Source organism: Daphnia pulicaria, chromosome 6 (assembly GCF_021234035.1).
Source record: "Daphnia pulicaria isolate SC F1-1A chromosome 6, SC_F0-13Bv2, whole genome shotgun sequence".
Lineage (NCBI taxonomy): Eukaryota > Metazoa > Arthropoda > Branchiopoda > Diplostraca > Daphniidae > Daphnia > Daphnia pulicaria.
The window spans coordinates 8,616,984-8,725,753 of NC_060918.1; the positions used below are offsets into that span (position 1 = coordinate 8,616,984).

The 108,770-nt window shown below is 42.7% G+C and overlaps 8 protein-coding genes and 6 long non-coding RNA genes across 15 annotated transcripts; 4 read left to right on the forward strand and 10 right to left on the reverse strand.

The window, feature by feature from the left end:
- Positions 1 to 10,890: 10,890 nt before the first annotated feature.
- Positions 10,891 to 11,212, reverse strand: LOC124343105. The gene is made up of 3 exons (XR_006919162.1): positions 11,174 to 11,212; positions 11,044 to 11,113; positions 10,891 to 10,979 (listed from the first exon to the last, which is right to left on the reverse strand). It is a non-coding gene; the product is annotated as an uncharacterized LOC124343105 (long non-coding RNA).
- A 177-nt stretch (positions 11,213 to 11,389) lies between these two features.
- LOC124342067 lies at positions 11,390 to 14,131 on the reverse strand. Its single transcript, XM_046795037.1, has one exon. It carries the CDS (start codon positions 14,129 to 14,131, stop codon positions 11,390 to 11,392), a length of 2,742 nt encoding a protein of 913 aa, XP_046650993.1.
- A 548-nt stretch (positions 14,132 to 14,679) lies between these two features.
- On the reverse strand, positions 14,680 to 15,233 carry LOC124343098. Its single transcript, XR_006919156.1, has 4 exons — positions 15,095 to 15,233; positions 14,963 to 15,032; positions 14,833 to 14,902; positions 14,680 to 14,768 (listed from the first exon to the last, which is right to left on the reverse strand). It is a non-coding gene; the product is annotated as an uncharacterized LOC124343098 (long non-coding RNA).
- Positions 15,234 to 27,104: 11,871 nt separating this feature from the next.
- Positions 27,105 to 27,888, reverse strand: LOC124343099. The gene is made up of 3 exons (XR_006919157.1): positions 27,520 to 27,888; positions 27,258 to 27,457; positions 27,105 to 27,193 (listed from the first exon to the last, which is right to left on the reverse strand). It is a non-coding gene; the product is annotated as an uncharacterized LOC124343099 (long non-coding RNA).
- Positions 27,889 to 31,392: 3,504 nt separating this feature from the next.
- On the reverse strand, positions 31,393 to 32,541 carry LOC124342068. Its single transcript, XM_046795039.1, has one exon. It carries the CDS (start codon positions 32,539 to 32,541, stop codon positions 31,393 to 31,395), a length of 1,149 nt encoding a protein of 382 aa, XP_046650995.1.
- Positions 32,542 to 34,682: 2,141 nt separating this feature from the next.
- LOC124343097 lies at positions 34,683 to 35,236 on the reverse strand. The gene is made up of 4 exons (XR_006919155.1): positions 35,098 to 35,236; positions 34,966 to 35,035; positions 34,836 to 34,905; positions 34,683 to 34,771 (listed from the first exon to the last, which is right to left on the reverse strand). It is a non-coding gene; the product is annotated as an uncharacterized LOC124343097 (long non-coding RNA).
- A 2,889-nt stretch (positions 35,237 to 38,125) lies between these two features.
- LOC124342069 lies at positions 38,126 to 39,034 on the forward strand. The gene has a single exon (XM_046795040.1). The coding sequence runs from the start codon at positions 38,126 to 38,128 to the stop codon at positions 39,032 to 39,034; it is 909 nt and encodes a 302-aa protein (XP_046650996.1).
- A 7,487-nt stretch (positions 39,035 to 46,521) lies between these two features.
- Positions 46,522 to 47,397, forward strand: LOC124343103. Its single transcript, XR_006919160.1, has 3 exons — positions 46,522 to 46,639; positions 46,767 to 46,950; positions 47,306 to 47,397. It is a non-coding gene; the product is annotated as an uncharacterized LOC124343103 (long non-coding RNA).
- A 12,673-nt stretch (positions 47,398 to 60,070) lies between these two features.
- LOC124342070 lies at positions 60,071 to 62,607 on the forward strand. Its single transcript, XM_046795041.1, has 5 exons — positions 60,071 to 60,419; positions 60,497 to 60,568; positions 60,623 to 60,818; positions 60,876 to 61,554; positions 62,143 to 62,607. Exons 1-5 carry the CDS (start codon positions 60,071 to 60,073, stop codon positions 62,605 to 62,607), a joined length of 1,761 nt encoding a protein of 586 aa, XP_046650997.1.
- A 2,758-nt stretch (positions 62,608 to 65,365) lies between these two features.
- LOC124342071 (piggyBac transposable element-derived protein 3-like) lies at positions 65,366 to 66,043 on the reverse strand. The gene has a single exon (XM_046795043.1). It carries the CDS (start codon positions 66,041 to 66,043, stop codon positions 65,366 to 65,368), a length of 678 nt encoding a protein of 225 aa, XP_046650999.1.
- A 9,136-nt stretch (positions 66,044 to 75,179) lies between these two features.
- On the reverse strand, positions 75,180 to 75,879 carry LOC124344426. The gene is made up of 3 exons (XR_006919741.1): positions 75,655 to 75,879; positions 75,382 to 75,574; positions 75,180 to 75,209 (listed from the first exon to the last, which is right to left on the reverse strand). It is a non-coding gene; the product is annotated as an uncharacterized LOC124344426 (long non-coding RNA).
- A 2,831-nt stretch (positions 75,880 to 78,710) lies between these two features.
- On the reverse strand, positions 78,711 to 79,607 carry LOC124342072. Its single transcript, XM_046795044.1, has one exon. The coding sequence runs from the start codon at positions 79,605 to 79,607 to the stop codon at positions 78,711 to 78,713; it is 897 nt and encodes a 298-aa protein (XP_046651000.1).
- Positions 79,608 to 95,778: 16,171 nt separating this feature from the next.
- LOC124342073 (piggyBac transposable element-derived protein 4-like) lies at positions 95,779 to 97,440 on the forward strand. The gene is made up of 2 exons (XM_046795046.1): positions 95,779 to 96,753; positions 96,835 to 97,440. The coding sequence occupies exons 1-2, from the start codon at positions 95,779 to 95,781 to the stop codon at positions 97,438 to 97,440; spliced, it is 1,581 nt and encodes a 526-aa protein (XP_046651002.1).
- A 3,341-nt stretch (positions 97,441 to 100,781) lies between these two features.
- Positions 100,782 to 108,723, reverse strand: LOC124344525 (beta-arrestin-2-like). 2 transcript variants are annotated; one of them, XM_046798090.1, is made up of 11 exons: positions 106,199 to 108,723; positions 105,480 to 105,510; positions 105,162 to 105,222; positions 104,690 to 104,880; positions 103,787 to 103,965; positions 103,463 to 103,683; positions 103,056 to 103,128; positions 102,707 to 102,853; positions 102,551 to 102,637; positions 102,331 to 102,483; positions 100,782 to 102,136 (listed from the first exon to the last, which is right to left on the reverse strand). In XM_046798090.1, the coding sequence occupies exons 1-11, from the start codon at positions 106,228 to 106,230 to the stop codon at positions 102,049 to 102,051; spliced, it is 1,263 nt and encodes a 420-aa protein (XP_046654046.1). In that variant the 5' UTR covers positions 106,231 to 108,723; the 3' UTR covers positions 100,782 to 102,048. The 2 variants fall into 2 exon arrangements, with proteins under 2 accessions (XP_046654046.1, XP_046654047.1); XM_046798091.1 differs by having other exon boundaries at positions 102,707 to 102,850; positions 106,199 to 108,716.
- Between the last annotated feature and the right edge of the window lie 47 nt (positions 108,724 to 108,770).

Consider the following 108,770-nt stretch of genomic DNA (forward strand, 5'->3'; position numbering starts at 1 on the left):
CAGTGGCAACGAATCAAGAGCAATCGCTGCATTCATACGATTTATTCAGTGAAGTTCAACCCGTTAAACCGAAAACGAGCGAAAGCGAAGCAGGGCTACAACGGCTACAATATATTGCGTGTATAGCAGCATCGCCAATCGGCGGCATCGCATTTGTAGCCTACACCACATTTATTAGAAGATGCATAACTGTGTATTAAAATTTCTCAATATATAGTCTGATATTGCTGGTGGCATGTTTACATTTTTAAAATAAATTTATTGAAATACTATTAACACAAGTTTACAACAAGCCGCTGTCTTTGTTTGTACAAAGATTATGTAGGTCTAATAATCAGGTTATTTCATGTGTCTTTTTTGTCACACGTCAATTCAATTAATATGAGACTGTTTCTATATTATATTACCTATATAGGCTAATTTATGCTCTGATTTGAATAGTGATGAAATTCATGGAATTTTCATCGGGAGACGCGAGATGGAAATAACGAGAAAATGCAGAACTATAATCCTATATAATCACTTAATCAGATAAATGTGGTAAAATCATTAGTTAAACAATCTGTACAACTACGGCGAATTATATACAGAAGTAGGCCTATAGTCCCATATACAAGTTTTTTAAAATGAACAATGTTTGATGCATTATTAGCATAAACGTCTACATAGACAAGAAAGTTGCACATCTCACATCACAACTTATCAACAGGTGGGTCCTGATAGCGACTATGTTATATAATTTTTATATGCTTATCCTATGTAAAAAATTATGATATCGTATTAGGCAATCTGCCTATTATATAATGGACTACTCAAAAAAGATAGTAATTAATAATAAATATATTAGGCCTACGCTATAGCTAACTATATATATCGTATACTGTTTCGAAAATGTAAATTTGCTTTGATGGCGTATAACATTAATAATCTTTTCCTATTTGCGTTCAGTACATGATTAATATACTTTCAATTCAATTGCATCCATTAATAGGATCATGAATGTATAGGATCATGTGCTGAACAATGTTCGAATTAGCCTATACACACGATATATCTATACAGTAGGCCTATACTATACGAGTAGCCTACCATATCGTTTGGGCACATTCAATGTCACAATTTATGTTTACAGGTTTGCTTATAAATTGCACATTATAGTCAAGGATAGTAACCACATATTAAATCAGTTCTATCTTGTTTAATAAATAGAAAGAAGAAGCAGCGTATGCATTTGAGAGAAATAATGACCGTGGTATAGATATTAGCCTTCATAAAACCTAATATTGTTCTACAGATAAAGGCCTGTATTTTTTTAATGATTGGCTTTATCATTATAGTAGCCTACTTCAAATCATAAGATTATCGATATAGTAGCCTACTGTACTGGTGGAATTGGAAATAGCACATGCAATTTGCAAATGAATTATTATGATGGGGACGTTAATTCGTATCGCAAAGAAGATTAATTGCGCTGTTTAAAGCAAAGAATAAAGGGGACAAAGGGCGACGAAATAAAGGATGCATCATTGTCTTTATAAGAACACGGTGGATTCCTATATGACATTGTTATCATCTGTTTTTACACTGCTGCAGGTTGGGGAAGTCAGTACACATTTCTGTCACGTTCCAAGCCACGGGAGCAACGGATTACCTCTTATTACACGATTGGAACTATATATACTCCCGACTATACCCTTTATTCAATATAGGCAGATATATAGGCACTGCACACTATATTAGGTAATTTTGCCACTATCGGTGCTGGACTGCTGTCACTGCACAGAAACACGTGAACGCCTGCATGAGTCGTTCGAAAATAGCTAATATTTAATAGGCTTCGCCCCATTCTTATTAGTATAGCATATATACCCATTGCCGTTTCTTTTCAAGAGAGGAAGAATATGACGAGAGTGTAAAACACAGGTAAACAAGGAAGAAGCCGTATTAACGCTATTAGCCTATAACGTATAGAAGTCGAAATTTTGAGTCTATCGTTGAATATGCTGGGAATTGAGAAACGGATGACTTGAAAATAATTTCAGATCAGTAACTTTGATATGGGTAACTCATACTTTCATTCTACTCATTAGGCACTTGTACTTTTCGTATTTGTATAATGAATGAAAAAATAACGCTGTGTACAATTTCGATATCATGCAGGTTTACGCGACCTCTGCCGTTTATGCTATTTGTTATTTATTTATATATAATTGTGTTGTGTTTAGATGAAACGTTGATAAATTTTTTTAAGCCAATATTCTCATCTAAATGCGTCTAAATGCTAATGATTTCTAGCACAATTTTCATTTTTTAAACGCATTCCTGATCCTGACCACAAGATGGCGCATCCCATATTTTCCGGAAGTATACTGTTATAAAACGTGGTTATATAACTTGTAGCTATTTTTTTGTTAGGTATATATTATTGATTATCAATGCATATAAAGTGATGTTTAAATTTATAATTACCACGAACACAATTGTTGAAGTGCACCATAAGCTTGGGAAAAATCTTGCTGGAAAAAGAACCAAAGAAAGCAGTGATGGTTGATGAACTCGGGACTCGGGACTTGGCTCCGCCCAATTTCATGAAGGTAACACGTGCGGCACGCGCGTGTCAACTAGAAAGCTTGCGACTGACTCAAATTCCAGCAAAATATTGTAAGGAAAAGTCGAAATGAACGAAGATCTATGAAAAACGGAGGGAGACAAAAGGAGATATAGGCCTATACTGGGTTGCGTTCTGTACATCAACAAGTGCTCGTCGTGCTTATTATGACGAATAATATAGCCTAGCCCTATTTTTTTCGGTTGGCAGCTGTATCCCACATTTCACAATCATAACAGTTGGCAGTTGCTGATCCCAGCTGATCCCAGCTGATCCATATAGTTAATGGACGATATAAACTGAAATCCAAGAAAAAAAAACAAAAAAAAAAAAAAGAAAGACAGTACACCGTCCAAATAAGAACTCACACTGCAATCGTAAAGCGTAATAGCCTACACTATTATTATTGGCTACTGAACTGATTTTTTGTTAGATATTTTACTGTTATTAATTTGTTAGAGTTGTGTTTTATATCCATATATAGCCTAACATATATAGCCTATACTCTGATGAGACAGGCCGCGTAAGCTGAATTAAAACGATCCACAATTGCCATCCATTTTGTGCGATTTTGTGTTCACACTCGACCAGTCTTAAACTCGTGAACCAGCAGTTAACATATTGTCACGAGCACGGGTTCGACGGGTTCGACGGGTTTAACGGGCAGTATGCATACGTATATCGTATATGTATATGTATATGGCTGATCGCAGGCAAAGAGTTGGCACACTCGAAACAGTCACGAGCTCAGAGCCTCAGACTCACCCTTGACTTTCACTACCGACCACACCCTAACTTGGTCGCCAGCACTCGAGTCAGCACTGCCATGCACAACAGACAACCGCGTTGGTTTATTTAGAATTTTTCAAGTAACATACACTTTATCTTGGAAACATATGGCGAATGCGCCGATTTTTCCAAACTTTATATCTAGGACTTTGGGGCTAAACTAATATTCACAAAAATTTCAAAAAAATCATAGTAAAAGATAATTCTTTCCTCAACAAGAGGATTTTTTTAGATTTGCTTTGCGATAACTCAAACGTGAGTAATCGCGTAAAAAAGGGAGACACTTCGGCCAGTAAGCCGCCGTGTTAGAAGCGCGGAAATACTTGCCGTGTTTCCAAACTTCATGAGGGTACTGTATACATAACCTTGTATCTTGTATACTTGTACGTAATCTGATCTATCAGCCACTATGGCACTATATAGCCTAGTTTTCGCATTCTTATTATGCTCTTGATGCACGTATGACAACTGACAATATGCACGTGTCAACTACAACAGCACATTTTAACATTTAACGTTTAACTATTGTTTCTAAATCTTTTTGACTGTAGTAAAAAGTCTAATATAGAAATCATGAAATATTTAGTTATTTACTGCAGCTTTCGATGTAAAAAAAAACTATGTTGTAGCTAGGATTTCGTCTACTCTTATGAGAACTTAAAAACGAGATTTTGTCAATCCCAAAAGAAAGCGCCTGTATGTTGTAACACGACGAGGAAAGAGCTTGTGATTCGTCACTGCCCTTTTATACGGCTTCTATAACCTCGCAGCACATTATATCGCCCGTGCTGTAGGTTGCCATTACAGCAGTATTAGACTAATTTGGTATTTCATGATGCAAGATACACTTTACTTCCAGGTGACTTATGGATCGCTCGCATATGACAACCAAACATGATCTGCACGTGCTTGACCGCGCGTCATCGTCAGTATGTCACGTTGTTGATGGAAAGAATACGTACAACTGTTTCTAAAACCTATATGATAAACCGTTGAGGTCCGACGACACCAAATATACACTACAAGTATACCAAACAATTTACAGTAAATTTGAAAATATTGACTCTCGTGTATTTGATATTTTTCTCTTTTGATTCTTCTCGTTTCCTGTTAAATTTGATTCACGCAATCTTTTTCTTTTAAAAATTCCAGCAGCGGTCCTCCCCCTAAACTTGCCTTTTACCCCTTCCCCAACTGTAAAAAGAGCTATAAAGCCCCATTAGCGTCTCATCCGAGTTTATTAAGTGGCACCAGTACCCAAGGATGTAATACTGCGGTACATCAGACTTCTTCCATACCAAACTGATGGAAATAAGATTTATCCATAGAATTTAAATATTTTATCAAAATGCGAGCTCTGGGAATCCTTATACACCTTGGCTAGAATCCCCCCAGAATCTCATAGAATCTTCAGAATCTCGTAGAATCTTCAGAATCTCACTAAATCCCGTATGAAATCGTAGAATCTTGTAGCATCTCATAGAATCTCTCTTGATTTACCTTTTTTAAAACTTAAAATAACCCCAAAACCGTAAACAATTCCAGGTATTTATCGAATTTGATCTTATAAACTGAAATTGTTTAAAAAAATGCACTAGAAACTACTGGAAAATGCCGAAGTGTGGGATGCACTAAACATTAATTTAATTTTCCCCTCCTTTTTAGCCGATGGTAATTAAATTTTAACCTCGGACAAAATGTAATATGAAATTGTTTAAATGAACTTTTTTATTTTAGTGTTCAAGATGTTACATAAAAAACCCTCTTTGAAAATCTGAAATATTTCTGGAAAAAATTCAAAGTTTAAATTCAAATTCTTTTACTTCCGTATAAATATGGTACTTCTAATTAGAAATATTCCCACGTGTTCTACGTCTTTTACTTTAGAACTTATCCAATTTTCACAAATCAGGTGTAAAATTATAAATATTTATGAAAGAAATAGTGACAGACGGTCAAATCTGGTCAAATCATTTTCAGCCGCGCGGCTGCCGTGGTTTACATGGTGCCTTATGGCAAAGCGGCCTTTACAAAAGAAAATTTTTCTAATAAACTACAAAACTTAAAAATTAGAAGCTTTCGCCATAAAATAAACAATATTATGCCCGATTGATGGTAAGAAGGATTATTAAAAGCAATGTATAGCTTTCTAATTATTTAGTGGCAAAAAAAGTCCATTTATTGGACTATTAGAAAAACTTAATTTTGTCTAGGCCGCTTTGCCATAAGGCACCATGCATTTACATTTTGTCCGAGGTTTTGGTTTTTTTTTTCGTAACTACCCTCGACTATTTTCCACCACTGGGTGGCGCAAATATTTTGTCGTCTGCTCATGAATGGAGGATATTATTTATTCAATTTCTATAGCGCACTTTACAACTACATGATCAAATAACGCTTTAGGTAGAGTCACTCAAGAAAAAATGTACAATTTGGGTCATTTATAACATTTACTGAACAAATAGGATTTCAACAGAGTTTTAAAATTCTTCAGCTCCGTCATTTTCTTGATGTTATCCGGCAGTTCCTTCCACAGCCTCGGACCCATTCTTGAGAATGTGCGCGAGCCATAGAGCCCAGGTTTTCTTGGTGGGACAGCTAGATCACTAGAAAACGACGATCTGAGGGTTCTTGGTGGGTTGTAACGCTTAATCACGGATGACAAATATGGAGGGGCATATCCATGCAGACACTTAAAGGCCAATACCAGACACTTAAAGCTGATGCGCTCTTTGACTGGCAGCCAACGCAGGGTTTTGAGATGGTTGGAAACAGGATCAAACCTCCTCGCTCCGACAATCAATCTGGCAGCAGCGTTTTGGACTCTCTGGAGTCTCAGGATCTGTTCCTTCGGAAGACCAGCGAACAGCGAGTTGGCGTAGTCCAGTCGGGATAGAACCATGGCTTGAACCAAGGTTTTCGCCGCATGTGGTGATAGGTATTTCCTGATTTTTCTCAGTGTGCGAATGTAAAAAAAAAGCTGACTTGCACACGCTGTTAATATGCGGGATCATGGTCAAATTGCTGTCGAAGATCACTCCAAGATTTTTCACCACTAGAGAAGGTTGAACCAAGTCATCTCCAACCTAAAGAGGTAGTTTTTCAATCAGCTTAGATCGGTTCGGAGTCGATGTGTAGAGAAGTTCGCTCTTACACACGTTAAGCTTCACCCGATTTGCAGTAAACCAAGTTTCCGAGCGCGCTGCACAACTTGCCATCATGCTTAGGGCCGATAGCTGTTGAGATGGAGCGGGACGGAGTAGAAAGCCAATCCGGAGCTGAGTGTCATCAGAGAACTGACCCATCTTCAGAACATCTAGGCCACCGTTGTTAAGATTGGTACCTTCTAGCACCGACGAAAGAGGAATCGCGTAAGCGAGGTAAAGAAGCGGGCCAAGTACAGAGCCCTGTGGGACCCCCGAAGATAGAGTGACGCTATCAGATGGCAGAGCATTCACAACAACAGACTGAGAACGGCTGTCAAGATAGGAGGAAAACCAATCCAGGGCAACTCCCGATACGCCACAGTGAGATGAAAGTCTCTGCATCAAGATCGTATGATCGATGGTATCGAACGCAGCGCTTAGATCCAAAAGAAGAAGTGCAGCACCATCCCCACGATCCGCCGCAGCCAGTAGATCCTCACAAATACATAAAAGTGCTGTTTCGGTTGAATGATTCAAACGGTATGCCGACTGATGAACGGACAGTATAGAATTGGCCGAAAAATGTTCATGAATCTGAGCAGCGTACGGCAGGTACGACAAATTAGAAACGGGTCTGTAATTTGAGAGCTCTTCAGGATCAAGGGAAGGTTTCTTCAACAAGGGAGTGACCAGTGCATGTTTCATCTTTGGAGAGAAGGCGCCGGACGACAGTAAGAGATTGATAATCTTAGTGATTGAATCCACCAACACGTGTAATACCTTCTTCAGGAGCCAAGTTGGTAGTGGGTCCAGACTGCAGGATTTTGTTGGTGAAGACACGATTATAGCTTTGACACTATCTGGGCTGACCGGTTTAAACACGTGAAGGCGGTCGGACTCTCGTCTGGATGAAAGGAACTGAGCATCTTTGAGTAAATGGATGGTCTAGATGGTCCACTAACGCGGCGGCCGCATCGATTCCAAGTCTGATCTTCATGATTTTTTGGCAAAAATAATCGCTAAACTTCATGGCAAGGTCAAGGCCAGACGAGTGGGATGGAAGCGGAGACATTGTTGGCTTGCCAGTTAGAGTACTGACAAGACGAAAGAGAGATCTCTGATCACCCGAGCACTCCATCATCTTTGCGTTCAGATAGCCAGTCTTCTCACGCGTCAAAAGAAAAGCATCAATGGAGGATGGTGGATTGGACAAATTCATTCCATCATGGCTTCCAAGAGGGTCCTGGGCGGGGGTGTAATTACTTATTAGGACCAGTTTTTCGGAAAATTTGCGGGTTTCGTGCAAATTGTCTTTTTGATCCTGTCTGTGGTGGGTAGGTGAAGTAACACTTGATGAGACGAATAAGTTGACAAAAAAAAATCACGATCCGTTCAGCGGATCGTGATATGAGCGCTGTCGATTAAACCGCTTTTTTCGTTTTTGCAGTTCGGATTGAGGGAAGGGGGCGAATTTTGGGCGGGGGTGGTTGGTAAAGGCTTATTTTTTGTGTGTGTTAAGGGGTCAGTTTTTGGAGGGGGAGGAGTGGGTGGGGAGAAGTTTATTTTTCTGGGCTTCTAAAATTAAAGTGTCGTCTGATTTCTTTGTGTTTTGTTCTCATCGTTAAGCAGACGATACGACAGTCACAACCGGTCACAACACACACACACGAAAAAAGACAAACACCAAGAGGGACCTGCCGCTACACTTGCAACTCCTGGTTGTTAAAAAAATTATTCATAATGCAATTAACAAGATTGAATTGGGTCTCGAAATAAAAATAAGGTAATAGAGAAATGAATAAAGTATTCACTGTGCAGAAGAAAAGGGGGTAAAATCAAAGATATAGATAAGAAAACAACTTTTTTAACGAAAAGAAGTTGGTTTCTCCATAAAACGCTGTAGGCGACACAGACCAACTTGGACACCCTGGTAGCACGCCTCTATCTATAGGATGTACGTCGCCCATCTTTTCAGCCGAGTGAGATATCTTAACCCGACGTCCATAGGATTGCCTATGTCTATACTAATGTCGCGCTGTAAGACATCCAAACGGGTACGGCTTACAGCCGTCTTTAAAATACTTAAATTAAAAGAAAAAAAGAAATGTTCCTTGATGGGCGCGAAACATCGTTCTTTGGGGTGGTACTACAGTGCTCTACCTACAACACCACTCTCTAATACTTTTGCACTGTATTTGGTTCGACGGCTATTAATTAATATTAGCAGTTAAAATTATGAAAATTTAAAGTCCTTGTCTTCCTTATCTATCCTGTGGACAGATAATTTGGACATCTCACAGACGTCATGTTACGTCTGTCTGTTAAACGTCTAATTTCTAGACACAAATGGATGTCCGTGATTGTAAGAGAAACGTAGATCTCATACGAAGATAGGACATCTATACGAAGATAGCATAAGGCCGTAGAAAATTGAGTATCCATGTGATATCTAATTTAGGTTGTAGCTAGATCAGATTTGATTTAGACATTAAGACATCTATATGATAGACGATGGATGTCAGTGTGCTACCAGGGCACACATTTGATTTTCGCATTTGCGAAGAATGCGTAACGCAGGATGTTCAACTGCTCCATTGAATTCCCTTTTTTCTATAAGGTGCCGGTGTGGCGACAGGTCCCTCTTGGTGATTTTTTTTTAAATAAATCTTTTTCCTGGGAAGAGTACAAGGGTTGTTGCAATTCGGACATTAAAACATATTCATTAGTCATTAAAGTTAAGATAATGCTAATTTGCTATTAAGATTAACTCATTGTATCTGAGTAGTTTTTACCCTGTTTTGTCGTCTGCTAACTTTTGATTTAAATCAAGGCTTGAACTTAAATCAAATCGGAAGCAGACGAAGCTTAAACTACGCGTATAAAGGGGAGACCGGGGCTATGTGGGACACTTTTTTTTCTTTACGCAATCAATTTTTTAAATAGAAGAATTAAGTTAAAATAAAAGTATAGTAGTGATTCCCATGTATTTCTCTACATTAGGTTATTTTTCCATATAATTTCGTCAAACTATCTAATAGTTATTTAATTAAATGTAAAAAGGAAAAAATGAAGGAACAAAATTTTAGGGTTAAACGGAACAGAGCCAGGGGCAAAACGGAACACCATTTTTCTCTGCAACGGATGAATTAAATTTATTGAAAAACGCACTAGTGAAAAGGAAATTAATTTCTCTTTCAGAATTACTTTAATTTTATTCATTCTATTGAGTATAAATGGAGATACAATAAAAAAAGTAAAGATGTATTTTTTTCGATCTTTTTTGGTCATTTACCTGGCAACAGATGGCTGTACCATTTAACCCGGACCCCAACAATAACATAAAAAAAAACTAAATTATCAAATACTTAGAAACACATTTTTTATAAAATAAAAATACTATCTTAAACTAGAAAGAAAACCCTATCAAATAGCTATCTGGGTTTTTAAAAAATATTTATAGAAGTATAAAAAATTGAAAACTAAACGTCAAAATTTTTTTTCCGATTTCAATTTTTTTGTTTTCCAAAAAAACTAAAAAAAAACAAAATTGATCAGAAATCCAGGAAAAAAAGTTTAGAAGATAAAAAAACATCATTTACAATACGCTGTATTTATTTCAGAATTTTAAAACAAATCCTACATATAAAAAAACTTCCCTGTACATTTTAGCCCCGTGTCCCAAATAGTCCCGGTCTCCCCTACTGTATAGAGCGTGCCGCACTGGAGCCACGCCCACCACGTCAAACAGTACATAGTGCTGTATAGAAACAGGACTAAGTACTAGTAGCGCCCCTAGCGGATTATTTTTTTTTTGGGGGGGGGGACTTGATTCAGAATCTCGTAGAAGCCTGGTAGAATCTCGCAGAATCTCTAGAATCTTTGAGATTCTGAGTCCTCATACACCCAAATTTTGAGTTGCTAACCTCCCGGTACTATTACGTTTTGTTGGTACTTTCATAACAAATATCAGAGGAAATATCAATAAATCAATATAGCCTAGCTCAACTGGGGTCTTTGTTTCATTAAGACTCTAACGATACACTAAGACCAATGTTCACTTTTACATTTCTATTTGGCTAGTTCCTTTAGTGTCATACATGGTCGATTGGTCATTGGTTGCAAATATTTAAACATTGGCCTTTTATTCATTTTAGTTGAGAAACTAGAATTAATTTTGCGATGAAATTGTGTTATAAAATGTGTAAGCTATTAGGAGTTTAGTACTACGTGAAACATTTACCACACGCCGAGTTGTCGCCCCCTCATGAGCGCGCGTTTTCTCTATTTAACAGAGAAAAAGGCGCGAGGGGTGGTGTTTCCACTTAATGAAAACCTGAAGCTGGCTCGTAAGAGCAAAATCTCTTGTATTGTGTTCGACTTGACTTGTGCTCATATAAATGAACACGGTGTACTTATGATAATGGAAGTGGTGGTTCCTGAGAAGGAATAAAATAAGGTTAGGGACATAATCAGAGAGAGAGCGAGTAAAGATTTAGCTACCTGTGAAGACAGGCTACACACAAGGTGAGAATCACTCGTACACAGGGTCAACACCCAGAGGTGAATAGGCCTGGGAGGGAACATACATTATAATTAAGGTGATTGACATGAATTCATTATTAACACATACCAATTAGTGTCCTATGACACACAAATGCCGGATATATCGTCACACACTTGATACAACTCGAGTGACGTCTCTGAAGAAACATACGACACAGAATTAGTAGGGAAATACAACATAAATTCATGATCGAAATACCTTAGAATAAAAAGAGTGACACACACACACACGCGGGTCCTTAAACCCAGTAAATGGACTTTGGGCAATCACGAACAAATCAGTTTAACACGAGAGAGAAAGAGTGAAAGCCCAGAATTCAACGTGCTTTACAGACGACATTAACTGACATTTAAGAGGGGGAAAAGGAGGGAGGGAAAACGTTGCCAAGTTTATGACGGGATGCGCTTTCGCCGATCCATCCTCCCCCGAGGCCGGCTCGCCGGCCGAGCTGGATTCCAATAGACGTAGTTCCGTCTTCGCCGGAAGACTCCAGTTGTTCCGGAATAAGTTGAGCACAAACACCAAATGGGAGCAGCTGGCACCAAAAGACAATCGCTCCATCGTCACTTCATAATCTCTTTCTAAATTCGGCTTGCGCTGGATCCTCCTGAGAAGGCTCTGGAAGCGATTGGCGGTCATGAGTCGATTATTCACGAGGTCCGGATCCCCTTCTTTCCAGATGATTGGCACCTCGTATCCGACGAACAACCTCCAGGTCTTCTCCTTTGCCATCACTAGAGCTCGGCGGTCGTTGGCTGATACACATCCGGCGGTGAATTCGGTCCCAAACATCTCGGTGTCGCAGAAACGACGAACTTCCGCTGTCAAATTATCCAGGAGGGTCTGGCCAGTGATCGTGCAGCTACGAATGGATGTGACCTGATGGCTTCGGCTGGTAACTCCTCTCACGATCCAACCAAGTCTTGTTTTGCAGGCGATTGGCTCATAATCGCGTCCTTCTCTGGTCTCGCGCGGCAACAAAAGATGCAGATAGTCTATACCTACGAGAAGATCCACCTTTCCTCCCACTACTCCGACCGGAAGGTCGCGGAGATGCGGCCAATTCTGTTTGTCCTTACTCCAGTCTGTGATCGGAGTGGGGCTGGCGACCATCTTCATTGTTGAACCTTCCATCTTAAAGATTTCGCCAGATTCGGCACGTAACTGGAACTGGACTCGTTCGGACTGGTATCGGTCGATGACTCCGCCGACACCATCCACCTTCAACACCTGCGGCAGTCCTTGCAGCTTTAAACGGGTCGCGAAGGTCATCCTAATCAAGGTGGTGTCACTGCCTTCATCGGCGATAATATTGGCGAGCAACCAGTTACCATCCGAAGATTGCACGCTGAGTTTCAGCATCCCCAATGTCACTCTCTGATGGCCAATAATCCGAGCGATTGAAGGACGGGCTTCTTTCTCTGCCGGCATCGCGCCTTCATGCAGCAGAATATGATGAAAATATCTGCATTCGGGTTGTCTGCATCGCCGCTTTGTTCGAAAATCTTGCACTGGGTGTCGGCAGCTAAAACAGCTAAAACACAGCCGATGCAAAATACAGAAATTGATCCGCTCCTCCACTGAGAGAGCCTTGAAACTTTCACATTCTTGAAGCCAATGCTCCTTCTCGCACTTATAACAGAACGGCTTCTTAGTTGAAACAGCTCCTGCTCCTTCGGACGTATCCACGGATGAATAATGCGTATTGGCTCGACGTGGGAAGTTTCCTCTTGATGTTGCTGGACTGTCTGCATCAACTTGATCCGCTGCTATGCTGTAGGCGTTTAGATAATCCGATGCTCGCTCACAAATCCAAGTACCGAAATCGTTGAGGCTACGAAATTCCAAACGGCCACGTCGTCCTGCATTCCAATCGAGTCGATCTTGCTGATTGAGCCTGAAGCATACTTTCTCGATGATATCTGCTGATGACGCTTCTCCAATCCTGCTGAGGTCGAAGAGATGAGTCCGTACTCTTTCGGCAAAACGTTTGAACACTCTCGGTTCATTCTTGAATTCTAGGCGCTCAATGGCCTGGATGTGGGCGGCCCGCATAACGTCTCGTCTTCCAAATGTCTCCTTCAGCCGTACCAGCGCCTGCTTGTAGGCCGATTCGCCGCCACCTAGGCCGTAGACAACATCCAAACATTCACCCTTGAGGTAATGTTTCAGCAGCGCCAATTTTTCTCCAGGGGTTTTCGGCGTGTCATGTACTAACGCACGAAAAAGGTCAATCCAGCCAAACCACTCGATGGCCTTTCCAGTATAAACGTCCAATTCTGCAGAGACGGCGGAACGGGAAGAGAACTTGCTATGGACCGGAAGTAAACGTCCATTGTTGTAGAGATCGATCCAGTCGTCCGGGGCGTCTTGATTGTCGTTCAGGTTTCGCTGCTTGTTCAGCCATTCTTCTGCTGCTGGAGACCGTTTCTCTAGCTGTTGACTAACGGACGAGTAGTGATCTTGATCTGGTTGACGGATATTCAACTGATTGAGAGCCGCTTGAGCAGCTTCGGCTTCTTCCCAAAGGGCTTGGGCTCGCATTCTAATTTCTTCACATTTCCTTTCGGCTGCAGCGACCTCTTCCTTGTGAGCTTGCTCACGCTGGGTGGCTTCTTGTTGCGCTTGGTTGCGCCGGCCGGCTTCCGACGGTGTTATGGGAATAAGGGGCGGATTTGGGACGGGTAGACCGTCGTGCAGGTTTACTACCGATGCCTCTTCTCCTTCACGGCTGGTCAGATAAGCCCGGGCTGCCGCAATGGCCTCGTCGCATTTGTCCACGTAGGTGAGATGTGTGCCATCTTGACGCTCAGCTTCGTCTTCATCTTCTTCAATTGCTGTAATTTCGGTCTGTAGGACTGAAGTTCGGAGAATTAGATCATTGAGATGCACTATCAGTGCTTTCGCGTTTCTCCGTGAACCTGATGAGTTGACTATTGCTGTTAAGCTGGTGGTGGCCCTCGTGACTTGCTGCCGTAGTACTGTCCTCTTCTTCTTCAACGCGATGAAAGCTGCATCGTCCATAGTGGGTGACGTCGATGGACGAGTTTTGGTGGAAGAAGAATCTCAACCTTGACATGGCTGGCGGCTGGCCAATGGACTCCCCAACGGAAGATGAGTAGCTCGGAAGGCCGTGATCAATTCGAAGGAAGATGACAATAAACCGGATTCAGGCTCGATAACGAGTGATGAAGTGTGGTACAGCACGAGATCGAAGAATAGGCTTGCCTAAAGCGAAGCTGAAGAAGAGAAGAGTCTCGATGTCTAGACGGCTGGTTTAGGGTGTGTAGAGTGAGAAGAATCTCGACGGCTAAACCACCTCGGTGAGGAGAAGAATCTTGAATCAGCTGTGACCGACCAGAAATTCGGAATGAAGCTGAAGATGAGAAGAGTCTCGATGAATTGAAGGCAGGTTTAGGGCTCGGAAAGAGCAACCAACGTTAAACCGCCTGGATAGTGAGAAGGATCTCGATGAAACAAGTAGGATGCAAGAAAAATCTTGCTTGACGTGGAGAGTTCTCCGGTTCGAAGGACCAAATGTTTCCACTTAATGAAAACCTGAAGCTGGATCGTAAGAGCAAAATCTCTTGTATTGTGTTCGACTTGACTTGTGCTCATATAAATGAACACGGTGTACTTATGATAATGGAAGTGGTGGTTCCTGAGAAGGAATAAAATAAGGTTAGGGACATAATCAGAGAGAGAGCGAGTAAAGATTTAGCTACCTGTGAAGACAGGCTACACACAAGGTGAGAATCACTCGTACACAGGGTCAACACCCAGAGGTGAATAGGCCTGGGAGGGAACATACATTATAATTAAGGTGATTGACATGAATTCATTATTAACACATACCAATTAGTGTCCTATGACACACAAATGCCGGATATATCGTCACACACTTGATACAACTCGAGTGACGTCTCTGAAGAAACATACGACACAGAATTAGTAGGGAAATACAACATAAATTCATGATCGAAATACCTTAGAATAAGAAGAGTGACACACACACACACGCGGGTCCTTAAACCAAGTAAATGGACTTTGGGCAATCACGAACAAATCAGTTTAACACGAGAGAGAAAGAGTGAAAGCCCAGAATTCAACGTGCTTTACAGACGACATTAACTGACATTTAAGAGGGGGAAAAGGAGGGAGGGAAAACGTTGCCAAGTTTATGACGGGATGCGCTTTCGCCGATCCAGGTGGAAAAAGGGGGGGGGGAGAAAGGGACTAGAACAAGCAAAAAAATAGAATCTGTTTTCAATTTACAATTGACTTCAATTAATATGTTGCTAAAAATTTGAAAATAAAGACTTTTGTAGACCTTATGAAGCTCCCCATTTCAGACTTTTCCGCTTCTTCCTAGCTTAACCCGTTCTATAGTTATCCTCCTTTAAAGTACTCTATTTGCATATAGCTCTACGGAGCTTCCCCAAACTTAGGGCTCGTCAAAAAACCTATCCTTCCCTTGATCGGAAATATCTTTAAAACACAGTTAGCTTAATCCCACCCATAATAGCAACGGCAAAAAAAAAATCGTCGCGTCCGACTAAAATTGGATTTTCGGGAGTGCCGAGGAAAACGCCTTTTTCCATAAGGTTCTCTTGCGCATTCCCAAACTTTAGGTAGGTACTGTATATTTAAATTTGCACATAAATTTAGATTAGAATATAATTTCTGAAAATTTTTTGAAGTGCTAAATAAATAAACTGTCATCCTGATCATCATGAAGGTTTAATGTTTCCGATTCGATTACTATTTGATCCGGAGCATTCTCCGTAAAAATTTACGAGCCCTCAACAAAATATGACCGCAGTTAAAACAAAAAATACACAGGGCTGATGGTCAAACTTACCGTGGAAATAATAATATAATTATCTGCTCTGAGTCGGGTTAGGCCAGTTATACGTTAGGATATTAACGGTGATGCAACAAATATTTCTTTTCTATTTTAAAAGTAACAGTAGTATTTATTTTTTATAATTAAAAGGGGGAAAACTCAAATACCGAGTATGCCTCACACATTGAGGCTAGCAGAAATGCGGTTAGTGCATTCGCTCATCTGATGATGTGGCCCAAGCCTTGGTCAATTGAAAAAAAGGCTAGAAAGAGTCGGCGGAGAGGACGGGATGGCAAGAATTTCCGAGATTCAAGATTTCAGAGAAACAGAGATGATTCAGCTGAGGAAATAGCGGCAATTGGGCTGAGAAAGACAGGGGAAAACAGACTGGGAAGGAAAATCTGGAAATAATTGAAACAGCGGCGTTGGCTGTGGATAAAATCCAAAGCCTTGGCAAGTGCTCAGAAAGTGACGATAGGAGGTTGAAAGTAGGTGAGATGAGCTCTAGATAAAAAGGACATGTACCGAGTCTGAAACAACCACACAGAATTTTGGAACTTCATTCTTCACCTTGCTAACCACTTCACCACTTTACCTAAAGTTTTTAACATGGGAGCGAAGCACAATTTTCTTAAATTTTTCTTCAAAATAAAACACAGCCTAATATTGTTCTTATATATGCATTAAAATAAATTGAACACTGCATGAATGGGAATAATTTAAAAAATAATATTAGGGCCTGCATGACATCCAAATCCAACTAGTAGGTTTAGTTTTTGCGACGTTCAGACCCAATAAACATGGGCCTGAAATACGCGAGCCTGAATGAAGGCCTGATGAACGTCGTACAGCTAAGCTTTTAGACAGAAGTCTAGTAGCTGTAAATAATTAAATAGTCGTTCACTACTCATAATGACCTTATTCTCACTAAAATTAGGCGACAAGCATAGCAGTTTTGCTAAAGCTTTTCCATTAAGCCAAAGCATCTACATCTATACTGTTGTATACATAGAGTCAAGACCAGAGATAAAGAGATATTTCACTCTGTGTGAAGTATAGCAGACTACGTTTTCCCCTCTACCTCCCAACAGACGAAATTGACTGCACTGCTCCTTTCGGTGAGCTCCGGAAACTTCGCTTTACATGGCTAGTGGTGGGCTAGTGTGTCTTCCGGAGTAGCTCCGTCCCTTAATTCAAAACCAAACCGCCACGTAAAGCGAAGTGTTAAGTGCCAAAACCAAAAGTGGACATAAAACAGGATCCGAATTGCTATCTCCGGCACTCGCATTAATAAGGTATAGCCAACGCTATCATGGTGACCATTTGTGCGACAGCACTAATTTCGCGACGCTAGGGTTTTAGATTTAATTGAAACAAAAATTTACTAAATAGATTCAAAAATTTTTATTGTCGACAAGACAGAAATACGAATTTGGCCAAGTTGCCAGCAAGGCGAGATGTGTCGCGAGAGAAAATACGGGAAAACAAGAAAATTATGGGGAATACGGGCCAGAGGTATAAGGGAGGTATTAGAGGAGCAAGATAAGGGTGGATGACGGGGATCATTAGGACGAAGCCCCAGCTGACCCGGCGGGGAGAATAGGGCTGTCCGTCACACCGTTTTACTTGCTAAAACGCCCAAGGTGCATGAGGTGTTGGTTCTTGCCCAGCGACACGATAAATTATACTACCTGACGTTATATTTTGTGTCCCACTATACGTTATATTTTGGACGGGGGGATTTTTTTATAACAACCTTTCATTAACCGAACGACTAGCAGATGTGCACCTATCTGAACGCCTTCAATAGACCCTAGGGTCCTGGACAACAAAGAACGGTGAATGTTGATTGATCTATACGATTTTTCCTGACGCTACTAAGACGGCGTGAAACTGCAAAAGTTTGGTAAAATCTACCGAAAAGGGATCTGTATCCCTCCTCACACACCAATGTGTCCAATTCCGTCATGCGAAATCGTAATTCGCGAGGGTCCATGGTCGGTTTCCACGAGAAGATCGACCACCTTTGACGAAAAGCCCCTGGCACCAAACTGTCGCCGGACAGTCTCCATATGACTAGGTGAAGCGCGTCGGATATCAACAACGGGTGTGGCTCGTTCAGTGTCGATGTCACTATAGATCCGGTTTCTTCTGCTGGAGTGGAATCACTATGTCGCATGCTCAAGTAGCACAGGGAACCATGACACAAGCACAAGGCTTCGTCAATGGTGCAATCCTTTTTATTCTTCTGGTTTCTGCCTTTCCCGACCAAACCGCAGCCGATGGTGTCATTATTGACCAGTATTCTGATGACACAAACGGCCGAATCACCTTCCAACTAAACTCTAAGGACAACCACTCTGACCAACGAGCTGCCATTGCAAACCTTGGTCACTGGACTCGTCGCACTGATCGATGGCTTTTTGATCAACACGTCATCCTCAACCTTTCCAAGTGTCTCGTCTTCTATGCCATCTCACCTAATCGAGACCACAAACTTGCCCCTCTACCGTTGGACATGGGCTCCGGCATTCTTCACCCGGCTGCTGAAATCAAACACCTTGGCGTCACATTTGATTCTCATCTTTCGATGTCCTTCCACATTCGCAATATTTGTTGGTCCTCTTTCTTTCACTTGTGGCGTATTAGCAAAGTTCGGCGCTTTCTCGATCCTCTTACTACTAAGTGCCTGGTTCAGTCTCTTGTCCTCTCTCGCGTTGACTATGCCTGTTCTCTTTTCGTTGGTCTTCCTAGCACTTTGCTCTCTAAGCTGCAGTGCGTGATAAACGCTTCCGCTCGTCTCATTCTTCGTGTGAGGAAGAGAGACAGCATTCGTTCCCATCTGCGCTCCCTTAATTGGCTATGTGTAAACGACAGAATCACTTTTCGTATTGCCACCCTGACTTATCGCTGTTTAAATGGCTCTGCACTTTCTTACCTGGCTCGTCTAATCATTCCTCTAGAAAACTCACGCAGCCTACGCTCATCTTCATCTGCTCTACTTCGCGTTCCTCGTGCTCGCCATGTTAATCTTGGTGATCAATCTTTTGCAAAGATCGCTCCTTCCATCTGTAACCGACTCCCTTTTGCTGTTCGTAATGCCCCCACACTCCCCAAGTTTCGTTCTCTTTTATTCAAGCATCCTTTCGACTGATGTGTGTTATGCTTTTTCTGTGACTCTTACCATGACTTTTCCGCGTCATTAGAACTTTATTTGGATAATGGGCGTTATAAATTATTTAAAAAAAATAAATCAAATCAAATCAAAACCAGGCCTGACTTTCCCATACGGCAAAAATTAAAACTACGTCAGCTCTCTCCAATCTAGCGATTTCCAAACATTGGAAAATTAGCGTGAATTGGGGGGGGGGAGATACCCCGAAAGACCATTCCAGTTGACTGAAAAGGCATTGGTATTCGACGCTTGCGGTTGCGGCCACCACGAAAAGAAGGAGGGAAGCAGTGCGTTCCAGAAGGACGAAAACATGTCAACTTTGAATGGCCAAATTTTTTTAACGAGACCAAAATATGGCTGGATTTAATTTTCAATCGCTTACATCCGGTCCAGCAAGAGATTCCTCGTCAGCAATACATTCAGCTTTCCGCTAAAATGAACCACTTCGATTGCAATATTCCGGCTTTAACACCAATCTGTCAGAGTGGTTGATAATTGCGTCAACGCTTTGTACCTGAGACCGCCGCCGTGATTAATACAAGCCACAACCATGCCATTGTCCAAATAAATTATTTCCCCCAAACTTTCCGATACCTTCGCGAATGACTGTAGGGTAGAGCGGGGTCACAAAGGACACGTAGCAGTTACGGGTCTTGGTGATGATGAACTGGGGGGGGATACTGGGATGTTGGAAATGTCAATTTCAATACGTGACAAAAAATCATTGTGAAATTCTTATAAATACACAAGTTATAGAGGAAAAAATTGGACTGTCTTTTCATTTCATTTACTTAAAATTTTTTGGAATTGCCCACGCAACGACTCGTCCAAATTTAAATAATAGTTAAAGTAGCTAGTTTATTCATTTACTTACACAGATCCGGTATACATTTTTTTTACGGATTATGGTTTAAGAGTTGTGAATCATCTAAAAATGAACCCTCATTGATGGGGATAATACTGGGTTCGGTTTTGGTGGTAAAATGGGACGAAATAGATTGTTTATGGGCGGAGCCTAAGTTGAGTGGAGGAGTTGTTTTTCGCCAAGAAACTTTGCTTATCAGGCGCAGAATATTCGAAATGGATTGATAAACATATTTCAAGTTAATTGAGTTTATTATAATGAGTTTCAAAAGTGTTTTTGGCTTTGAAAATGTTTTTTTTACTAACAGTTGATAAAGAATCGATCACGCAACATCTAATATCCCCCTCCCACATCTCCATCTGGTATCGAAATTGTCCAGTCCCCCCTTCCAATTTCATTCGTTAATTTTCTCCATGTTAAGTTATTTTTTTGAAATTTAATCTACGCTACAATAGAAGTTCTATTGAGTAGTATTTAGTTAAAATTTTTGGAACCATAGATAACTAGAAACTTTTAGTGGAATTAACCGTGGCCATTATGGGACACCCTCTTTCCTGTTTTACCCCCACATTTTCCCTCAACAACAATTTTTTCTCCTATTTTTTGAAATTCATTAACTCGTAAACCATGGATGGCGATTTTTCCATGTTTGGTGCAGCCAAAACCCCAAACATTGGCAATTTAGAGGTTATTTTTGTTAAGGAGCCAAGGAAGGAAGAATACAGTGGGGGGGAGGAAAGGGTTTGTCCCCCTTTTTTTCACTCTCCTTTGTCTTTCCATTCGTACCCCTTTCTTCCCCTTGCTTAAAGGAAAAAACCAAAACAAGCCAGGCCTTTGGGGTTGTGGCTGAAAAACACAAGATAGCAACCTCGAACCACTCTATAGAATGCCTGCATCCTGCTAAAATGAGACTGCGGAAAAGTTATCGTAGGTATGCACACGTAAAGTTGCCCATGATCGACGCATCCTCCCGTAATCAAATTTTCCTCGTCCTTTCCAGGACATCATCGCATTTGGTCTTAACTGTGTTGCCTTGTCCGACGGCAATGAAAAGGAAAGCCTGACCGAATTAATACTCAGACCCAGATGTTATATTACTTGCGATGGTTCTACAATTGATATCTCCCAACTGATGAAGAAACCAAGATTTTGCAATAACGGAACTACCCTATCTACTTCGGCTTTAGTTCTATCCTTTGATATTATCATTATTTATATATCATCAAGATAAACAATGAAACGCATGCCCTGCCTTCTCAGAAAAGCCGCTACTTTAGAATTTTTTTTAAAAACGCCACGGGACCGGTGCCCACCTCCCCCCCCCCCCTCTAACCAAAAGTCAGAAAATTAAACTTAAAATACGCCTATTTGGCAAAACGCAAATATTTATGGTGGGAAGGGTGCATAAGCATGTAAGATAAGCGTCTTTTGAATCCAAATTTGGTAGCCAGTCCTCTAATCTCCCCAGGCACAGGCATATCAATTCCATGTCAATATGATATTCTAATGTTATTTAGATAGGGGAGAGCGGGGTTATCCTGGAAAAATTTCGTACTATTTCATCGATTATTACGAAATTTATTTTACGAATTGACAAAAAAATGATGAAAGTATAGTTTATGGTTACCCTTGTGTTCCTTTTTTTCTCAAGGTCCTCTGTTGAGAAGTCTCTGAATTATAGAGTTTAAAAAAATCGTAACAAGTTTTGAAAAATAAAAAAAAAACGGGGGTGAAACAGTACGGTTTGGGTGGTCAATTGGACAAGAAAAAAAAAGAACTTGAACGTTTTCGTTCGTTAACGTAAATTTTAAAGTAGAGAAATGTCTGTTCTCTTGTTTTGTAAAAAAAAATGTTTAATTCTGGTTGATAAACACAGAATTTCATTAATTAAAACTAGAGGGTAAAAACTAGAAACATCGGGCTTATTCGTCTGAAAAAGGGGGCGTTTTCAGTATTCTCTATCTCCCCTGCAGTCCAATTTCGCCCCCGAGCGTCTGTCCAAACAAACCACCAGCAATGGTCCTGTAGGAAAGTTGCTATAATGTTGTATTATGTAGATTTATAATTTGAAAATTATCGTAACTAATAAAGGGATAGGCAGGCTATAGACCCTTTTCACAATGCGGAAAGTAAGGATTTTACAATCCGACAAGGGCCGTAATCGGCCATCTTTGTTTTAATTATTTTTCCCCATGTAAATTCCCATAAGAAATCAGCCCCTATGGTTTAAATTCATTTCCTTTTTTTGGTTATCTGAAACTAAAAATATTGCTCATAGATCGTGTTCCCCGATGAATTGGAAACATTTTCGTGCTTGTTATATATTTTGTTTAGTATCTATTGATTATTTTTTAAAACTTTCATTAGTTTGTTTTGATTCTGAAATGCCAATTCTGACATGTTGTGTGTTTGGTTGACTAACAGATAGAATTTTTTTTATTAAGGATATAATGTTTTGTGTACATATCTATGTATAATTTTTCCGTTTTTTCCCCTTCGATCCCTCTTCACCAGTGTTGCCATATCCCAAAATCTCTACCCTTTCTCTTTCGTCCTCTTCCGTCCAAGGGAAGAGAAAAAGCTCACTGGTAGATGAGCCGACTAGAAGGTGGGAGAACCGAGTTCAATACTCGTGGGAAATCTTTCTTTTTTCATATTGCTTTTCATGAAATTCATACTATTTATGCTATTTAAAGTGGATATGTGATATATAAGGTATCGCCTACTAATATTTAATGTATTTAGACGTATTTATTTGCATTTCATGTATGTTATTTCATTATCCAAAAGGTATCATAAACTAGACATGATTTTTTGGATATCATTTTAGGAATTAAAAATATCGAACAGACGAAACCATCTTCCCCGATAATCGAAATTTATACATTGGCCTTCTTGTCAAGTAATTCATTTACTCCTCTGTCGTTAACGCTCGCCATTTCTTCCGAAACCGGACACGGAAGTCTAATCTGTTTTGAAGTCTTTAAAAAATCCAGCTTAATCCTCTCTGACACGCTGGCCAAGTACAGAGCCCTGTGGGACCCCCGAAGATAGAGTGACGCTATCAGATGGCAGAGCATTCACAACAACAGACTTAGAACGGCATGTCAAGGGCAACTCCCGATACGAGAGATGAAAGTCTCTGCATCAAGATCGTATGATCGATGGTATCGAACGCAGCGCTTAGATCCAAAAGAAGAAGTGCAGCACCATCCTCACGATCCGCCGCAGCCAGTAGATCCTCACAAATACATAAAAGTGCTGTTTCGGTTGAATGATTCAAACGGTATGCCGACTGATGAACGGACAGTATAGAATTGGCCGAAAAATGTTCATGAATCTGAGCAGCGACAACCCGTTCAATGAGTTTCGATCTGTACGACAAATTAGAAACGGGTCTGTAATTTGAGAGCTCTTCAGGATCAAGGGAAGGTTTCTTCAACAAGGGAGTGACCAGTGCATGTTTCATCTTTGGAGAGAAGGCGCCGGACGACAGTAAGAGATTGATAATCTTAGTGATTGAATCCACCAACACGTGTAATACCTTCTTCAGGAGCCAAGTTGGTAGTGGGTCCAGACTGCAGGATTTTGTTGGTGAAGACACGATTATAGCTTTGACACTATCTGGGCTGACCGGTTTAAACACGTGAAGGCGGTCGGACTCTCGTCTGGATGAAAGGAACTGAGCATCTTTGAGTAAATGGATGGTCTAGATGGTCCACTAACGCGGCGGCCGCATCGATTCCAAGTCTGATCTTCATGATTTTTTGGCAAAAATAATCGCTAAACTTCATGGCAAGGTCAAGGCCAGACGAGTGGGATGGAAGCGGAGACATTGTTGGCTTGCCAGTTAGAGTACTGACAAGACGAAAGAGAGATCTCTGATCACCCGAGCACTCCATCATCTTTGCGTTCAGATAGCCAGTCTTCTCACGCGTCAAAAGAAAAGCATCAATGGAGGATGGTGGATTGGACAAATTCATTCCATCATGGCTTCCAAGAGGGTCCTGGGCGGGGGTGTAATTACTTATTAGGACCAGTTTTTCGGAAAATTTGCGGGTTTCGTGCAAATTGTCTTTTTGATCCTGTCTGTGGTGGGTGGGTGAAGTAACACTTGATGAGACGAATAAGTTGACAAAAAAAAATCACGATCCGTTCAGCGGATCGTGATATGAGCGCTGTCGATTAAACCGCTTTTTTCGTTTTTGCAGTTCGGATTGAGGGAAGGGGGCGAATTTTGGGCGGGGGTGGTTGGTAAAGGCTTATTTTTTGTGTGTGTTAAGGGGTCAGTTTTTGGAGGGGGAGGAGTGGGTGGGGAGAAGTTTATTTTTCTGGGCTTCTAAAATTAAAGTGTCGTCTGATTTCTTTGTGTTTTGTTCTCATCGTTAAGCAGACGATACGACAGTCACAACCGGTCACAACACACACACACGAAAAAAGACAAACACCAAGAGGGACCTGCCGCTACACTTGCAACTCCTGGTTGTTAAAAAAATTATTCATAATGCAATTAACAAGATTGAATTGGGTCTCGAAATAAAAATAAGGTAATAGAGAAATGAATAAAGTATTCACTGTGCAGAAGAAAAGGGGGTAAAATCAAAGATATAGATAAGAAAACAACTTTTTTAACGAAAAGAAGTTGGTTTCTCCATAAAACGCTGTAGGCGACACAGACCAACTTGGACACCCTGGTAGCACGCCTCTATCTATAGGATGTACGTCGCCCATCTTTTCAGCCGAGTGAGATATCTTAACCCGACGTCCATAGGATTGCCTATGTCTATACTAATGTCGCGCTGTAAGACATCCAAACGGGTACGGCTTACAGCCGTCTTCAAAATACTTAAATTAAAAGAAAAAAAGAAATGTTCCTTGATGGGCGCGAAACATCGTTCTTTGGGGTGGTACTACAGTGCTCTACCTACAACACCACTCTCTAATACTTTTGCACTGTATTTGGTTCGACGGCTATTAATTAATATTAGCAGTTAAAATTATGAAAATTTAAAGTCCTTGTCTTCCTTATCTATCCTGTGGACAGATAATTTGGACATCTCACAGACGTCATGTTACGTCTGTCTGTTAAACGTCTAATTTCTAGACACAAATGGATGTCCGTGATTGTAAGAGAAACGTAGATCTCATACGAAGATAGGACATCTATACGAAGATAGCATAAGGCCGTAGAAAATTGAGTATCCATGTGATATCTAATTTAGGTTGTAGCTAGATCAGATTTGATTTAGACATTAAGACATCTATATGATAGACGATGGATGTCAGTGTGCTACCAGGGCACACATTTGATTTTCGCATTTGCGAAGAATGCGTAACGCAGGATGTTCAACTGCTCCATTGAATTCCCTTTTTTCTATAAGGTGCCGGTGTGGCGGCAGGTCCTTCTTGGTGATTTTTTTTTTAAATAAATCTTTTTCCTGGGAAGAGTACAAGGGTTGTTGCAATTCGGACATTAAAACATATTCATTAGTCATTAAAGTTAAGATAATGCTAATTTGCTATTAAGATTAACTCATTGTATCTGAGTAGTTTTTACCCTGTTTTGTCGTCTGCTAACTTTTGATTTAAATCAAGGCTTGAACTTAAATCAAATCGGAAGCAGACGAAGCTTAAACTACGCGTATAAAGGGGAGACCGGGGCTATGTGGGACACTTTTTTTTCTTTACGCAATCAATTTTTTAAATAGAAGAATTAAGTTAAAATAAAAGTATAGTAGTGATTCCCATGTATTTCTCTACATTAGGTTATTTTTCCATATAATTTCGTCAAACTATGTAATAGTTATTTAATTAAATGTAAAAAGGAAAAAATGAAGGAACAAAATTTTAGGGTTAAACGGAACAGAGCCAGGGGCAAAACGGAACACCATTTTTCTCTGCAACGGACGAATTAAATTTATTGAAAAACGCACTAGTGAAAAGGAAATTAATTTCTCTTTCAGAATTACTTTAATTTTATTCATTCTATTGAGTATAAATGGGGATACAATAAAAAAAGTAAAGATGTATTTTTTTCGATCTTTTTTGGTCATTTACCTGGCAACAGATGGCTGTACCATTTAACCCGAACCCCAACAATAACATAAAAAAAAACTAAATTATCAAATACTTAGAAACACATTTTTTATAAAATAAAAATACTATCTTAAACTAGAAAGAAAACCCTATCAAATAGCTATCTGGGTTTTTAAAAAATATTTATAGAAGTATAAAAAATTGAAAACTAAACGTCAAAATTTTTTTTCCGATTTCAATTTTTTTGTTTTCCAAAAAAACTAAAAAAAAACAAAATTGATCAGAAATCCAGGAAAAAAAGTTTAGAAGATAAAAAAACATCATTTACAATACGCTGTATTTATTTCAGAATTTTAAAACAAATCCTACATATAAAAAAACTTCCCTGTACATTTTAGCCCCGTGTCCCAAATAGTCCCGGTCTCCCCTACTGTATAGAGCGTGCCGCACTGGAGCCACGCCCACCACGTCAAACAGTACATAGTGCTGTATAGAAACAGGACTAAGTACTAGTAGCGCCCCTAGCGGATTATTTTTTTTGGGGGGGGGGGACTTGATTCAGAATCTCGTAGAAGCCTGGTAGAATCTCGCAGAATCTCTAGAATCTTTGAGATTCTGAGTCCTCATACACCCAAATTTTGAGTTGCTAACCTCCCGGTACTATTACGTTTTGTTGGTACTTTCATAACAAATATCAGAGGAAATATCAATAAATCAATATAGCCTAGCTCAACTGGGGTCTTTGTTTCATTAAGACTCTAACGATACACTAAGACCAATGTTCACTTTTACATTTCTATTTGGCTAGTTCCTTTAGTGTCATACATGGTCGATTGGTCATTGGTTGCAAATATTTAAACATTGGCCTTTTATTCATTTTAGTTGAGAAACTAGAATTAATTTTGCGATGAAATTGTGTTATAAAATGTGTAAGCTATTAGGAGTTTAGTACTACGTGAAACATTTACCACACGCCGAGTTGTCGCCCCCTCATGAGCGCGCGTTTTCTCTATTTAACAGAGAAAAAGGCGCGAGGGGTGGTGTTTCCACTTAATGAAAACCTGAAGCTGGCTCGTAAGAGCAAAATCTCTTGTATTGTGTTCGACTTGACTTGTGCTCATATAAATGAACACGGTGTACTTATGATAATGGAAGTGGTGGTTCCTGAGAAGGAATAAAATAAGGTTAGGGACATAATCAGAGAGAGAGCGAGTAAAGATTTAGCTACCTGTGAAGACAGGCTACACACAAGGTGAGAATCACTCGAACACAGGGTCAACACCCAGAGGTGAATAGGCCTGGGAGGGAACATACATTATAATTAAGGTGATTGACATGAATTCATTATTAACACATACCAATTAGTGTCCTATGACACACAAATGCCGGATATATCGTCACACACTTGATACAACTCGAGTGACGTCTCTGAAGAAACATACGACACAGAATTAGTAGGGAAATACAACATAAATTCATGATCGAAATACCTTAGAATAAGAAGAGTGACACACACACACACGCGGGTCCTTAAACCAAGTAAATGGACTTTGGGCAATCACGAACAAATCAGTTTAACACGAGAGAGAAAGAGTGAAAGCCCAGAATTCAACGTGCTTTACAGACGACATTAACTGACATTTAAGAGGGGGAAAAGGAGGGAGGGAAAACGTTGCCAAGTTTATGACGGGATGCGCTTTCGCCGATCCATCCTCCCCCGAGGCCGGCTCGCCGGCCGAGCTGGATTCCAATAGACGTAGTTCCGTCTTCGCCGGAAGACTCCAGTTGTTCCGGAATAAGTTGAGCACAAACACCAAATGGGAGCAGCTGGCACCAAAAGACAATCGCTCCATCGTCACTTCATAATCTCTTTCTAAATTCGGCTTGCGCTGGATCCTCCTGAGAAGGCTCTGGAAGCGATTGGCGGTCATGAGTCGATTATTCACGAGGTCCGGATCCCCTTCTTTCCAGATGATTGGCACCTCGTATCCGACGAACAACCTCCAGGTCTTCTCCTTTGCCATCACTAGAGCTCGGCGGTCGTTGGCTGATACACATCCGGCGGTGAATTCGGTCCCAAACATCTCGGTGTCGCAGAAACGACGAACTTCCGCTGTCAAATTATCCAGGAGGGTCTGGCCAGTGATCGTGCAGCTACGAATGGATGTGACCTGATGGCTTCGGCTGGTAACTCCTCTCACGATCCAACCAAGTCTTGTTTTGCAGGCGATTGGCTCATAATCGCGTCCTTCTCTGGTCTCGCGCGGCAACAAAAGATGCAGATAGTCTATACCTACGAGAAGATCCACCTTTCCTCCCACTACTCCGACCGGAAGGTCGCGGAGATGCGGCCAATTCTGTTTGTTCTTACTCCAGTCTGTGATCGGAGTGGGGCTGGCGACCATCTTCATTGTTGAACCTTCCATCTTAAAGATTTCGCCAGATTCGGCACGTAACTGGAACTGGACTCGTTCGGACTGGTATCGGTCGATGACTCCGCCGACACCATCCACCTTCAACACCTGCGGCAGTCCTTGCAGCTTTAAACGGGTCGCGAAGGTCGTCCTAATCAAGGTGGTGTCACTGCCTTCATCGGCGATAATATTGGCGAGCAACCAGTTACCATCCGAAGATTGCACGCTGAGTTTCAGCATCCCCAATGTCACTCTCTGATGGCCAATAATCCGAGCGATTGAAGGACGGGCTTCTTTCTCTGCCGGCATCGCGCCTTCATGCAGCAGAATATGATGAAAATATCTGCATTCGGGTTGTCTGCATCGCCGCTTGGTTCGAAAATCTTGCACTGGGTGTCGGCAGCTAAAACAGCTAAAACACAGCCGATGCAAAATACAGAAATTGATCCGCTCCTCCACTGAGAGAGCCTTGAAACTTTCACATTCTTGAAGCCAATGCTCCTTCTCGCACTTATAACAGAACGGCTTCTTAGTTGAAACAGCTCCTGCTCCTTCGGACGTATCCACGGATGAATAATGCGTATTGGCTCGACGTGGGAAGTTTCCTCTTGATGTTGCTGGACTGTCTGCATCAACTTGATCCGCTGCTATGCTGTAGGCGTTTAGATAATCCGATGCTCGCTCACAAATCCAAGTACCGAAATCGTTGAGGCTACGAAATTCCAAACGGCCACGTCGTCCTGCATTCCAATCGAGTCGATCTTGCTGATTGAGCCTGAAGCATACTTTCTCGATGATATCGGCTGATGACGCTTCTCCAATCCTGCTGAGGTCGAAGAGATGAGTCCGTACTCTTTCGGCAAAACGTTTGAACACTCTCGGTTCATTCTTGAATTCTAGGCGCTCAATGGCCTGGATGTGGGCGGCCCGCATAACGTCTCGTCTTCCAAATGTCTCCTTCAGCCGTACCAGCGCCTGCTTGTAGGCCGATTCGCCGCCACCTAGGCCGTAGACAACATCCAAACATTCACCCTTGAGGTAATGTTTCAGCAGCGCCAATTTTTCTCCAGGGGTTTTCGGCGTGTCATGTACTAACGCACGAAAAAGGTCAATCCAGCCAAACCACTCGATGGCCTTTCCAGTATAAACGTCCAATTCTGCAGAGACGGCGGAACGGGAAGAGAACTTGCTATGGACCGGAAGTAAACGTCCATTGTTGTAGAGATCGATCCAGTCGTCCGGGGCGTCTTGATTGTCGTTCAGGTTTCGCTGCTTGTTCAGCCATTCTTCTGCTGCTGGAGACCGTTTCTCTAGCTGTTGACTAACGGACGAGTAGTGATCTTGATCTGGTTGACGGATATTCAACTGATTGAGAGCCGCTTGAGCAGCTTCGGCTTCTTCCCAAAGGGCTTGGGCTCGCATTCTAATTTATTCACATTTCCTTTCGGCTGCAGCGACCTCTTCCTTGTGAGCTTGCTCACGCTGGGTGGCTTCTTGTTGCGCTTGGTTGCGCCGGCCGGCTTCCGACGGTGTTATGGGAATAAGGGGCGGATTTGGGACGGGTAGACCGTCGTGCAGGTTTACTACCGATGCCTCTTCTCCTTCACGGCTGGTCAGATAAGCCCGGGCTGCCGCAATGGCCTCGTCGCATTTGTCCACGTAGGTGAGATGTGTGCCATCTTGACGCTCAGCTTCGTCTTCATCTTCTTCAATTGCTGTAATTTCGGTCTGTAGGACTGAAGTTCGGAGAATTAGATCATTGAGATGCACTATCAGTGCTTTCGCGTTTCTCCGTGAACCTGATGAGTTGACTATTGCTGTTAAGCTGGTGGTGGCCCTCGTGACTTGCTGCCGTAGTACTGTCCTCTTCTTCTTCAACGCGATGAAAGCTGCATCGTCCATAGTGGGTGACGTCGATGGACGAGTTTTTGTGGAAGAAGAATCTCAACCTTGACATGGCTGGCGGCTGGCCAATGGACTCCCCAACGGAAGATGAGTAGCTCGGAAGGCCGTGATCAATTCGAAGGAAGATGACAATAAACCGGCTTCAGGCTCGATAACGAGTGATGAAGTGTGGTACAGCACGAGATCGAAGAATAGGCTTGCCTAAAGCGAAGCTGAAGAAGAGAAGAGTCTCGATGTCTAGACGGCTGGTTTAGGGTGTGTAGAGTGAGAAGAATCTCGACGGCTAAACCACCTCGGTGAGGAGAAGAATCTTGAATCAGCTGTGACCGACCAGAAATTCGGAATGAAGCTGAAGATGAGAAGAGTCTCGATGAATTGAAGGCAGGTTTAGGGCTCGGAAAGAGCAACCAACGTTAAACCGCCTGGATAGTGAGAAGGATCTCGATGAAACAAGTAGGATGCAAGAAAAATCTTGCTTGACGTGGAGAGTTCTCCGGTTCGAAGGACCAAATGTTTCCACTTAATGAAAACCTGAAGCTGGCTCGTAAGAGCAAAATCTCTTGTATTGTGTTCGACTTGACTTGTGCTCATATAAATGAACACGGTGTACTTATGATAATGGAAGTGGTGGTTCCTGAGAAGGAATAAAATAAGGTTAGGGACATAATCAGAGAGAGAGCGAGTAAAGATTTAGCTACCTGTGAAGACAGGCTACACACAAGGTGAGAATCACTCGTACACAGGGTCAACACCCAGAGGTGAATAGGCCTGGGAGGGAACATACATTATAATTAAGGTGATTGACATGAATTCATTATTAACACATACCAATTAGTGTCCTATGACACACAAATGCCGGATATATCGTCACACACTTGATACAACTCGAGTGACGTCTCTGAAGAAACATACGACACAGAATTAGTAGGGAAATACAACATAAATTCATGATCGAAATACCTTAGAATAAGAAGAGTGACACACACACACACGCGGGTCCTTAAACCCAGTAAATGGACTTTGGGCAATCACGAACAAATCAGTTTAACACGAGAGAGAAAGAGTGAAAGCCCAGAATTCAACGTGCTTTACAGACGACATTAACTGACATTTAAGAGGGGGAAAAGGAGGGAGGGAAAACGTTGCCAAGTTTATGACGGGATGCGCTTTCGCCGATCCATCCTCCCCCGAGGCCGGCTCGCCGGCCGAGCTGGATTCCAATAGACGTAGTTCCGTCTTCGCCGGAAGACTCCAGTTGTTCCGGAATAAGTTGAGCACAAACACCAAATGGGAGCAGCTGGCACCAAAAGACAATCGCTCCATCGTCACTTCATAATCTCTTTCTAAATTCGGCTTGCGCTGGATCCTCCTGAGAAGGCTCTGGAAGCGATTGGCGGTCATGAGTCGATTATTCACGAGGTCCGGATCCCCTTCTTTCCAGATGATTGGCACCTCGTATCCGACGAACAACCTCCAGGTCTTCTCCTTTGCCATCACTAGAGCTCGGCGGTCGTTGGCTGATACACATCCGGCGGTGAATTCGGTCCCAAACATCTCGGTGTCGCAGAAACGACGAACTTCCGCTGTCAAATTATCCAGGAGGGTCTGGCCAGTGATCGTGCAGCTACGAATGGATGTGACCTGATGGCTTCGGCTGGTAACTCCTCTCACGATCCAACCAAGTCTTGTTTTGCAGGCGATTGGCTCATAATCGCGTCCTTCTCTGGTCTCGCGCGGCAACAAAAGATGCAGATAGTCTATACCTACGAGAAGATCCACCTTTCCTCCCACTACTCCGACCGGAAGGTCGCGGAGATGCGGCCAATTCTGTTTGTCCTTACTCCAGTCTGTGATCGGAGTGGGGCTGGCGACCATCTTCATTGTTGAACCTTCCATCTTAAAGATTTCGCCAGATTCGGCACGTAACTGGAACTGGACTCGTTCGGACTGGTATCGGTCGATGACTCCGCCGACACCATCCACCTTCAACACCTGCGGCAGTCCTTGCAGCTTTAAACGGGTCGCGAAGGTCGTCCTAATCAAGGTGGTGTCACTGCCTTCATCGGCGATAATATTGGCGAGCAACCAGTTACCATCCGAAGATTGCACGCTGAGTTTCAGCATCCCCAATGTCACTCTCTGATGGCCAATAATCCGAGCGATTGAAGGACGGGCTTCTTTCTCTGCCGGCATCGCGCCTTCATGCAGCAGAATATGATGAAAATATCTGCATTCGGGTTGTCTGCATCGCCGCTTTGTTCGAAAATCTTGCACTGGGTGTCGGCAGCTAAAACAGCTAAAACACAGCCGATGCAAAATACAGAAATTGATCCGCTCCTCCACTGAGAGAGCCTTGAAACTTTCACATTCTTGAAGCCAATGCTCCTTCTCGCACTTATAACAGAACGGCTTCTTAGTTGAAACAGCTCCTGCTCCTTCGGACGTATCCACGGATGAATAATGCGTATTGGCTCAACGTGGGAAGTTTCCTCTTGATGTTGCTGGACTGTCTGCATCAACTTGATCCGCTGCTATGCTGTAGGCGTTTAGATAATCCGATGCTCGCTCACAAATCCAAGTACCGAAATCGTTGAGGCTACGAAATTCCAAACGGCCACGTCGTCCTGCATTCCAATCGAGTCGATCTTGCTGATTGAGCCTGAAGCATACTTTCTCGATGATATCTGCTGATGACGCTTCTCCAATCCTGCTGAGGTCGAAGAGATGAGTCCGTACTCTTTCGGCAAAACGTTTGAACACTCTCGGTTCATTCTTGAATTCTAGGCGCTCAATGGCCTGGATGTGGGCGGCCCGCATAACGTCTCGTCTTCCAAATGTCTCCTTCAGCCGTACCAGCGCCTGCTTGTAGGCCGATTCGCCGCCACCTAGGCCGTAGACAACATCCAAACATTCACCCTTGAGGTAATGTTTCAGCAGCGCCAATTTTTCTCCAGGGGTTTTCGGCGTGTCATGTACTAACGCACGAAAAAGGTCAATCCAGCCAAACCACTCGATGGCCTTTCCAGTATAAACGTCCAATTCTGCAGAGACGGCGGAACGGGAAGAGAACTTGCTATGGACCGGAAGTAAACGTCCATTGTTGTAGAGATCGATCCAGTCGTCCAGGGCGTCTTGATTGTCGTTCAGGTTTCGCTGCTTGTTCAGCCATTCTTCTGCTGCTGGAGACCGTTTCTCTAGCTGTTGACTAACGGACGAGTAGTGATCTTGATCTGGTTGACGGATATTCAACTGATTGAGAGCCGCTTGAGCAGCTTCGGCTTCTTCCCAAAGGGCTTGGGCTCGCATTCTAATTTCTTCACATTTCCTTTCGGCTGCAGCGACCTCTTCCTTGTGAGCTTGCTCACGCTGGGTGGCTTCTTGTTGCGCTTGGTTGCGCCGGCCGGCTTCCGACGGTGTTATGGGAATAAGGGGCGGATTTGGGACGGGTAGACCGTCGTGCAGGTTTACTACCGATGCCTCTTCTCCTTCACGGCTGGTCAGATAAGCCCGGGCTGCCGCAATGGCCTCGTCGCATTTGTCCACGTAGGTGAGATGTGTGCCATCTTGACGCTCAGCTTCGTCTTCATCTTCTTCAATTGCTGTAATTTCGGTCTGTAGGACTGAAGTTCGGAGAATTAGATCATTGAGATGCACTATCAGTGCTTTCGCGTTTCTCCGTGAACCTGATGAGTTGACTATTGCTGTTAAGCTGGTGGTGGCCCTCGTGACTTGCTGCCGTAGTACTGTCCTCTTCTTCTTCAACGCGATGAAAGCTGCATCGTCCATAGTGGGTGACGTCGATGGACGAGTTTTGGTGGAAGAAGAATCTCAACCTTGACATGGCTGGCGGCTGGCCAATGGACTCCCCAACGGAAGATGAGTAGCTCGGAAGGCCGTGATCAATTCGAAGGAAGATGACAATAAACCGGATTCAGGCTCGATAACGAGTGATGAAGTGTGGTACAGCACGAGATCGAAGAATAGGCTTGCCTAAAGCGAAGCTGAAGAAGAGAAGAGTCTCGATGTCTAGACGGCTGGTTTAGGGTGTGTAGAGTGAGAAGAATCTCGACGGCTAAACCACCTCGGTGAGGAGAAGAATCTTGAATCAGCTGTGACCGACCAGAAATTCGGAATGAAGCTGAAGATGAGAAGAGTCTCGATGAATTGAAGGCAGGTTTAGGGCTCGGAAAGAGCAACCAACGTTAAACCGCCTGGATAGTGAGAAGGATCTCGATGAAACAAGTAGGATGCAAGAAAAATCTTGCTTGACGTGGAGAGTTCTCCGGTTCGAAGGACCAAATGTTTCCACTTAATGAAAACCTGAAGCTGGCTCGTAAGAGCAAAATCTCTTGTATTGTGTTCGACTTGACTTGTGCTCATATAAATGAACACGGTGTACTTATGATAATGGAAGTGGTGGTTCCTGAGAAGGAATAAAATAAGGTTAGGGACATAATCAGAGAGAGAGCGAGTAAAGATTTAGCTACCTGTGAAGACAGGCTACACACAAGGTGAGAATCACTCGTACACAGGGTCAACACCCAGAGGTGAATAGGCCTGGGAGGGAACATACATTATAATTAAGGTGATTGACATGAATTCATTATTAACACATACCAATTAGTGTCCTATGACACACAAATGCCGGATATATCGTCACACACTTGATACAACTCGAGTGACGTCTCTGAAGAAACATACGACACAGAATTAGTAGGGAAATACAACATAAATTCATGATCGAAATACCTTAGAATAAGAAGAGTGACACACACACACACGCGGGTCCTTAAACCAAGTAAATGGACTTTGGGCAATCACGAACAAATCAGTTTAACACGAGAGAGAAAGAGTGAAAGCCCAGAATTCAACGTGCTTTACAGACGACATTAACTGACATTTAAGAGGGGGAAAAGGAGGGAGGGAAAACGTTGCCAAGTTTATGACGGGATGCGCTTTCGCCGATCCAGGTGGAAAAAGGGGGGGGGAGAAAGGGACTAGAACAAGCAAAAAAATAGAATCTGTTTTCAATTTACAATTGACTTCAATTAATATGTTGCTAAAAATTTGAAAATAAAGACTTTTGTAGACCTTATGAAGCTCCCCATTTCAGACTTTTCCGCTTCTTCCTAGCTTAACCCGTTCTATAGTTATCCTCCTTTAAAGTACTCTATTTGCATATAGCTCTACGGAGCTTCCCCAAACTTAGGGCTCGTCAAAAAACCTATCCTTCCCTTGATCGGAAATATCTTTAAAACACAGTTAGCTTAATCCCACCCATAATAGCAACGGCAAAAAAAAAATCGTCGCGTCCGACTAAAATTGGATTTTCGGGAGTGCCGAGGAAAACGCCTTTTTCCATAAGGTTCTCTTGCGCATTCCCAAACTTTAGGTAGGTACTGTATATTTAAATTTGCACATAAATTTAGATTAGAATATAATTTCTGAAAATTTTTTGAAGTGCTAAATAAATAAACTGTCATCCTGATCATCATGAAGGTTTAATGTTTCCGATTCGATTACTATTTGATCCGGAGCATTCTCCGTAAAAATTTACGAGCCCTCAACAAAATATGACCGCAGTTAAAACAAAAAATACACAGGGCTGATGGTCAAACTTACCGTGGAAATAATAATATAATTATCTGCTCTGAGTCGGGTTAGGCCAGTTATACGTTAGGATATTAACGGTGATGCAACAAATATTTCTTTTCTATTTTAAAAGTAACAGTAGTATTTATTTTTTATAATTAAAAGGGGGAAAACTCAAATACCGAGTATGCCTCACACATTGAGGCTAGCAGAAATGCGGTTAGTGCATTCGCTCATCTGATGATGTGGCCCAAGCCTTGGTCAATTGAAAAAAAGGCTAGAAAGAGTCGGCGGAGAGGACGGGATGGCAAGAATTTCCGAGATTCAAGATTTCAGAGAAACAGAGATGATTCAGCTGAGGAAATAGCGGCAATTGGGCTGAGAAAGACAGGGGAAAACAGACTGGGAAGGAAAATCTGGAAATAATTGAAACAGCGGCGTTGGCTGTGGATAAAATCCAAAGCCTTGGCAAGTGCTCAGAAAGTGACGATAGGAGGTTGAAAGTAGGTGAGATGAGCTCTAGATAAAAAGGACATGTACCGAGTCTGAAACAACCACACAGAATTTTGGAACTTCATTCTTCACCTTGCTAACCACTTCACCACTTTACCTAAAGTTTTTAACATGGGAGCGAAGCACAATTTTCTTAAATTTTTCTTCAAAATAAAACACAGCCTAATATTGTTCTTATATATGCATTAAAATAAATTGAACACTGCATGAATGGGAATAATTTAAAAAATAATATTAGGGCCTGCATGACATCCAAATCCAACTAGTAGGTTTAGTTTTTGCGACGTTCAGACCCAATAAACATGGGCCTGAAATACGCGAGCCTGAATGAAGGCCTGATGAACGTCGTACAGCTAAGCTTTTAGACAGAAGTCTAGTAGCTGTAAATAATTAAATAGTCGTTCACTACTCATAATGACCTTATTCTCACTAAAATTAGGCGACAAGCATAGCAGTTTTGCTAAAGCTTTTCCATTAAGCCAAAGCATCTACATCTATACTGTTGTATACATAGAGTCAAGACCAGAGATAAAGAGATATTTCACTCTGTGTGAAGTATAGCAGACTACGTTTTCCCCTCTACCTCCCAACAGACGAAATTGACTGCACTGCTCCTTTCGGTGAGCTCCGGAAACTTCGCTTTACATGGCTAGTGGTGGGCTAGTGTGTCTTCCGGAGTAGCTCCGTCCCTTAATTCAAAACCAAACCGCCACGTAAAGCGAAGTGTTAAGTGCCAAAACCAAAAGTGGACATAAAACAGGATCCGAATTGCTATCTCCGGCACTCGCATTAATAAGGTATAGCCAACGCTATCATGGTGACCATTTGTGCGACAGCACTAATTTCGCGACGCTAGGGTTTTAGATTTAATTGAAACAAAAATTTACTAAATAGATTCAAAAATTTTTATTGTCGACAAGACAGAAATACGAATTTGGCCAAGTTGCCAGCAAGGCGAGATGTGTCGCGAGAGAAAATACGGGAAAACAAGAAAATTATGGGGAATACGGGCCAGAGGTATAAGGGAGGTATTAGAGGAGCAAGATAAGGGTGGATGACGGGGATCATTAGGACGAAGCCCCAGCTGACCCGGCGGGGAGAATAGGGCTGTCCGTCACACCGTTTTACTTGCTAAAACGCCCAAGGTGCATGAGGTGTTGGTTCTTGCCCAGCGACACGATAAATTATACTACCTGACGTTATATTTTGTGTCCCACTATACGTTATATTTTGGACGGGGGGATTTTTTTATAACAACCTTTCATTAACCGAACGACTAGCAGATGTGCACCTATCTGAACGCCTTCAATAGACCCTAGGGTCCTGGACAACAAAGAACGGTGAATGTTGATTGATCTATACGATTTTTCCTGACGCTACTAAGACGGCGTGAAACTGCAAAAGTTTGGTAAAATCTACCGAAAAGGGATCTGTATCCCTCCTCACACACCAATGTGTCCAATTCCGTCATGCGAAATCGTAATTCGCGAGGGTCCATGGTCGGTTTCCACGAGAAGATCGACCACCTTTGACGAAAAGCCCCTGGCACCAAACTGTCGCCGGACAGTCTCCATATGACTAGGTGAAGCGCGTCGGATATCAACAACGGGTGTGGCTCGTTCAGTGCCGATGTCACTATAGATCCGGTTTCTTCTGCTGGAGTGGAATCACTATGTCGCATGCTCAAGTAGCACAGGGAACCATGACACAAGCACAAGGCTTCGTCAATGGTGCAATCCTTTTTATTCTTCTGGTTTCTGCCTTTCCCGACCAAACCGCAGCCGATGGTGTCATTATTGACCAGTATTCTGATGACACAAACGGCCGAATCACCTTCCAACTAAACTCTAAGGACAACCACTCTGACCAACGAGCTGCCATTGCAAACCTTGGTCACTGGACTCGTCGCACTGATCGATGGCTTTTTGATCAACACGTCATCCTCAACCTTTCCAAGTGTCTCGTCTTCTATGCCATCTCACCTAATCAAGACCACAAACTTGCCCCTCTACCGTTGGACATGGGCTCCGGCATTCTTCACCCGGCTGCTGAAATCAAACACCTTGGCGTCACATTTGATTCTCATCTTTCGATGTCCTTCCACATTCGCAATATTTGTTGGTCCTCTTTCTTTCACTTGTGGCGTATTAGCAAAGTTCGGCGCTTTCTCGATCCTCTTACTACTAAGTGCCTGGTTCAGTCTCTTGTCCTCTCTCGCGTTGACTATGCCTGTTCTCTTTTCGTTGGTCTTCCTAGCACTTTGCTCTCTAAGCTGCAGTGCGTGATAAACGCTTCCGCTCGTCTCATTCTTGGTGTGAGGAAGAGAGACAGCATTCGTTCCCATCTGCGCTCCCTTAATTGGCTATGTGTAAACGACAGAATCACTTTTCGTATTGCCACCCTGACTTATCGCTGTTTAAATGGCTCTGCACCTTCTTACCTGGCTCGTCTAATCATTCCTCTAGAAAACTCACGCAGCCTACGCTCATCTTCATCTGCTCTACTTCGCGTTCCTCGTACTCGCCATGTTAATCTTGGTGATCGATCTTTTGCAAAGATCGCTCCTTCCATCTGTAACTGACTCCCTTTTGCTGTTCGTAATGCCCCCACACTCCCCAAGTTTCGTTCTCTTTTATTCAAACATCCTTTCGACTGATGTGTGTTATGCTTTTTCTGTGACTCTTACCATGACTTTTCCGCGTCATTAGAACTTTATTTGGATAATGGGCGTTATAAATTATTTAAAAAAAATAAATCAAATCAAATCAAAACCAGGCCTGACTTTCCCATACGGCAAAAATTAAAACTACGTCAGCTCTTTCCAATCTAGCGATTTCCAAACATTGGAAAATTAGCGTGAATTGGGGGGGGGGGAAGATACCCCAAAAGACCATTCCAGTTGACTGAAAAGGCATTGGTATTCGACGCTTGCGGTTGCGGCCACCACGAAAAGAAGGAGGGAAGCAGTGCGTTCCAGAAGGACGAAAACATGTCAACTTTGAATGGCCAAATTTTTTTAACGAGACCAAAATATGGCTGGATTTAATTTTCAATCGCTTACATCCGGTCCAGCAAGAGATTCCTCGTCAGCAATACATTCAGCTTTCCGCTAAAATGAACCACTTCGATTGCAATATTCCGGCTTTAACACCAATCTGTCAGAGTGGTTGATAATTGCGTCAACGCTTTGTACCTGAGACCGCCGCCGTGATTAATATAAGCCACCACCATGCCATTGTCCAAATAAATTATTTCCCCCAAACTTTCCGATACCTTCGCGAATGACTGTAGGGTAGAGCGGGGTCACAAAGGACACGTAGCAGTTACGGGTCTTGGTGATGATGAACTGGGGGGGATACTGGGATGTTGGAAATGTCAATTTCAATACGTGACAAAAAATCATTGTGAAATTCTTATAAATACACAAGTTATAGAGGAAAAAATTGGACTGTCTTTTCATTTCATTTACTTAAATTTTTTTGGAATTGCCCACGCAACGACTCGTCCAAATTTAAATAATAGTTAAAGTAGCTAGTTTATTCATTTACTTACACAGATCCGGTATACATTTTTTTACGGATTATGGTTTAAGAGTTGTGAATCATCTAAAAATGAACCCTCATTGATGGGGATAATACTGGGTTCGGTTTTGGTGGTAAAATGGGACGAAATAGATTGTTTATGGGCGGAGCCTAAGTTGAGTGGAGGAGTTGTTTTTCGCCAAGAAACTTTGCTTATCAGGCGCAGAATATTCGAAATGGATTGATAAACATATTTCAAGTTAATTGAGTTTATTATAATGAGTTTCAAAAGTGTTTTTGGCTTTGAAAATGTTTTTTTTACTAACAGTTGATAAAGAATCGATCACGCAACATCTAATATCCCCCTCCCACATCTCCATCTGGTATCGAAATTGTCCAGTCCCCCCTTCCAATTTCATTCGTTAATTTTCTCCATGTTAAGTTATTTTTTTGAAATTTAATCTACGCTACAATAGAAGTTCTATTGAGTAGTATTTAGTTAAAATTTTTGGAACCATAGATAACTAGAAACTTTTAGTGGAATTAACCGTGGCCATTATGGGACACCCTCTTTCCTGTTTTACCCCCACATTTTCCCTCAACAACAATTTTTTCTCCTATTTTTTGAAATTCATTAACTCGTAAACCATGGATGGCGATTTTTCCATGTTTGGTGCAGCCAAAACCCCAAACATTGGCAATTTAGAGGTTATTTTTGTTAAGGAGCCAAGGAAGGAAGAATACAGTGGGGGGGAGGAAAGGGTTTGTCCCCCTTTTTTTCACTCTCCTTTGTCTTTCCATTCGTACCCCTTTCTTCCCCTTGCTTAAAGGAAAAAACCAAAACAAGCCAGGCCTTTGGGGTTGTGGCTGAAAAACACAAGATAGCAACCTCGAACCACTCTATAGAATGCCTGCATCCTGCTAAAATGAGACTGCGGAAAAGTTATCGTAGGTATGCACACGTAAAGTTGCCCATGATCGACGCATCCTCCCGTAATCAAATTTTCCTCGTCCTTTCCAGGACATCATCGCATTTGGTCTTAACTGTGTTGCCTTGTCCGACGGCAATGAAAAGGAAAGCCTGACCGAATTAATACTCAGACCCAGATGTTATATTACTTGCGATGGTTCTACAATTGATATCTCCCAACTGATGAAGAAACCAAGATTTTGCAATAACGGAACTACCCTATCTACTTCGGCTTTAGTTCTATCCTTTGATATTATCATTATTTATATATCATCAAGATAAACAATGAAACGCATGCCCTGCCTTCTCAGAAAAGCCGCTACTTTAGAATTTTTTTTTAAAACGCCACGGGACCGGTGCCCACCTCCCCCCCCCCCTCTAACCAAAAGTCAGAAAATTAAACTTAAAATACGCCTATTTGGCAAAACGCAAATATTTATGGTGGGAAGGGTGCATAAGCATGTAAGATAAGCGTCTTTTGAATCCAAATTTGGTAGCCAGTCCTCTAATCTCCCCAGGCACAGGCATATCAATTCCATGTCAATATGATATTCTAATGTTATTTAGATAGGGGAGAGCGGGGTTATCCTGGAAAAATTTCGTACTATTTCATCGATTATTACGAAATTTATTTTACGAATTGACAAAAAAATGATGAAAGTATAGTTTATGGTTACCCTTGTGTTCCTTTTTTTCTCAAGGTCCTCTGTTGAGAAGTCTCTGAATTATAGAGTTAAAAAAAATCGTAACAAGTTTTGAAAAATAAAAAAAAACGGGGGTGAAACAGTACGGTTTGGGTGGTCAATTGGACAAGAAAAAAAAAAGAACTTGAACGTTTTCGTTCGTTAACGTAAATTTTAAAGTAGAGAAATGTCTGTTCTCTTGTTTTGTAAAAAAAAATGTTTAATTCTGGTTGATAAACACAGAATTTCATTAATTAAAACTAGAGGGTAAAAACTAGAAACATCGGGCTTATTCGTCTGAAAAAGGGGGCGTTTTCAGTATTCTCTATCTCCCCTGCAGTCCAATTTCGCCCCCGAGCGTCTGTCCAAACAAACCACCAGCAATGGTCCTGTAGGAAAGTTGCTATAATGTTGTATTATGTAGATTTATAATTTGAAAATTATCGTAACTAATAAAGGGATAGGCAGGCTATAGACCTTTTTCACAATGCGGAAAGTAAGGATTTTACAATCCGACAAGGGCCGTAATCGGCCATCTTTGTTTTAATTATTTTTCCCCATGTAAATTCCCATAAGAAATCAGGGCCCCTGTGGTTTAAATTCATTTCCTTTTTTTGGTTATCTGAAACTAAAAATATTGCTCATAGGTCGTGTTCCCCGATGAATTGGAAACATTTTCGTGCTTGTTATATATTTTGTTTAGTATCTATTGATTATTTTTTAAAACTTTCATTAGTTTGTTTTGATTCTGAAATGCCAATTCTGACATGTTGTGTGTTTGGTTGACTAACAGATAGAATTTTTTTTATTAAGGATATAATGTTTTGTGTACATATCTATGTATAATTTTTCCGTTTTTTCCCCTTCGATCCCTCTTCACCAGTGTTGCCATATCCCAAAATCTCTACCCTTTCTCTTTCGTCCTCTTCCGTCCAAGGGAAGAGAAAAAGCTCACTGGTAGATGAGCCGACTAGAAGGTGGGATAACCGAGTTCAATAATCGTGGGAAATCTTTCTTTTTTCATATTGCTTTTCATGAAATTCATACTATTTATGCTATTTAAAGTGGATATGTGATATATAAGGTATCGCCTACTAATATTTAATGTATTTAGACGTATTTATATGCATTTCATGTATGTTATTTCATTATCCAAAAGGTATCATTAACTAGACATGATTTTTTGGATATCTTTTGGGCATATAAAAGAGTTACACTTAGAATGTCAAAATGAAATCCCAAATCGGACTTTTAATGTCATAATAGGGATATCAAATGAATTTTTTGGAACATCATTATGATATACGATTGCTACCTGGGTCAAAATAACGCTCGCGGAATCATCTTAAATCGTAAATTGTTCATATCGTATATATGAACATATTAAAGTGGTTTGAGGTTTACAATCGGCCGAAAACCGCTCAACATTTTAGGAATTAAAAATATCGAACAGACGAAACCATCTTCCCCGATAATCGAAATTTATACATTGGCCTTCTTGTCAAGTAATTCATTTACTCCTCTGTCGTTAACGCTCGCCATTTCTTCCGAAACCGGACACGGAAGTCTAATCTGTTTTGAAGTCTTTAAAAAATCCAGCTTAATCCTCTCTGACACGCTGTTTAAGACCCAATTAGCTCCATACACATTTGGCTCCCTAGGACCTCCTTAGATCATCTTAATTTTTTCCCCAATCTTTCCTATGAAGTCCCTAGATTCCTCTTAAAACCTTCTTTTAGGTCACCTGACAGCTGCCTGGTAGCTTCCTGATTCCCTCTTTGAAGTTTCTCAGAAGATATTTTTGATGGAAAATTAACCATTTCCCGGGATCGAACCTGCATCTTTTCACATCGCAATTTAGCTTGCTAACCACTACACCATTTTTTAGGTTAAATGTGCACATTTTGAGGTACCTATTTTCTCCATGATTTACTTTGTATTTGTAAGTTGTTTAGTTACGTACTCATGCTTGACAAACGAGTAATGTACTCTTTATTGGCGCATTGATATATTAACTGGTTAACGAGATCAAATTTTTTAAGGGTGTGTAACATTGCAGCCATTATGACTGTAACTTATTCAATAGAGATTTTTCGGCTGTTTAAAATTGAGTTAAATTGTGGGAAGAAAAAAAGTTCAGTCGTTTTAACCTGGCCTAAACTATAGCGACCTCATTTATAACTTCTTCAGACAAGTCTACAGTAAAAAACACATACACCGAAGTAATATATTCAAATTCCCGCAACCTTCCCCAGTACCTCCTGCCACTACTACCTTAATCTTTGGGAGGCTAAGAGCCTTTTAGGAGGATCCAAGGAGGGAGGTGTGCCGTGTGGGTCGTCCGTAACAGTCCCCCGAATTTTTGCAAATTGTAAAAAACGCCCACCCACACTTTCAGATACAAGGGTATCGCGTAAAATGTGAATGGGAACAGAAAGAAGAACGGAAACATACTTTTCACCTCCCCGAATCCAACAATTGGCACCCGGAGGTCGTCCTCTTCCGACCCCACCACTCTGTCTCTCATCCAAGGGAAATTTAGCCGGTGCTCCTCTTCTTGGGCGTAACACTCGCTGGGATGGGCCTGGGTGTACTGCCCACTCTTTTCCACCTTCTTTAGTTCTCTTTCGAGCTGCCACCGAACTTGCTAACGTGGCGTCTTGAGACGCCTTCTTGAGGATCGTCTATAAGATCTTGTCCTTGAAAAGGAGCTCAGTCGCTTCCTTTCCCGGAGCAACAGCGTCCGGGGTTTGACAAGATGAATTTGTTAGTCGGTCCAACCAGTGCCACAACCGATTGCCTTCTTTTTTTGGATGATGTGGTAATACATTTTCCTCCACTCCTGTAAAACGGCTCGCACCGTATTCTTGGCCTGCTCCTCCGTTTCTTCCTCTCTGAGAGAACACACTTTATAGTGTACAAGCCGAACAGAGGTGGAGCTATGTGTACATGATTTTTAGCTTGGTCTCGATGAGCGCTTCCACTGAAGCATTCATCGCTTTCAATTGATCCTTGTCCTTCGCAAGCCTAAACAAAAAGCCGTCGAGCTTATGCGGCTTAATTGAGAAAACCAGAGATCTTAAAACTCGAGCTAAAATTTCTTTAGGATTGCTTTCGAATCGTCGACCAGCCAGTCGTTTGCCAGAAGTCCTTGTTTGGTGTTAATTGACCATTTTAATTGTTTGGAGTGAGAAAATCTTATCTACTTTATTACTGATCTTTGACAGATCGGTAATACGGAAGCACTATTTACAAACAAAAAATAAATTTTGCAGAAAAAAGGGTGTTTCTGCTATTGTATTGAACCAAATCCTCAGGTAGGTACTGTAACCAGTATTACACGACCACTGTGCGCTTGTTCACGTATGATAATTTTATAGTCATCAACATACATACAACTAAGTTGTACACTTATAGATTCAATTACTAACAAGGAATGTATCTCTATCCAAACTGCTTCCTACATATGACTACTACTGTTTATACTTATTAATCAGTCGGGAATCTTATTTGAAGAATTAGGATTTTCTGTGGGTGTTGGCTACTCTGTTCTACAATGAAACCAACCAAGAACAGCCAACTGATTTTAAAATCCTCCAAGAGAGGAAACACAATCGGAACATTTAATCGGAATTATTTCTGATTTCATAGCTTTTACTATCAATCTTTAACTTAAAGTAACTAGTACTAGGTACTTTTTTGTTCTGGTGCTATTGCACAGATTAAGTTATAATAAAGGTCTCTAGTTCTCTTTTCTTGTACATCCCCTATGGCGGATTGACCATTGGATGCTCTTCCATTTCGTATGTCTCTTACGTTTGATATTTCATGGGAAATAAAATTGTCATCGTAAAAAATTATAATTTTACCCAGATTAGGAGGGTTTAAAAAATAGATTCACGAATTTACATGCATGTACCCTAGGCCTATCTGTCGTGGTCAAGGCAGGTCCGGCCGTTGGAGCGTCATAGCAAATCCTTGACGATTCTCATCTTTCTTTCACAGAGTCCACCCAACTGGCATGTTAATAGGGACTATTAGTAGGACCTAGCCATGATGTTTCGTCACCTACCCCCGCTCGAAGTATGGGCAGTGTTAAGACCATGGCGTATGCGACGGTCCTTTCTAGTTTTCTTTCCACACAGACTATTTTCAAACCCGATTTTTTTGAATACATTACAGATACCAGTCCTCTTCTGTCTACGATGCCTGCGAACTTTTGAAACTCAAATAAAAACAAGCGTGCTGACATGTCTGTAATTCGTGTAACCGCGAATGTAAAAGAACAACACAAGAAATTAGATGGTTACCTTTCTTGATTTGAGTAGACTGTATTGTAATGGATTCTTAGATCTAAACATCCTCTTTCACTGAAGCTACTTCGTCTCTAGTAATTTCTCACATAGGAAGCCTTTTCCATGAGGGTTTATGTTATGATGTCCTCATAGACAAAGAATGACACCCTGACTATCGGAGTTAGTTCTCAGATGATTATTTGAGACAAAAAGCAATCTTCATGTGACATAGCACACAAGAAGACTAAAGGGAGAGGCAAGTGAAGTGGAGAGGCAAGTGAAGTGGAGAGGCAAAAGGGGAAAGGTTTGATCAGTTATATTTTTGATCGGATGTAAACTTATTCAAAGCAGCTCTTCACACAAGCCGATAGCACGAACGAAGAGTGGAGATGGCGGCTTAACAACAGACATAAACTGGGGGCTGTGGAAAAACACAAATCATGAACAATGAAGGAAATCAAATGGTCTAGCAACGAGATTTTGGAAATTACAGGTGCGTGATGTGGTAATTGTTCTCATGTAGCAACACTGTTACTGCCCTCCCCTTCACTCTTGTCAATTTTCTGTCCTCTGTTTTTCCTCATCTGCCTATATTGTTGAGCGGCAAAACCCACACCCGTCAGTTGGGATGCTGTTTAGCATCCACCCCAATTCCCCTCCTCGTTTCTGTCAAGCTCGCCACTAGCTTCTTCTCTCTCTGTTTCTCCTGTCACTAAGGTACTGTGTATAATCGTGTGTAATATTGGTGAATTGTATTGCCTTACGTGTGAGTATAAGACAGAACCTGGTGTCTGGAATAAAGTTCAATCAACAAGATGTAAACTCCTTTTATTCAAATCAACAGGTTATGGGCCCAGCTGACGCCCACACGATTAAATACAAAAATGGCAGAGAATTCCGAGGGCAAACGTGATTTCACCAAATTCAATGGAGTGAATTTCCCGCAATGGAAATTTGCAGTCATGCTGAAACTGAAGCAAAAGAAACTGGATGGGATAGTCCTGGGTTACGACAGAAAACCAAATGAGGTAATTACATAAGATGTTTCAACTAGAACTTTTCTCTTGGTCTGTGAACCACATGTGAGTACGAGAAATTTTTGAGTCTGCACATGGACTGTGATACCAAATCACAGGTAACTGATTGAATGTGTACGAGAAACTTTTTGAGCCTGCACATGGACTGTGATCCCATATCACTGGTAACTGATTGAATGTGTACGAGAAAACTGTTGATTTTCTACACACGGACTGTGACTCTAGACTCACAGGTAACCGATCAAGTGTGTATGAAAGAAACTTATGATTTATGTGCGAACAGGCTTAATGTAACTTGCAGAAAGCAGAACAATATGATCATACGATCCTTTCTGTCTATTTTCAGGTATGTCAAGAAATGGAGGTAGAAAGAGTGAAGGTCACTGTGATTACCAACCAGAATGAAATCGACACATGGATAGACAAGTTCATTAACGCACAAGGAATCATTTTCTACAACATCGAACCGTCTTTCCAAGTTGCACTCGAAGGGTCAGGCAGCTCTAACGAGATGTGGAACAGGCTTATACTGCGACAATCAAGCAGCATAAACCTAGTATCGGAGTTAACTATTTTCTTTCCTAGATCACTCTGTTATGGCACACATAAACAGACTAAAAATGATGGCAGACGAATTAAACAGCATAGAATGCCACGTATCTGAACAGGCACTTATTGTGAGAATCCTACAAACGTTGCCGCCAAGTTTCAGACATTTCCTGTCAGTGTGGGACAGCGTTCCATCGGCCGAGAGGAATCTGGTAAACTTAACTGCCAGATTAGTAACTGAAGAACTTAGATCGAAATCACTCAACAACGGTCAGGCCGACCCCGTTGATGTTGCGTTCTTCGCATCCCACCCGAACAGAGTGCAGAAGGAGGCAGTAGCCAATGCTGCCCACAGCAAAGACCCGAAACGAGACTACAACCCACGTAACAACAACTCCAACTATCGAGACAACAGACAATACTACCGTGATGATTCTCGAGGTCAATCAAGCCGTTATCGAGACAACCGACCAAACCAACGCAACTACCGCGACAACCACCGAGGAGGAAGGAGCGGAAATAGAGACCGAGGGTGCTTCATCTGTAATAGGACCAACCACAATGCCATCAACTGCTACGACAGAAAAAATGACGAGAGGAGAGAAGCCAGAGGCAACAAATTTGACCGAAACCGTGATTCCAAACACGACGACAATAACAACGACAACTCAAAGGAGTCGTTTGCAGCCCTATCCTCCGTTTGTTTCCTCGCTCGAAAGCCCAGCTACTGGTACGCCGACACAGGTGCATCACACCACATGACAAACCAACGATCCTACTTCACCTCATTTGAAGAAATCTCTGACTCCTGGACCGTAAACGGAATCGGCCCGTATGGAAGTTTTTTGGACAATAATCATGTGATTAAATCACTCGATTTATTCATGTCAATTTTCTATCCGCGCAATTGTACCGTCAGGCCACTAGGGGCGCTCTGACTGGTTTTAGATAATAGCTTTTTGGGGGGGTAGAGCCTTCTAGGGTGTGCCGTTCTGCTTTTTTTTTTTTTTTATTAAAATGTGGTGTGTGTAAGGTTGGCACGGTGTGTGTTTTTTTGTGTTTACACAACACCTGGTGGAATACAAATTTTGCGACGATGCCGAAACGGAAACTAAAACTGGAACAGAATCCGAAAACTAACATCCCGAGTCATCGCTAGTCTTGTGCTAGTCTAACCAACTTTATCAGATTGAAATGTCTAGTTAGTTGAGTGGTTTAAAGCATCAGCACTCCAGGGTCCAGAGTTCAAATCCAGAAAAATTTTAAATTTTTAGCGTGCCGTACCCGTGGTACCAGACTATACGCAGAATAGGAAAAGGAAAAGAGTTTCAAAATGTGGTGTTAAAATTTTGACAAAATTTTATTAAAATCCAATAAATAAATCTAATAATAAATTCAACAAATACAATAGTGCCGAAACGGAAAAACACACACACGCCTGGCAACCCTCCCAAAAACATAACGCCTGGAACTAAATCTGGCGGCGGTGCCGAAAAAGACAAACACAGTGCCGAAAACGACAAAAACAGTGCCGAAAACGACGAAATCGAAGTGCCGAAAAAAAGTGCCGAAACAGGTGGCAACCAATTAATCCATATCTACTAGCATCGAAAATTCTCGGTTTACCAACGGTACAAAATCTCTTCCTTTACCAATTGTTTTTTTTTCAACCGTTCATTTTTTGGCCTTCTATTATACAAACATTACAGGAATGCAACAGTCAATTGAACACTCCCGCTGAAAAAGAGCAACACGTGTCAGAAAATCCGGCCACAGAACCGATGGAAGAAGATCTCCACCAACAAGATCCAGCCCAAGAAGACACTGCACCAGCAGACGAAAATGCAGAGCATGGCTTGCCCCAAGAACCTCCTGCTACAGCTCCTGAGCCCCAACCGACTGCTCCACAAGGCAACGATGCCGAAAACCTCCGTCGAACGACTCGTTCGCACAAATAAACCGCAAGGTATGAAGAATTCCGAAGATCACTTGGCCTCACCGCTACAATCAACGAGTTCAAAAATGGCCATTTCTCAGCGTTGTTCACCGAATCATTCGAGCCCCAAAGCTACAAGGAGGCACTAAAATCCGATCAAGCGGAGAAGTGGATGAAAGCCTTTGAGGAAGAGTACAGCTCCCTAATTGAAAACAAAACCTGGAGACTAGTTACCCCTCCCCCAGGATGCACCCCATTGAACTGTAAATGGATTGGAAAAGTTAAGCCCGCGTATGACCACATCCAAGAAAGATACAAAGGAAGACTAGTAGCAGTCGGCTGTGCACAACAACCAGGGAGAGACTACGACCAACTCTATTCTCCAGTACCGCACCACGAATCAATTAAAGCAGCCCTCACCGAGATCGCCTTCCGGAACATGGAAGTTGCACAATTCGACATAAAGACCGCGTTCCTATACGCCAAACTAGACAAGATCATCTATATGAAGCAACCAGAAGGTTTCGTCGTGAAAGGAAGGGAGAACGATGTTTGTCTACTTGAAAAATCCCTCTACGGACTCAGACAAGCCCCTCTTCTATTTTTTAAAGAAAACGACAAAGTAATGCACAAATTTGGACTAGAAAGCTGTGATGGAGATCGGTGCATATACATCCGGCGAACTGGAGATGAGTTAACTATAGTCATTACTCACGTCGACGACAGTTTTGTCGCAAGTACCAGAAAGGAAGTTCTCGTAGACATCGCAACGCACATGGGCAACAATTTCACGATCAGTTCGGTACCACCAACTCGCTATGTTGGCTTGAACATCCACCGCGACCGCGCAACGAGGAGGATCTTCCTGTCCCAATCACACATGGTTGAGAAACTGCGTAAACGTTCCAAAATGTCGGACCTTCCCCCGAAGTTGATCCCGGCCGACCCAAGTGTCCATCTTGCATCAGACAACGTCTCAAAGGGCGAGGGAGAGAAGACTGCCTTTCCGTACCCCTACCGTGAAGCAGTCGGCGCCCTCCTCTACGTCGCACTGATGACTAGACTGGACATTGCATACGCCGTCGGACAGGTATCGAAATATTGCCAGAACCCAAATCAGTCCCACTGGAACGCTGTGTCTCAAATCTTCTCCTACCTCGTCGGCACCAAGGACTATGGAATCTGGCTAGGTGGAAGCCAAAGTGGACTCGTCGGATACACCGACGCTAACTTCGCCGGCGATCGAGATGACTGCCGTTCAACCTCTGGAGGAATCTTTTTTCTGCATGGTGGCCCTGTAGCGTGGTTCAGCAAGAAACAGCCCGATATCGCACAATCGACCACAGAATCCGAGTACATTGCCCTGTGCGAAGGCAAGAAATCCATCGTCTTCCTATGCCGACTTCAAGAAGATTTCACCGGCGTCGAACAACTAAAGATTCCAATCATGTGCGACAATCAAAGCGCAGTACGGCTGTCCTACAACCCTGAATACCACCAGCGCACAAAACACATCCTCGTCAGATACCACTACACACGCCAGAAGGTCAACGAAGGTAAAATTGAAATAAAGTACATACCCACTGAAGATCAACTCGCGGACATACTGACCAAACCCCTTCCTGGCCCTAGGTTCACCAAACTGCGTTACAGAATTGGAGTGAGAAAACTCACCGATTGAGTAGCAAAATCTCGACCCCTTTTTGAATAAATCCATCTTCCGTTTGTTTGTTTTGAGGGAGAGTGTTGAGCGGCAAAACCCACACCCGTCAGTTGGGATGCTGTTTAGCATCCACCCCAATTCCCCTCCTCGTTTCTGTCAAGCTCGCCACTAGCTTCTTCTCTCTCTGTTTCTCCTGTCACTAAGGTACTGTGTATAATCGTGTGTAATATTGGTGAATTGTATTGCCTTACGTGTGAGTATAAGACAGAACCTGGTGTCTGGAATAAAGTTCAATCAACAAGATGTAAACTCCTTTTATTCAAATCAACATATATCTCATCACCCCGTGTTGGAAATAGATTACAGTTTTTGGAACTCAAGTGTAAATCTTTGTGTGTCTTATATTACCTTAAATGTTAACGTTCTCGTCGACGGGCAAGTTTCCTTATTCATTAGCTCCGCCATTAAGGCGATACGTCATATGGACGATTCATGTCATAACCCTGTACTCAGTCGTCTTATATATTCAACACAAGAGGGCAATGAAAGTCAAGATTATTGGTTTGTGTCTCTTCGTTTGATGCGTCAATGAACTGGATCGGCCAACAAATTGGGTTGTCCAACAGACGATGCATTCACGCTGACCTAGGCTTGGTAGCACGTGGCGCCGATGACCGGACGGGGAATAGCACCGGGTCATCCACCAAAGTTGTAACTGCAGGCCGTACGGGTTAGAGAAAACGGTAAAGGTGACACAGAGTGCTACCTCTCATGAACTTGACTTGAACGTAATTGAGATGGTTACTGATACCAACGATGTCACCGATGCTGCTCCATAACCGATTTTCAAAGTTGGCAGAAGCCGAGAATAAGAATCGTAACACCTTTTTACACCCGTTTTTGACGAACGAGCGCTTCCACAGCCTATTTCCAATGCTGGGCATACAAGGAGTTGTGTCTCTCAGGGCGATCAAGAGGAGAGGATGATCGAAGACGATTTCGGCAAAGGACAATCCAGATTCCCACTGTGTGTTATGAAACATTTTGTGATGCCCTGGAGGTAAATTTCGTTTAATAGGTAGATCATTAGACTGAATTTATCAAAACTTTAGTAGACATCAACACCACCTCGTTTTACCCCTTTCTTCGTGGATGGACCGGCGATGATGGACCCCAGCGAACCGGTCTGCGGTTGAGCATAGGCTCTAAATTCCTTTGAGTAAAATTGGGGTCCACCGCCTACTTTTAAATGTACAGTAGGTTGCAAAAAAGGATATGCAGACCAAAAGATAATGAAAAGTGGCCAATAAAAAAAGTGTACAAGTTATACAGTATTGTTACGTACACTTACGTAAACATCTTTGTATATCTATATTTATATATGTATCATCCTGGCTGTAAACTCTGAACGTGATTCTAGTTACTTTTCTAGTTACAGAAAATGGACTAACAGTTGCAAACGAAGAAGTTGATGCAGTAGAGGAATCTGAGGGGTCTAAATCTTGCACAAGGGAAAAAGACACAAAAGAAGAAACAGTGATTTTATAGGAGTAAATCAAGGATGGTTTACTTATCTGTAATGGAAGAGCAGTGTTCTTAGTCTGATGGTTTTTTAGAAATTCTCGCAGGGTTCGGAAACCTACGCAATCAAAACCAAATCTTTCATTAGCAGACCGTGAAAAATTTCGATTTCAAAAGTAAAATTGTGTAAACTTTTACTCTACAGTTTAAAAATAAAATAATCGCTAGTTTCCATTTCTCTCTTATGTTGTGAGGAAGTCTCGTTCTGTTTCTGCTTCATCAGGATCTATCGAATGCCTTTTAAATTAAAGAGAAAATTGAAATGAAAGAGGTTTTTCCTCCCTTACCATTCCTCTCTTATCATTTTGCAAAAATATTAAATTTATCTGGATGAATAGCTTGAATCGTTTTATGTTTATGCGAATGCGTAGAACACTCGACCATGTTGTCAAACATTCATTAAAGAACCTCTACGGCCTTTCATGATTGAAGTTTCCTTTTTATCGAGCTTGAAAGAAAGCTTTTCTGTATTTCCAAAGTAACCTCACGCATAAAATGCCGCTAAGAATGACATTGATAACTCGGTCATTTTTGGAAACCTGCGGAACGTCCCACAGCTAGAACAGGTAGAGGAAGAACTGAACTGGAACGAAGGGAACATTCAACCAGGGGAAGAAAAATTAGTTATTTAAGAAGAAGATACTGTTGATCTGCCCATCGAACCTCAACAGGTGCCAGCAATTCCACCCATTCAAGGAGGGCAAGATGAAGACGCTCTTCCATGGCAACTTCAAACTAGATAAGAGGAGCCAGAGTAAGAAAAAGATCACCCGCCTATCTTTGAGTCACTTTCTGGCGATTTTTTCTTCTTCGAAAGAATGGTTATGACGGTGAAGTATGCCGTTCAAAATCATGGCCTCGTTGGCTGGCCGGATTTCTGTTCTGTGAGGGGCACTAGTGGAGGAAGCAGAAAAAGACGTGGCAGCCATCACTCTTGCAACAAACAGTGTTCCTAACGTCAGAAAAAAGTGGATTTTCCCGTAGCAGTACCAGGATTTCAGTGAATCAGCAAGTTGTTTCTGATCGTGTATCACTAAAACTCGGGGGTCGGGGCTCGGGGGTCGGGGAACTAAAACTCGGGAAATGAACTCGGGGGTCGCCATTTTGTCGTTGAACTTTTAATTAGTTTTTTATTGTCCCAGTGAACAATTTGCGTGCATTATTTCCCCAGCAGCAAAACACATAGCTGTCATGACAAATTTATTTAGTTGCAGAATGTATCGCAAGATAGGTAACTAGAATTGTGTTTTTAATTACTGTAATTTTAACTTAATTATTGCTTGTATTTGGTTTAGAACCATGTTTTTCTTCTTTGTGTCTTGAAGCTGGATACCAATTAGGTATCCAAAAAGTGATGGTATCACAGCATATTAATTCCTAATACAAGTATTGCTGAATCTATGCGAAGGATGACAAGACAGGTATTCCAGCATAACGTTAACTTATTTTTTTGGTAGGTGGTGGCTCACAGAACAGTGAAACTAAGGCCATTGCATTTCAAAATGTTTATCGCTCCATGGCAAAAAAAAGCTGGCTCTTCAAGACAGTTCTTAAATCTAAGATTTAGTGACGCATAGACGCAGTAAAATTTCATATACGTATAGTTAGAGTTAGTAGTTACGAGCAATGTTTAGGGAAATATAGGGAATTAACACTTGAAAATACTTATAACTAGAACAACAATAGCTGTAAGCAATTGCTTTAGCACGGAATTGTAAGAAAATAACCGCTGTAATCAAACAAATAGTTGGCTTACAAAAATTTGCTAACTTAAGACTAAAAAGACAAGTTCAAAAAAAATCTTAAGAAAAAAAGGTGAGTTGAGAAAAGCTAGAATACAGTTTTAGGAAAATCCAAGCATAAATTGGATTTTTAAGCCAAAAACAGTAAGATAAGAAAAAATTCCGCGCTTAAGTCAAGGCTAGAATACGGCCCCAGGATTAAGCTCAGATCCATGTTGCACATCACTATTTCAACAGAAGGCTATAACCACTAGACCATTTCTCATGTGGAAAGGCGGACTTCAAGAATAAAAAACTATTTCCTCTAGCTACAACTCATGTTTCTTTCGTCCCCTTGGGCTATAGTAATCAATTAGCTGAAAAAACGGCAGTCAGATAGCAAGACGTCAAAGTGTATTTAAAAAGAACAAGTAAAAAGTGAACTTCATAAAGAAACAAAACATGATAATAAAAAACAAGTTGAATAAAGTAAAAAGTTAATTGGTCATAACTGATAAATCGCTAAATGAGCTGGTAATTTCTTTTGACGTTTGCTTGCTATGGGCTCTATATTATTTGGTGGTGGAACCCGTCGATCATCTGCTTGAGGATACTCAATGGCTAAAACAGAAGCTGTTTGAGAATTTTTGACTGATCTGTCGGGAATGTCAGATGTTGGAGTCACGGAGGGAATCACCCAGATGACTCCATCGGGAGTTATTGGGACCCTCGTGACAACCAGTCTTCTTGAATCGCCTTCGCCGGTGCTCTTGTGAACGAGCTTGAGCTGAACACAGATGTTATAGATCTGGCGGCCTTTGGCTAAAGAGAAAGTATCCGGGAAGGTGAAGGTGTCTTCTTCTCCACCTACCCACTCCATCAGCAACTCCCGGAAGTCATCGATGTCGTCATTCGGTTCAGAGCCTGATGAATCATCAAGTTCAGGGTGGGCCTCTGGAATATGGAGGTGGTGGACGCCTTCCGGGTATCCAACTTCGACACATTCGTAAGCCATCTTGATAAAATCGACGAACGTTTTACCTGGCTCGCCAGCCAGCTTCCGTTTGCTGTTTCGAACGTAGTCGTTGCTGTTTCGCTTATTCAATGGGAATTATTCTTACAGGATATGTAATTCAATGTCCAATACACCATTTAAAGTTAATTGAATCAATAAATTCAGAAAAACATCCATGATGTTTATGAAATAGAAACAAGAAGAAATTCTACTAGGCACAACACAGCACAGCACAGAACATTACAGCAAAGCACAGCACAGCACAGCACCAGCATGCTGGATACCTTTTCTATCATATATAAAGGTAATTATCATTCTGAATAAGTGTGGAATATCCTATTCTAAATTAAAACAACAAGATTACTCCTTATAAGTCATATCTTGCATTGGCGTAGAAAAAAATCAAAAATACTGCTTTGACGAGCTGGAAAACACCACTTCAATGAATTTGAATTTGATATATTTATTGTTACGCTTATTCAAAGGGATTTATTCTTACAGGATATGTAAATCAATGTCTAATACACCATTTAAAGTTAATTGAATCAATAAATTCATAAAAACCTCCATGATGTTTATGAAATAGAAACAAGAAAAAATTCTTCCAGGCACAGCACAGCACAGCTGTTTCGCTTATTCAAAGGGAATTATTCTTACAGAATATGTAAATCAATGTCCAATACACCATTTAAAGTTAATTGAATCAATAAATTCATAAAACATCCATGATGTTTATGAAATAGAAACAAGAAGAAATTCTTACAGCACAGCACAGCAGAGCACAGCACACCAAAGCACAGCATATTACAGCACAGCAGAGCACAGCACAGCACATTACCAGCACAGCACCAGCATGCTGGATACCTTTTCTATAATTTAAAAAGGTAATTATCATTCTGAATTAGTTTGGAATATCCTATTCTAAAATAAAACAACAAGATTACTCCTTATAAGTCATATATTGAATTGGCGTTGAAGAAAAATCAAAAATACTGCTTTGACGACCTGGAAAACACCATTTCAATGAATTTGAATTTGATATATTTATTGTTTCGCTTATTCAAAGGGATTATTCTTAGAGGATATGTAAATCAATGTCCAATACAACATTTAAAGTTAATTGAATCAATAAATTCATAAAAACATCCATGATGTTTATGAAATAGAAACAAGAAGAAATTCTTCCAGGAATTACTTCCAGGAAGTTACCATCTTTAGAGAAGTAGCTTCTCCAGTATTTGCATTGACTGACCTAGACGTGTGGGTGACATTCACCGTCATCGTCACGCTCTTATCTGTCTGACACGGTGGCATAGGCCACCTAGGCTGTCAGGTATCTTGTTTTATTGTTTATACTGTCTTTGCTAGTCATGCTAAATCTTATTCTTCTTCAGGTTTATTGCATCTATGTGTGTGTATCCGACCAAGGGCCTCATTAGTTTTATTCCTATTCCATCGAAGACTGGGTTTTCCCAGGTATTATTGATTTGCGTTACTTTGTTGACTCGTTATTGATTTATGTTCTGTCTTTGACCAGGATTGATGTTCTCTGATTGATGTTTGCATGTTTTTTTGAAGCATGATGCTTGACGACTGGTGATTGACAGCCTGCGAATAAAATCTACACTCACACATTTGAATTGATTCCCAACAACTACACAGTCCACTTAAGATCGAACGACCATCTGGTCCTTTGAACTGGAGCTTTGAATCAACTTTGCATTGACCTTGGACTGACTTTGATTCGAAGCCCTGATTGAAAATGGCCAACCTTCTAGTATTAACATGGACATTGGATGCCTGCAAAGGACGACAAAAGGTTGTCCGTTTCCGCATCACTGGCTGTCACAATCGCATCAACCACATCGTGACAACTGGTTTATCCCGCCGTGATGCTGAGAACCATTTAGCTGACGCAAGAGTCCTTTTGGGCGAATTGGAAACGATTCACGATCGCATTATCGAGTTGGTAGACGAAGACGACGTCTTGACCCAACAAAATAATCAACATCTGCTGTATGCCCAAACCATCGATAACTGCTTAGCTTTAGTGGAAAATTATCTGCTCCAACGTCAAGACGATGATCCATCAGTTGTCATCGAGACCCCAGAACAGATTGCACGTCGTCAGGCATTGGAGACCGCAGAACAGCGTCTACGAGATGCCGGAGCAGAGGTCGCAGCTGCTGAACAGGCCGTCATTGATCTAGGAGGAGATGTTTTGCCTACAGACGGATCGGAGATGAACCCATCCGACTCCGCGTCGCACGTCGGTGACAAGCCGACCAAGAAGATTGAATTTTATCCAGCGGACTCTACACAAGTCCCTGATGCGTGGATTGACGTCTATCTGGCCGGAAAGGAGCGACCACATGGAAAAGAGAAAGGAGACAAGTCCTCCGTGACCGTGCAGCTGGAGGTGTACTCAGGCCGAGCCTTGGATTGGTTTGCTTGGATTAGTATGTGGTTCGCCCTTGTCCACATCACACGCAAGACCGCCAGTGAAAAGCTCTTCATTCTGAAGAATTACCTGAAGGGAGATTTTGCGGATATTGTGCACGGCCATGGAGGTGGTGAGTCGGGCTACAAGGAGGCCTTTCAACGTCTACGCAGCACCTGCGGCAACCGTACAGTTATCCGATCCGCCCATTTGCAAGCACTGGATTTGATGGATGCTCCGAAGAATGACCTTCAGTCCTTCAAGCGTTTTGCTGAACGTGTCCGTACCCACCTCTTTAATCTCTCGACCATAGGAGAAAGTGGACATGCAGACATTATCGAAAGATTTGCCCTGAAGCTGCAATTGTCGGACGGACTTGAGTGGAACTTTGGACGGGGAGAGGACCTTGAACGCCGAACAATTAATGATTTTGGTCGGTGGTTGACTACGAGAGCCGTGGCATATCAGAATGCTTACGCCATTGCTGATTATCAACAACATCCGGCTCCTCACGCAGCAAAGAACCACAATCAACCCTCGAATCCGTCGCATCATCGACCACCACAGCAGCAGAGAAGGAGTGCACACATTTTTCATGGAGCATCAAGCTCCCAAAAGGATCATGGCTTGACTGAGCATAAAGAGAAGAAACCGACTTAACCACACTGCTTTAAATGTGAAGGATCGCACCGCCTTGAAGACTGTACCTTTTTTAAGGACCTTCCCATCAGTGATAGACTGACCTTTACACAACGTCGAGGATTGTGTTATGGCTGCTTCGGCGTCAGACACGGCTTCATGAACTGCACACTCAAGAAGGCGTGTGGCATCGACGGATGTAAGCTGTCCCATCATAGACTTCTCCACAAAGAGAATGGTCCGGTAGAAAGAAATGCCCGGCCTCACACTCTACGTTCCGACCGACGACAAATGTCAAATGGCATTCAAGATGCTCCGTCTAGACGCGCTGAACGCCGACAGGGAGATGGTGCCTGTGAACATTTTGATGGATGATGGAAGCGATTCAACTCTCATTCGCGAGGGGCTGACGCGTCGACCCCGGCTTACTGGCCAGCGGCAGACATTATTTGTAGGTGGCGTCGGTGAAGAATCCTCCGTCCATGTAAATTTAGAGTACCTGGAGTTGCCGTTAAGGACGTCGGCGGGAGAAACAGTGTCGATCCAGGGATCTACTATCCCCTCCATCACCAAACCAGTACATGTGATGGAGTGGGAGAAACTACGCGGACGATGGAGCCACATGGAAGACTTGTCGCCGCTTTGAGACTGTGGTGGACGTGTGGACATATTGATTTGCTAAGACTATGCCGCACTGCGAGTGAATCTCGATTCGGCAGAGATGACGAGCCGACCGCCTCAAAGACTATACTTGGATTGACGCTGCAAGGAGCACTGGCGACCAGTGGTGGACCCGATATCGTCCGGATCCATCATGTGCATACCTCAGCTGATTCCACTCTTCAACTCGCCGAACAAGTCCGACGGTTCTGTGATACGGAGTCATTCGGCACCGAATTCAAATCGGAATGCATGTCGGCTGAACACCGGAGGGCGGTGACCAAATTGGAGACGGAGACTGAAAAGCTGGATGTGGGATATGCAGCACCGGTGCTTTGGATCGACGACGTCCCTCCTGAAATTCCCGATAGCCGCCGCACGGTGGAGTCAAGAATGAAGAGTATGCGGAACAAATTTGCCCGTGAATCAGGAGACTACGAGACTTACTACCGTGCACCCATGGAGAAAATTTTTAGTGAAGGCTATGCCAGACGGCTCAGGCCGGAAGAAATCCAGCAGAGCCCAACCAAGTATTTTCTCCAGCACTTTGGAGTGCTGGAAAAGGCTGGGCGGCTGGAATTACGTCTCGTATTTGATGCTGCTGCAAAGTCGAACGGCAAATGTTTATACGATTTTGTCACCAGTAGTCCTGCGCTGCAGAACCCATTGCCTGCCGTTTTGATTCGCTTCCGAGAAGGAGAGATTGCCTGGTCAGTGGTTATGGGCGCAATGTTCAGCCGGATTCGTTTGAAAGATGCTGACCGTCCATACCACAGATTCTAATGACCCGAAGAGGATGGAACCATATCGACGTGTGAAATGACCAGGATGACTTTTTGGTGTAACTTGCTCACCCTACGTCGCCATACGAACCACTTGGCGCGCAGCAGACGATGCGGGACCGGAAATGAAGGAGGCGGCCGATGACGTTCGAGAAGACATATACGTCGACGATTACCTGGCCTCGATTAGCAGAATTGAGGATGCCGTAAGGAGAGCCACAGGTGTAAATAAGGTCTTAGCAGACGGCGATTTCCACCTGGGGCACTGGGTGTCCAATAGCAGCCAGCTATTATCAAGAGTCCAGCGGGATTCGGATAATGGGATCACTGTCAAGACCCAAGTGCGCAGCCTTAGTGATGATCCGGAGTTGATCCTTGGGATTGTGTGGAATCCTTCTACTGATCATCTGGGATTCCGAGTGAAAGTGTCCAGAGTGAACAACACCAGAGCGGGGTTACTTACCCAGGTGGCTGGTTTGTTCGACCCCTTGGGCACGGCCACCCCGATGACTGTTAAGGCTAAGATTTACTTCGGGAATTGGGCGTGAAAGGGCTTCAGTGGGACGATCCTGTGGTTGGTGAAGAAAAGGTGCGATGGGAGCAGTATTTCCAGAAAATTGGACGTTTGAAGGAGATCGAGCTGGCCCGCTGTCTCTTCCTAAATGCGGAATAAATAGTTCGGACCGAATTGCACACTTTCGTGGACGCGTCAGAAGAGGCGTGTGCCGCGTCCTGTTACACCCGTGTGGTTTATCGGGATGGCCGAGTGCTGGTCCGGCACGTTAAGACAGCGACCAAGCTTGCTCCTTTAAAAACAGTTTCCGTTTGTAAACTAGAGCTCAACGCTGGGCTCTTGGGTGCCCGTCTGGCTAAGTTTGTCTAAACAGCCCTAAAAAGAAAAATGGATGACCAATTTTTCTGAACCCACAGCAGCACGGTCCGGAATTGGATCCGGGCCGTGTCTTCCCACTACCAGGTTTATGTCAGCCACCGGATCGGTGAAATTCAAACCCTCACTGAGCCTCATGAATGGCGCTTCGTTCCTGGGCGTTTAAATCCGGCCGACGCTGCTACCCGCTCACAGATGGAAGAAGAGGAAATCCCAAGTTTGTGGTTAGATGGTCCGGATTCCTTCATGAAGAGGATCCGGCCTGGCCAAAAGGACTTGCCACGGATGTCCGCAAAGGAAGAACTCCGGTCTATCCACGTCCATCTGAATTCCACAGCCGTGGAGCCGACGACCGTGTTCAATTGGAAAGACGTCAAGATCTCAGCCCAAGATATTCCGGCCCTAATCCGGTTGGAAGGGGAGTTTCTGAACCTCGTGAAACAGAGTCAACGGGAGGTTTATTCTGAAGAGCTGAAAAAATTAAAGCAGACAAAACAGCTCACACATTTCCTTGATAAATCTGGAGTATTGCGACTTAGAGGCCGGCTAAGCCGGGCCAAGTTGCCCTATGATGTCCTGCATCCTCCATTATTGTCCGGAAAACACCCGCTTTCTCGGATGATCATCCGAGCGTTTCGAGACAGCATGCATCACCTTGGCACGGATTTTGTATTATCTCACGTGCGACAGCTTTTTTGGGTGACGTGCGGACGAGAATTGGTAAAACGGGTCCGCAATGAATGTGTACCATGCCGTCGATTTCGTCCTTAAGCAGCTCTGCAGATGATGGCCGACGTCCATCGAGCTCGCCTGGGCGCCGGTCATCCCCCTTTCACTTACACGTCGGTGGACTATTTCGGACCCATAGACGTGACATACGGGCGTGGAACAGCAAAGAGATGGGGCGTACTTTTTACGTGCATGGTGACCAGAGCAGTTTATGTAGACGTTTCAATTTCCCTCTCCGCCAGTGATTTTTTAAAGGTGCTTCGACGTTTTATATCAGTGTACAGAAAGCCAGCGCATATGTTCTCGGACAATGGCACGAACTTGACTGGTGCTGAACGTTTATTACGTGTGGAGTTGAATCGGCTGAAAGACGACAGTGTGCTGGCAACAGAGTTTTTCCAACCAGCACAAACACCACATTTTGGAGGCTCACATAATCATTAGTACGATCAGTGAAAAACGCTCTCTACGCCGCGTTGGATCAAGATAAGAGTGTATTGCGTACACCCAGTGACGAAGTTCTGCGCACCTTCTTTTTGAAGTTTCCGGATTGTTAAATTCTCGGCCTTTGACTTATAGCAGCTCCGACCCGGACAACTTCCGTGCGTTAACCCCAAAGCAAACGATTTCCTAATTCGAGCTCCTGTAGCTTATTTACCGGCCGGAGACTTTAACAAGGCCCTTCCGCGCGATCATTATGGATACGTCCAGACAATAACTAATTTCTTCTGGGACGTGTGGCTTGGATCATTCCTGCAGTCGATGACCAGTCGGAAGAAATTGAGAACACCCGCGCGGAACTTTGCCGTCGGTGATATCATTTTAGATGATTGGAAGAATACTCCGCGCGGGCGTTGGAGAACCGGCAAGATCGTCAAGGTCTACCCCGGTGCCGACGAATTAGTCCGAGCAGCAGATGTGGAATTCTCCACCGGAATACTTCGCCGAGGGACTAACCAGCTGGCTCTACTGGAAGCGTGCTCGCCAGATCCAGCCGAAGATGCGACAGAATCCGGCTCGGGGGAGAATGGAGCCGGGATTTAGGCCTTCTGCTTATTTAGACCAGCGAGACGTATGGCATGTGTGGCCATCTATTAAACTCTTTTGTTTTGTTAATTAATTCCTGTGGCGCCGACGCGCCACTTGTTTTAAGAAACTGTTTAGTCTCGTTCCCCCCCCCCCCCCCTGTCTATCAAATAATTTTCCCTTTTATACTGTGGCTGTCACTCTTTCTATACTGATTTAACTTCTGGATTGACAGGTATTTTAATGGTTTCCTGTTTTCTTGACCATTGTTAATGTTACCATCTTTAGAGAAGTAGCTTCTCCAGTATTTGCATTGACTGACCTAGACGTGTGGGTGAAATTCACCGTCATCGTCACGCTCTAATCTTTCTGACACGGTGGCATAGGCCACCTAGGCTGTCAGGTATCTTGTTTTATTGTTTATACTGTCTTTGCTAGTCATGCAAAATCTTATTTTCCTTCAGGTTTATTGCATGTATGTGTGTGTATCCGACCAAGGGCCTCATTAGTTTTATTCCTATTCCATCGAAGACTGGGTTTTCCCAGGTATTATTGATTTGCATTACCTTGTTGACTCGTTATTGATTTATGTTCCGTCTTTGACCAGGATTGATGTGCTCTGATTGATGTTTGCATGTTTTTTTGAAGCATGATGCTTGACGACTGCTGATTGACAGTCTGCGAATAAAATCTACGCTCACACATTTGAATTGATTCCCAACAACTATAGAGTCCAGCACAGCACAGCACAGCACCAGCACCAGCACAGCACCAGCATGCTGGATACCTTTTCTATCATTTATAAAGGTAATTATCATTCTTAATTAGTGTGGAATATCCGTTTCGCTTATTCAAAGGGATTTATTCTTACAGGATATGTAAATCAATGTCCAATACAACATTTAAAGTTAATTGAATCAATAAATTCATAAAAACAACCATGATGTTTATGAAATAGAAACAAGAAGAAATTCTTCCAGGCACAGCACAGCACAGCACAGCACTGGAATAACAGACACACATAAGGATAAATCATGGCGAAAGGTAGAGCCATATTTCCTTGTAAACTAATATTCGTAACTAACTTGCACACTTTGAAAACTGAAAAAGGGTCTCAGGTACCGCGAAAAAAATGGGAAGAGTGATCCCTCAAGGGACGAGGGGTGAGCTCAGGGTGGGCTAAGGGGTGGCCAAGGACGCTACGGAAGCCAAGTAAACCAAAAACTTTAAAGGCGATTTACTCAGTAATGCGTTCATTTGCACAAACTTTCCCTTATACCATTCGATTCGCCTTAACCCTTTATTGACCGCCACAAAACCGATGGTCGGATTCGATTGAATGCTCGTTCGTAATATCATTGAGTGGTCCTAAGACCACTTATTAAACAAAAATTCGGAATGTCAGATTTTTTCTGGCCTAACCGCGTTTCGGCCACCGTTGTCCCGACAGGAATGTCCCTTAAGGCGGGCATGGTCTCTAAAAAGAGACACTTTTTTCGACTCGAGCCGTCTAGTGGGACAAAAAATTTGTCCCGATAGTTGCATGCAACTACCACTTGTTCAACTTTTTGTCCCGACAGTTGGCTCGAGTTTTTTCGTCATATTTGTCCCGAGAGACTTTTGCCGTTTATTGTGCCTCTTGTGTCCCGTCAGGCGCCCCGCCTGACGTTGAGGTCTTTACCATCGACCAGGGGTCTTTCCAGTCGATGGCTCCTTATGAAAAGTAATAGGATCTCTGATTAGAAAAGTCAGTCAGGTCCTTCGTCCGTCACCACTCTGGCAAGTAGCCGCACTTTCGAGTAAAATGCACACTGACGTACGAACAAAACACAAATTTATTGTTGGAAATCATCACATTAATCAATTACAAATCCATCATTGTAATTAGGGTCTTCTAGCTCGTCGGAATCAGCGGACGACGAAGAAAACTCCTTGTTGGTTGGCTCATGGTCAGAAGCTTGGCCGTTTGATTCCTCCGAAGCGGAATAGACAGCTTCCACCTCGGCCAGCGGACCCTCCTCAAATAAGTAATTCTCATCGTGATACTCGACGAAGCAATTCTTCTTCTTCCCGAGACACAAAAACACATTACATTGTTTGCACTTTGAGAATGGTCTTGATTCGAATTTTTTGGGTGTCGTTGCCTGGCACCACTCGCACCTGCCTCTCGCCTCCCCAAAGATGGGTAGATGGAGGCCCACACCAGTGAACTGATTGTCGTCCCTTACACTCAGTCGACTTTTCTGCCGCTTTGCTCCTGGTTCAGCGGAAGGGTGAATGGTTGGCATCATTCGCCCGGCTCGACCAGCTTGGTTTTTATTTTCATTCAGGGCGTTGGACAAAAGACCCATCGTGACGTTACGTTTGAACTCGAGAAACGTCATCGGAGCTCCGTAATTCTCCAGATAATTCGCCTTGACCTAAGTCAAGAAAAAAACCGGAAATTATTGTGTGTACGAAGTTTTAATTACCGCCATCTGCGATCTCACCATATCGTTGAAGCATATCCAGCTGTTCACCAGACATGTCTCAAGAGAGAGTATAAGAGACGGTGCCACCATTTTTTTGCTTTACGGTCTCTCTCGTAGTAAGAACGCAGCTGGTTCGCCGTGTCTTCACCGCCCATGTTATTGACATAATCGTCAATAGCTTTTGGACAAGACTTTGATCGGAACGAACCATCACGCTGCTTTCTCCTGACCTTGAAAATATCTGAGCCGTGATAGTTGAAAGCGACCCGAAACGCCTTAGTGTCTCTCCATACGAAGATTCCCTTTCAGCATGTTCCGGGCTCACCACCGAACTTGGCTGCAAATTCGTCCGGCCGCAGGTTCGACTCATTCTTCGTCATGATGGGCTGGTTGACCCCACTTGGAAGAATCGTTCCAACGGCGTTGACACCATTCTCGTGGAGCTTGTCCAGGAGGGCAATGCTTGTAAAGAACCGGTCAAAGGCCACTACGAATCCTTGATCTGTCAGGGGTTGGCAAAGATCAACGACAACTCTCTCCACAACCTCGTTATTACGAGATCTTCCCTGCTTTTCCCCAAAGCGAGCTCCTTTATAGATTTCAAACTGATAGGTATTCCCACTATGGCAACAGTGGCTCCAAATTTTGAAACCAGACTTGATCGGTTTGTTCTTCATCGTCTGCCTCAGCATTGAGCGGCCCTTGAATTTAACCATAGACTCGTCGATTCTCTGACCCCTAGGAGGCTTTCTACATGCATGATAGCGTTCATTGAGTCCTTTGACCAGAGGACGGATCTTACGGATAGGATCCGGTCGCTCTGGCTCTTGATCCGGTTCGTCAGAATTAGGGTCAACATCATCCCATGGGCTTGCGCGAGCTATGTGTTTGGTTATGAATTTGAATCGCTCGCGAGTTATGGCCTGTTGAATTATTCTGAGCCCGAGACCAGCGTCTGGTTGCTGCTCCCAGAACATCGACATCTCAGGCAGACGGTGATATCCGATCAGAACTGTATGCCAAGGAAGGCTACAAGTTCGTGGTCTGTGACAAAACCCCCAGCAGGCAACCGCGGGCCGATTAACCTGCCTTCAGGCTTGCCATCCACTTTTCGAGACGTGGCATCTTCGTTGACCTCCAGAATTCAGCGATGTAGTCATTTGTTGCCTCCCGAAGAAGGTACAAAGTGTCCTCACCACCAAGCATCGACTTGAAAACTCCGAGGGGATTCGAAATTCAATTGAATTGACTCAACACGGGGCCTGGTCCTTCTAGGGGTGCAAACCCCCCCCCCCCCCCCACGACACCTCAAAGTCGCGTTCGTGAGACCGACCTTTTTCCCTGTGTAGTACCGTGTCACTTCACCATCGGGATCGGCCGTTTCAGAAGAAGACCCCGCTCTAGTTGGTCTTCGGGTTTTACTTCTGGTTCGTTTAGATGGGGAGGAACCACTCTCTGAACTGTCTTCACGATTCTTTTTTTTCTCCGTAAGTCTTTGAAGCGTCACCGGTGATAGAACCAATCGTTCCAGTCGAACTTTAAGGACTTTCTTTATGATTGGTCTTTCCACCGGCTCCTCTTCTTCTGTCCCAGCTTTTTGTTCTTCATCCTCTGAGGCAGATGTTTCGTCCTCTTTTTCCGGATCCTAATCAAGCTCCGGCCGCTGGGAAGCAACCGACTCCTGACCAGGCCCCTCAACCGGCTCCTCCACCGACTCCTCGACCGGCTCCTCGACGGCAACTGCCTCCTCCTCCTGATCTTGAGCCTCATGTCCGGTATCAGTATCGATGGACGGCCCTTTATTCCCAGCGTCTCGTTCCTTTGCCTCTTTTAATTGCTGCCTTTTTAATACAGTGGTGACGGCGGCATTCTTGGCTGAATTTTTCACCGCTCTCGACTTTGTATATCTTGCGTCTCTCTTTTTATTTTTCGCCATCTTTAATCAATCTGAAAATACAGAATCGAAAAAAAGGCACGATTAGTCTTTGTGAATTTGCCAAAAGGATAACGAATTGCCTTACGTCCTAAGCCTTATACGACGGTCTTATTCTTTCATGCATTGGGAAAGCATGCACATGCAGGAGTTACCGGGGCTGATTCTTATCCAGCGCCTTTCACCGCCTTTCGGAGTTTCCTCACGAGACAGCAGTAATCAACGCACGGATAAGAAAGTACAAGAGGCTTTGTGTAAAAGGTTATTACACGGGCACTAATAGCGCCTCGAAGACTTCAAAATCAATTCATAAGAACCGTTGGAGGGAAAGGAGCTTTGCCACGGAGGAAATTAAACTACAACCAACGCCGAACCGGACAACTTCCCATTCTGCGTCTTCGTTCCATTCCACAAAGCTCCCCGTCGATACCAAAGTTTTTGCGTCGAAGCTACTAAAGAAAGTTCACGCTTTCTCTTCGCCTCTTTCGCCTTCCCTTCGATATCTATCCAACCACCGGCTTCAAATTCACTTGAACTCTTTTTTTTTGTATTTTAGGCATCGCGGACACTTAAGTCGTGAGGCCCCCAGATAGGAATAAAAATAAATAAAGAGCGTCGGGTGGAAAGGAGCTTTACCACAGAGGAAATGAAACTACAACCAACGCCGAACCGGACAACTTCCCATTCTGCGTCTTCGTTCCATTCCACAAAGCTCTCCGTCGATACCAAAGTTTTTGCGTCGAAGCTACTAAAGAAATTTTGCGCTTTCTCTTCGCCTCATTCGCCTTCCCTTCGATATCTATCCAACAACAGGCTTCAAATTCACTTGAACCTTTTTTTTTAATTTGTATTTGAGGCATCGCGGACACTTAAGTCGCGCGGCACCCAGATAGGAATAAAAATAAATAAGGAGCGTAGGGTGGAAAGGAACTTTGCCACGGAGGAAATGAAACTACAACCAACACCGAACCGGACAACTTCCCATTCTGCGTCTTCGTTCCATTCCACAAAGCTCCCCGTAGAACGAATTTTCATCAAGACTACTAAGAACTGTTTGCGCAATTTTTTTTGTCTCTTTCGTTTCTTCGATCTATATCCATCTGCCGCTTCAAATTCATTTCATTCGACTACACGGACCGGAACGGAATAAAAATACCGCCTGGAAAAAAAAACTATTTAGAACTGACACTTCCCGTTCTGTTTTCGCTAATTCCCAGGGGAATTCATTACAACCATCCCTTGATTTTATTTCATCCGTGTGGCAATATATTTCTGACATCTCTGATTATGGAATTTCTGACATCTCTAACCGGCCAGTCTGCTCTGGCTTAATTCCTGGTGGTTCAAATCTGGCCGGGCTTTTGATGAAATTGCAGCCGCCTGGAGGGACATATCTGGCGGGGACTTATATGTCCCGACGGTCCGGATCGAAGGTACTCGTGTAGACTTCGATCAGAACCGCCTGACGTGCCAAAAGTGTCCCGTCACCGAAAACTCGGTAAAACACGAGAAATACTCGTTTTAATTTCTCCTCCTTTTCATCATCGAAAGACGGCAGATCAATTAATTTTTCGTTGTAAGGCAATTCAATTCTGTAGGATGGATTTCGAGATATCAGCTTTGATAGGGATTAATTTAGCCGATTTGAAATCTCTCGTGTCTGTGACGAGGTCCCGCCAGACCCTACTGAAAGCCGTCGAAAAAAAAGTCCCGTCAGTCGAAAAAGGGATAACCAACAATGCTCTTCCCAAGTATTTATAATTTCTCTGTTCGATCGGTTGCGTATTCGTTGCTTCGTACATTTCGCATGAATCCCCCGCGCCTTTTTTCTGGTGTTTTTGAACCTGTTGTCACCCTCTGGCTCTAGCGGGTGTCTTAACCGGACTGTGGCCGTAAGAGACGTCCGTTTGCTTCGCGGTGCTGGTGTTAACCTAATCAGCATCTCGTCGCATCCGGACCATCTGGGGGGCTGACATCAGCAGTTTTTTTTAACTCAGTCTGACAACCGGAATGCTCACTTCTGCCTAAATATCGCGTGTCGTTCCGCTCCCCTCTTTCTAGAACGCCAGTTCTCCTCTCGATCTTCTCCCCTCCTTCTGAATAATTTCCTTCTTGGTTCCCTCTTCTGTCTATTCCCCCTTTCTTGTCCTTATTTTATCTTTTCTTCATATTAGTTTGACTTCTGTATTTTATCGTGACTTGACAATAAATTAGTAACATTCGCCATCGGCGAATATATACCTTTAAAGAAAATCCCTAGCGATCGCTCGACTGGGAGCTCATCAAAGTCTAGATTCAATGATGAGTGAATTCTTTCGCTCTCCGGTATTAATGTGAGCACAAGACGCGGCGATGACACCCATTGATTCAGTTTAAAACCTCTTGCCTTGAGCGTTTCCGTGACGCGCTTAACTGTTGTGATGGCTCCGTTTTTCAGTCTCGAAGGAGTCGATGAAATTGTCGACATAAAAACTGGTTCTTACGATGTCCTTCACCTCAGGGTATTTTTCGTAAGCCTCGGCTGCGTACTTAATTGCGTATAGGCATGATGTGGGTGATGACACGAGCAAAAATACTTGTACTAACATTTGAAACACTTTTGGCTCCTCCCCATTCCCTGGGCGCCACCACAGGAAACGTTGTGATGACTAGTCGTCTGGGTGAACTCGCACTTGGTTGTACATGGCCTCGATATCACCTGCCACTGCCACCGGTGCCTGTCACGATCGGATTAGAATGCCAACTAAGTTCGCCAATAGCACTGAACCATGTAGTAGGTGATAGTTTAACGACGTATCTTGGAATTTTGCTGCTCCATCGAACACTACCCTGATCTTGTTCGGCTTATTCGGGTTGATGATGTAGTGGTGTGGTAAATACCACACTCTTCCTTTAGAGCCTCCCAGCTCTGATGTTGCTAATAAACGGGTGTGGTCATCAACCACTTATTTCTCGATTGCGTCCACTACTTCTTGTCCGACCACTGTTTAGCCTCATTTCCCCCTTTCCCCTGTCAATCAAAGTCATCTTCTTTGTGATATCGTCCTTTCAAATTTTTCTGAACTGAAGTGATTCTTGCCCTGACAGGTATTTTAAATTGTGACCATGTTATTCCTAACCAATATTGATTTACCATGTCTGTGCTCCTTTTAGATAATTACTTGTATTCGCGTTTTGAGTATTGTAACCAAATTGTTCTGACGTGCAGTCTCAGACGTCGTCGACACATGCAATTTGTGACAAGGTGGCAATTCCCACACCTCCTCTCTTAGGTATTACCTTCATTGTTCGTTCTCTGTCGACTCCACTAAGTTTTATTGCTACTCCCAGGTTGTGTGTGTGTTGTGCTGTATATGTGCATGAGTGTGTCCAGGACGGACCACTCTTATTCTCATTTCCCATCGAAGACTGGTCTCCAGGTATTTTTATCTCTCGTGCTTTACTTGAATTGTTAGTGACTCCCTTTTACTTGATGATTGGATTGGATTGGATGATTGATATAATTGATGATGATGGATGCATGATAATGTGTCGATGCTCTGATTTCTGACAGTGACTTGATGTTACCCGACAGACATTGAATGTTTTAAATACAGTCCACTTCTACTTGTCCAGAGCGAGTTATCATAAGCCGCCATGTTGACAAGTGATTTTAGGTCCCCCGACGAGAATTGCTGAAGAAGTAATAATTCTTAACCGTGTGCATGCATGATGGCTTAGCGATTACCATATGGATCAGTAAGCGCCTTCCACGACGTTTGGTAATCAGACGAGGCAACGAATTGTTAATGTAAAATGACTGTGAAATTGTGGTCAGAAATAAATGCATTGTATTTAACACATGGATGGAAGGACAAGTTACCTTTTATCAACTGTGTGGAATAATGCACTAATTTAGTTAACGAAACAGAGATAGTCTTCTCTTGAACAAGTCAGGAAAGTAAGAGAGTCTTGGAACTTGAAACGAGGCTTTCAGCTGACAGACAAGGGGATTAGGGTTAAACAGCAACCTTTTAGGAATCGTGCCTTCGCTGGGGTTCGGCAACTTAGTTGGCAGCGGTGATTTCTGAGGCACGACTAGGTTTGAACTTCAACACTCCCGCTCAAACCAGAGTAACTGAAGAAATTAGATTGGGACAGGAATAATTCCAATTTGATCACGTAGGCGTTCAAACAGTGGCGTGGCTAATGGTTTGGTGAGAATATCAGCAATCTGCATTTTTGTTTCAATGTAGATGATGTCGATTTTGTTGGATTCTAGCTGGTCACGGATGAAGTGATATCGTATATTGATATGTTTCGTTCTTGCGTGAAGTACCGGATTACGGACTAGTTGAATTGCGCTCTGATTGTCGCAGTGGATCTTAACTGGATTTGGATTGGCCAGGTCAATGTCTTGAAGTAGATGCCGGAGCCAGATCGCTTCTCTAGATGTCTCGCTGGCAGCGACGTATTCAGCTTCAGTTGTTGATAGCGTTGTGCAGGTTTGGCGTCTACTACACCAGGCAACCGGACCTCCGTTATGAGTGAAAATGTAGCCAGTCGTTGAGCGACGGTGATCGAGATCACCTCCGTAGTCTGCGTCACTGAATCCATTGAGTGGTTGGCTGCTCCCGCTGAAAAGGAGTCCGTGTTTGCGAGTACCTGAGATATAAGCCAAGATTCTCTTGACGGCCTCCCAGTGAGCTGGACCTGGATTTTCACAGTAGCGCGATACCTGCCCGACAGCAAAGGCGATGTCTGGTCTGGATACGATGGTTAGGTACATCAGGCAGCCGACAGCCTCGCTGTATGGAACTTTTCTCATCACAAACGTTCCGGATTCTGTTGTTGGTGACATGGACATTGTCAGACGGGAACTGGGGTCGGCTGGTGTAGCTTTTGGATTTGCTGAGTCCATATTGAACCGGTCAAGAATTGTGGCAATGAATTTTGCTTGATTCACGTACAGTTGGCGTCTGGCACGGTCTCTTGTGATCTCCATTCCGACAAAACAGTCAGCGGGAAGTGCGCGCATTTCAAAGTAAGTATTCAAGTGTTTGAGGACGTCTTTGATGACTTCTACGCTGCTACTGCAGACAAGGCCGTCGTCGACCCAAATTGCTATGAGCGTGAGTTCCTCCTCTCGACGGCGGAAGTAAATGCAGGGGTCGGCAGTGCTTCGGGAAAGACCGAACAACAATAAAAATTCGTTGAACTTTTGATTCCATACCCGAGGTGCCTGTTTGAGTCCGTACAGACATTTCTTGAGTCTGCAAACTTCCTTTTCTCTTCCGGCCAGGACAAAACCTTCAGGTTGTTCAAGGTAGAGTTCTTCTTTGACCACTCCGTACAGAAAGGCAGTCTTCACATCCAGCTGAATCATTTCCAGGTTGAGTGAGGCCACGATTGATAGAAGAATCCGCAGGGAGTCATGTTTGACAACAGGAGCGTAGGTTTCGTCATAGTCTATACCTTGCTTTTGTGTATACCCCTTGGCAACTAGGCGGGCTTTGAAGCGTGTTGGGGTGTTGTTGTGGCCAGCTTTTTCTGTGAAGAGCCATTTGCTCCTAATGACTTTTCGATCTGGTGGAAGTGGCACTACTTCCCAGGTGTCATTTTCAATAAGTGATTTGTACTCGTCAAGGATTGCTGGTTTCCAGGAATGGCGATTTTTGGACTGCATTGCTTCTTGATAGGTTCGTGGCTCAAAATTGTCTGATGTTTCGGCAGCTTTCATGCTGATCCACACCTTAGGTTTGCGAGTCCGTAACGGGTATGGCCGATTTGCACATGTTGGCCTTTCTTCGATATTATTTTCGTTCGACTCGTTTCCATGGTTACAGGGAGGTGGTCCAGTTTCTTCCTCGATTGTGTGCACGGGATCAATTGTCATGCTGATGGCTAGCAAGAGATCATTTTCCGTCGGTTCATGTTGAGCAGATGGCTTTGATTGATGAGCAGGCAGGGTTGATGGATGAACAGGCAAAGTTGGTGGCTCAGCAGGTTCATGTCGCTCTTCAGCTTTGTGGTTTTCATCAAAAATGATATCACGAACTATCTGCACCTTTTGAGTTTCCGGAATGAGAACTCGGTAGCCTTTGGATGTTTCTGAGTATCCCAGAAATGTTACTTCACGTCCTTTTTGATCCAGTTTCCGCCTGATCGAGTCTGGAATGTGAATGAACGCTTTAGAACCAAAAATTCGGAGATGTGAGATATTTGGTTTACCTCCATTCCATGTTTGGTATGGTGTGACTTTTCCGGTGCTGGATAGGGTTCGGTTCAGCGTGTAGACAGCATAGGCTACTGCTTCCGCCCATAGGCGTAGAGGTAGCTTCTTTGCGTGCAGTGAGCTCCGGGCTGCTTCGACCACTGTTCGATTGTCCCTCTCTGCGACTCCGTTCTGTTCCGGAGTGTACGGGATGCTTGTTTCGTGGCGAATTCCTTTAGAACGAAGCCAGTTGTTAAATTCTTCTCCTCTGTATTCTCCACCATTATCAGATCTTAAAGTTTTTACTGTCTTACCGGTCTCAGTTTCCAGTCGTGCAGCATATAGTTTGAAATGGGTGGCTACTTCAGATTTGTTTTTCAGGAAGTTCACAACTCGCCAACCACTGCAATCGTCTTTGAAGAGAACGTAAAAGCGAGCTCCACTCAGGGATGTTTCCTGCATTGGCCCACAAACATCTGAGTGAATTAGTTCTCCTACTTCTTTTGCTCTGATGCGCCCGGTGGGAAATGGGAGGCGGTGCATCTTTCCATAGACACATCCTGTGCACACAGGGACTGTTTCGTCTTTTTCGGATTTGATGCTCAGTCCTTCGACCAGTTGTTGGGATTCCATCCGTTGGATCGTTCTCACGTTCACATGGGCCATCCGCTGGTGCCAGACAGAGAGTGAGATAGGACATTTAGCTGCAAGAGCGACCTCTTCTTGGGCAGATTTGACTGTGAGGTTTAAAAGATAAAGTGTCTTTCCTTTCCTTTGACCAGTTATCTGTACGGTGCCGTTCTTGGAGAATAAAACTTTGTTGTTCACAAAGTGGACTTCAGCTCCCATCTCAGTTGCGGCTCCAATGGAGATGAGGTTGATACCAAGCTTTGGCACGAAGAGAACATTTTTGAATGCTCCTGTACGGATGACTCCATCGACTGCGGATGTGAAATATACTCTCCATATCTCCATACCCGTGAACGTTGACCAGTGCTTCATTAATTCCTTTTACGGTCCAGGTACCGATTTCCACCATGGTGAAGTTTGCTAGTTTTGATTTCTGGTCCGTCATGTGCTGAGTTGCGCCTGAATCGGCGAACCAGTCTGCATTGTTTGATGTTTCTGCGTCAGTTGAGGATGGAAAGCAGAAATCAATGTTGTCTTTGTTCACGGTTGCCGGATTGGCTGTTTCACGTTTTGATCTTTCATCTCGTTCCCGGTTTCGGCATTCCGAGGCGATGTGGCCCTGTCCTGATCGGCCAAGGTTGATACAGTAGCTGCATTCGACTTTAGGTTTCTTTTGAATTGGGGTTTGGCCTCCTCTTGAGCCAAATCCTCCTCTTGAACCTCTCTGTGTAGTTCCACGACTATGGTTGCCTCTGAAGGAACTCGTTTGTTGGGGTGTGCCGGCAGCAAAGAAAGCTGTGTCTTGTGGGTCGGCTTGTCCATCGTTGTACATAGCTGTCATGCTTTCTTCCTTCAGTATTCTTGCTGTTAGAAGTGCAACCGTTTTTTCTTCTTCCACGACATTGTCCCAAGCGGGAATGAAGCCTCTGTAGCTTGGTGGGAGAGTACAAATAATCTTGGTAATGAGTTGGGCTTCTGAGACTGGCTGGCCCATGTTGCTGAGCTGTTCAGCCAGTTTCTCAATGGCAGATATGTGACTTATTGCGTCGTGGCCTAGTAAGAGGAGAAAGAGGACCGAGTGAAATCAGTTTTATGTCCAGATACCATAATGATTTATGTGGTTACCTGCTTGGAATTTGTAGTGATAAAACCGTTGCATAACTACATATTTGTTCTCAGCAGCGTTCTTAAGATGTTGGGAGGTCAATCTCACCCAAATTTCGTTTGCAGTTTTGCAACCAAGGAGAGTATTCTGTAAGTTGGGGTCGATGGTCGATAGGAGGATACGACGTGCCAGAACATCTTTCTTTTTCCAAGCCATGATTTCAGCGGGGTTCGTCAAATCAAGTAAACCAGCTTCTGGATCGTTTTCATTTGGAATCATTCTATAATTCTGAGAGAGAAAGAAAGAATTCACGAGAGAAATGGTATAGGTTAGTTTAACCTGATACTGACAGTCTCTGTGGTGGAATCACTTGGGTGACGATAGGCATCACTTGGGTTTTTCCCATCACAATAAAAAACTTTGGTACATATTATGCGAGTTTTATATAAGTGTGTGTTACCTCATCTGGGATACGAGTGGTTCCATCAACTATGGACAGCACTTCCTGTTCTTCCAGTGATACAAATAGACCGAGTTTCCAAAGTGGGAAGTTGGTTCCATTGAATTTAATGATGTTGCTTAATTCCCTTGACCCAGAGCAGTTCATTTCTGTTTTACAGTATGGCGGTTTCGTTAGAACCTGGGCCCATAACCTGTTAATGTAAAATGACTGTCAAATTGTGGTCAGAAATAAATGCATTGTATTTAACACATGGATGGAAGGACAAGTTACCTTTTATCAACTGTGTGGAATAATGCACTAATTTAGTTAACGAAACAGAGATAGTCTTCTCTTGAACAAGTCAGGAAAGTAAGAGAGTCTTGGAACTTGAAACGAGGCTTTCAGCTGACAGACAAGGGGATTAGGGTTAAACAGCAACCTTTTAGGAATCGTGCCTTCGCTGGGGTTCGGCAACTTAGTTGGCAGCGGTGATTTCTGAGGCACGACTAGGTTTGAACTTCAACACGAATAAGTTTGCTACTCTCCTTCGAACGTCCGGCTCTAAATTTTCACGAAGGGCTAGTAACTTCATATCTTCTGGCATTCGGGTATTGTGGATGAGAGCGCCGTATGAAAGTTAGAAATCAGGACATGTTCGGGAATCTCCGTTAAAAGGTGTAATGGATATTTTTGGCCATGGTCCTCTTGGTCTTATTTCGTCATCCGAATCAATTATTGTGGAAGAAAATTTTGGCTTCAAATATGATTTTCCCGGCGATTTTAGACCTTCCAATTGACGCTGATATTCGATCTGTAAAGGGAGGTCCTTTTGCTGTCGTTGACTCTGTTGTCGGATGTCCTACAGTTTACGTTGCTCCTCGAGCTTTGCTTGTTCTCGCTCGAACTCCCAATCTAGCCTTCTCTTTTTTGCAATAGGGCCGCGTCCATCTTCTCCTTTTCTTTATTCGAATATTCTTCCGCTGCCTTTTGACATCCCGTATAAAAGGTGTTGATTTCTGCTTCCCATTCTATTGCGTCTGGCTCCTTGCCCTTGTCCGCTTGCTTGTATTTGGCATTCACTCGCACCAGCTCGCTGTTAGATTCTTCGAGTACCACTAAAGCTACGTTCACGTCATCTGATTTCCCCCCTCCGTCGATCAACGCCTTGAGGTGGTTTGCTTGTCAGGTGTGGTGACGTTTAGCGCTGGTGCGGATTGCCAATACTGTTTTTTTGTCGACTTCCTCTTTGCTATCGCTTGCAGGCACTATTTTCTCAGTCGACTCCCTATTAACTAGGTATCGGGTTTGCGATAATCTAAAAAACACCAGTTCAGAGACGATTATTTATGACTTTCTCAACAAGTTTTCGAATTCGACAAAAGGTTTACCTGGACTAGTTTCAGAAGCGTTAGGTGATGTTTCAGTCTATTTTATCCATGTTAGTAGCTGATTCTCAACCAACCACCTTTTGCAGTTTCAAATTTATCTGAAACCAGTCCAGAAGCGAATTAATATGACTTCATATAAGAATATACGTATTCATAGATTTTCATCTGAACTTGGTTCAGAAGCGTAAATTCGTAATTCTGGTTATTTTACTTCCCTCTGCTTACACTTCTCAAGCGTTTGTTACTTTTTTGGGTTTGAAATTTACCTGAAACAAGTTCAGAAGCGTTTGAACCTGAAAACAAGTCGTAAAAGGATAGACACGTCTTTAATTACCCTTTACATTTACATCGCTCCTACCCATTTTAGTATTACATAATTATTCACTGCATTAATTGCCATCATGTGAGAAATATAAGTTGTCTGACCACCTTAAGCCCTGTTTATCCTTAGTCACGGTCATACTACTTCAATACGATTCCCCGTTGATATTTTTGACAATAAGAGAAGGATGGGGGGGATACGGACCAGAGGTATTAGGGAGGTATTAGAGGGCAACATAACGGCAAATGGCGGGGATCATTTTAGACAAAGCCGCTTCTGACCCGGCAGGAAAATTGGGCTGTCCGTCACAGTAGATAATAAAACTTTCGATATCAACCACCGGCGAACAATCGGTTATAATTGTGATCGTGTGGGGTTCAAAGGCAAGACGTGAATAATTAACGTGAATTAATTAACAAGAGTTTGTCAGCCTAAAATGTCGAATTTTCTAAAAAAAATTCTTACAAGGTAATCGAAGGCAGAATCAAACAAGACGAACTTCTAAACTGAAATCAACGGAACTTTTACGTTCTACACTTAAACGAACAATGCGCGGTACGAATACTTATTTGCAAATGGCGTATAGTTACATCATCCGCCCCTTTCCATTTCTGAGCAATCTTCTAAATCATCCTTGTCTCGTTTCTTAAAACCCGACTGGGATAATGATATGCATTAATCCGCTCTGCACAGAATTAACAATGGGTAATAATTACGAATTTCGAGACTTACTGTGTAGCGAGTCTGGGTTTACTGAAAATGGCAGCGTAAAGTTACAGGTGCTGTCTAGGTAGGCGCACTTGATTCCCGGGTTTTGGCACGAAAAAATGTCACGAACTGATCGCATATAATCGGAACTTGAGAGCGGACTAAACACAGTTTATTTTCTGAGCCGAACAGTTAGGACAACATAGAGCTGGACTGCAAATTGCTGTCCGCGTCAAACTCGAATGATTATTTTATCCGCCCACCTCAGGATCTTCCGCCTTTCTCCACCTTTTCTTATTTCTCCTTTGTTGTGTCTGTGATGCCAAATGAACAATTGCGGCCTCGAATCTGGTCCGCAACATCATGCAACACTGCACCACTGAGTACTGCCTGCACTGACAGTTGAAAGGTTACGCAAAAAAAGCGGATTCACTGCCTAGGATTTTGCAACCAGCTAGGTAACGAATGCGCAAATAAAATAAAATAACTGGGAAAAAAGAATTGAAAATACGAGAGCGTCGTGCATTGAATTTTCATAGAATTGTTTACATCATTTTTTGACGATTGGTCATGCAGGAAAAAAACGTATTGATTTCACAAATCATTTTAGCTTATTGTATTTCACTAGAATTATAAAACAAAAAACGAAACTGAAATCCGTACTGTAATTTTCAAGAAATCTGAATATAAATTCTGTCAGACGAGACGCGAATGTCCAAAAACTTAAAAAACTTCTGGGGACAAGTATATATTGATGAAAAAAATCAAAGTTAATCTCCATTAATAAGAAAATGGTATCGACAGATTAAGAATAATTTCCTCTTTATGTCTAGCTGCATAATGGAAACTTGGTGTCAATACGTATGTATGTATGTATTGCATTTGTATCCCGCACTTTCACAAAAAAGATCAAATGACGGCAGAGTGTGCTACGATTTACATTGTTTACAAAATGAAGGGAACGCTAAGGACAATAGATGAGTCTTAATAAGTTTCTTGAAAACTGGGCGGTTGGTTGTGGAGCGAATCAGAGCTGGAAGACGATTCCAAGTGTGCGGGGCATAGTTGGAGAAAGACCTCATCAGCAGCTTTCCCTTTGTGGCGAATGGTCTTACGTAAGCTCTTCGTCTCCCTTCTCTGAGAATCGCCCTCCTCGACAATCTTCTGGTAGAAGCCTTACGAACATCAACAGTGAGTGTCCGAGCAGAGGATCGAAGTCCTGTGTGGCCCGGGACGTGCAAGTTGATTGTCTCTTGGAGGTAGAGTGGTGCCGAGGCCGTAAGACAGTCAAAGACCATCAAGAGGATCTTAAAGTCGATCCTTTGCTGAACTGGGAGCCAGCGCAAGCGGTACCTTGCGTCCTCGGTCGAGATTGACCGGCCGCGGTAGATAAGGCGAGCTGCTGAATCCTGGACTGCTTGAAGAGACTTGAGTTTGTAGGCCGGCAGACCCGTGAGAAGAGAATTTGCATAATCCAGACGAGAGATGACCAATGAGTGAACCATCGTTTTTGTAGCAGATGATTTAAGCTTATTTCCAATCTTCACAAGACGATACAGTTGGTAGTAGGATGATTTTACCACGGCAGAAATCTGACTGTCCATAGATAGATCGCTGACTAGAGTCACTTCAAGAAGCTTTGCTGAGTTGGATGTGCTCAAGACTTGATTTTTCATCCGTAGCGGAAACAGAGGCAACACACAAGCAAGATCGAAAGGTGCAAAGTACAAGAAATCACTCTTGTCAGGATTAAGTCTAACCCAGTTGAATGCGAACCAGTCGGCGAGATCCCCAGCACAGCAAGACAGGATCCTAAGAGCGTCCATCTGGTCAGGGATCCCGGTCGGGAACCTAGCCTAATAGGCTATACTTCTTCTAATTAATGGCAGTTATTTTTTCCCTTGTGACCTTTGAATTCTGGACATTAGACGAAAACATCATTGTAGTAAGTCTAGTAACATTGCGCTAAGAAAAAGATGAACAATTGGCGTTCGATTCTTATATTCGCGAAAAAGTAACGTTAATAAAGAAAAGAAAAGTCGTAGTATTTTGGCAAGTGTCATGTGTTGTTGTTCGCTCATTTTCCAACCTTTTTAAAATTTCCTTTCCCCTCTGGGATATTAAAAGGGGAAAATAATGAGAAAAATATGGAATCAGTTATTATTTATTTATTTATCAGATTATCTATAATATTTCTTAGTTTTCGTACGTTGTCTCTAATGTAGAATTTTCGAGATCAATGCTGGTGATGACAGAATCTTTCAAACTATCAGAAGTCTTTTGAGAAACTTTTTTAGACTTTGTTTGGCCCATACTATTGCTATGAAGTGCAAATTATTTCAATGTTCATTCCAAATTTAATTTCACAATTGAAATTTACATTGGCATATATTATTGATGGTAACCCTCATCGAAGTCTTCTCGTCCTTGTTTCCGCTTTTCTCGGTCTGAAAGTTGTCTTTTAGCTATTTCTTGAGTTAGAATTGACGAAGATAACTCCTCTTTAGAAAAGAGTTTTCTGGGACACAACACTTGTCTGCGACACTGGGAACACTTTCGGATTGCAGCTAATGCCAAGAAAAGATTCACCATTGACTTACTACAAAAGTTTTTTTTAATACTGAAAATGTGTCTGGTTTTAAAGTATTTTCAATTACTTATTACTTATATTTTTTTGGAACTAGGGAATGCAACAGTAATATCCTGTTGCCGAAACCTAGCGAAACAGAAAATTCTGTTTAGCAGCATATTTCCCCAGTCTGCTTACTCTCAAGTCCTTCTGATATTTTCTTCTTATCTCCTAATAACTTAACCAAGTGTTCTCCGGTTCTTTTAACATCCTAACTCCTACTAAGATTTATACTGATTTTTAAGAGTAGGCTACCTGAATTCCCTTTGTTAGTGTCTGCTACATTTACTATTGTACTACCCCATAGTGAAGTTTATGTTCATTAATACTCTCGGTGTGTCAAATAAAGCACCATTCATGCACCATATTGTATTAACTACTTATTTCAACATATTTCCAAAACATCTTCGTCTGAGGCCTTTCCAAATTCCGTACTTTATCTTTTGAATTTCACCAAGATTATCCTGATAGTTTCGGATGTAATATTCGAAGCTTCCTCTTGTTCAAAAATGGAAACACACATATCTCACCAGTCGAGAGCGAGGTTGCAATTCATTCAGGATTGCGTGTCCAATCTTCTAATAACAATTTGTAATTATCTACCAATCACCTGAATTCAAAAAAGCATTTTTCGTCGCATCTACCTTTTTTTCGCAAAAAAAGTTTCATATCCAGTAAGCATTTTTGGTTTTAGCCATCCACGGTTGATACCGCTTGTATGGGTATATGATGAAAGGAGGCAAAACGCAACCGGAAGCAGAAACCGTGGCCAAATAAAAAACATTAGATTTTTCAGAACATTTGTGGACGAGAAAGACGTTCTTGGTTCCTGTGGTACCCAAGACCTTTTCTTTGGCGGGGGAAATTTGGACAAAAGTTTCATCAGAACCTAAAAAAACATAAATTTTAGAGGAAATGAACGTGACATTTTCCAAAAACAATGATGCGCTAAGGTAAAACTATGAACTTTGAGTTTTAGGTGAATGCTTGTGTAAACAACCGACTCCACAACAGTGGTCTATCTACGACGGTGTTCGGGAGGCTCAGAATCGTCTCTGCATCGAATTAGTTTTAGTATAGTCAAAAAGCCTACCGAAGCGGAGTTTGTTGGAACACACACAAAAGGATTTGTATTCCGGTTTGCCACAAGTAAAGAGAGATTCAGTTATGCACACTGACGAATGTACGGGGGGTTGGGAGAGATGGTTGCCAGCCATCTCGACAAGAAAGAGAAGTTTTAGGAAAGTTAACACGGATTTCGGTTATATACACCGACGAAAAGAGTCGAAAAGTGACCAAAGAGCTGGCTGCCAGCCAGCCCGATCGACACCATGACAGCTTAGATATTGAAACAATATATGTCAAAATAGAGAAAAGGAGGACGGGAACATAGGGGTAAAATTAGGGCTTTGTCTTAATGACGTTGCCAAACTTGCTGGAAATAAGCGTCGCGAACAGACGGAATTGCACATGGGAACAACTATCAACTTCAAGTAATTTGCCAAATGATCTGGCCACTTCTTTAGATAGTCAGGATTGATCAAAGCCTTGGCAAGTCAAATGTTTCTGGGATCCGGAGAAATATTTTGTGCCCCTTTCGAAATTTTGAAATTTCGACTTGGACGGTCGTTCTATTATTAGTAATGCAGTTATCTTTTTTGCAAGATTAAGGCTATGTTGGATTGAATCCAACAGCTCTTTATTCCTTACTGGAAAGTGGAAATCCTGTATCTGCCATTTTTCTGACCCAGTCGGCTAAAGCTTCCTCGTCCCCTGGATTCAAATTTAGTCGTCTACTCAAAACCGTACCTTACTCAAAACTGGAGCCACATTTACTCTCGAAACATACTTTTAGTTTTTATTGACGAAAAATAATAGAAATTTCGAGGTTGGATTATGTTGGTGTAAAATGACTGTCAGATTGTGGTCAGAAATAAATGCATTGTATTTAGCACATGGATGGAAGGACAAGTTACCTTTATCAAGTGTGTTGAATAATGCACTAATTCAGTTAACGAAACAGAGATAGTCTTCTCTTGAACAAGTCAGGAAAGTAAGAGAGTCTTGGAACTAGGGCTGTGGCCCGCACGTTTTTTAGGGTTTTTTTTTTATGGGTTTTTTAGATGGGTTTTTCTTCTTCCGCGGGTTGGAGCGGGTTGGGCCAACAGAGTAAATGGGTTTGGCCCGGGCCGACCCATGGGTCAAAAATTTTTTACCGGCCGGGTAACGACCCGGGTAAAAAATCGGGTCAAACACACTTTTTTTTACAAACTTAAAAAAATTCCCTAAATTTCTTAATTATCTTCTTCTTCAAACAGTGACACGTAAATTCTGTCTTCTGAACACCCCTGAACGCCCTTTTTTACCACTTATCCTACTTTTCATGCTACGAAATTCTCGTAGAGCATTTTGCGGCAATATTTTTAGGTCTTTCTTGAGGCCGCAGGCATAGAGAATAACGAACTTCTCTATGTGACTACTAGATGGCGCCACCGCTGGGTTGGCCCACGGACCCGGGGGTTCAACCCGTCGCCCTTCCCGTTAAAAAGAAATGCCTCGGTGGGTCGAGTCGGGTTGGGTTTTTTTTCGTTCAGCCCGGGCGGTGGCCCGGGTTTTCATCGCCCGGGCCACAGCCCTACTTGGAACATGAAACGAGGCTTTCAGTTGACAGACAAGGGGATTAGGGTTAAACAGTAACCTTTCAGGAATCGTGCCTTCGCTGGGGTTTGGCAACTTAGTTGGCAGCGGAGATTTCTTTGAAGCACAACTTGGTTTGAATACTTCAACAGATTATTACAAAACTTAATAGAGTTAATTAACCTTTTTGTGGAGCGTTGATTTTGGGTCGCCAAATATGCTACTGAAATCTGGAAAAAAGATATTATTGTCAGCAGCTCAGCAGATTCATACGTAACAATTGCTTCTTGAACAAAATGTTACATTGCACATATTACGAAATCAATATGGCGATTAATCTGAAATCAAAGAAAGTCAAACTCCGAATTCTCAATTTGCTATACACTTTTACGGAATACCCTCAAGAATTTATAGACATTGACTAATTGCTAGCTGCAATCAAATAGATATTGGAAAATACTGGTATCCATCTTACGAAACAGCTTTACTTGTATTTAAATGACAAAAATACCTTTACTTCAGTGTTTCTATGCTGAAAACTGCATTGAAGGCAGATTTCAAGGTATTGTAGAAGAGAAGTTGCATTTTTAATCAATTTTAATTAAACAAACCCGGACTCGTTATTGGCCAACCCCACCGTTATTTCATTTTAAATACTTTAAAATCAATTAATTAAGCTGCTGCACTTGTTCACTTCTCATGTCACACCATATGTCTTTTTCAATATAGTTTGCTTTAAATCCCCTGTGATTTGTATTAGGCTAAGCCTTTGTCACATTTTTGCATTTGTTCGTACCATATCGTAAATTTACAGTAACGCGTGTTTGAATGTAAATATTTTGTCTTTAATTGATCAAAATATTTTTTAAAAAAGCAAAATAACCCACAGTTCAGACGATACTCACAGAAGCCTGTAATTACAAATATAGAAAAGACGAAATACGAAGAAATTGGCTGTGTGTGGAGGTGCTGACTACCTGGGTTGATCATACTTTCAATGGGGAAGTGTGCCCCAATTTTATTTTCAACGCTAGCAGACAAAACGTCGAAATCAGGCCTAGCAGACGACAGTTCGTAGACCACTAAGTTTATAGACCATGTTTTTACTTCCATTTATAGCTAAACTGCCCTTTACAATAAAAATCTGAAAAAAATTAGGTAGTAGCCAACCCCCATGGCTATATCTAAAAAAATGTTGTTGTCCCCAGTCAAAAATTAGATTTTTTTGGAACGCAAAATTAGAGCTAAGATATCTCGCCCCTTGCCATTCCTCCACTTTTCCCTCCATTCCACAACACCCTCATATTCCCCACTTCCCAACACACCCGGCGTGGCGCTTATAGCTAAGAATCAGAGAAGGCAAGCAAAGGCTTCACTTCCAGAGAAAAAAAGAAATGGAAGGGCTCACTATATGAGTGGTGCTACCAATATTCAATAATTCGCTCTGTCCATGGCTAAAAATACGAATTGGGTGCCAAGATGGCGGAATCCGCAAGAGTGCGTTCACAAACTAGGGGTAAGCATCAGTCACTTTCTCTATTTAAAATATTCTATTGGAAACTTCCATGGCAAGGACTGTTAAGACATAAATATCAGAGAAGAGTTTTGTCAGTTTAATACTCGAGTAGAGTGTATATTTTGACTCCTGATTAACGTAGGAGATAAGTTCAATGAGACTTACCAAACACAAGAATTCAATTTCACACAGTACTTGAAATACACTTGTTTTTCGTTAGACGAGCCACACAATAAGAGAGAGAGAGTATCTTCCAACTTCTCTACATCAACGTCGAGAACCAGACGTCATCACTCCGACGTTGTCTTCTATGTTTTTCTCAGTAAATCATAGGACTGCCATCTAGTGCTGAATGAGTTCAACCCAAACCTCAACAAGGACGACTTACGGTTGAACATGGTCAAACAAATCCACCAGAGTACGCGTGGGTTGAGAAGACTATTGTTTGTTGAGTTGGTTTTGCAATTACTTCTGAATATGTTAGCGGCATGTTTGTTTGAAAGTCCCGAGGAGTTCAACACTTACCCGTTGGATGAACGAAATCTTTTGCAAAATATAGTAAATTGATTAAATGTTGCGTAATTTGCTAAAACGTTGCGTAATTTTTGATTAATTTGCGTAGATTTTACACGTATTTTTGCGTAATTTTGCTCGCTGGCAGAGTAATAGATAATACGATAACAAAAATTAATAAATAACGACACGAAAGTGAAAACTGAGCTTGCATATTAATTTGTGGTACAAGTAGCTCGACCTGGATCTATACGGTGTTGACCTTGTATTGCATCAGCTGATTTAACAAAGAACAAAAAACAATAAAAAGGGAAGACCACCTCAGGCCATATGGAACCAATTCCCCTTCAGACCTTTTTCAGCTTTCATAGTGACAACATGTCGTCATGTAGTTCTTCAAGTTTGTCTTCTTCTTGGTCTTCAAGTTCAGATACTGATTCGAGGGCAGCCACCCTTCGTCGTCGCAGCCTGCGTAGCTATCCCCCCCCCATGGCCGAGGAAATTCAGCAGGCTTGGAGAGTAACCGCTGTCGCTGCCGGAGCCGCAGCCGTTCGGTGAGTCGCAGCCGCAGCCGTTCGGTGAGTCGAAACCCTAGCCGTAGTAGCCGTTCAGCGGACAGCACTCGAAGCCGTTCAAAGGTCCGCGGTCGTGGCCAGCAAGAGGATCCGGCGCTCCCTGAAAAGACCGAGTCGGATCAAGAGGCAAGTGATGCAGTTGCTGTCCCTCTACCTATTGAATAGAAGCAACTTCTCCCGAAGAGTTTCCAGCTGGACAAATATCGCTCGAAGGAGCTCAGGACCTGGATGACTACACTTAAGAAGCCGGTGGAGTCGAAACAGCTGAAAGAGAATTTTGTTCTCACCTTTGGGAAGAGCTCGTTTGACCTGCAAGTTCCGAAACTGGACCCATCTATGGCTCGAAGACTAAAAAAAGTAAGATTAGGGGATGCCAGCAAAGCGGAGGTGAAGGAGAAGTCTCTGTCCGCGGCCTAAAACAAGATTTTGGACATCGCCAAACCGCTTCTGTACGTGTGGGGAAGTTCAGCGGCAGCAGCCGTGGTCGACCCCCTTAAGGTTAGCGCGGCCGAATAAGCCTTGCAGCTTTGGGGCCACGCGTTTCATAACATCACCACCCAGAGGCGATTAAACATCTTGTGGCAGACGGACCCGCGTTTTGAGTCGCTGTTGGCGGAATCCGGTTCAAGCCGAAGGAATTTGCAATTCTCTTCGGCCGTACCTTTCTCAGAAGCAGGGTTAAGGACGTCTCCGATGACCTAAAACTAAAGGCTTTAGGACGCCCTGGAGGACAACCGTCCGTTTGGGGGAAGAGTACGCCATTTTCCTTCCTTTTTGCAGTCACTGACGGCCGATGAATGAATTTTAAACGCCATTTCAGTTAGGGTTAGAATTTCCTTTACCGGGATCCCGTTTAAAGATCGCCCGGGGGGATATGTCCTTTAGACCAGAACTAGCAGCGATTTGTCAGGCGTAAGTCAATTCGTTACTAGAAAAGGGGCAGTGGAGAAAATCCCGCTCGAGAACAGATGCTTCGTCAGCGGCAGTTTTGTAATCCCAAAAAGTTCCGGTTGTTTTTAGACCAATAGTTAATTTAAAAAAGTTAAATTCGTTTGTAGAAAAGTTACATTTCAAAATGGAGGGCGTCAGCGTAATGAAGGGAATAGTAAGGAAGGAGGATTATTTTACGAAAATAGACCTTCAAGACGCCTACTACCTTACCATTCCCATCCATTCGGACTATAGAAAATTTCTTCAAATCATGTGGGAAGGGTCGCTTTTCCAATTTTCATGCCTTTGTTTCGGTTTATCATCCGCTCCTTGGACCTTCACATAGTTCCTTAAACCCGTGGTGGCCTCGCTAAGAAGGAGAGGGATCCGAAATTTAATCTACTTGGAGGATTTTCTCATCCTTAACCAAACGAAGAAGGGGGCAGAGTGGCATTTCGTACTTGTTGTAGACTTACTAGAGAAATGTGGGTTTTTGATTAACTGGGAGAAATCCGTGGGAGTTTCCGTGCAGAAAAGGGGAATTTTTTGGACTTTTGATCAACTCCAAGGAGTTATCCGTCTCTCTACTCCCCAAGAAAATAGAACAAATCATTGAGATTTGTCGCAAGGCACCCTCAACCATCGACATCTCATTAAGGGAGGTGGCGAAAATCTAGGGAATTTAGCTTGGGCGATCCCAGCTATTCCGTTTGCCCATCGAAACATCCAGCGGCTTTACATCACGCAGTCAGCGCGTGCAGATGGAAATTTATCCACAAAAATCCAGCTGGATGAAGAGTCGAGGGCTGAGTTGGATTGGTGGTCAACCTTAGGCAAGTTGGACGGCTTCGATTTGGGCAAGCACCCACTGGTAGTGAAATTAATGCGAGGGGTGTACAACAAGAAACCCCCACCCCTAAATATTCAGGCTTCTGGGAAGTGTATTCAGTAATAGAATTCCTGATTTCCCTAGATCCAAATAGTGGTCTTACTTTCAAGAGCCTCTCACTAAAATTAGCCATGTTGCTGGCTCTTTCTTTGCTTTGTAGTGTGTCGGAGATCGCCAGCATCGACAGAGATTCAGTGATTGTCCTAAATAATCAGGCAAGATTTGCTCTTCATACAGTACCTTCATTGGAAACACGGCGAGTGTTTCCGCGATTCTAACACGGCGGCTTACGGGCCAAAGTGTCTCCCTTTTTTACGCGATAACTCACGTTTGAGTTATCGCAAAGCAAATTTTAAAAAATCATCTTGGTGAGGAAAGAATTTCCTTTCACCATGATTTTTTGCAGATTTTAGTGAATTGAAGTTTATCCCCAAAGTGCTAGATATAAAGTTTGGAAACATCGGCGCGCTCGCAATATGTTTCCAAGCTAAAGTGTATGCTACTTCAAAAATTATAAAAAATTCAAATATATCAATAATTACTTGAAACTTGCACCAGCGGTAGACGACATAGTCGTGTACATTTGGACAAAGTTTCAAATTTGTCTAATGATGCGCTGATTTTTGCCGATTTTTTAAAGAAAACATGCCGATTAATTTTGGTGGCGCAGGGACGAAATCCTAGCCCGGGGGAAGAAGAGAGGGAAGAGAATAGGGGAGAACAAAGGGGTCCGGCGGTTTTCCCTCTTCTATTCTTCCCCCGGGGCAGGATACGCTCCACGCGACGTGAGAAGAAAAATCAACATAAAAAAAATCGACAAAAATCAGCGCATCACTAGAAAAAATGACCGTCGTCGTCGATCGGATCAAATTAGTCGACGCCAACTCCAGCTGCAATAGCATGAAGCGCCCCATTTATTCGATCCCTGGTAGCACGCCTCTATCTATAGGATATACGTCGCCCATCTTTTCAGCCGAGTGAGACATCTTCATCACCCGACGTCCATAGGATTGCCTATGTCTGGTCCACTTAGAGAACCGCCCGTTTAAAGAACCAACCCGGTTATCCCTTTATCTACCGTCGGGACAAAAAAAAATGACGGCTTTTCAGTAGGCCGCTTTTTCCTGCCTGTCTGACTGTGTTAAGTCCACAAATTCATGGATGGTTAAAAACAAACTCCAGCTGAACGCCGGTAAGACGGACGTACTAATTGCTTCCTCTGCCCGCTCCAGAAAATTCAAACCGGTATCGTCGCCCCTGGACATCTGTGATGAGCCGATCACTCCCTCTCCGTTTGTGAAAAACTTGGGCGTGATTGTCGACTCCCATTTAAACATGGAGCGCCAGGTAAACACTGCTTGCCGAAATGCGTACTATTATCTTCGTCGCATTTCACGCACTCGAAAATTTCTGGATGCAGCCGCCTGTAACCAGCTTGTTTGTGCCCTCGTCATCCCGCATCTTGACTACGGAAACTCCCTCTTCTATGGCCTTCCGGATTACCTTCTTGACAAACTACAACTAGTGCAGAATGCTGCTGTCCGTCTGGTAACTCAGACTAAGAAGCGTGAGCACATTACGTGCAAGCGGAAAAGTCTTCATTGGCTCCCTATTCGTCAGCGTGTGATGTACAAAATTGCTGTCTTGGCCTATCAATGTGTTAATGGTATTGCCCCATCGTATCTATGTAAACTTGTATCCCCAAGGTCTGTTAATCGTCGCCTCAGGAATTATAGTGAGATCTCACGTGATTTGGGGGTTCCGGTGAAGCTACCGGGGGCGTACGGGTCTCGTAGTTTCACTTATGCAGCGCCCCAGATTTGGAACAGCCTCCCCATCGACCTAAAAATGTCTCCCTCCATCGAGAACTTCCGAGCCGGCCTGAAGACCCATCTATTTAAACTCGCTTACCCCGACTGATGATTGTAATCCCTGCCCTTGATCAGCGCTTTTGAGCATAATTGATTGGAAAAAGCGCTTTATAAATACAAACTATTATTATTATTATTAGGCAGACACGAGAAATTAAAACCAGACAAAGTGCCTCACGCTTAAGCTGTTTTCTCAATGATCTACCTACGAAATTGAATCGCCTTTTCAACATATGTCAATCGTCCATCGGTAGATCGAGGGTAAGAGTTTCAAATGATTCGTACGAGCCATTATCGTGTTTTACGAGGTTTTGGTGTAGGGACATTTCTGGCACGTCAGGCGGCTCCGATCGAAGTCTACACGAGAACCTTTTGATCACGAACCGTCGGGACATTTAAGTCTCCGCCAGATACGTCCCTCCAGGTGGCTGCAATTTGCAAAGCCCGGAAGAGATGTCAGAAATTGTGAGGTTTTATTTGTTTTCCTCATTAAAAAAAACAAAGAAGTAGAGCTGACCAGCCAGGCAGGCGCGGTCGAAAGAAATGGGACCGAGCGATGGTTGGATAGAAATCGAAGGGAAGGCGAAAGAGGCGAAGAGAAAGCGCGAAATTTCTTTAGTAACTTCGACGCAAAAACTTTGGTATCGAAGGGGATCTTTGTGGAATGAAACGAAGACAAAGAATTGGGAGTGTCCCGTTCGGCGTTGGTTGTAGTTTCATTTCCTCCGTGGCAAAGCTCCTTTCCGACCATCAATTGGTTTTATTTTGATTCCGCACGGGCATATATGAGTTCGAGAGCATGGCGGGTGAAAGAAATGAATTCGAAGTGGTGTTTGGATGGGGAGCTCTGTTGGAATGGGTCAAAAACGAAGAATCAGAAGTGTCCGATTCGGGGTTACTAGTTTCATTCCTTGTGGCCAGAGCTCCTTAACCTACCCGTCGCTTCAAATGAATTCAGTTTCGATTCCGTTGCATCGCTTCTCGGTCTTATAGTACCCACCTGTCTACGGCCGGAAGATATAAATCCGAACCGAAAGATTATGAGAGAGACGAGGGTATCGACCCAATTTTACCCTAGGAAGTCTCGAAAGTCGGTTGCTCAATCAGCAAGTGAATACCTGATGGTGATGGTATTGTTAATTCTTCCTTGATTACCGATGGAACAGCAAAGCGAAAGATTTGGGATGAAAAAAGGAGAGTTCATTCCCAATTCGAATCTTAGTAGTTTTCATCTTTCGTGTTCTACTCACCGGTCCAAGATCGTGGAATTCCACTTCTGTACACAGTTCGCGTAATGGTTTTAAATGATGGATATGGTCGAAGCGGTCGGTGAATGGCTCGAATCAGAGACGAAAGCGCTTTTTGGCAGATAACTCCTTCATGAGGTTTATTTGGGCTGGTTTGCATTGGTGTACCGGTGCCCATTGCAGTACCGGGCGTTAATTAATTCATTAATTAACCAATGAGCCATGCGTTAAGTCTTGAAAAATCGAACCTTGCAAAGTCCCGACGACGGGGTAGTGACGTCGTTGTCGGGACTTGGATGAATGCGAGCTTGTGGAAGACAAAATAATAGACGAACGGTGCAATTCATCCTGCTGAACTTTTTGTTTGAATACTGATGAAACTTTAAAACCTAGTTATCTTTCCAATACAAGAGTAACTCCGATTAATTTGCCCGATTGCCGGGTTTTGGGCCGCCTAGAAATGATCCTGATTCAACCAGAAATCTTTCCGGATTTATAGTGCCCGTTGGGTGGTCAGCAATGCCTCTTGTCTTGTCTTTTAATAATAATAATAATAATAATGTAATACATATTTAACGTGCACTTTTACAAATAATATGGACAAAGGCACGGCAATGACTTGGGGAAGAGGAAGCATATAAATTTCAGTTTTCAAAAGCAACACGACAGAGATGGGTTTTCAAGGAGGAGCGGAACTGTGCCAACGTTGTAGAAGATCTCACGGAAAAGGGTAATGCATTCCAGATTGCTGGGCCAGCATATGAGAAAGAGGTGGAGCCATACTTCTTTGTTTTGATTCTTGGTACAACAAGCTCAGGACGGGAGGACAAACGACGAAGAGAACTGGGTGGCTCGTAGCGCGCGACAAGGGAAGTCAAATAGCTTGGTGCAGTACCATTTAGGCAATTAAACATAAGCAACGATATCTTGAAATCAATGCGTTGGCGGACGGGAAGCCAATGAAGGGATTTAAGACACGGAGTGATGTGGTCACGTCTATTGCAGCCAGTCGCGAGTCGAGCAGCCCAATTTTGGACCTTTTGAAGCACACATAGCTTTGATTCAGGACATCCGACCAGAAGAGAGTTGTTGCAGTCAAGAGTAGAGAGAACGAATGCATGGAGAAGTTGAGCCAGGGTAGGTTTCGACAGAAATCTCTTCATCCGGGAAATACGGCTGAGGTGAAATAGAGCCTTCTTCCGGGTGGCCAAAATTTGGGCTTCCATAGATAGCTGAGAGTCAAGCCCAGCACCAAGGTAGTGGACCAAAGTAGACGGGAGAACTGGAGAAGAACCTACCATTAGCGGCATGCTAATAGGCTTTACACGCGATGAATCGGAGAAAACGAGAAGACAGTCTGTCTTTGCTTCATTTAGCTTCAGTTTGTTTGCCGTCATCCATTCCTTCGTCTCAGCAATGCACCGCGATAACGCAGCAAAAGCAACTTTCTGAGGGGAGCCGTCAGATTTCAGCACAAAGCGAACCATGTGTTGGGTATCATCTGCATAGAAATGAACCGGGACGTCATGTTGATTGGCAATGTCGCAAACTGGTGCAGTGTACAGGATGTAAAGAATGGGTCCGAGAACCGATCCTTGAGGAACACCATATCTCAGAGGTTTAGGAGTGGATGAGACACCTCGGAGGCTGACAGATTGACAACGGTCCGACAGATAGGAAGAGAACCAAGAAAGCGCAACTCCAGTTACCCCGTAACGTACGGAGAGGCGATTCAATAAGGTGGAGTGATCGATAGTGTCAAAGGCAGCACTTTGATCTAGCAACGAAAGTAGCACAGCATCACCAGCATCAACGGCCATTCGCATGTCGTTGACAACTCGAAGGAGTGCCGTTTCTGGAGAATGATGTCGACGATAAGCAGATTGCACCGGAGCGAAGAGGTCGAAAAAGTTTAGGTGAGCGGTGAGTTGCTTCACAGCGACACGCTCAACGAGCTTAGACAGAAAAGACAGGTTCGACACTGGCCGGTAATTTGACAAATCGTCGGGACATAAGCTAAGTTTCTTCAGAAGTGGTGTGATGAAAGCGATTTTCATCCCCTTCGGAAAAACGCCACTAGAGAGAGACAGGTTTATTATGGTCGTGATTGGAATAGCCAGGACGTCTACGAATTCCTTAAGGAGGGAAGTTGGAAGAGGGTCAAGCGGTGAAGACTTTGCTGGGCACGACATGATCAGAGCAACTGTCTCGCAGATAGTGATGGGCCGAAACAGAGAGAAATCACACTTCAGGTTGACAGATTCATCAAGACTTGGAAAGGAGTCAGTGGAATCTAAGACAGAACGAATAGTCGAGATCTTGGTGTCAAAATAAACGCTGAATCGCTCTACCAAAGATGACAGTGAGTCATGATCCGGGAGTCGCAGTGCAGGATTCTTAAGGAGAAAAGAGTCGACCAGTTTGAAGAGAGAACGTTTACCAGCAGACTCGGTTATCTTCTGAGTGATGAAAGATGATTTCTTCTCGAAAATCATTTTCTTTAAAGCTTCACGGGCGTTAGTAAGGCACTCACGGTCGATGGTAAGACCCCTAGCACGATATTTGCGTTCCCATCTCCTGAGGCTCCGCCGGCAGGTACGAATCTCTTCACAGTCCCAGGGATTGTCAGGTCTCACCGTAAGATGCTTAGTGATCAGGGGAGCGTGCTTGTCAAGAACCGCCCGGACATCGGTGTTGTATTGGGCAAGTAAACTCGCAGTGTCGTTCTCTGGATCGATGAATATTGAAGAGGCAAGAAGATCGGAAACGAAGGCTTCACGGTTCACGAAGGCTTTTCTGTGCGTTGGTCACAAATGTGCGGCAATCTGCGGCAGATGTGAAAAGCGCTAGATAAGATGAGAAACAAACCCCGTATTCTTGAATGTGCATGCATGTCCCAGCATGAGGAGACCGTCGAAATCAAATAAAATTGGATCCTTTTGGCCAATATAGAAGCCTTGAATAAACATGGCAATCAAAAATAAATTCCTAAGAGTTTTTTGGAAGTGGCGTAGAGACGAATGTCTCGTGAATTGGCTCCTAATTTATCCTAGAGCCGGGTGCAAATTCGATTAAGTCAGAGCAGACTGGCCAATTAGAGATGTCAGAAATTCAAAGATCAGAGATGTCAGAAATAAACTGGTCTACACGGATGAAAGAAAATCGAAGGGGTGGTTGTAATGAATTCCCCTGGGAATTAGCGAAAACAGAACGGGAAGTGTCAGTTCTAAATAGTTTTTTTCCAGGTGGTATTTTTATTCCATTCCGGTCCGTGTAGTCGAATGAAATGAATTTGAAGCCGGTGGTTGGATAGATATCGAAGGGAAGGCGAAAGAGGCGAAGAGAAAGCGCGAAATTTCTTTAGTAGCATCGACGCAAAAACTTTGGTATCGAAGGGGTGCTTTGTGGAATGAAACGAATACAAAGAATTGGGAGTGTCCGGTTCGGCGTTGGTTGTAGTTTCATTTCCTCCGTGGCAAAGCTCCTTTCCGCCCGACGCTCCTTATTTATTTTTATTCCTATCTGGGTGCCGCGCGACTTAAGTGTCCGCGATTCCTCAAATACAAAAAAAGGGTTCAAGTGAATTTGAAGCCGGTGGTTGGATAGATATCGAAGGGAAGGCGAAAGAGGCGAAAAGGAAAGCGCGAAATTTCTTCAGTAGCTTCGATGCAAAAACTTTGGTATCGACGGGGAGCTTTGGGAAACGGAACGAAGACGCAGAATGGGAAGTTGTCCGGTTCGGCGTTAGTTGTAGTTTCATTTCCATCGTAGCTGAGCTCCTTTCCGTCCAACGGTTGATTTTGAAGTCTTCGAGGCGCAATTAGTGCCCGTGTAATAAAAATTTTACACAAAGCCTCTTGTACTTTCTTATCCGTGCGTTGATTACTGCTGTCTCGTGAGGAAACTCCGAAAGGCGATGAAAGGCGCTGGATAAGAATCAGCCCCGGTAACTCCTGCATGTGCATGCTTTTCCCCTGCATGATAAAATAAGACCGTCATATAAGGCTTAGGACGTAAGGCAATTCGTTATCCTTTTGCCGAATTCACAAAGACTAATCGTGCCTTTTTTTCGATTCTGTATTTTCAGATTGATTAAAAATGGTGAAAAATAAAAAAAAGAGAGACCCAAGATATACTAAGTCGAAAGCCGTGAAAAATTCAGCCAAGAAAGCCGCCGCCGCAGCTGTATTAAAAAGGCAGCAATTAAAAGAGGCAAAGGAACGAGAAGCTAGGAATAAAGAGCCGTCCATCGATACTGAGGCTCAAAATAATGTAGAGGAATCGGTTGCCTCCGAGGAGCTGGTTGAGGAGCCTGGTCAGGAGCTGGCGCCTGAAAGGGAACCGGTTCTTGATCAGGGGCCGGCTGATGAGGAGGAACCAATTGCCAAAAAAGAAAGAGAGATTGCCAACGAAGAACCTCCGGTTAAAGCTAAGTCAGCGGTCAATTTCCGGAAAGTGTCCGTCAGGCCTGGCTTTGAATCCGGATGGTTTGACGAAGGCAAAAAAAAATAAAGCACAAGATGCTGATCTTGAAGGTGGTTCCTCGCCACCTAAAAAGAGGAGAAGAATGACCCGGTCAACCGCCAAGGTAGGGTGCTCTTCTGACGGTCAATTTACCGACGACGTAGTGACTCGTTACTTCGCTCAAAAAAAAATCGGACTGACCAATGCGAAATTGAGACATCCTGGCCCTCGCAGTTCTAAAGGACATCCATCCATGGCCCCTAAAAAGGTCAATTCAGATGCGGTGAAGCTTAGAATGCAACAAAAGGCCGATGCTAAATTAATCGCACACCATAAAGCCATCAACAAGCATTGGAAGGGAGTGAGCTATTGGACTGATGTGGAAGAAGATTACCAAGAGAATGATGATGAGAATCAGGAGACACAGTACCGGCAGTATTCCTACGAGTTTACTCCAGAGAAACCTGTGGGCCCCGTATTTTCTAAGTTCCATCCGGGTGATACACCTCTCCACATCTTTTGGTCTATGCTTGGCGGATTCCAAACTTTTGATCTTTTGCTAGAAAAGACAAATAAACGGATCCGAGACTCCTGGAATTACGTTGAAAAGGGCAATCCACCATCTAGGAGATTTGGAGGCAGACCAGAAGGAAGGCAGTCTAGCGAAATGCTTCCTGGAGGTTTAGTCGACAGATATGAACTGCGTTCCTCGGAATACAGTTCTTGATGGGTTATCATCGTTTGCCGGAGCTGTCGATGTATTGGGAAAGGCAGCCGGATACTGGTTACGGCCTTGGAATCGTTCATCAAGCAATGACACGTGAGCGTTTTAAATTCATTTCAAGACACTTGGCTTGCGCTGATCATGATGAATTAGACAAGGATAAACAGTTGAAGGTGCGAAAGGATCCTATTTATAAGATCCGATCGTTGGTGGACGTACTCAATAAGCAATTTAATGAGTGTCGCCGGTCTCCCAGGTGGCAAAGTATAGACGAATACATGGTGAAATTTAAAGGTCGATCCATGCTTCGGCAAACGATGAAGGGCAAACCCATCAAAAGCGGCTTCAAAATCTGGAGTCGATGCTGTAATAGAGGCTACACCTATAATTTTGAGATCTATCATGGAGCTCGAATTGGTGAAACGCTCAAGGATTCCAATTTTACGATGGTGGAAGGAGTAGTTCTTGATCTTTGCGAGCCCTTGGCAAAGAACGGACATGTAGTAGCCTTTGATCGCTTCTTCACGAGCATCGCCCTCCTGGACGAACTCGACAAAAGGGGGATAAATGCGGTTGGAACGATTCTTAAAACCAGAGTGGGGCAACCCATTTTTACGGTCAACGAATCGAACCTTCCGCAGGACGAATTTGTGGCCAAGTTTGGCGGTGAACCAGGAACGGGAAGAAAGGGTGTTTTCATCTGGAAGGACACTAAGCCGTTTCGGGTCGCTTCCAACTTCCACGGCTCAGAGGCTGTCAAGGTGCAAAGGAAGCAGCGCGATGGTTCGTTCAGAACAAAGTCTTGTCCAAAGGCTATTGGCGATTACGTCGATAACATGGGCAGTGTAGACACGGCGAACCAGCTGCGTTCCTACTACGAGAGAGACCGCAAATCAAAAAAATGGTGGCACCGTCTCTTTTACTCCCTCATGGAAACATGTATGGTGAATAGCTGGATTACTTACTGCGATTTGGTGGTAAGTTCAGAAATTTTATTGACAGAGTGCCAAGCTTCAATAATTTTCTGTTCAATTTCTTTCCAGACGATTAAAAACAAGAAAGGAAAAACCTTCCTGAAGGACAAAAGATATCTCAGTCTTTTGGAATTCAAGCGAAGCGTGACTACTTCTCTTTTACTTTACGGGCTGAATGATGAGATAGGCCGCAAAGGAGATGCTCCAGAAGCAAGATTAATGAAAGAGATTCCACTTTCGGCAGAGCCCGGTGCCAAAAGAAGGAAAGATAGACTGAGCGTGCCAGATGAAATACGCTTCAGTCAGGTCGGAATCCATCATCCTATTTTCGTTGAGAATAGAGGACGATGCGAATGGTGCCAAGCCACGACCGAGAGAAGACCCAATGGTCATACGAAGGAATCTCGACCATTCTCTCAGTGCAGTATGTGCAAAATTTTTCTTTGTCTGTCCAAGAAAAGAAACTGCTTTTTGGAATTTCACGATGATCGGATACTCGATCCAACAAAGGCTGCTGCTGAAACAGTACTTGCTGTCGATCCTGAAGAAGAGATCGCAGCCCAAACTGTCGAAACGGATCCTTTGGGGATTTACTCTTCATCTGACTCCTCTGATGATTCTGATTTTGATGCGCTAAATAATGATGTAAATGATGGTGTCCTTTTAGATGAAGACGAATGGATTAAATAAACTGTTTTATGTTGTATCAATTTGTTTTTTTACTGAGTTTGGGGATCTGAATGAGCGGTTACCGGCACGGGCGAAAGCCTGAATTGATATCAACTGAAATAGGAACGGTCGAAAGAAATGGATTCGAAGCGGATGTTGGATGTAGCTGTTTGGAATTAGCGAAAATGAACCAGAAGTGTCCGGTTCAATAGTTTATTCCTTCGTGGACAAGCTCCTTTCCTTCCGCCGTTTCAAATGGATTTATTTTGATTCCGTGTTTGGCCGAGAAAAATGAGAAAGAGAAAAGACGAAGAATTTTCGAAGTGTCGGATCATTTTTGTTTTCATCTTTCGCGTTCTACTCGCTGAAACCCCTAAGACTTTAAGTGCGAGCCGTCTGACAAGACAAATTTTTTTAAAGTGGCTGCTGTGTGTAACTGTCGGGACATTTTTTTTTGTCCCGGCGGACGGCAGTCGCTTGGAAATTTGGCCGTTTTTCGGTGACTGAAGTGCCGGTCGGGACTTTCCTGGCGGGACAAAAAACAAAAAAGCAATAAAAGTACAGTAAAAAAATGAATTTTTTATTTCTTTTTAATTGAGTGGTTTGAGACGTCCTCAGCAATCTGTACTTTTAATTTCAGTCAAGCACGGCCAAAATAACTTTGGCGTCGAAAAAGGGTTATAGAACCGAAATGGCTCTGCCGTGTTTCAGCGCCACCATCGGCGTACTGATTAAACAGATGTAAATTTTTGCGGCGGGAACTTAAAACTTACCGCAAATAAGACAGAAAGGGTCGTCAGTTTGGACTCTAGGTTAATGTCACAGAAGCTGAGCGGTTCATACAGAAATGTTGGTACTAATTTTTTAAAAAATCTGAGTTTATAGCCTGTTTCATTCACAATCGTTGCCTTCCTCATTTTCCTACTGAAAAAAGCGACCATGCTCGTGACTATTTAACCCAATCTGAGCATTTAGTTGCTTGCTGCATCTCCACTTTTTTATTTATATTATATTAAAATAAAGGAGATAAACTTGGCTTATTTTCAGAATAATCGAAAGCCGTCAAAAGCGATCAAAAGTTTTTCATAAAGAGGGTGTTTCATATGGGAAAAAGATAGTCAGATAATAGTTACATTGAGAGTCAGATTCCAAAGTTAGACTTACTTAAAGCTCATTAAGAAAAAAATATCATCGAAATAAAAGATACTTTAGATTTGTCTACTTATAGTGAACAAAAAGGAATTTCCATGATTATGGAAATGACTGTCTTTATTCTGTATGGGCTTGAAGTACAAGTAGAATCCCCCGTAGATGGCGCTGGGATCAAGTGTTCGGATATCGAACCTCCCGGTTATAGAACCGCGCACAGGCTGGTTCTTTAAGTGGACCAGCACTGTCCTAATGTCGCGCTGTAAGACATCCAAATGGGTACGGCTTACAGCCGTCTTCAAAATACTTAAATTTAAGCAAAAAGAAAAACAAGAAATGTTCCTCGATGGGCGCGAAACCACGTTCTTTACCTCCAGGGGAATACAAGGGAAAAACCATAACGTCTGTTAGTCAAGGGTTTCCCGTGACGTTCGGTATACTTTCACGAAAGAGGAGCAGAGCAAAAGCGGGTTACATAGGGAAGAAATTTGAACCACCAAAAATTTAGTTGCCAATAACACTAACCAAATAATCAAAAAATGATCGGTATAACCAAATTAATGCATAATGTTATTAAAAAACCGAAAAATGCATTTTCTGTTCACATTTACTTAGTTAAAAACTCACAGATCCTCCCCAAATCTCTCTATTTAAAATTAGGCGCTTAGGATGCAGCGTTGCCATTTTCACAATTTACTGAAATTTCATAAAATTTCTTACACACCGACGTCTGATGGCCCCAAGGCCCCAGACTATGACGTCTGTCTGTCGGAAATTAAATAAAGATTAAATACCTCTATTTTTTAAGATATAGTTCAGATTTTCTAAACAAAGTTGATTTTTTTACCGTTCCCGCCGACTTCGGGATCGCGTCACGCTTGAACGCCCCGGCAGTCGACAGACGTGGCTTTTCGTATGTGTCATACCCCCCCCCCCCCCCCTAACCATATTTTAGCCTCAAACCTTCTTCTAAATCATTGTCATGTTTTTGGGGCCCAGCTCCCAGACTATTAGACCGAGCAGAATCTTCTGCAAAACCATCCCATTTCCCAACACACCCGCTGTGGCGCTTTTTTATGAGCTGTGAAGTAGTAAACAGGGAACCACGATGTATTAGGAGAGGTGGGCAAACGCAGTAGGGCGCCCCCTCTTAAAACTGTGCCAACTTTCTGAAATTGTTTACACTTCTGCCGCTAGGTTCTCTAGTGTTAGTGGCCCTGGAATTTGGCGCGAATTCTCTGAAGTTAAGCGTCTGCCATTGTTGATAGTAGATTAGTAGATTCCATTTCGTTGTTTCATTTTATAATTTCGTTCTTTAAGTTGTGGTGATGTGTTTTTGATAAATCGTGTTGTGAAATGGTGAAGTGTTTCGTGGTTGGATGTTCTACGGGATACAGATCAGCAAAAGAAAATTTCTAGTCAATTTCTAGTCTATGAATATATTGTCCTTCGTTTTCGCTTTCAAGCAAAGTGGAAAGAAAATTAGATGGATGTTGCCTAAAAGTCAAGTAAGCAACACAAGTCAAGAAAATTGTCCAAATTGTGAAAAATCGTAATTTTTATTGCATTTTGTTTCTTGTTACATTTCATAAGCGAAAAAAACATCAAGAATTAACAATTATTCTAAAAAAAATAAATTGTAATTGATTTTACGTTATTACAAACTAGCATGGTGTTAATTTTATTTTTACTAAACTGAAACACCCTTAAACCACGATGCGTTATCCACAATGGTTAAACTTCGCGCCAGATTCCAGGGCCACTAACACTAGAGAACCTAGCGGCAGAAGTGAGAATGATTACCGAAAGTTGGCACAGTTTTTTCCTCTCGCGTTTGCCCACCTCTCCTAATACATCGTGAGGGAACACTTCTAGGGAAAAAAGGGAAAGACTCCTATATCTAGTGGCTACACCGTTAGGCCTATCTATTACTCTGCTTCTGGCACAAATTTTTCAGTTAGTCTTTCAGTAGTGAAACTTGTTGAAACTTAGCATTGCCATTTACTTGAGTTCATTTTCTTCGTACTTTTTCTACATTATACTTGAAATTTTCTATCTATTTGCGTATTTTCACTTGAAATTTGCGCGATTTTTGCTTAATTTTGCTACAATTAACCTCTTTCGGGCAAGGTGTACGATAAAGTTTTTAGCGGTGAACCCCTAAAGTCCTCCGGGCCCCCCCGTGCCCCCCAAAAAAGGAAAAGCTTGCAAGATAAATAAGGTGAATTTTATTCACCAGACAATTTTTATTTTTACATACATAAGTCATTGTGATAAAAAGTACAAACACGAAAAGAAAAATTGAGGGGCAGAAACATCGATACAGTCAAGTGTTCGGTTTGGTTGATTCGGGTGCTATTTTGTGGGAAGGCACGAGAAAATTTCGGCAGTCAATCAGTTTTAAACAAATTGGATAATCAGATGGCTACAAAAAGGGTTGACAGAAACAAACAACAAAATAAAAAAGAAGGAAAGTCTTGGATGTTTAGTCAAACCTCTCGAAACGATACGATAAAGAGAGCAAGACTGAAGAGCTTTGATTCGAGTATACGACTGTGTTTTATAGATACGCTCCTCTGGTTAGTAATCTTTTCCTGCCTAGTAAATCAAAAACTCTGTACGGTACACACGAAATATCAGCGATACCAATATAAAAAAAAAAAGGCTTGCGGAAGCCAGTATCAAAACTTTACGGACAGTTCTTTTCTTTAGAGCGTTTTATTACCAAGTATCTGTGGCGTGAGGTGGTCTTATCTCGCCATAAGACGGAAAATGTTTTAACTTTGTTAATGGATAAATAATCGCGATTCAATTAATAGCGGAGTTCAATAAATGGAAAAGCAAGCGATCTGGTTTTTGGACCACCACAAGTGTGTTGGTTGGCATGAGTCCACAGTCCCCGAACTTCAAATGACTCGGATAATCTGTAAAATCTAAGGCATACCCTGCTGCTAGTGAAAATCATTTAAAACTGATAAAAATATCAAAGGGGAGCGCAAAATTGAAAGGGAGCGCAAAATTGAAAATAAATTGTTAAGTCCAGAAGTGAAAGAGAGTGCGATTTGCAACCTAAAAAGAAATTCCATTTAATATTCTGACATTTGCCGATAGCGCTGTCGTTTTGTTACTGTTGGGGCACATGTTATATTATCTACTTATAATCTACCTCACTACGAAAAGTCGGATGTGATATTTGAAAAAGCGGGAATGAATTCAAAAATGAATCAGAAGCTTGATTCAAAAGCGGATTATTTTCTACAATAGGAATCTTTAAGTCAACCAACAGGGGTGACGATCCAACCCTTTCCCCCAAAGAATACAATCAGGTATAGAAAGATGAAAAATAGGGAGAAAAATATCTTGGAGATGAACGAAAAGTCACGTTTTAACCTCCATCTTTTTTGTTTGTTTGTTTTTTTCACGTAAAATATCAGCATACCCCTTTTCTGTCAAGTATCTTTAAAACAAGAGTTAATTTTCTCATGCTTCCGTTTCACCTTTCAGTCTCAGCCGGGCAAAATCTTCGAAAACAATGTCGTCGTCCTGTTCCATATTAGTCGTCACTTCACTAAACGGAAAATAAAGAAACAAATAAGAAAAATTATTTGTTGGAATCCGTTTGATAAAGTGCATTGACACTATCGAATTTCTTTTTCACATGAGCCATTTAGAAAATGAAATGGAACGGTAGACATTTTTAGAACATAACCAAAAGAGAAAATATAAATTATCATATGTAAATGTGCAAGAAAAAAAATTTACGCGTCAAGTTGGATCAGATTAGTATCCACCGGTACACAGTCGTTTGGATGTTTTTTGGGACTCGCCACGGCTGTTGGAGGACGACTCGGCGGGGGACTATCTTCTGGTGGTTTCGAGTGCATTAAAATAAACGGTAGCTCTGCAACCAAATCCCTGAAGAAAAAAAGAACGCAAACGAAGTCAAACAATTGAACCAAAAAAGGTTTGAGCTTAAGTTTACCCGCCCAAAGCTCCGAGGCATAGTTTAACTTTCACTTTGTACTGCACGATAATTCCCAGATTTTCTTTTTGTACTGGTTCTGTCAATCTGAAATAAAAATTTTACAAATAATTTTTCCAATAATGGCAAAAACAATTGCTTGTTAAAAATACTGACATAGTAGAAGATGCCAGATTTGTGTCTTCGTGTTTCAACTGTCCGTCCAGCGCAAGTCCCCGTTTGTCTTTGTTGTTGGCTAATAGGGGCGTTAGGTAGTAGATTTTAGACAAAGTGAATCCGGGTCCCACCGGGCAACTCTCCCTGCAATAACAAGTAAGAAAACCATGGACAATTATTTTCTCTGTATTACATTTGATCTGTACAACATTTACAAAGTTGTTTAACCTACCATCCCATCTTCTAACCACTATCAATATTTCTAATAAGTCCCACAGAGGGGAACAAAATATGAAAAATAATTTGCCGTCATTCAACAAAAAGAAAAAAAAAATATGCAGGGACTTACTCGCTCTCCAGTTCGGCAACCATGCATTTGTACTGCGCCGTAGAGAAAAGGCATATATCTGCAAACTGGCGAACTAGACCAAAAGAGGAAGAAAAAATCAATACACTTTATCCTTAGAACCGCTGGCGAATAGAAAGAGTTGGCCACAGCATTAGCTCGTAAGATGTGCACGGCACGTCGTACTCGTCACACTATTTAAAAAAGCAACATCCACCAAACATTTTTCTCCCAACGTAATGCAATAAAAATGTTATGCTACTATACTTCGTCAAGGAACAGGATGTCATCGTTCAAATTAAAATGAAAATAAGAACTGGAATTTTGAAGGAAAATGACACTAATTGATGGGAAATGATCAACAACCTTTGAATAAGAAGACACCGAAAAGAAAAAAATGGATGACTTACCAGAAACTTTAACTTTTTTGACACTTTTGTTTGAATTGTTTTGTATGTGAACGTTGACAGCGACCGTCTCACCATGGTAATAGAGTTCCTTATCAAGAGACGCTTCCAGATGCAACTTGTTGGGACTCATCATGAACTCTTTGCTGACTTCCACCGATGGTTGTTCTCCCTGTTTGCTTGGAGCATACATAATCTTTCGGATGGCCAAGCGAACAGAGTTCCTGTCACCAGGATAAAAAAAAAAAAAAAAAAAAATAGTAACCACCATATGTGTTGACTTTGACGCACGGCGTTAAATCGAATTTCATTATATTTTGTACGTACCTCTTGTGTGGTTTGTCCTCGTGTGTTTCACCGACGAAACACTTGAGCTCGTAATCGACTCCGCATGGTTTGCCCATATCGCCAGGTGCTGGTTGCAAGGTGACAGATGCAGGGCAATGAGGCGGCAATTCAAAGAAAAAAGGATAGGCATTGGGCCCGAGTTTCTTGAGCAATCTCTCCTGAAAAAAGTAAACGAGACGACACATTCATTACCATAGAATTATTTTCGATTTAATCAGAGTCATATATTATTGAAGAGCACTCTATGAAAGTGAAGCAATCCATGCCCAGTGCACCATCGTCAATTTGATTGGTTCCAATTCCGATTAGGAAACTGCCAATGGCAAGAGAACAGCCGATCGATAATGACGCCATTCCCTGCTTCCTCTTTCTCGTAAGAAGTTTTGATTAATGCCGTCTGGTTGTCAAACGGTACGGCTTGGTGTTAGATTTGCTGAAACTACATCTGGAAAGTTCATGCAGGATGAAGAATATTTGCTCATCCAATACCAAGTCCAATACCAACGTATTAATGAGCCACTGCTGGTGACCATCTGCGTCCCCCCTAAAATACTGGCTCATTCTAGGACATTTTGATTGTTCAGACGGCACGGGCCGATCCATAAACAACCGAAGTCGATTCTGCAAATGCTACTCGAGATGGCATATCAGTGTAAATTCTAGACCAGTCATATGATTGCGGATCGATTGTAAGAAAGGGGAGCCAGAGGGAAGAACTAACAAGTTTTCTTGGCTTCGATCCTATGTGAAATGTGATCATAAATGGGTGGTACGTTTGCTTCGATAGGACAAGGAATCCGTAGTAGATATTTGATCTTTTCGCTCATTTTCCTCTGCAACGCAAGCGGCGAATCAAAAGTGGGTCAAGTTCAACATGCCTACCTGCAATCTGGTTGGTGGGCGCTTATTGGTCGGTTCGTGCGGAAATATTTGTGATGAAGCCAGGTACAAGTCTTTGCGGAATGTAAGTCCGAGGACGTCCAGATCTTCTCGTCCATAGCGGAAAGCGGCTAAGACGTGGCCGAAAACTTTCCGATCTTTAATGTAATCTGAATCCACCAAAACCACTCCATCTGTAGAAGTAAAAACAAACATAAGAAACCTTGGCCCAGGTAGGATAGAAAAATTAATGCGCTCAGTCCATAATCAAATCCGCAACACATTGTTTTTCCATGGAAAAAACAAATACAAAATACTTAAGTTTTTCATGAGACACAGACAAGCTACAAGAGTGCTCCGCATAGGATATAGTTCATGAAAGAAAAGGGGAGACTAGCGGAGAGCGTGTGCTTATTATTGCTCAAACTTACACAGAGAAAAGCGAGAAATATCATGTACGTGAACGTGAACTGACCTATAGGCTCCACGTGACTGATATGGTCGACGAAATCTCTTTTTCCCAAGTACACTGTGATCTGAAAAGAACGAAAAACAGAGAATCAATACTAAGAGTTTTTGTGCTCGCGTCTCAAGTCGAAACAAACATGCTAACATCATAAAACCGACGAGACAGCAAATACACTTAAAAGTTCGGAGAATCCTCAAGAGTAACATAGGAGTAATAAAACGAAGGCAAAGATCTTTTGTGACGTTCCCACTATTCACTGGCCAATTGATACAAAGTTTACTGAACTAATCATTTCATATAAAATAGAAAAGCTGTGGTGTATACCTTTCCGTTCGGGGAGCTCTTCTTGAATACCCTATCAAACAGAAACAATAAACGAATAAGTTAAATGGAAATATACAATGTGTACAGTTACAGTGTACAATAAGCACAACCTTTGAAAAGAAAAATATTGGGTAGGATAATGAGAGTTTCGTAACAAGCGTAAATTACAGTAATATTCAATTTTCTGTTTGTTTTGGAATATGATGACGGCATGTTTGGACGAACAATGTGCAAACTTTTTGTTACGATGGTATAGCAAAATCTAATTAGACGAGCTTCATCTGACGTTTCACAAGATATCGATGGAAAAATAACCAATCTTTCTCAGACTTAAGATGGGTATGACAAGTGCCATCTTTCTTTAATACCAATACAGCACATTGAGGTCGAACCAATAACACTTGAGACATCCCATCATTTTACTCCTTTTTTTTACTCCCATTCATTATAAATAGAATTTTGTCCCCAAACGGAAAGACCGTAATCAAATAAAAAAAGCGAAGGGAGGGGGGGGGGGGGAATTATTCCTTGCCGCTTTCACTCCACTAAAATGATCAGAAAATACAAAGCATTCCTCAAAGACGGAAAACCATTAGCTGTCGAAAACAGTCCAGCATGGCGTCAAGTTAAAACCGATCTCTGACGTCCCAATAAGAAATAAAGAGCGAGCAGTTAACCGAAAGAACAAAAAAATGAGACTAAGAAGTAAGAATACTTGCCGTGTTCCAAGTCGTTTGCCACTATCGTCCATGTTGTCCGGAGTGTGTCATGTGTCGTCCAGCGAGGTTGAAAGTCAAAACAGAGGCACAAAAGAACAACACCAAAACAACTGATGAATGGACTGGAAGGGTCTGCACAAATGTCTTCGTATTCCTGAAATCCGGAAAGAGGACGTTGACCGGAACAAGAAATAAAAACAGAGAAAACAAAAACAAAAACAAAAAACAAGAAAAAAACACAGACGAGGTTAGTTTTTAAAACAACTACTTGTAAAGCTCTATAAAGTTGTGGGATAGAACAACTGAGACGAAGAGAAAATAAGAGTTTCCGACGCGAACCCACAACCAACACTGTCGAGTCCACTTGACATGACAGCAGCAACGCGTCTCGAGTCTGCGCCGCCGACCGTTCTTTTTCATCTTTCATTCCTTCTACTTTATACTACTACTTTTGAGATACACAGTTAAAAAAAGGGTGGGTAGCACAAAGCTTTTAGACGATTCGCCGTGGATCTACTAATACCACCAGGTTGTAAGATATTCAGGACTGTAAGTGGAATCTGAGCTAGCAGAATATTCAAAATCATGAATTATTACAGTCACAAGTCCTAGATTGTTTAATATCTTTCGCCAAGTAATAATAATACGTGAATCACAAACAAAAAATCACAAAACGATTTCGTCCTGAATCTCCTGAGAATTATTGATTCAAAAAAGAAAAGGTCAGAAGCTGCGCCAAAGATGCATGTAAGACAACACCCGGTCTCAAGTTGAACGTGGGTAAGTTGGGAATGCCTTTCATGGTCGGTGATCGGGAGAAACAGAGTTGGTACTGCAATAAGAAACACCCAAAGTCTCAAGTGGGAATATTAGAAAAGCAACTTTTCCCCGACGACCCACATATAGACCAGAGCTTCCATTCAACAAACCATCACCACCACCTTTAAAAAAGAAACTTAAAGGCCTAAAATGGAGAAATATCACACACGGCTCATTACCTACACGTATAAGCAAAGGAGTTATTTGCGCGACCTAAAATGACAAGTATCGCATCTCTGTGCCTCATCTGGCAGTCAAAGTTTAACAACCGACGCCAATCGCACTGAAGGACGTTGAAATCGGTTGAAATGTAAAACGAAGGACATAATTTCGTTTGTACGTTTATCTCAAGGGGTTGATTCTTTTGAGGCACCGCATATAACCCAGTGTTAGTATTAGTTCCGCTTCGCTGATACCACGTCATCAAAACTTGGACGGAGATGGCTGACGCCTCAATAGACGTTGGACACCCCTGGCTTTCTGTACTTTAATACTCTGAAATGCCTAGAAGTCACCCAAACTTAGAGCCGAGATACCCATCATGTTAAGGATACACTACAGACTTTCTTGAGATAGCTGTCTTGATTTCAACAACAAGGATCCCTTTCCAATCAACGCAAATAACATCTCGTCAGGGAAAAATGGAAGAACCTTTCTTTTTATACGGGGGAGTAGATTGATTATAAAGACAGACGAGATTGAGTCCAGCATTGGCAACCAACTACCCTATAACAAGAACGACTACAGCAAAGGAGTTTTCCCCTTCTGAACAACGGAGTCTTCCGAATTCCAGGTAGTCATTCAAAATGAGGAAGTCGGCTGTTTTCTTGTTCTGAAAACAGTCAGTCAGTTTTGATTTCAGGAGCCAAGGACCTAAAGAGTAATCCATTAAACAACGCCACACACACTCTACACGAATAGCACTAGCGAATAGCACGATTTCGTCAAACCAATAGGAGCAGTTAAGTGTCAACTGCTGGAAATGTCCAGAACCATTTTGGCGAAATCATCCCAAATTTTTTTACTCCGGTTTGAGCTAGAGGACAGAGAAAACTCCTATTTCAGCAGTGGGATGTTCTGGCTTCTCTTTCGTCTGCTCTCCGGAGCAAAATTCAAACAAATCTTCAACAGGGAGTGGTTGCCAAGAACGGAAAACATTTGACGGGTGGACGGACGGACTAGCGAGTGAAAGAAAACGGCACGCTGTACGTGTTTGAAGGGGGCGCGGAGTACCGGTACAGCAAAAGGAAGAGCGTCAAGGGGTTCGGCCGATTTGTAATAAGTCTACTAGTGAAGAATTAAGAAAAAAAAAAAGTTTAGCGTTGTTAAAAAGTTTGGAAGTAGTTTTTAAACTACTTCCAAAAATGTAAAAAAATTCCTTGATGAAGAAATGAGTTAAGGATTGAGACGGAATCACACCCAAAGAGCGATAAGGCTACGTCTGTATGAAATCTAAACGTGTAAAGAGAGGGACAGGTACTCCAAAAAATTGATTAGAATGGCAAGAACGATAAAAACGAAGAGAATGCGAATGAAAGCAGAACGAAGGAGAGGGTGAGCTCGGGAGATGCGAGTCGGGAACGAGCCTCACGTTACAGATCAATACGTCAAGACCCTAGAGACTTGCAGTGAGAAGCCAACACTGCAGACAGACAACTCCGGGAGACAGATTATTGATAAACAATACTGAGCTATGATTAAAGGTTGCCACAGTCTATTTAAGACGGATGAACTGAATGACAATGATGAAGTA

Bases quoted from the DNA above. Each gene is read 5' to 3' on its own strand.
- LOC124344525 (XM_046798090.1), bottom strand. From the start codon at position 106,230: ATGGACGATAGTGGCAAACGACTTGGAACACG. The intron at 104,881-105,161 runs GTCAGTTCACGT...TTACTTCTACAG, and splicing joins CAGTCACGTGGAGCCTATAG to ATGGAGTGGTTTTGGTGGAT. The intron at 103,684-103,786 runs GTACGTACAAAA...TCCTGGTGACAG, and splicing joins GAGGACAAACCACACAAGAG to GAACTCTGTTCGCTTGGCCA.
- LOC124342071 (XM_046795043.1), bottom strand. From the start codon at position 66,043: ATGTCGATGTTCTGGGAGCAGCAACCAGACGCTGGTCTCGGGCTCAGA.
- LOC124342070 (XM_046795041.1), top strand. From the start codon at position 60,071: ATGAAGGAGGCGGCCGATGACGTTCGAGAAGACATATACGTCGACGAT. The intron at 60,420-60,496 runs GTTTGTTCGACC...TGGGCGTGAAAG, and splicing joins GTTACTTACCCAGGTGGCTG to GGCTTCAGTGGGACGATCCT. The intron at 61,555-62,142 runs GTAAAACGGGTC...TTTGACTTATAG, and splicing joins TGACGTGCGGACGAGAATTG to CAGCTCCGACCCGGACAACT.
- LOC124342068 (XM_046795039.1), bottom strand. From the start codon at position 32,541: ATGCCGGCAGAGAAAGAAGCCCGTCCTTCAATCGCTCGGATTATTGGC.
- LOC124342067 (XM_046795037.1), bottom strand. From the start codon at position 14,131: ATGGACGATGCAGCTTTCATCGCGTTGAAGAAGAAGAGGACAGTACTA.
- LOC124342069 (XM_046795040.1), top strand. From the start codon at position 38,126: ATGTCGCATGCTCAAGTAGCACAGGGAACCATGACACAAGCACAAGGC.
- LOC124342072 (XM_046795044.1), bottom strand. From the start codon at position 79,607: ATGGACGCTCTTAGGATCCTGTCTTGCTGTGCTGGGGATCTCGCCGAC.
- LOC124342073 (XM_046795046.1), top strand. From the start codon at position 95,779: ATGGGTTATCATCGTTTGCCGGAGCTGTCGATGTATTGGGAAAGGCAG. The intron at 96,754-96,834 runs GTAAGTTCAGAA...ATTAAAAACAAG, and splicing joins TTACTTACTGCGATTTGGTG to AAAGGAAAAACCTTCCTGAA.